Source organism: Glycine soja, chromosome 11 (genome assembly GCF_004193775.1).
Source record: "Glycine soja cultivar W05 chromosome 11, ASM419377v2, whole genome shotgun sequence".
NCBI lineage: Eukaryota > Viridiplantae > Streptophyta > Magnoliopsida > Fabales > Fabaceae > Glycine > Glycine soja.
The window spans coordinates 10,142,979-10,264,874 of record NC_041012.1 but is presented as its reverse complement, the minus strand read 5'-3'; the positions used below and the strand labels follow the sequence as shown (position 1 = coordinate 10,264,874).

The 121,896-nt window shown below is 33.1% G+C and overlaps 16 protein-coding genes, 1 long non-coding RNA gene, 1 other non-coding gene and 1 pseudogene across 27 annotated transcripts; 9 read left to right on the top strand and 10 right to left on the bottom strand.

Annotated features, from left to right (window-relative positions):
* The first annotated feature begins 2,619 nt into the window (after positions 1-2,619).
* On the top strand, positions 2,620-6,795 carry LOC114373050 (serine/threonine-protein kinase BSK5-like). Its single transcript, XM_028330600.1, has 10 exons — positions 2,620-3,095; positions 3,190-3,413; positions 3,527-3,662; positions 3,923-4,056; positions 4,133-4,238; positions 4,349-4,434; positions 4,647-4,835; positions 4,991-5,155; positions 5,736-5,849; positions 6,332-6,795. Exons 1-10 carry the CDS (start codon positions 3,014-3,016, stop codon positions 6,572-6,574), a joined length of 1,479 nt encoding a protein of 492 aa, XP_028186401.1. The 5' UTR covers positions 2,620-3,013; the 3' UTR covers positions 6,575-6,795.
* Positions 6,796-9,633: 2,838 nt separating this feature from the next.
* LOC114375820 (protein DETOXIFICATION 42-like) lies at positions 9,634-16,419 on the bottom strand. Its single transcript, XM_028333683.1, has 4 exons — positions 15,153-16,419; positions 10,445-10,540; positions 10,133-10,254; positions 9,634-10,032 (listed from the first exon to the last, which is right to left on the bottom strand). Exons 1-4 carry the CDS (start codon positions 15,267-15,269, stop codon positions 9,990-9,992), a joined length of 378 nt encoding a protein of 125 aa, XP_028189484.1. The 5' UTR covers positions 15,270-16,419; the 3' UTR covers positions 9,634-9,989.
* Positions 16,420-16,790: 371 nt separating this feature from the next.
* Positions 16,791-20,626, bottom strand: LOC114375962 (dicarboxylate transporter 1, chloroplastic-like). Its single transcript, XM_028333840.1, has 3 exons — positions 19,339-20,626; positions 18,194-18,415; positions 16,791-17,539 (listed from the first exon to the last, which is right to left on the bottom strand). The coding sequence occupies exons 1-3, from the start codon at positions 20,434-20,436 to the stop codon at positions 17,177-17,179; spliced, it is 1,683 nt and encodes a 560-aa protein (XP_028189641.1). The 5' UTR covers positions 20,437-20,626; the 3' UTR covers positions 16,791-17,176.
* A 2,350-nt stretch (positions 20,627-22,976) lies between these two features.
* TRNAS-GCU lies at positions 22,977-23,058 on the top strand. The gene has a single exon. It is a non-coding gene; the product is annotated as a tRNA-Ser (tRNA).
* Positions 23,059-26,473: 3,415 nt separating this feature from the next.
* On the bottom strand, positions 26,474-29,120 carry LOC114374899 (transcription factor MYB46-like). The gene is made up of 2 exons (XM_028332624.1): positions 28,756-29,120; positions 26,474-27,620 (listed from the first exon to the last, which is right to left on the bottom strand). The coding sequence occupies exons 1-2, from the start codon at positions 29,031-29,033 to the stop codon at positions 26,876-26,878; spliced, it is 1,023 nt and encodes a 340-aa protein (XP_028188425.1). The 5' UTR covers positions 29,034-29,120; the 3' UTR covers positions 26,474-26,875.
* Positions 29,121-37,161: 8,041 nt separating this feature from the next.
* Positions 37,162-40,061, bottom strand: LOC114373946 (nucleolar GTP-binding protein 1-like). Its single transcript, XM_028331525.1, has 3 exons — positions 39,907-40,061; positions 37,722-39,765; positions 37,162-37,459 (listed from the first exon to the last, which is right to left on the bottom strand). Exon 2 carries the CDS (start codon positions 39,749-39,751, stop codon positions 37,727-37,729), a length of 2,025 nt encoding a protein of 674 aa, XP_028187326.1. The 5' UTR covers positions 39,752-39,765; positions 39,907-40,061; the 3' UTR covers positions 37,162-37,459; positions 37,722-37,726.
* Positions 40,062-40,581: 520 nt separating this feature from the next.
* Positions 40,582-44,701, top strand: LOC114373947 (tRNA-specific 2-thiouridylase MnmA-like). Of its 3 annotated transcripts, none has more exons than XM_028331527.1 (10): positions 40,583-40,986; positions 41,075-41,145; positions 41,248-41,301; positions 41,796-41,874; positions 41,970-42,097; positions 42,329-42,412; positions 42,935-43,018; positions 43,292-43,443; positions 43,752-43,902; positions 44,006-44,701. In XM_028331527.1, the coding sequence occupies exons 1-10, from the start codon at positions 40,977-40,979 to the stop codon at positions 44,369-44,371; spliced, it is 1,179 nt and encodes a 392-aa protein (XP_028187328.1). In that variant the 5' UTR covers positions 40,583-40,976; the 3' UTR covers positions 44,372-44,701. The 3 variants fall into 3 exon arrangements, with proteins under 3 accessions (XP_028187329.1, XP_028187328.1, XP_028187327.1); XM_028331526.1 differs by having other exon boundaries at positions 41,071-41,145; XM_028331528.1 differs by lacking the exons at positions 43,752-43,902; positions 44,006-44,701 and adding an exon at positions 43,542-43,745 and having other exon boundaries at positions 40,582-40,986; positions 41,071-41,145.
* Positions 44,702-45,824: 1,123 nt separating this feature from the next.
* LOC114377117 lies at positions 45,825-52,641 on the top strand (annotated as a pseudogene).
* A 3,005-nt stretch (positions 52,642-55,646) lies between these two features.
* LOC114377115 lies at positions 55,647-56,126 on the top strand. The gene has a single exon (XM_028335512.1). The coding sequence runs from the start codon at positions 55,647-55,649 to the stop codon at positions 56,124-56,126; it is 480 nt and encodes a 159-aa protein (XP_028191313.1).
* Positions 56,127-57,890: 1,764 nt separating this feature from the next.
* On the top strand, positions 57,891-61,624 carry LOC114375692 (aldehyde dehydrogenase family 3 member F1-like). Its single transcript, XM_028333543.1, has 9 exons — positions 57,891-58,161; positions 58,341-58,409; positions 58,516-58,612; positions 58,716-58,922; positions 59,378-59,607; positions 59,734-59,906; positions 60,598-60,688; positions 60,842-60,991; positions 61,086-61,624. Exons 1-9 carry the CDS (start codon positions 57,961-57,963, stop codon positions 61,350-61,352), a joined length of 1,485 nt encoding a protein of 494 aa, XP_028189344.1. The 5' UTR covers positions 57,891-57,960; the 3' UTR covers positions 61,353-61,624.
* A 1,686-nt stretch (positions 61,625-63,310) lies between these two features.
* On the bottom strand, positions 63,311-66,944 carry LOC114372854 (polyadenylate-binding protein RBP47B'-like). 2 transcript variants are annotated; one of them, XM_028330395.1, is made up of 7 exons: positions 66,304-66,944; positions 66,126-66,208; positions 65,622-65,752; positions 65,279-65,375; positions 63,923-64,081; positions 63,763-63,845; positions 63,311-63,614 (listed from the first exon to the last, which is right to left on the bottom strand). In XM_028330395.1, exons 1-7 carry the CDS (start codon positions 66,872-66,874, stop codon positions 63,524-63,526), a joined length of 1,215 nt encoding a protein of 404 aa, XP_028186196.1. In that variant the 5' UTR covers positions 66,875-66,944; the 3' UTR covers positions 63,311-63,523. The 2 variants fall into 2 exon arrangements, with proteins under 2 accessions (XP_028186196.1, XP_028186197.1); XM_028330396.1 differs by having other exon boundaries at positions 66,135-66,208; positions 66,304-66,943.
* A 1,601-nt stretch (positions 66,945-68,545) lies between these two features.
* Positions 68,546-70,628, bottom strand: LOC114377139 (extensin-2-like). 2 transcript variants are annotated; one of them, XM_028335546.1, is made up of 2 exons: positions 69,822-70,628; positions 68,546-69,581 (listed from the first exon to the last, which is right to left on the bottom strand). In XM_028335546.1, exons 1-2 carry the CDS (start codon positions 70,542-70,544, stop codon positions 68,769-68,771), a joined length of 1,536 nt encoding a protein of 511 aa, XP_028191347.1. In that variant the 5' UTR covers positions 70,545-70,628; the 3' UTR covers positions 68,546-68,768. The 2 variants fall into 2 exon arrangements, with proteins under 2 accessions (XP_028191347.1, XP_028191346.1); XM_028335545.1 differs by having other exon boundaries at positions 68,546-70,628.
* A 4,184-nt stretch (positions 70,629-74,812) lies between these two features.
* LOC114377140 (extensin-2-like) lies at positions 74,813-75,622 on the bottom strand. The gene has a single exon (XM_028335547.1). The coding sequence runs from the start codon at positions 75,556-75,558 to the stop codon at positions 75,070-75,072; it is 489 nt and encodes a 162-aa protein (XP_028191348.1). The 5' UTR covers positions 75,559-75,622; the 3' UTR covers positions 74,813-75,069.
* Positions 75,623-80,071: 4,449 nt separating this feature from the next.
* On the bottom strand, positions 80,072-81,753 carry LOC114373913 (extensin-2-like). Its single transcript, XM_028331487.1, has one exon. The coding sequence runs from the start codon at positions 81,663-81,665 to the stop codon at positions 80,568-80,570; it is 1,098 nt and encodes a 365-aa protein (XP_028187288.1). The 5' UTR covers positions 81,666-81,753; the 3' UTR covers positions 80,072-80,567.
* Positions 81,754-85,668: 3,915 nt separating this feature from the next.
* Positions 85,669-90,545, bottom strand: LOC114373575 (E3 ubiquitin-protein ligase BIG BROTHER-like). Of its 6 annotated transcripts, none has more exons than XM_028331063.1 (10): positions 90,373-90,545; positions 90,112-90,230; positions 89,390-89,526; positions 89,128-89,303; positions 88,676-88,907; positions 87,615-87,652; positions 87,452-87,496; positions 86,667-86,794; positions 86,157-86,265; positions 85,669-86,058 (listed from the first exon to the last, which is right to left on the bottom strand). In XM_028331063.1, the coding sequence occupies exons 4-10, from the start codon at positions 89,266-89,268 to the stop codon at positions 86,005-86,007; spliced, it is 747 nt and encodes a 248-aa protein (XP_028186864.1). In that variant the 5' UTR covers positions 89,269-89,303; positions 89,390-89,526; positions 90,112-90,230; positions 90,373-90,545; the 3' UTR covers positions 85,669-86,004. The 6 variants fall into 6 exon arrangements, with proteins under 6 accessions (XP_028186864.1, XP_028186869.1, XP_028186865.1 ...); XM_028331068.1 differs by having other exon boundaries at positions 89,461-89,526; XM_028331064.1 differs by having other exon boundaries at positions 89,461-89,526; positions 90,096-90,230; positions 90,373-90,544.
* Positions 90,546-98,291: 7,746 nt separating this feature from the next.
* On the top strand, positions 98,292-101,019 carry LOC114375562 (zinc finger protein WIP2-like). Its single transcript, XM_028333389.1, has 2 exons — positions 98,292-99,068; positions 100,460-101,019. The coding sequence occupies exons 1-2, from the start codon at positions 98,475-98,477 to the stop codon at positions 100,889-100,891; spliced, it is 1,026 nt and encodes a 341-aa protein (XP_028189190.1). The 5' UTR covers positions 98,292-98,474; the 3' UTR covers positions 100,892-101,019.
* A 5,391-nt stretch (positions 101,020-106,410) lies between these two features.
* Positions 106,411-110,595, bottom strand: LOC114377645 (zinc transporter ZTP29-like). The gene is made up of 12 exons (XM_028336257.1): positions 110,441-110,595; positions 109,284-109,342; positions 108,667-108,759; positions 108,481-108,564; positions 108,266-108,347; positions 108,111-108,166; positions 107,852-107,908; positions 107,608-107,648; positions 107,349-107,416; positions 107,016-107,072; positions 106,825-106,942; positions 106,411-106,686 (listed from the first exon to the last, which is right to left on the bottom strand). The coding sequence occupies exons 1-12, from the start codon at positions 110,502-110,504 to the stop codon at positions 106,647-106,649; spliced, it is 819 nt and encodes a 272-aa protein (XP_028192058.1). The 5' UTR covers positions 110,505-110,595; the 3' UTR covers positions 106,411-106,646.
* Positions 110,596-112,589: 1,994 nt separating this feature from the next.
* On the top strand, positions 112,590-114,129 carry LOC114376635. The gene is made up of 3 exons (XR_003659003.1): positions 112,590-112,800; positions 112,888-113,346; positions 113,908-114,129. It is a non-coding gene; the product is annotated as an uncharacterized LOC114376635 (long non-coding RNA).
* A 2,507-nt stretch (positions 114,130-116,636) lies between these two features.
* On the top strand, positions 116,637-117,913 carry LOC114376634 (cytochrome c-type biogenesis protein CcmE homolog, mitochondrial-like). The gene has a single exon (XM_028334836.1). The coding sequence runs from the start codon at positions 116,848-116,850 to the stop codon at positions 117,568-117,570; it is 723 nt and encodes a 240-aa protein (XP_028190637.1). The 5' UTR covers positions 116,637-116,847; the 3' UTR covers positions 117,571-117,913.
* The last annotated feature ends 3,983 nt before the right edge of the window (positions 117,914-121,896 follow it).

Here is a 121,896-nt window from a genome sequence, read left to right as displayed (position 1 = left end):
AATGAAATTTCTTAATCCTTGTGATACTGTATAAGACAGAGCTATGTTGAAAGGGACTCCAGAATTATTAAGCCATTCATAAATGCAACTAACTGTGCCTACAAGTTGAGCATGATAACATGTAATGGGTTTTGCTACTTATGTTTTACTTTGAAGCTGACGCGTGACCACCAGCCCCAGGGTACAAATTTTGTTTCATGGATAATAATAATTGACACTATATTACTATTGATTTTCAAATAATCGTAGAAGTAGTGTAATATCGTGACTATGGAATGCAGATAACAATCACAGTTAATCGCAAAAAAGTTTTATAAAATTCGGCCAACTATAAATGTTTAAATATATAATCAAACAGATAATAATAGATGAAAAACAAAATTATGAAGCGGGCACAATATGGCAAAGGGACTTATTTCTTGTTTCTATTTAGTATTTCCCCACATATGTCTATAATTAAATCAACAAAAAATTATCATTTTTAATTGGAAATCTAGCAAAGAAATGTTAAAAAAAAAATAAAAAAGATAGGCAATCTCAATCTTTGCCAATTATTCTCTTCGCGTGTGATGTATTGCACACTTGGTGAGTTAGCACTTAGAACCCAGAAAGCCCTGCATTTGTTAAATAATACAAGGGTACTCTCTTAAGATATTTTTAAAATTTTGAATTTTTTTCCCTCGAGTATACCCTTTTTTCCCCTTATATATATAAGGCTCATTCAACTAATTCACAATAAAAAAAAATACATAATTTAACTATTAACATTACATTATAAACAATGTATATTAATTTTCAAAATAACCCTTGTTTTTTCTTTTGGAACTTATCATCTTATATTTTTTCACGTAAGTTAATTAACGTGGGATAATCATATTCTCATAAGAGATAAAATATATATTTTTAAAACAATTATATTTAATTTTTTGGTGAGATTTTGAGATATTCTCATGATTTTTAGTCATTTTGATCGACAAAAAACTATCATTAAATTTATTATTCTTTCCAAAAATTTATTATGTGAAAACCGAACTCACATTTTTCATCATGAACTTAGTGTGAGTTGTTAACTAACTTACCCTAATCAGGTACACAGGTGAAATAAATTTACATCATTATTTGTCAAACCTAAATATAATAAAAAAATCAAATTGACTCAAATATAAATAAAATTGAATTACTTTGACTCTATTTATTGGCATCATTCCAAAATATCCTTTAATTAATTAATTAATTATGATTTGAATTTCAATGACTCTTTTTTATTTTTTATATTAAATTTTAATGAAAGAGTCTTTTAAAATGGAAATTTAATTTTAATAGTAAAATCAAATTACATTAACTGACTTTCTTAATTAAGGTAAAGTTTAGTTACTAATTAATAGCATTTATTTATTTTTTATTGATTATAGAAATTATAAGCTTATTAATAGTATTTTAATTTTAAAAACAATTAATAGAAGAAAAATTTAAATGAATCTTACAAAAAAGGATAAACAAACTTTTAAAAAGATTTTCTTTATAGTCTTTTTTTTACAACTTTTGAAAAAGAGTATTACACCTAGAGATTAGAGAGATGAGATTATACTCATCTATAAATTCACTAATAATTTTGATGATATATAGATATAATTTGATTAAATTGATAAAAATCATATTTTATATAAAGTTATAAAATAGTATAATAATTACACAAGTATAATTTCATCATTTCTGTCTCTCATTATTGGTAGTTATAAATGCAATGTTATATTCTCTTCTTAATTTTGATATATTTTAACAATGTTTTATATAGAAAATATAAAAACGAAATACATTAAATATTTTAAAAATATAATAATTTTATATTTAACATGAAAAAATTATATAAAATATTATTATAAAAAATGATTCTATGTGAAAGATATGTACTAGGTATATTAATATCATTAATTAACATTGATCAAGTTTTCATTTTACTTTATTTATAGTAATATTTTTTTTACTGTAACTTATTTTTATATAAATTTATTATTAAAATTATTCAAAACACTTGTTTTAATAACATTCAACAATTCAAATTTAATTATATTAAAATTAATTGCATTCTATTTTTTTAATATGGATTATTGGTATCTTTATGAGAAAACAATAATGATTAAAATGGAAAAACTATGATAAGTATCAAAACTTTCCTTCTTCTGAATATATATAAAGACAATTACATACGTAAGATTCATATTTAAAACTGCCAATAAAAAATTAGAACAACTTCGTGGTAAGAATTTATTAGAGTGAATTTAGTGGCGAAAGTTGTGATAAATAAGGAGTTAAATTTGATCCTTATTATCTTCATTATAAAAAAAGAACTGTGTCAAACGATGTAAGTGCTTACTGATAATTGTATCTGCATCTAAAACATATAAAAGAAATGTTAATAATTCAGAAAAAAACATATTTTTAATATTATTTTATTATTAGTTTAAATTGATATTAAATAAAAAATAAAATTCACAAAAATCTATTATCTTTAAGAAATTTTAACTCATGTCAACAAAGAGTTTGATTTGAAAAAGTGTCCTAAAAAGACTTTGTTGTGTTGATTACCTTTCCCAGCAAATGAGCCTTAAAATGTGACAATAATTAAAAAGGAGAAAGCAAAGGAAGTGCAAAGGTGCAAAGGTGTGAGAAGAAAGTAGGAATGATGAAGAGAAGAGGTGACTGATATCATTCACTGCAGCAGAGAGCAGAACAAAGCAAAGAAAAGAGAAAACCTTTCGATCCCAAAAAAGCCATATTTTTTCGCACCCACTTTCTCTCTTCCCAAACACAGCCGTATTTGGCTTTCTCCTTTCTTTTATCCCTTCCATGCCATACTTCTCTTCAATTCCTCTTTCTTAAATTTAATCTTCTCTCTCTCTAACCCCTTCCTTCATAAAAGAGAAAACACAAAGAAAGAAATAAAAGGGTCTCATTCACTCTCACACACAACACAAGACACTCTTTTTTCTCTCGTGTGATTGCATTCTCACCAATGGGTGCTCGTTGCTCTAAATTCTCTCTCTGCTGGTGGCCTTCCCACCTCAAATCAAACCTTCACAACTTGTCTGATAATGGTGACTTTCCTTTTCCCACTTCACAACAACAAAAAAAGGTGTTATTTTTTATTTGGATTTTAACTAAATTTTTGTTTTTGATTTCTGGGTACAGATGATGATGGGAAAAGGAATGAGAAGGATCCTTGTGGAGGGTTCAGTGAGTACAGTTTGGATCAGTTAAGAGTTGCAACCTCAGGATTTTCACCAGACAACATTGTCTCAGAGCATGGAGAGAAGGCTCCAAACGTTGTCTACAGAGGGATGCTTGAAGATGATAGGTTGGTTGCTGTGAAGCGCTTCAACAAGTCTGCTTGGCCTGATTCTCGACAATTCCTAGTTCGTGCTGATTCTGTTTCTGTGCCTCTTTTTTTTTTTTTTTTTTACTTTTCCTTGCATGTGTGTGAAATTTTATGTTTGATTTTGGTGTTTGGTTTGGTTGGTCTTTTTAGGATGAAGCACGTGCTGTGGGGCAGCTAAGGAGTGAAAGATTGGCTAACTTGGTTGGGTGTTGCTGTGAGGGAGAAGAAAGGTTGCTTGTGGCAGAGTTCATGCCCAATGAAACTCTCTCCAAACACCTTTTTCATTGTGAGCTTTTTTTTCCCTCCATTTGTTTGTTTATCTGTTTTACTTTTCTTCAGCAATCAACAGGAGAGAAGATCTAATTTTGATGTCATTTTGTTAAACCCCTTATTGTATTTTTGAATGATTTGCTTTAGAAGCTACATTAAAAGTTATATTTATGTGATTTGCTCTCTCAATTTGACCCCCAATGTTTGTTGATGTAGTTTGTGAAATATTGTTTCTGTTTAATCCCCTCCTGATTATGTGGTTTGAATCCCTGGTAGGGGAATCCCAGCCTATGAAATGGGCAATGAGGCTGAGGGTGGCCTTGTATTTAGCTCAAGCATTGGAATACTGCAGCAGTAAAGGAAGGGCATTGTACCATGATCTTAATGCTTATAGAATTTTGTTTGATCAGGTATTTCAGCTTTTATCGTGTTTTGTGCCTCTTTCAATATGTTTTGTCAACTTATGTTGGTACCAATGGTGGACAGGAAGCCAACCCTAGACTCTCTTGTTTTGGACTCATGAAAAATAGTAGGGATGGCAGAAGCTATAGTACAAATTTAGCCTTCACTCCTCCAGAGTACTTGAGGACAGGTAATATAGCCTTTTTGTTATTATTGTTTACTTGAGGCTAAAGGACTTTTTTTGTTAATTTCACCCCTTTCTGGTTTATCAAATTCCCTAATGTTTTTGAAAATTGGCAGGAAGGATCACTGCTGAAAGTGTAGTATACAGTTTTGGCACCCTATTGCTTGATCTGTTGAGTGGAAAGCATATCCCACCCAGTCATGTACACTCCCTCCTTCCCATTTATTGTCTTTCATTTTAATTTAAGGTGACATTGTGTTCAGTGAATCTGACCTGTACAATGTTGGCACTTTACAGTTGAATTTTACTAGATTTGCAAAAGCATCGTTTGATGGTTTGGCTTAAAATGACCATATCATCATATAAATATATAAATCCATAATCAAATAGGTAAGATAATCCCTTTACCTGCAGGCACTTGACCTTATACAAGGCAAAAATTTTCTGTTGCTGATGGACTCATGTTTGGAAGGTCATTTTTCAAATGATGATGGGACTGAGTTAGTGAGATTAGCATCACGTTGTTTACAATATGAACCTCGTGAGAGACCAAATGTTAAGTCACTTGTGACTGCTCTAACCCCCCTTCAGAAAGAAACTTCGGTATGCCCTTCTTTTTGCCTCCTTGCTTTTTGTCTCAAGTTCTTCTATTACTAGTCAATCAAGGATCGAACTTTACTTGGTTGATATGTATATGTTAGTGAAGCCAGTCGGAAGCTTAGAAATGTATAGGGTTTAAAGTTTGTGGTATTTATCAGGTACCATCAAATGTTTTAATGGGCATACCAGATAGGAGTCTATCATCAAAGGAAACAGTTTCATTGACGCCTTTTGGTGATGCTTGTTCAAGAAGAGATCTGACTGCAATACATGAAATTTTGGAAAACGTAGGCTACAAAGATGATGAAGGTGTTGCAAATGAGGTAATTCATCATTTCTATTTCTTCCTCAATTAGGATTTTATTCAGAGAATGCTGTAGGAGGCTTATTTTTTTGTCTACATAATCTGCTTGATAGATGTAGTTTGGAAACCTTGTTTTGCCCCCCACTCACACATTGTGCAATGCTATTGAGTTTTTACCACCCTATGTTCCAGTTTTCAGAGTGTTACTTAACTGTTCTTTAAGTCTCTTCCAATTGGCTCAGTTGCTTTGAGGGCAATGTTTAGTGAATTGCCAGATGCTTTTCCATTGTGTTGAAAAAGGTCACATGACATCATCTGCAGGCACAATCTTTTGCTAAAAAGACACTGGTCATATGCAACTAAAGACATTGTGTTGTAAATCTTTCTTATCCATGACAATTTACCATTGTGTTTCTTCATTCTAGGGAATGCCATCTTCTGGTTTTGGTTCTGTTTTTCCAATATCATCACATTTTAGGGGCAAACAATTCTGTAGTAGGGCAAAAAATGTGTTGCCAATTTTTTGCAAGTTCTTAGCAGAGCTGGACCTTGCATGTAAAATGATATTAATCGATTTGTGTTCTTTCATTGTATCACAGCTGTCCTTTCAAATGTGGACAAATCAAATACAAGAAACTCTAAATTCTAAAAAGCTAGGCGATTCTGCTTTCCATGCTAGAGACTTCTCCACGGCCATTGACTGCTATACACAAGTAAGTCAGCTAGAAATGCTTTGAATAAATTTTGGAAACAACATTCAAACTTCAATTCTTTTAACATCAATGTCAATCATTCAGCACTGCAAAATAAATAAATAAAATTCCACTGTCAATTTAATGAAGCATTTGCCGGCATGTCCACCAACATTTGCCTTAACTAGATCAAATGTTTTTGCTAGAACAATAATGGTGGATTGGTAGAATAAAGGGTGTGTCACTTTGGAATCATCTAAAAGTTTTTGGAAATTAAGGTTGGGGACAGTTTAAAATGCTATTATATATCTTGCCAGTTGCAGAAAGAGGGAAATGTCCAGAATAGACATTACAAAATCCAGTTAAACCTTACCCATACCATAGATCATAGGTTTAGACCTTTAGTCACAAAGCATTGTAAAAATGAAGATTGATCAGTGGTTAATTGTTATCCATGCTAGCTTTCTTTTGTTAGAATTTGACAATACTTGTTTTGTGTGTAGTTCATCGATGGTGGAACCATGGTATCACCGACTGTGTATGCCAGGCGCTGCTTGTGCTACCTGATGAATGACATGGCACAAGAAGCACTTGGAGATGCCATGCAAGCTCAATCAATATCTCCCACTTGGCCCACTGCATACTATCTTCAAGCAGCTGCTCTCTTCAGCCTTGGCATGGACAATGATGCACAGGAAAGCCTTAAAGATGGCACAACACTGGAAACCAGGAAGTATAGAAATTGAAAGTTGAAACTGTATAGTCTTTTTCCTTTCTTCTACTTCCCCTCATTGATCAAGCAAAAATTTTATATATCACTTTTAGCTGTATGTAGTAATTTTATGCGCTTTAGACTCCTAATTGCGATGGCTATGGCCTCCCCTTCCATTCTCTCTTGTATTTTTGGTCCAATGCTGTGAATCTCAAAATGCTCAGATCCTTATAAAAGATGTCTTATTTCTTGTCAGCCATTCCCTCCCACCTTAAGTCATATACTTTCTAAATAAATTCAAGAGCACGGTAAATTTCAGTATCTTTCATATAACTTAAACCACTTGGCCAAATTTATCATTAACTATTATATGAGGTATTAATCTATTCATACACGTGATTTGTATTTTGTAGCAGATGTAATGATAAGCTATAAAAAAAAAAGAAGCTATAAAGAGGAGAAAAAAAAAAGGACACCAATTTTTATTTGAAAGGGGATGTAAGCGGGAGATGTTCTACAACAGTCAAGGCACAACACTAAAATGCTGTATTAGCTGCTTTGGTTGTAAGTTAGTATTATTCAGAACAAATTTAAAAGCAATAGAGATAGAGAATAGTAGGACGAAGAGGAAAGCATATACTACCATGATATGAATATAAAAAATGATATACTCCTCTAAACAAGTTGTTGTGATTAGAATTTGAAGAATAAAATTAACGACTGGTAATATCCTGGAGTTGGCCGTAGACTAGCTTAACTTCATCATGGATATTGATCTCCCTTACTAAACAAAAATAAAACGTTGTTCTACCAACAGTTTTGGACATATATTTATCATTATCATTCCGTGACAAAGAGATGCACATGATAACCCAGCTGATATGCATACCCCCAAAAACCAAAAATTATTGTTGATATTTATGTTAGAATAATAACCAAGGTACTCACATAAACATAAAATTATTGCCCCATTTAGACAACATAAACCAGGAAATTAAATCAGAAGGAAAGTTCTACAGAAAATATTCAAGCAGTCGGAATGGGAAAGAAATGAATAAAGAACATTCACTAAACAGTATAAAATGTGACAAATCAATTATTACTTGTGTAGGTTGATGATGTTCACTGGTTCAACGGAAGGTCTGTGTCTGTCAAGTCAAAATGCAAATTCAGAAACAAAAATTGTGAGATGATAATAAGTAACGATTTTCGGTCAGATTATGACAAATGTAACAACATGGCACAAGTCTGTAAAAGGAAAATTATTGAATGTCAGAACCAACTGACAAACACGAAAAAGCATGGGTAGGATTCATAAACGTATGACATTCCATAATGACCAAGGTGGACCAATTTCAGCCCTAGGACCTTTATGTTGCATTCTTTTAATGTTGTTGGATCAGAGAAGGAAAAAAAAAGGTAACTCAGGTTGAATGAGTAGAATTAAACGTGTCTTGTAACTGTAAGTTGCAGATTTAAATCCTCAATCTCAGAATGAGGCAAGTGTAAGTCTTTTCTAAGTACCTTGAATCTAGAAAATTTCCCTGTCTCTACCGTCTCTTAACCCTAAAATTCATGTACCAAAAAAGAATCAGAGAAAAAAGCTAAATTAGAATCATTGCTAAGCATAAAAAAAGATTCTTTATTTTTTATATCGGCAAATTAATAAAATTACAGGTCCATGTGATCCAAACCCATGAAGGTCTTAGTTGTTATTATTAAGAATTTAAGATCTTCGCAGGAGTCTGTTAGCCCTGACTTCTCACAAGTAATTTTTTTTATTTTTTTTATGGTACTTCTCACAAGTAATCTATGTGGTATTTTCTTATCTTATAGTTGTATTATTTAAGTTATTCAATATATACGTATTGGATTCAACACAAAAAAATTACATATTCGATTTTATATATAACTAATATTTAGGATAAATATCTATTTTATATAACTAGAATCTATAGTAATTAAGTATTTTATTTTTTAATATATACATTATATTATATTAAAATATATAATAATTAAGTATTTATATATATAAATTATATTTTAAATTTATAATGAATTATTTAAACTGCGAAGTAAAAATATTTTTAACTATTGACAATTTCTTTAAAATAATTGAAATTTGATTTACAAATAGATATAAATTATGGTAAATTGAAAGGGACGGATAGTTAAGAAGATTAAGTGTGTAAATAAAGATAAAATAAATGTAATTTTAGATAATTGAAATAATATTTTTGACTAGTTACAATTTACAAAGTGTGTGAAATGCACATTAAAAAGGAGAAAAAAGAATATTAGAAAATATCAAATTGAGAGAATATTTTTATTTTTATAATATAGGAGTATATCATTTTAATTTGTTTTATTTTGAGTTAATTTATTTTAGAATAATAATGACTAAATGTACTCAAAATAAATCAAATTGTAACAATATTTGACTAAAGAATTAATGATTTCAATACTAATATAATATTTTTATTCTATATAAAAATAAAATATTATATTAGCATTAGAAAACATAAATCAAAATCAAAACAAAGATAAAAATAACAACTTAAAAAAGAAAAATCATGGGTGATTTAATTTGATAATTTAATAAACTATGGGAGTTAAAATTAATGTGTTTTATATTTAATAATTAATGTATATATAATAACAAAATTAATTATATGATATAAGTTGAGTCGGGTTGAATTTTAAAAAATAAAACCCATTATCCAACCTTTATATGATTGAGTCTTAATTGAGATTTGATTGGATTCGATTCGAATACTTAAAAATAAACCCAATATAATTGAATTAGGTTGGGTCGCGGGTTAGTCTGAACCCATAAACACCTCTAATTTAATTAATTAAGATGTCAATTAGATTGTTAAGCCTATCATATTACCAACCTTTTGAGAATTGACTTTCTAGAAGAACTTTGCTTAATATTAAAACAAATTCTTCATTACCTTATTAAAAATTTAAAATAACATCTTCCTGTATCTTACTATTAATTATATCTCTAATGAGAGAGGAATATAAAAAAAGTAAATAATAGAAAACTAATTAATAAAAAAATATAAATATAATTTCAATAAAACAAGAAATATTAATTACATTTATTAATTACTCACAATCTTAGGAACTTAAACGCTGCTTAATACAGAAAACATGGAACCTTTCGTTTTTCATGTTGGATCACCAACTTTCATTTTCATGCTGTCAATTTTTTAAATGATATTTTTTATGCACAGTTACAAACGTAGTATCGATCCCATATTCCATTTCTTTTGTGCATGTCAAAGCACAATTGTAGTTTTTTTTCCCCTTTTATTTTCTGTATATATTATGTAGCACTAGTATAGCATTTCTACCAATCCACCTGTCACAATGGAGTAGTAGACGCCACTGGAGATGGGGCCAAACAAATATCAAAGTCAGTTCTCACTGTCAGCTCCTAATTAGTAATTAAGCAGCTCCCACGGTCCTGATCTAGTTCCAATCCTGCATCAACGCAATTCATTGATCGACTTTAATTCATCAAAATTGTCAGAATAAGAAAACCATAAGGAAAAAAAAATACATGTGATTGATGAATTATTACCTCAAAAAGCCAACAATTGCTCTAAGATCCATATAGATGGTCATAGCAATCCAAGTTCCTATGAAACCGCTAGCAGATGATAAAATAAGTAGACAAATAATGCTGACAATTGCCACCGCATCCTGTTACAGTGAAGAAGGTCTTAATGAAGAAAATAAATTTCCACTTTCTATTGTTCTTTGGTTCATACTTGCTACAATATAATATCAAGCAATTTAACGAAGTTTGGTTATTGACCCTGCATTGTAGTGCATTCAAGGGAACAAAATATAAGGTATATAGTCTATTATAGAATGAAAGAAAAATACCCACCAAAGAAATGGCTGAATATGCAAAATCAGATGCCCCAAAGTTGATACCATCAAATACAAATGCCAAAGAGTTGAGGGATTGAGTAGCTGCTACAAACTGGTCAAAATAATCACTATGAATGTAAGTTCTATTGAGTTTAATCTAAATATAAGTAAGGGTATTGTTAGCAGTAGTTGGTTAGAGTGTTAGTTTTATACTGGTTTTTGTTTTCTGTTGTAACAATTTTTTGATAAAAGCACTATATAAAGGTGCATACCTGTAAGTGCTTGATAAGAAAATACACACAAATTTCATTGAAATATATTCTCTGTTTTGTGTGGGTGTGAAATGGTTTATTCTCCAACAAATTGGTATCATAGAGCTCTAAGGTTCAAGGGCCTGATTGAAGGTGCTGCAATGGCTTCCGCAACAAGCACTGGTGGATTCATACATGCATTACCAGTTCTTGATGGCAAGAACTATGATCAATGGATTGTGAGGGTGGAAGCGATTCTTGGCTTCCATGAGATTCTTGGCATTGTGAAGGAAGGAATCTCAGAGAAGGAGAAAGATGATGCTGCAATTATGAAGAAGAACTTCAAGGCAAAATGTCTTCTTCATCAGTGTGTTGATCTTGTTGTATTTGAGAAGATTGCAAAGGCTAGTACAGCCAAGGAGGCTTAGGAAATTCTGCAGAAGGCATTTGGAAATGCAGGAAAGACCAAGAAGGTGAAGTTGCAATCTTTAAGGAGGCAATATGAACTCCTTTCAATGAGTGATCAGGAAACAGTGACTGATTACTTCAACAGAATGCAGCTGTTGGTAAATTCAATGAAGACTTGTGGAGAATCATCATCAGATCAGATGATTGTTGAAAAGATCTTGAGAACTTTGTCTCCTCGATTTGATCACATTGTGGTAGCAGTTGAAGAATCGAAGGATCTTGAATGATTAAAGATAGAAGAACTACAAAATTCTCTTGAAGCCCATGAGCAGAGGTTGATTGAAAGGGAAAATTCAAGGGATTTGGATCAAGCAATGCAGACCCAGTTTACCAAGAATGATGGAAACAAGAAGAAATGGAAGAAAGGAAAAGGCATTGGCAAAGGGAATTGGTTCTCAAACAAAGAAAAGGATAAAATTGGAGATAAACCTGAATCCTCTAATAAAGGAGGAGGAGGAGGGAACTTGAATATTCAAAAAGGAAATAAATGTCAAGATAAAAGAAAGATTCAGTGTTATAACTGTGAGAAATAGGGGCCTTATGCCTTTGAATGTTGGCATGGAAAAGGAAAACAAAACAAGAATTCTGAAAAAAGGCAAATATAGCTCAAGATGAGGATTCAGAAGATGAACACCCTGTAATGTTAGTGGCAACTAGTGATAGCAACTCACATTCTGAGGCTTGGTATCTAGATATTGGTTGTTCTAACCACATGACAGGTCACAAGGAATGGCTTGGTGATTTTGATGAAAACAAAAGATCCAAGATCAGATTGGCGGATAGCAGAACTCTAAGTGCAGAAGGCACGAGGAACATTCTTATTCAGAGAAAGGATGGGAAAACAACACTCATTGAAAATGTGTTGTATGTTCCTGGGATGAGATGCAATCTGATAAGTGTAGGACAACTGGTGGAAAAGGGATTCTCTGTGTCAATGAAGGATGGAATGCTGGAATTGTTTGATCCTAATCTGAAGCTAGTCTTGAGATCTCCACTCTCAAGAAATAGAACCTTTCAAGCCAACATTAAGGCAACAAAAGTACAATGTTTAATGGCTACAAAGATCAACCAATTGAGCTGGCTTTGGCATCTCAGGTTTGGTCACTTAAATTTCAAAAGTTTGAATATGTTAGTAAATAATAATATGGTTATAGGTTTGCCAAAATTAAATGTACCAGAGAAGGTGTGTGATGTGTGTCTTATTGGCAAGCAACCAAGAAATTCCTTTAATTCCCATTTGCTAATGAGAGCTTCCAGTGTACTTGGTGTTATGCATTTTGATGTGTGTGGTCCTTTTGAGGTACCATCACTGGGTGGGAACAAGTACTTCACATCATTTGTAGATGAGCACAATAGAATGATGTGGTTATACTTGATCAAGGCAAAAGATGAGGTGTTCTCAACTTTCTAGATATTCAAGGTGATGACAGAGAAGCAAAGTGGACAAGCTTTGAAGGTTCTGAGGACAGATGAAGGTGGTGAATACACTTCCAAGGCATTCAACACCTACTGTGAGCAACATGGAATAATTCATGAGGTAACAACACCTTATACACCACAACACAATGGCTTGGTAGAACGAAGAAATAGAACTATCCTTGACATGGCAAGGAACATGCTGAAGCAGAAGAAGCTACCTAATTCATTTTGGGGAGAAGTTGTGAGCACAACAAATTATCTGTTGAACAGATGTCCTACTAAGAGATTGAAAGAGAAAGTCCTAGAAGATGTTTGGTTTGGAAGAAAGCCACTGGTTAGTCATCTCAAGATCTTTGGATCCCTATGCTACAAACACATTCCTAATGCTAAAAGTAGGAAATTGGAAAACAAAAGTGAACCAATGATATTGATAGGCTATCATGTTACTGGTGCCTATAGACTCTATAATCCACACAAGCAGAAGGTTGAGATCAATAGAGATGCATACTTCAATGAGGCAGAGGCATGGGACTGGAGCAGACAAAGGTGTGAAATCAGACCAATGATATCAACAATTGAAGAAGATCAGAATGAGGTTAGCACTGTAAACGTAGAAATAAATGCAGAGACAGAATCACCACAAAATCAAAGGCCACAAAGAAAGAGAAGATGCCAACTAGATACTCTGATTTTGAAATGGGAAGTGATATTGAGGTAACAAAAGAAGGAGAATTGGTTCACTTTGCATTACTAGCAGATGCAGAACCAATTAGTCATGAAGAAGCATTACAAGAATAGGTTTGGAAAAACGAAATGCTAGAAGAGTTGAATGCTATTGAAAAGAATAACACTTGGGAGCTAGCTTACCAATTAAGAAGAGAGCAATTGGTGTGAAGTGGGTGTTCAAGTTGAAACTGAATCCCAACGGCGCTGTTGCAAAGCATAAGGCAGGGCTTGTGGCAAGAGGCTTCCTTCAAAAACCTGGCATAGAATGTTCTAAGGTTTATGCACCAGTGGCAAGAATCGAGACTGTTAGACTAGTATTAGCAATGACTAACAACCACAATTGGGCACTGTTTCACATGGATGTAAAATCTGCTTTTCTGAATGGTCCATTAGAGGAATCTATTTTTGTGACTCAACCACCAGGCTTTGTGAAAGAAGGAATGGAAGACAAAGTGTACAGGCTTAACAAGACATTGTATGGCTTAAAGCAAGCTCCCAGGGCGTGGAATAGAAGGATTGACACATTCTTGATTCAGAGTGGATTCAAGAAATGTTCAGTTGAATATGGTGTTTATGTGAAGAAGGAGACAAGTGTGATTCTGATTTGCTTGTATGTAGACAAGTGTGATCTACTGGTAACAAGTAGTGATTTAAAGGATATTGAGTTCTTTAAGGCACAAATGATGCAGGAATTTGACATGACAAACCTTGGTACTCTAGCTTATTTCCTTGGGTTAGGATTTGTAACTACCTCAAAGAGAATTCTACTTCACTAGCAGAAGTATGCTACTGATGTATTGAAAAGATTTCATATGGCAGATTGCAATCCTGCAAATACTCCAGCAGAGATTAATACAAAATTGGAAATAGCAGCAGAAGAAGCGGTGGATCCAACCATGTATAAGCAACTAGTTGGCTCCTTGAGGTACCTATGTAACAATAGACCTGACCTTTCCTTTGTTGTTGGTTTAATCAGTAGGTTCATAAATAATCCAAAGAAGTCTCATTTGACGGCTGCCAAAAGAATTTTGAGGTATGTGAAGGGAACATTGGAATATGGTATTTTGTTTCCTAGAAAGACAGACCAGAGAACAATGGGGTATTCTGATTCAGATTGGCGTGGAGACAAAACAAATAGGAGAAGAACTATAGGATACTTATTCAAGTTTCTAGGTGCTCCAATTTCCTTGTGCTCTAAGAAGAAACCTGTGGTGGCCTTGTCTTCTTGTGAGGCTGAATATATAGCAGGCTCATATGCTGCTTGCCAAGCTATTTGGCTAGATTCATTACTAGATGAATTGAAGTTTGAAGCAAAGAAACCTATTAAATTGCTAATTGATAACAAGTCAACTATCAATTTAGCTAAAAATCCAGTCTTACATGGGAGAAGTAAGCACATTAAAACCAGATTCCATTTCCTAAGGGAGAAGTGAATAATGGAAAGTTTGAAATGGCATATTGTTCAACAGAAACTCAGCTAGCTGACATACTAACTAAGACAATTAGGCCTGACAGATTTGTAAAACTCAAAATAGAGTTGGGAGCTATATCTAGTAATGATTTGGATTAAGGGGGAGTGTTGAGTTTAATCCAAATATAAGTAAGGATATTGTTAGTAGTAGTTGGTTAGATTGTTAGTTTTATACTGGTTTCTGTTTTCTGTTGTAACAGTTTTTTGATAAAAACACTATATAAAGGTGCATATGTTTAAGTGCTTGATAAGAAAATACACACAAGTTTTATTGAAATATATTCTCTGTTCATATCTGTGTGTGAGTGTGAAAGGGTTTATTCTCCAACAAGTTCCACTGTTTCGAGAGTTAAAAAGATGATGTGGTGATTTGAAAATAAAAAGATTACCGGGATCTCAATTCTAATGAGGTGAAGGACATTAACATCTTTGGTAAATAGCTTAGCTCCAAAATGTAGTCCTGTTCCAAGAAGGAATGCAAGAGCCAACCCCAGAATCAAACTCATCTGCTGTATAATTGATTGTTAAATTACTACTAATCATACTCAGGATGCAGTTGCTTTGGCCTTTTTCATAGTCCTTGTTAGCAAATGCACCTGCAAGAATTGCCTGAAACAAGCATGATATTATCATAGAAGTTATGAATAATTAGAAGTGAATGGAGATGTAAAGTTGCCTTTCTTTTATTCCTAAAGAGTGGGAGGTTCTCAAAATCAATCAATAGATGAAGTTAAACAAAACTTTTGTCATACAAGCATACAGAATCCATATAGAGATTATTGATGCTTTATGCAATGCTTTGATATGAAACCTAAATGAATCAACACAGCAGGACTATTTCTGGACAATATGAATATATCTAGCATTCTAACCTACCCTGCAACAGCTAGGCCATCAGCAAGAAGGGACACTGCTAACCAAATCTGCAGACAGACTTGAAATGCAGCAAATGATGCTTCCAGTGTGACACAGAATGTTACAGCAATTACCCTTATTAATAATAGAAAGCCTAGATGACAAAAATGAAGAAGGAAAGCACAAATGTAGTGTCAAATGCTAATACTCAAATGTTAGGTGACCTAAATCCAAGGGAAACATTTTATAGTAGAAGGAAAGAAGAGCACGGTAGAAATTTTTGTAAGAAATTTTAGATGCATCAGAATATGTGATTAGTCAGCATAAAGAGAATTGAGATTGGGAAAAAATTATGCATGCTCTCATTTATTGTGTCATTGCAAGTCAATCATTCACTGCAACTCCAAACCGGAATTTTGTTCTATAAAATGTGGATGTTTGGATTGAAGTTAGAAATGTTGTGCATGCGTTCCAATGCAAATCCAACGAATAAAAATAAAATGAAAGCAAAACTAAGGATTTTCATCCTTTGGCAAAATTACATTTGCCTAAAAGTACTTTTTCACCTGAAAACTAAACATGCACTAAGTTGATTGAACTAGTAATCAATCTGTTTTGTTATCTTGAATATGAAGCTTTTAAGTCTTTCTTTCTATAATAAATTAAAAAATATAATTGAATACAAAAAATACATTGCATTCCCTTTTTGAAGCACATTTGGTCTGGGAAAATAAATCCTCACCATTTTTAAGAAATCGATGAAATCAGGTACCTAAATTCCCAGTTATGAATGCATTGATCCTTACTCAATTTATGTCAATAAATTTATGTAATTAACAATCAATAATATTTGATTTTTTAAATTTAAAAATATAAATATATATTACATATAATAATAATAATAATTTAATATAAATTAACAGGTCAACAAATTTAAATATTAAAATCCATGACTAATTCAAAATTCAATTGATTCAGTTTGGATCTAACCGAAACATAAATGATTTAGATCAATTCGAATTCGTGGGTGACCTACACCTACTTACACCCCTAAATAACATTGAAAACATGCTTACATTGCAACATTGATAAAAACATGTAACGAGGACAAGGTTATGAACGAAGTAAAACAAAGTGAAAAAGACTGAGTGCGAGCATTTGCTGACAGATAATGATAACCGCCAAATTTCAGTTATATGAATGCAATATCTAAAATTCACAATATTGCCATCCCGCACAAGAATCTAACACTTGCTCAGCAAAATTTATGTAAAAGCCCATTCAAGGCATACAACTGCAACATATCCTGAATGGCAGGATGTCCTTACATTTCATATATAAATAATAATGTAAATATTCTACCCGGGATCTAAAACGACCAACTGTATCCAGGCCCACCTAAATCTCCATCAAAACCTCCCGAAGATTATTATAGAAAGAATGGGAAAAAGAAAAGCAGATTGCTTCAACTGCTGGTAATAAGGAGGATTCATACACGAATGTATACAAAAATCTTAAATTAGAAATTCTGTGTAGGCAAATTTAAATAATTGGCCTCTTACCACAAGCCAATGAATTTCCACCAAACTCCTCCAAGTCCAAGCCAGATTATAATGTTAACAATACTAATGAGGAATCCGTAGCCCCACCATTTAGCAAGGGGAACATAGTTGGCACCGAAAAACACAGGAGCTGATCCAATTCCATAATGCGTAAGGCCACCCATAAGGTTGGAGAGGAAGGACAGCACTATGGCTCCAAAGAATGGCGGAGTCCCCAGAGCAGTGGCAACAGACAAAAATGCAGTAAACATGGCACCAATATGAGCAGCTCCACTTGCAAAGAAGTAATGAGAGTAAAAGTAGAGAAGGACTAGAATTCCAAAAGATAATTGCCATGATAGACCCAATCCACCGACAAACTGCATAAATAATGACATTAGCAAATCATTTCATTAAAATAATCAAGAAATATCATAGATTATTCTAATAATTTGTCAAAATATAAAATTTTATAAACACATGCATGTTGCACAATGCAAATTCTCCTCTGCTGAGCATTTTCAGGCACAAATCTGAAAGGTGCCCATGATACAAGGTATGCACGTAAAATATTATTATCTCAATTGAAGATCATTTCTTCAGTGGCAATTATCATGCTTTGACAATGAAGGTGACGTTCCAAAACTCAGAAGTATGAACAAAGCAGAGAAATGAAACAAGATGCATAATGAAGACTTTATTCCAAGAGATTACACAAGCAAACTGATCAATCATTACATACTAGAGGCAAGTATGTCCTATAATCATATGCAGTTGGTCAAAAGCTTGATTAGCTTCAGCATATTTCAAAACACAAAAAAGGTTACTGTGTTTGGTTGGTTTGGTCAAACGACTAAACCAATTTGATTATATAATCATAAAATGAGACTTATTGTTAAACAAAAAAACATGCATTCTCAATTTCACCCCAAAGAACAGATAAAAGTGTCAAGAGTTAAATATCAATTATCAGGAGCAGCATACTGAAAATTAGCTGGCGGATTAAGTGAGGAGATAGGAAACTGAAAAAATACCTTGACTACAGTTTGACTGAACCAAGAAATGAGACCATATTTGTTCAAATACCCAGCCATTGCTATGAGGGCAGCAAACCATGTGAGGGTATCCCAGGCAACTCCTTCAGCTAAGCACTCCTTCCATGTTACAACCCCAGTGACAAGAAGTACAGATAATCCAAGAATTGCAGCAGATACAGCATCAACATTAAGAAGCCCTCCAAATACCCAAAGTCCCACCTGGTGAGTGAGAGGGAATAGGTTACTAAGCAATCAAAGATTCTTAGCGTTTAAAGTACCACATACTATTCACCTTATTAAGACACAAGGCATACAACAATACAGCTACTACTAAATGATTATTTTCACAGACCAATAAGAAGCCGAAAGTAACCAGGGGACTCACAGCTAAACAAAATTAAAAATGGCATGATTACTCGTGATCAATGTTTGATATTTCCATTGACTTGGCTGAAAAGCAAATGCACATATGTCCTATGATCAGCCTACCACTGAAACTGAATGTTCAGCCGAACTAAGGACAGAAAACTATATAGCACAGATTAGAAACCAAAGCATGCTATCATATACAGCTAACATTAAGTTCAAAAAGTAAATACTAATAAAATTAGCAAAAGTTTGGAGGTAAGTGACCAAAGGAATTCCCAAAGACCAACTCTGCAACTAGATTAGCATTTTTTAAGAAGAGAACTCTAATCTGCAGTCACATTTCGAAAACTACATTTGAAATCCCAAGTGCTTCAAGAGTGACTGACAAGCTAAAGACTGTCAGAAACCAAATCAACATATTCATCCCATCACAAATAACAAACTTGTTACTGCTATCAAAGCCGTCCACAAACATAGCTCCAAGTTAGTTGATTCAATTTCACCCTATTGCACAATGCACTTTTAAGTGTAGTGTTTTAGTCCACAGTTCACAAACACACAACAGAGTAGATTCATATATTCTATTAATAAAACCACTTTTAAAACACATCACTCTCTTACTTCATGCAAAGTTATGTTCAATTTTGTCTTGTCCTAACTACAATATATGAAACACCCACATGTTACATTCTACAAATTACTACAAAACACTCCTCAGAACACCAATCCAGCTAAACTATGCAATTAAATTAGATTTGATTTGATTTGATTACCGTGAGAAACAAAGTAGCAGTCATGATCTTCTCATTGGTCGTCATGGGCCCCATCTTCTCCAACTTCTCCTTCGCAAGCTTAGGAGCATCAGGACTACTCTTCAATGTCGGCGGATATATAACATACAAAATCAACGGCACCAACACCAACGACGCCAAGCCAGGAACAATTGCGGCTTTAGCCCAATCCAACCACCCAATAGTTTGATTAATGGAATTCAGAGTAAGAGTCGCGCACAGCGGATTCGCCGCCATCGCCGTCAAGAACATCGCCGACGTAATGACGGAGGTCTGAAAGCACGTGAGCATGAGCCACGCCCCCAACCTGTGCTCCGTCCCGTCGCCGGCGTTGCTCCCGCAAGCCACGCACAGCGCCTTCACCAGCGGCAGGAAAATTCCCCCCGCCCTCGCCGACACCGAGGGAATCGCCGGCGCAAGAAGCGCCTCGCTGAAGACCAAGCTGTAACCTAACCCTAACGAGGAGCTGCCGAAGAGTTTAACGAATTGGTACGCGACGCGGTTTCCGAGGCCGGTTTTGATAAAACCCTTGGCGAAGAAGAAAGCGAGGGCGATGAGCCAGGGGATGGGATCGCCGAAGCCGGAGAATGCGGCGGCGAAGGGTAGCGTTTTGGTGAGAACGGAAACACCTAACCCTAATATTGCTACCGCTCCAAGAGGTAAGGGTTGTGTTATTATGCCGACGATTGTGCCTAAGAAAATCGCGAGCAGTTGCCACGCGTTGCGGTTCACGCCGGCGGGAACGGGTGAGAACCAGAGGATTACTCCCGTCGCGATGGAGGCTATTAGCGGCTTTATGGAAGCGCCTTGCCATGGCTGTACCGGCGCCGATGAAGGCGCCGGCGCCGGAGTGATGGAGGCTGCGGAGGCTCTGACGGTTAGAGAGGAGGGTTTTTGATTGAAAACTAGGCTTGGTTTTTTTAGTGAGAAATTTGGGAAGGAGGAAATTGAAGCGTTGAGGGTTGGTTTGAGTGAGGAGAGTGAAATGGAAGAGTGGCGGTTGGGTTTGAGGGTGGCGGCGGTGTTGCGGCGGAGGCGGAGGTAGGGGAGTGCGGTGGTGGTGAGTGCTACGGAGGCCATGGTGGGAGGGAGTTGGATCTGGTGATGTGGCGGTGTTTGGGATTAATAGAGTGACAGCATGTGATGTGATTTGATTGTGGGGCGTTGGATTTGGAGTGGACGGTGGAGATTGGGTGTGGAATATGCGGCTTTGTTTGTTGGTGAGGAATTGGTGGCTTGGGTGGGATATAGCTTTGTGATTGACGTCTGAGATGTCGATATCTCCGCCACAAGAAGTATTGAGATTTTAATTTTGTTCTGATCAGAGGGACACGTGGCGGGGTGTGAGTGGGTCATGGCCCACGTCGGATTTATGCTTTTGGATGAACACGTGGGGATGGAGATTGGAGACTATGGCATGGCTCCAGAAGAGAACATCAAGATCTTCCTTGCGTGTGAGTTAACGCTTTGGGCTTTTCGTTCGTCTAAAAGGGCAAAAAGTTTAGAACAAAAAAACCCAACAACCCTCAAACGTCACTATAAATACTACTACTAATAGTAGACATTGTTGGCTCTGAATCAAATAAAGGGACGGAATTGTGGTTCATCAGAAGAAGGACGGTATAAAAATATTAAGAGAAAAAATGATAAATGATGTAATCAAAAAAGAAGAAAAAGATAAAAGAAAAAACGTAGATGCATGAAAATCATAACTCTTTTTGTATAAACAAGATGATTTTTAACTTCTATTTTCTTTGAGAGAAATAAATAAAAATAAAATGGATATACCTTAAAACGTAGTACCATGAGAAGAAAAACACACAATGTTATATGCAAAATATATATATATATATATATATATATATATATATATATATATATATATATATATATATATATATATATATATATATGATACAAAGTTAAGACTTAAAGAAGAATAATAAAAAATAGAATGAAAATAAGATTTTAGATATGATTTAAAGATCACTAATGATATGATAAGAATAAGACTAGTGATACATGAAATATAAGATAAACATTTATTGTCTAATACTAGAAAGTCTTTTGGAAATAACATATATCTATTTAGATATTTTAGAAAGACATTTCTGAAAAAGAAGAAAAATACTTCCAAGGGGTGTTTCTCTTTAAGGCACAAGGGTGTAATGACAATTAAAATGTAAAAAGGGGAGAATAGAAGTGTAGTTAGAAATAATAGGGTGTGTAAATAGACAGTTCATATTATAGACATATCCATGGAAGAAATAATTGGGCCTTTGTCAAGCAGTATTGTGCATTTATATTCTCTATTCTATGCATCCCATACTTTTCATTGTATCTTGGAAAGTTTATTACATAATGCGAGTTTATATTTCAAAATATAATGAGAGGTGGAAGATGTAATAATGGGAGTGCAAGATACAATATCCCACCTTGTGAATGATTTACTGTTTTATTTATGTGTTCAATGTGAAAGACCCAAAAATTAACCATTGCTTCAACTTTGACTAGATTAATTTTTTTTCTTTAAATAAGTTTTATTATTTACTTTAATAGTTACTAGGTATCTCCTCACTAAAAAATAAAATAAATTCGTATTAAACTATAATTTTATATTCAATAATATGATTTAAGGTTGAAGATAGAAGATAGTCATCCATTTATATTCTATACATATCACTTGAACCTTTGAGAGTTATGGGACCAAAATTTTAATTTTACAATAGTCATTAATTTGATTTAATTATGTAACAATTTTCTTCCAACTTATTCTATGTAACTCTCATCATACCGACATAATAATAAAAAGTTAAAATGATGTTTGTAGTAGATTGTACAAAAAGACAACAAATGTGACATATGGACATAACAATATAAAATTTAGAGAAAAAATAAGCATTAATTCAAATAGTTCACACAATTAAATAGGCATCATCGCATTACTTTTTCATAAGAGATATCTTGGACGAGAAAGGAGTGAGAAGAAAAGAAAGAAAGAGAAAGAAAAATAAATCATATTGAAAAGAATAAATATTAATTATTAGATTTTATCATAAATTATTAATATTAATGTAGTTTTTTTTATAAAAAAAATCATATAATTTTTTTAAGTGTTCACAAATGACATTATATAATTACCTTGAATATATAATTGTATAATTTTTTTCCTTTCTCATATATATAGTAACGAACTAAATATATCTTTTTTTTACTAAGCAAAAATAAGTTTCATTAATTAACGGCACCAGTGATGCCAAACCCACAAACCAGTAAGTGAATTGCAAGTGCAAGAATTACAAAGAAACAAAAGCTTCCCCATTATAGTCAAGAGCCTTTGAAAATAAAAGGCTAAATACCCAACACTATCCAATTACGAATTCAACATCCCAATAAACATGTGCGCGCCCATATACATATATATATATATATATATATATATAAACATACCTATAAAAATATGATTCCTATTCTCTCTTATACGAAAAATTTTATATCAACTAAAACGCACTCTAAAATTCTTGAATTTCTAAAGCCACTTTCATAACTATTTAAAAGTTAGACTTTAGATTTAGAAATATAGGTTATAAAATAGTTACACTGCAAATATTTTTAACAAAGTCGCTTTGGCCGAGTGGTTAAGGCGTGTGCCTGCTAAGTACATGGGGTTTCCCCGCGAGAGTTCGAATCTCTCAGGCGACGTTATGGCTTTTTGTGAGCAATACATAAATCCATTCACATAGTTTACTAGTCAGCTGAATCCATTATTTTCATGATTACATCAACCTACTACACATCTTCTGCGTTACATAATTTTATACACACGTAGAATCTCTCTCTATTTTCATCACATACGTAGATGTGATGTCATATATATGGTCAATAAAATTATGTAAACCATTTTTTTTCCTGTAGTTTACATTGGGAAATTTTTGTTTGTGAGAAAAGAATTGTACAAAGTGGCACAAAAATGTCCTGTTCAAGTTTTTAACCAATCATTTTATATGCATTTTCACTCACCTATATATGGCAATTAGGTGTCTAATTGACTCTCACATTTTCATTGTTACTTTTATATTGTATAGTTCGTACAAAACAACAGTGCTATTTTATGTTAGATTTTGCTACAGAAACGTTTAATATGCTGTACTATACTTTTAACATTAAATTTATTAAACATTAATTTTTTTTATATATTTTTAACATAATAAATCCTTTTTCATTACATTTTTTCTTCTATTTCCTTACTCCAAATAGAAAACCATCTAGCATTTTCTTTTGTCTTTACATTTGGCTTCAAATTCAGACAGGACGAAGGTTCATGATTGCGAGTTTTTTTTCTTTTTTTGGTGTGTGCTAATATAATGGACCAAAGTTGCTTGAAAACAATGTCACGTTACCAACCTTAATATCTAGCAATTAAATGAAAAAAAGTCATGATTAATGTTACTTTACACTTTCGGACTATTCTCTCATCTTGCACAGGCAGCGCCATTGAATGTGTCTGGAGTCGTCACATCGACACTATAACACAAGTCTAATGCAATAATTACACAATAAAAACAGTGAGTGTAATTTTACAAGAGTTAGGAGTAGCGCAAAAATTTCACCCTCGTAACAGGTCCCAAATCCAAACAAAATCACTTTAGCATGCATTTATATTGTGACATTTGAGCAGGTTAGATGAAAATTTAAGTTATAATGTTTTAAAGCTGAAATGATCTTGTTAGCTTTATGCACAAATTAACTCCAAATCTGCGATGCCTAAATAAGACTCCAGCAGAATAACAACATCTAGCATGAAAGAAAATTGTACTTAAAAAGGAGTCTGTGGCTATATATATCCATGAGCTCAGACCGAGTATGGAATCAAAGTATCTCCCAGAGATAAAATGATTCTAGTTTTTAGTGGATATGTGCCCTTTGTTTCCAATCTTGGACTCATGATCACTTGGGAGTCTCTTTAGCCTGCATGTGTGCTGAAGGTTGTGGGATTATGTGCTTTTTGGGGTTGGTTTCTTATTCTTATTCTTATTTGATCTTATCACTTGAGACTCTCTTTGTCCTTTGTGTTAAAACTTGAGGGGTTATACTTATATATATTGGGTCTCTTGGTTTATAATGTGATATTTTTTATTTAAATTAATATAAAATATTTTTTATTCAGGAACTTAAAACTTTAGTTTTACTTGGTTTACTTTTAAGTCAACCTTTGACTTAGGAGCCTCATTGCCCTATGTACTTAATGATGAGGGGTTGTATGTCATCTGAAGTCAGCTTTTGATCCAACATCACATGGGAATCTCTTTGTCCTGTGTGTTTAAGATTAAGGAATTGTGTGCTCTTTGAGGTTAGTTTTTGACTCGACCTCATCACACCATCTGAAGATGTGGTTTCTATTGATCGTTAGAGGTGCCTAATCAACTTCCTTTACCATTACCATATTAATCCATGTATGGATTGCGAAGATCAAAGATTTGGATCATACTCTCATATTATAAAGAAAAATACCTTTGAAGAATTCACAATTTTTTATAGGTGTGACAAGCATATATAACCTAAGGTTGGCCTAGAATGTCCAATGCAGATAATGCATACTCGAATGCTTTGGATATGTGGCCTCGTATCTTGACCGAGAAAACCTATACTTAAACAAAATAAAATACGATTAATTTGTTCTTTCATTTTATTTTTCAGTTTCAATTTTCTTTTAAACTTAGAAAGTTTTATTTTGCATATGGTCTGTTAAAGCATTTATGTTAAACTAAATTAATCGTTTTGTCAGTTTTTTATACAGACAAAATTAATTTTGACCGAGTGACAAACGTCCATATAATTAACTAAATTAAATGGTAGTAATCATGATAAATATGGTATTTTAAACTTAAATAGTAGTAATCAATTTGAAAAAAATAAAAATATATTTTATTCTTTTTAGTTTCTTATTCCCTGCCGTAAGAAACTAAAATTTCCTTTTCTTAATTCTAAGTTAAAAAAAATCTAGGACCAATGTGGTTCGTTTACGGTACCGGGGGCTTTGTTCGTTATAATGATTGATTTTGAAAGTGTTTTAAGGTTAAAATAATTGTGAAACACACGTGATAATTATGGCATGGTGCGTTAATATTCCAATAGGAAATGATATCGTAAGGCACTACTCTCCCTTCCCTATCTCCCCGTCGGTAAGCCAACTTGTCATTTAAATAAGTTGCTTTAAATTCACTTCATCATGCTATTCGATACACAACAGCAAATTTCTCGTTGCACTGATTATTTCCCGTTACAATTACATTTAGCTATCTTCAAAAGTTGAAAACCAAAGCTGGAGTTATAATTACTATTTGAAATCTACAGCATATAGCTCAAACTAACTTTCATATTATCTGATGAAAACCCACAAACTAATTAAAAACTAATCCGACTAAAGTATCCATTAACCTCGATTCATTCATCACCGTGGTGGACATATATAGTTTTATAAACGCAAATCTGATTGTTACCTGCAAAATTCTAAGAGCAGAATCGATAATTCAGCATTGTGATCTTAATGACATTCAATTTGAATAAATTAAGGTTGACCGGTTGGGGGAAGCAATACAAGCTTATCATTATTTACATAGTGTTGTTTTGTACATCTCAGAGTAACTATATATTATATAAACAACGATGATGTTGGATATTTCGAATTTTAGTTGACTAAAAAGTGTCTAATTAAAATGATTAATAATACCGCACCATTCTGTCCATTCATTTCTGTCAAATCCAAACTTTTCTTTTATTTTCTTAATTTAATATTTAATCAATAATATCTACATGTTTGCTTTTCCTATCATTTCATACGAACTCTTTAATACTAATTAATATAGGAAAAAGATGTACGGACATTGCCCTGTTAGTAATCACAGAGAAAGAAAAAGATAAAAGAGAGAAATATATAAATATATACGATATACATAACAAAAATAGATTTAAAAAATAAAAAATAATGAATATTTATGAAATGCCTAAAATTTGTTACTCATATCAATAAGAAGCTCTCAGTAAACAATATATATATATATATATATATATATATATATATATATATATATATATATATATATTATTCATCAAAGAGTTGAACAGAAAAATAATGTTTGACAATCTATTCACATCTAATTCACAAGTATGACAGATTCTTGTAAATAACTACACTGGCTTCCGACATACAAAGTGACCTCATCAATGTCATCAAGGTGACAGACAAATTTGCAAGACTTAATTACATGATCGCCAATCCTGCAGATATACATGATTGACTTTTATTTCAGACCTACGTACCTTGTTAATCAGTGAATTTGCTCCTCCTGGGGTATAATGGCAAAAGTACAAATTACAAGGTTTTTTTTAGGGAGATCACCAAGTGTACCTAATTAATAAGATGCATGGGATATATATATGGTGGTGCTGATTCCAATAGCTGCAGCCAAATGGGATCCTCAGAAGATTTTAGAAAAAGGGAAAGAGAGAAGAACAGTACTTATTGGATTTTTGAAAAATCAAGAAACGGAAAGGATGAAACATCTTTCATCAACTCCTCTAAGTCCCACTCTCCAATGGTTAACTCTTCTTGAAACAAATTCTCCACCCCACCAGCCCTATTTTCAGCTCTCTTAATATTGTTGCTATTATTAATGTTGCAGTTATTAAGGATGATACTGTTTATGTCATCAAAGTAATTACTATTGTTAGTATCTGTGTTGCACGTACTCTCCAATTTCAGGTTATAATGGTCAGAAGTAGTGCTAACACTCTCTAGAGGAGGAACATACATATCCCCTTCTGCACCAATATTTACACTCCCAAATACTCCTCCATTTTCCAAATAAAACCCTTTGTTGTTGTCAACTCCACTTTGTGATGATGAGAAGCATGGCCCTTTGCTGTTGAAGAATCCACCAGAACTTGTCATGTTTAGTCCATGCTCTAGCATAGGCAACCTGTCAATTATGGAATTGAGAACTGTAGTGGCATGCATGGATGGTGATTGAGATGATGAATTGAACATAGGCATAAAATCAGCATGTTGTTGATTTTGTTGGGTATTAGAAGTAGTAAACCCTGCCATGTTAAGGTCTTTGTTGTTGGGCTCATATGATGACTCGCTTCCATTTGGTGAGGTGTTGGAGGACAAGTTCTTGAGTCTTTTCTTTATTGTTGAATTCCAAAAGTTCTTAATTTCATTGTCAGTTCTCCCTGGTAAGCGCGCTGCTATTTGAGACCATCTTTAAAAGTGAAACACAATATTGAATAGTTGTCAGCTTAGTACATAGTACAAATTAATTTAGTTTGGTAGGTGGCTAAAAAAGAATGCATGCTTTCATGGAAGCTAATATATAGTTTTTGACAAAAAGATTTTTTGACTTTCCAATGCGTGCTAGTTGACATCGTGAGAAAGAAAAAGAGAGATAAAAAAAATATAAATATGATAAATGATATGATTTGAAAAGAAAAAATAGAAAAAATAAATATGTTAATTAAGTGTTTTATATTTGTGTGTTAAAATATCAGAATTTTTTAAAATGTTTTAAATAATGGAGTGCCTTCAACTCGAAGTCCAAATACAGACGAATCGCAAAGCTTATAGTTGTTGTTTAAATGTTTTATATTTAATGCATGCCGTGCATGTATATTTTAACTTTGATTTTTTGTGCCATATCTTAGACTAAAGCAGAACTAGATTTGACATCCAAAGACTTAACAAAACCATGTTGAAAATTTTGTCGGTCTTAATGTAAATACGAAGATATATATCTTATATAGAAAAATAAGTATTATTTTTATATAATTATTAGTTGGCCATGGCATGTCTGTCTATGAACTTTCTTGCATATACTTGAGATACAGGCTTTTTTTTTTTCATAGCAAAATGATGGCACATGGAATTCGATAACTCTGCACAAATCATTCATAAATTTCATCTAAATTAACCCCACCCCACCTAGTGATAGCTCTATTACAAATAAAGAATATTTTGAAATGATATTAAGTAAGACTCGTTCTTTATTTTTTTTTTCTTTTCAAACATATTAATCATGCATCTATCTCCCTTTCACTTTTTCAAATAAAGACGATGGCTAAAGTTAGAAGGAGCTAGTGGGTGTTACATATGTTAGAAATGTCAGATACGCTTAATTACTTTGGATTTGCATTATAAATAATTGAGATACGTACACACGCTCGTATATATAAGTATATTTGGATTTACAAATACATAATACATGTGCAACACTGAAGATCATATAGAATTAAGTATAAAATGCATTATGGCATATATAGTTAAAGATGCATGATCATACAAATATGGTAATAAAAACATGCATATGTAGGTAGAAAAGAAGGGTGTAGAGGATATTGTACCTGTTTCCGAGAAGGGAATGCAAATGGATGATGATTTCCTCTTCTTGTGGTGAGAATGCACCTCGTTTAAGATCAGGCCTCAAGTAATTGATCCATCGAAGGCGACAACTTTTGCCACACCTTTGAAGGCCCGCATTTCTGGCTACATCGCTCCAACAACCTTGTCCACTGTTTAGCATGTAGTTCATGAGCTTGTCATCTTCTTCAGGTGACCACAACCCCTTTCTAAGCTTGTTATTAATGTTGTTGTTTTTTCCAGAAACCTCGGGCTTCCTCATATTGTTGTTGTATACACTAGCTAGCTAGGTTGATGATCCTGACCCCAGTGTTCAATTCCACTGATGGCCAATTGGGTCTGATGTAAGATAATAAGAGAAGGATTTATAGAGAGAGAAAGATAACAAAGAAGCTTCATTGGGTGGGAATGTTGATGATAATGATGGTGATGGTTGTGGGGTTTGCTTACAAAATAGGGAAGAGCCAGAGAGAGAGAGAGAGAATTGGTTGATGAGTCTAGTAGAAAACGGTTTGGAGAGGGACATGAGAGATTGAGAAATATGGGTGTCTTCTTGTCTTTGACTCCATGGCCTTGTCTTTTTTATTTTTCTTTTCTAATTTTTTCTTCACTCACAAGGTAATCATCATACGTGAACCATAGAATGCCACACACACACACATACGCACCAAAAAAAAAAAAATTGTAGATACAAGTTTGTTTTGTAACCAAGCCAAAGATATTTGCTTCCACTTCACATAATCTCTTCCTCTCTACCCCCACACGTGTTGTTGAAGATATTATAAAAAGAAAAGTTTATATATGACGGCACATCCAGGAAAATTAATAATGTATATAAGTTGTTATATTGTTTATTATTTTTTGTGTGCATAAGATCCACATGCCTAAGTTTCATTATTACACGAAAAGAAGTAAAACAGACTCAATATGTGTAAAAACATATATATGTTATATACGTACGCTTTTGAAAATTCGTGAAAAGTGACGAAGGTTGAAATTTGAAGGTCTCTTGTCCTCTCTCTCTCTCTATATAATAATTTGTTAATATATTTTCACTTATTTTTTAAAAGAAATATGTTTATAAGTCATATAGCATAAAATTTATTAAAATTCTCCGAAATTAGACGTACTTGGTTAAATTATTTTTTTAAATAAAAGTATATTAACGAGTATAAGTAAGTGTATATTAATATATTCACACTTAAATATTTTGAAGGATATTTTATAGCATCTAATTATGACTTGAATATGCTGAAAACACACAGAAGATGTACTGATACTCTTCTTGAAAAAGAAATGAAAATATATATGTGTGTATTAACAACCCACCCCTCACCCCGTAGTACATAAAACACTGGATACGCTATCATGAATCCATGATCGATCTAGCTGGAAAGGGAGGATCTCGTCACTGCCAAATTGATGATCTGATAGAAGTGACTTCGATGTTAATTGATATAAAGCCAATACTATGTAGCTGTTTTCACCAACCAAATTAAAATAAAGATTCGTTAATTATGTATTTAATCATGTTGTTTCATAAACGTCCTAACAAGGGAACCAATGACTCCGTTGGCAATACAAACTTAAAAGTTTGTGGAAAAAAAATTGAATTTGATTTTCGATCGCCTAGCACATTCTTAAAAAGAGATGAAGAGTTTAATATGACTAAATTACAAATAAAAAATAAATCATGTAACCAACTCAAAGGATCGAAATTGATGGAGATAGTTTCATCGAAAAACCAAAAAACCTGAAAAAAAAGAGGCTTTTGTAGCAAGAATGGATCCAAGGATATAGGGTATTCTGGGGGTATATGGCCGCGGATTGCCAGCTATATATGGTTAAGTGTAACACATACAGCAGGTGTTATTTTTCAGAGAAATGCTGACTTTCATTAATAGTAAACGAAAAGATGGTTTAGTAAATTGCAATTGAAGGAAGTCATTCACTTTAGCCTTCTTTGGTTTTGTCATGCATATTCTTCTCCACATAAAGGTGAATCATGCTAGAAAAAGAAGAAAGAAATGGAGCAACAAGATAATTGACTTTTTGGACCATCTTTTTAATGCAAGGACATATACATATGGACAATTATATTGCAGCTTCCTTAATTATATAATAAACTAATCAACATTACAACCTTCAAAACAAGTTGACATGGAGACCCCCAAAAATTTACTTTGTTTTAAATTGGAGGTTAACATTCTGCTGACGTACTTATGATAAAATCTTAGCGATGAGGGTTAATTCATTAAATTATTTTCCATATTTTAAAATCAATTAATAACTTCTAGCAAAACTATCCTGAGAGGACTTGTGGTAGTTAAAGTGGTGGATGTAGGAGCCTAAACACTTCTCAAAAGCACACTGGATGATTGGAAGAACCCTAAAAAGATAACGACCCTCAATTGCTAGCTGCGTAACTGGTGTAAGCACTAAGTAGTTAATTGGAATATTCAAAACAAAACAGCCAAAATCTTTTCAATATAAGGAATAAAGTAGAGACCCACTTCTGCACGAGGAAAGGAGATCCAATTGGAATGAGGATAATGGCTACCCTTTCTATAGTCTCATTCTGTACACATTTAATATGATTGATCTTTTTCATAGTAAGTTTTTGTAACCACCTTATACAAGTTCTACAAACTCAAAAGGTTAGAAAGGATTGTCAAAAAGTTGCAAGGTGTAGTACAAGGAAAAGTTAAAAGAAGCAAGCAATTTAATAAATTGGCATCCCCCCAGAGGGACCAAGTGGGCATGAGCTAGGAGAGGGTGGATGATATATTTCTGTCACAAAATCATGTGCTTATGAAACTATGAAAGTGGCTATAGATTCGCTTAATTAAGTTTAAGAAATGTGGCAAGATATTTGCTCAGGTGAAGGTAGGAAAAAAAAATATTGAAAGAAGGGACGAAAAATACCAACATTAATTTGTCCACCTCAGAGTTCCAATTTATGTCGTTTACAACACATCATATTGCTTTGACTTCAAATAATATAATGATTAATCGCAGTTTTAGCAAATAGTGCAGGCTCAAGAGAATATGCGAAAGGGTTCGTACGTGTCCACAGCAAATCCTAAAACCTTCACCCAAAATAAACACATCATAAGAAATGACCCATTTTCAAGTTGCTTCGAAATGCATTCTTAATCAATAAAAATAAAGTGTAGAAAAGTATAATTAATGAAAGTAGAGAACGACCGGGGAAACAAGCAAGCCAAAAACATGAACGTAATGTCTTAATCCGTGTTTGAATATGCATTATGCATCCACATACTTACGTACATCTATATGTGATATTATTATTTTATATATTTATATACTATAGCTAGCTAGCTAAAATTAGTGATGAAACTTCCAAAATCCGAAGGCTTCAGCTTTTCCATGCTTTCTGTGTACTGCATGTTTAAGCCAAAGTTTTATACTGTTCATGTTGATTACCTCATAAATAAGCAAGCATGACTTTAGTTAGATGAGAGAGGGGGTCCTACCAACAACAAACTTGCCATTAAAAACCTAGCAATAAATTAAGAAAGTGCAACCACCAGAGTAACGGACTAGCTATATCTCCTAAGGCAGTGGGATTATGATACGGGGAACGTTTTCTTAGGATATATGATTCTGATCATAAAACAGCTAGAAACAAGACGTGGGAAATAAAGATGATGGTAGGTATCAATTATGAATGAATATGAAAATCAGTATTGGTCTTAGATGGCCCTGGACGGAGTAAAACTAATTTCTAATTCATCGACTTGGATAAGCAATTACATAGTACGTAGTAGTATGTACATATGATTTTGATTCAATTAAGGGAGATATAATTGGTTGAACATATCTTTTGATATTTATCTTTAATTTTTATGGATAAAAAAATATATACATGTTTTTTAATAATTTAGTTATATATAATTGAGTGGTACGTAGTTAAACAAATTTTAATTAGGAAAGAATACACTGAGGTATGACTCTCTCTCTCGATCTCACATCTTCTTTAATTTGTATAAAGCACTTACGACATTAACTATTTAAAATTCTAGTATTTTTCTTCATCTATTTATGATTCAATTCAATTATACCAATCGTTCTTCCAAAAGTAACTAAACACACAGTGAAAGTGAAAAAAAATGATAGAAACATAAAAATCAAACACTTTAATTAATTACTAATTAACAATACATAATAGAATTGTTGAAAATCTAAGGCTGCACAGTATAGTCTTGTCTACGTAACTTATAACTGCTTTTGCCTTTCATACAAATCATGGGATATGGGTGTACGTAGATCGAGGTGTGAAAGAATGTTTGTGGGTGCATCCTATTAACAGTATAATGTCTATTACTTTGTAAGGGGTTGTGTCATATTAAACAAAATGAGGAGTGTGTGTATTGATTAAATATTATATGTTTTTTTTAATGATTTTTTATATCATATATATAAAATTAATCTTTCATTTTTAATTATTTACAGGCCGATATTGAGCTTAATCTGGAGGGGGTGATGACTCTGGGAAAGGGTAAAAAAAAGTCTATATAGCGATGCAACAATGTTTTTTTATATTATTTTATGGTATTTTCATAAATCGATTTTTTGTTGTAAAATTTTATATTTTTTCATCCAAATTAAAATGTCATGCGATTAGAAAGCACTATACTCTCTCGGTTGTTAACTTTTTCTTCATTAATTCAAAAATTCATATTAAACGATTTTTCACTTTAATGAGATGTATCAACATGTAATGAAATTATGATAATAAAATTAAAGTATTAATTTGTTTTTTTAAACAAGATGAGAAATGTAAACTAAAACTAAAATTATAGAAGAATTAAAACTAAAAGTTAAAATACTAATAAAGAATAAAAATATGTATAAAATTTAATATAAAGTAATGATATTTTGTCGATAGACAATAGGGACCTAGACCATTATTCAGAAAGAAAGAAAAAAGGAGCAAGACCATTTTTTTAGGGGAGGTCAAATATAAAATTTAAATTAAATTATAATTTTTAAATTAATACATTAAAATATTCATAATATAAGACAACACTAACACGTTGTAGCAACATAAAAGAGATTCGATTTTTAAAATTCATGGCAACAACTCGAAGGATAGGAAACGTTTATTATATTTAGGTATCATGTTTAAATTTTTAAAAACATAGTTGAACCTCAAATTCTTAATTTAAAGTAAACTAATTTTTGTCTTAAGAATAATAAATTATCTACTTCAAAAAGAACACCATAATGAAATATTATTCATTTAACTTCTTTTTATTATTATTAAGAAACATTGAGAAAAAAATAAGGACCTTAAAACATTATACGAAATGATGGTTGTAATGTTGTAAACTTATATTTTTGGGAAGTATATCTTGAGTGGTAAGAGAGATAGAAAAAGGATATAAAGGAGATGTGATGAGAAAGAAACAAAGAAATGAAAAAAAAAATACAAGAAATATAATTATATAAAATTATTATTGAAAAATTATATATACATATGTGTATGTAGCCTTTTTTATTAATATTTGTGGGTAATTTTTTTGGTCGTAAATTGAATGAAAATTCTCTTTTTTAAATTTGTTAAAATTATGTTATTTACTGAATATAATAAAACATAACATTTTTAATGAAATTTACATGTTTATTTTTTTATGCAATGAATATTTACATTTTTCAATATTTGTATATAAAAGAGTCTAATCTATTATTTCACCTTTTGGACCCACAAGAGAATGTCAAGGCCGGCCTTGCTTAATTACCTCATCAAATAAGATTTTTAATTTCTTGATCATTTTAATCAATAAATATTAAATATAATACAATTTTATTAGTTACATAATTTTAAAATTTAAATCTTATGTTCATATATTAGTTTATATTTTTTTAATTGTGAATAAAATCATTTTTCTTTGAATGTTTTTTAAACACTTTCTATACACATATTTACAAGCCGACATAACGCGTTGAATCTTTTCAAATTTTTTATAAGTGAGTAAATATTTAGACACTTGCGCTCTTTTTCCTTAATAGAAATATCCAAGTTCAAATAAATTGCTCCTTTTCCATGATAGAAGTATATATTGTTGTCCATCTAGCTTATATTATATACCTTTTCTAAAAAAAAAAGAAGCTTACATTATATAACTCCCAAAATAAAACAAAATAAAATCACTTATTTTCTTTATATGCCTCTTGTTTCGGTAGAACCCATGCTTATATTATGACTTAAGTATACGAGATACTGTAATATAAAAAGTTAATCTTTTACATGTTTTTTTTAGAGAATTCTTTTACATGCCTACTCCCTACAAATCGGTCATTTAATACATCTAACAGCTTATTAGCACAGTTGATTATCCCTTAATCTAGTTTTTACTCATTTTTCAATAAAAAAAGTACTTGTTAATTTAGTTAAGCATACGAAACAAAAAACACCAAAAGACTAATTAAAAGGTAAGGGAGTCTCATAACTTAATTATCATATTAATATCTTTATCCTCATCCCTTATACTTCCATTGTAAAATTCAATACCTTGTAAATGCTGGTATAATCACCCGTATCGCCTGTTTACACTGAAGGACATAGTAAAAAATTCTAATAACAAACTGATAAGAGAACTACACTAAGAAAGCTAACCATCGTTGAAAACCTTATAAACTCACTAGAATTCCGCATCTCTATGGTAGAATTGAAGCTCCATTCACCTTTCTTGTAATAAGTATTAGTATAAGATTTGAGGAGTGTTGAGAAGGTATGTATCAATGTAATATTTTAAAACATATATAAGAAATGTTAATGTAATATTTTTAAAGTTAAAAGGAGATTAATGTAGAAAAAATGAGGTATTAGAATGTGAATTTAGAACTAATTCAACTCTAAAAGTTAACTCATTCGATGAGAGTTGTCCTCCATTTATATACTTTATCTTAGCACTATCTCTAATCAATGTGAGATTTAAATTTTTCCTAATACACCCCCTAACGCTCATCACTTTTAGGCTTGATGCGTGGATAATATAATAAGTAACATTTTGAATGGATCTAAAATAAACTTTGATATCATCTTAAAATGTGAGTTTGAATCTAATTCAATCTCAAAAGTTAATTCCTAGAATGATGATTGTCCTCTATTATTCTCAATATGAGGCTATATGTAATTGATAAAAACTCATGGAGGGTTGGTGTAATTTACTCTTGTACCAAATGAGACAAGGCTTGATTTCAAAATTATTTTCAGAAAATAGTGGTCATTTAAATGAACCACTTGAATATACAAGTTCAAAACCGATTCAGTTTTGAACCACTTTCAAACCTGCTTTTAAAAATCAAACTGCTTTGGAATCAGATAACAGTTTCAAATTGGTTTTGTAAAAACCAGCATTTAAACCAGTTTATCTTGGCTTGTAAAAACGAGTTCTGAAGTCTATTATGCGGTTGGTAGCCACTACCGCTCATTTAATTCTGTACTTTTACTTCACAAAATACACATACATAAGCACATTAGATACAATCTCACAAAACTATCAAGCATACACATACACTACCAAACCAATAAAATAGCTTTTTTCCATCTTGAATATCTATTTCCAAGGGTTAGAAACTAGACGATATCAATCAAGTTAACGGAAAAAGTTGTCTTCATCAAAACTTTGGTCCTGAATTTCATCATTCTGTAGACTATATTCAATGGTTAATGTTTAGTTGAAGTGTTCCTTTATTGCTTTATTATATTATCTTGGGCTACTGTATCATACACCTCCCATTACATTCCAGAATGTAAATTTGCATCCCAAATTGCAGGATATAACACAAGTATGACTACTTAAGAAGATATAATGTTGGTCCAGTAATTCGGGCTTGAATTCTCCCAAGTGACATTTCTAACAAATCTAACAAATTAACATTTGTTGATAAAAAAAAATGACTACTTAAACTCAAGTCAAATCATAGGATCAAATTATATGCTACCACTATAATGTGCTCTTCATTGAGTATGTATATTATCCTTGCATACAATAAAGGCCTTCCAACAGTTTATCCCCCTGACTACTTAAGAAGATATAATGTTGGTCCAGTAATTCGGGCTTGAATTCTCCCAAGTGACATTTCTAACAAATTAACATTTGTTGATAAAAAAAAGTGACTACTTAAACTCAAGTCAAATCATAGGATCAAATTATATGCTACCACTATAATGTGCTCTTCATTGAGTATGTATATTATCCTTGCATACAATAAAGGCCTTCCAACAGTTTAACCCCCTCCCCCCCCCCAACGAACCAATAAGGTGCTATCCTATATCGTGAGCCTTTTATTGTATATTGCATACAATATTTAAACCAGTTTGAACAATATACTAGAACAAAGTCAACCACATGTGGGAGTTGAGATGAAAGAGCAATCAAGCTAGAAGGAACTAACTTCCAAGTTCCAATAACAGCACTCAATGTTGAGTCATAAAATTCAAACAGCAGCTTCCTTGATTCAAAGAAAGCTGTAAAGTTGCAACTTATAGAATGACAAGTTTGATAACAATAATAAAATGCAGAGATGTATAAGTAAACTATGTTGCCAGCACAGAACCTTAAACTCCAACAAAACACTTACATTAAATAACAATTTTTTTTGGCAGCCCTGAAAAATGCCAACAGGTGTCCTCTAAAATGCATTAAACAGCATCCCCTGCAGAGAAAACAATTTACAGACACCAGTGAGTTGTGAATACTGAAAACCATCTTCTGAAACCACAAAACATGTATAACTCACTAGGTAAATTTCAAAAGTCTAACAAGAAAAATCAACTACTAATCAATAAAGCTGAGAGTAGTCATTAGTGACAAAAAACAGCATTCAACGGCTTCCTATATGAGCAAATTAGTGAAATATTTGGTGTGCAGACTAGCTACAATATAAATAAGGCAAGCTGCATTGGAAAAGCACATACCTGTCCTAGCGTCTCTCAGTTTTTCCATTGGAACGCTTCCCAGAAAACAAGTGCTTGGGCTTCAGATTAGGTATGACTCTATCAGCTTCTCCACGACGGGCATCCTTGTTTCTCTTCTTGACAGATTTCTTTGCAAGTTTGATTGCCTTGACCTTTTGAGCAGAATCCTTGAAGCCTTCTCCAGGCACAACTTCATGTGGTGGGCGTGACACTGACCTGGACCGTGACAGTGATCTACTCAGACGCTGTTTTTTGCTAGGTGTGTCACCATCAGTATCCATACCATCAGCACTTCTTGTTTCAGGCGATCTATCCCTTTTCCGACCTCTAGAGACAGATCTGCTGTGCATTCTCTTAATTGCCAAACTGGGATCAAGCCCCAAAGATGACAGTTGCCTTCCCATTCTTTCTGATGTGAACTGCTTGTCCTTATCAAACTTCCTTGGAACAGTTGGCCGATTCTCTGCATTGCTCTTTTTGATCCTATGCTGCTGGATGAGCAAGCTTTTCTTTTTCCTGATCTCAGCTAAAGCTGCTTGCTGCTCGGGTGTCAATTCAGTTCCATCAATCTCAAAATCATCATCCTCAGCTTCTTCCTGTCTCATCCCTTCTTCTCTTTCCAACTCTTCAACCCTATGCAGAATATCAGGATCAATGAAATCATACACATTGTGTCCATCCAAAATTTCTGGCAGCACATCCTCTTTCCATTCATCATCGGCTAAAATGTAATTCTTCCTCAAGTTCATTGAGTATACACCCGCCCCACCATTCTCATCCTCCAGATCCTTTTCAGTTTTTCTCTTTTCCTTCTCAGCAGCTTGCTTAGCTTTAGCTTCTAAAACTGCTTGAGGAATACATGGAGGCCTTTCCTTCTGGTCACGAGGCTTTGGTACTGCAACATGAAACCTATTCAAGCAGTCGTTAATTTTCTTTGACTTCATCTTTATCTCCACCCTCTGATCCAATAACCTCTCACATGCTGCATTTTTTACAGCAATTACCCCTTCTTCTGTCAAAGTGCTCATGGTCAACAATACACTGTTATTGTCTGTAGGCTCACCTCCTTGACCAACTAGAGTCTTCAAGGCTTCAGCTTTCATCTCATTGACCAACTTCATGTCTTCCTCTGATATCCCCTCCAGTGGCTGCAAGTCAGTCTTGTTGCAGACTATAATCAACGGCTTGTTCATAAACAAAGACTTAATGCTGTGAAACAGCGCTGCCTGCTGAGCAATACTGTAACCACAAGATCCAGAGACGTCCAAGAAAAACAAGATTGCAGCTCTCAAATGTGCTAGAGCAGTGATACTGCACATCTCAATAATATTACGATCTTCAAAAGGCCTGTCCAAAATCCCTGGCGTATCAATTACTTGGTACCTCAGGTATTTATAATCAGTATGACCCACAAAGAGAGACTTGGTAGTGAAAGCATAGGGCTGCACATCCACATCAGCTCTGGTAATCTTGTTAATGAACGAGCTCTTACCAACATTAGGATATCCACAGATCAAAACAGTCCTCGTATTTGGATCAATAGAGGGAAGCCTAGCCATGTGCTGTCTGACCTGTTCTAAATAAGCCAAACTCGGGCCAACCCTCTTGATCACAGTGCACATGCGGCCAAGAGCAGCAACCTTAAGACACTTGCACCGGTAAAGCGAGTCACCGTACTTCAATAACTTGACATAGTCTTTGGCAATCTTACCAATGAGATTCCTGGCAGTGTTGATTTGGCCAAGAGCAAGCTTGTAATGGTCCTTGTTGTAGAGCACATGGAGGAGATCACCGTAGAATGGATGAATGTCGTCAAGCCGGGGGAACTCGTCGATTATGGTGGAGAGCTTGTCGTGAAAATTCTGCTGAGTATACTTCACTTTGCGCATGTAGAATTGGCGCAGCCGTGAAATCGCATATCCTTTGTGCACAACGGTTGGTGTCTGACGCTGGGTGCGAGAGAGGATAATGTCGACCACATCCTTCCCATTTGGCACCACGGTAATCTTCTTAAAATTGTACTGAACCATCGTGCTCTATCAACCTTGTTGCCACAGAAAATTAAGAAAAAGGGACTATAAGAGTAAAACAAGATAAATTCCGTGGAGCTACATAATTTGAGATCCCAATTGAAAGCTGAGAGAAAATAAGAAGCGATTATGTGAATGAAGAAGGAGAGACTGACCCTCAAAAACGTTCGGTTCGAGGGTTTGTGTTCTGAACTCTGTTTTGTTGGAGGCGGCAGAGCTCCCTGCTGCACACCGACTCAAAGGAAAGAAGAAGTAGGGTAGAATGAGGGTTTTAAACTTTAAGTTGCAACCCAACCCGGCCCAGTTAACCTATTTGCATTAGTATCACCCCATTTTAAAACATTAGAATAAAATCAAATAATTAACAATTTTTTTTTTGGTTACAGGTGTTAAACTTTTTTTACATCAAATAAATATTTTTAATCATACACTTGCTTAAGAGATATAAATTACGACCTAGCCTTATATATTATATTACTGTTATATATGGAAAAATTATCCAATAAAAATAACACAATTTTGAGACTGAAAACTTGGAGTGATTTCAAGGAAGTCTATGAATTATTATTTATTAGTTCACATTTTAATTTTCATATCATAAATATTTATTTATAACGAATTTTAATTTTAATATATAAAATTAGTATTTTTATATTATGTAATATGCAAATTAAAATATTAGTTATGTTTTGAATTTGATAATAAAAATTTAAATTATTATTAAAATTTATTAATAATTCTTAGAAATTAGTCTAATTTATTTTTTATAAGAGTAAAATTAATTTAGAAATAGAGGTAAAATCTTCAAATAAATAAAAATACAGAAATCCGGGAAAGTGTGTTTCCTATCCTGAAACGTTTTCTTGGGAAACGGATGAGGTGTCTGAGTGGTGGAAGTGATGCTGAGGGTGGCGCTGCGATGGAACTCGATTTGGAGGCCAATGGCTTCTCTGCCACTAACTCCCTTCACATGCCAAAATCTCCACACGCTAAACCCTAGGCCTCGATGTCGCACCTTCAAGCTTTTTTGTCGACCTTCTTCTTCCGCCGTCGCGCACACCTCGCCTCCTCTCTCCGGCGACCTGGACCGCTACCTCCGCTGCTCCATGCCGCAGAACTCGCCGCTCCGAGTCGCGGTTCTTGTCAGCGGAGGCGTCGATAGCAGCGTCGCTCTCCGGCTGCTCCACGCCGCTGGCCACTCCTGCACCGCTTTCTACCTCAAGATATGGTTCCAAGTACGCCGTCCTTCTTCTCATCCAAAATTGAATTAGGTCATTGGTACCGTGGCTGTTTCTTTCTCACGCGTGGTTTTTCTGTAGGAAGATTTCGAGAACTTTTGGTCTGAGTGCCCCTGGGAAGACGATTTGAAGTATGCTAAAGATGTTTGTAATCAGGTCATTTTCTTATCAACGTCTTTATTGTTGTAGATTATGCTCACCAAGACACATTACTAATGGAAATTCAAATGGTGTTTATGTTTGTGTTTGTATTTGCAGGTTGATGTACCGTTAGAAGTTGTTCATTTAACCGATGAATACTGGAACAATGTGGTACGCAAGACCGATTCAGCTACTTTTGTCCAATATTTTATTCACTTTCCCTTTATTAGGCAATAACATTTTCTGTTATTTGCACACCAAGAATTTTTAGCTGACAAGGCCTTGTTTGGATAAACTTTTGAATTAGCACTTCTAAGCAAAGAAAATAAAAAGATAAAATGAATCAAGTTTCGCCTGTAAGTTAAAATTAGTTTACGCATAAGTTAAAATAAGTTTTTAAATAAACTAAATTTGAGAGCTTCTATAGATTAGCTATTTAGTTTATGTATAAGGCTATAAGCTAATTTTAACTTATGAGAGAACTTAGTTCATTTTATCTACTTATTTTCTTCATTAGTAAATGCTTAATGAGAAGCTTATCCAAACATGACCAAATGTATTAGGTCACTGCTGCCACTTTTTTATTTTATTGGCCAACGTTAGTTGCTAGTTTGTTAGTTTTTGTCATTGATGCCACTTATATAACTTACTCATCTGCATATCAGGTTTCTTACCTCATTGAAGAGTATAGTAGTGGCCGAACCCCTAACCCTGATGTTCTGTGCAATACAAGAATTAAGTTTGGTATGCATCTAGTCCCGTGCAATCAATCCAATCTGACCTCATTGTAGTTTGTTTTCTGCTTTCTTCCCATTTCATTAATCAAATGTTTATGTTAGGTGCATTCTTGGATGCGATTGGTGGCATGGGTTTTGACTATGTTGCCTCTGGGCATTATGCAAATGTTATCCACCCATGTTCTGATCGGAGGGATGAACCTTCTGTTCTGGAACTATCACAAGACATGGTACCAATATGAGATATCAATTTATGGTTACAAGATTTTGTTTGTGTTTGTGGTTTATATATAGGTCATATTTCTTTACTTTCAGTGCTGTCTGAAGAATCTATATGCCGATTAGCTTATATAATTTTTTATGGTAGTATTAATTTTTGCATATTTCTTTGCTTGCCTTGTTATTACTCAGGGAAATATTTTTCCATGCTGTAAGATCCTAATGTGATTTTGAAATTTTAGGTAAAGGATCAAACATACTTCCTTTCACACCTCTCACAATCCCAGCTGAAGCAACTTCTTTTTCCGCTTGGTTGTATTCCCAAGGTTTGTTGTGAATTTGTACCTTTTTCAATGCTTAAATTGTGCTTAATTTTGTCTGTGATTCAGTCAATTATGATGTCTATCGCTAGAATTCAGGCAGTAAGCATTCAGAATATATTTTTTAAATTTTTTGTGTGCCTTTAATTGTTTTTTTGGGGTTAAATTTGGAGGCTGGACTTCAGTAACCATTTATACATTAAAGGCCAACAAGTTATCTTCCTCTATATGAAGTTTTTTATTTTTCATCTTGTGGCTTACATTCTTTTCTTCCTCTAAAACACCACTTGCTATCCCATTTTATGAGTGCTGACATGAAAATTCAGGCAGGATGTTTTCTGAATATATTTATTAAATAGGTTTTTAAGTGCGATTAATTGTAGGTTGAGACTAATATTTGGATGGTATTTTGCAGTAAACCATTTATGAATGCTAACATGTTAAACTTTTCTGAATGAAGGTTTTTTTTAACACTATTTTTAAACAAATATTTAATCTATTTTTTATCTCCTGCCACATCATCTGCAGGATGAAGTCCGCAAGCTTGCCACAAAATTTGATCTACCAAATAAGGATAGAAAGGATTCCCAAGGAATATGCTTTTTGGGCAAGGTATGTGGAGTGAGCAGCTCCTTTACATCATATCTATTTCATGGTGATGAGAAGTCTTTACAAATCACTTTTGAACTTTCAGATGGTTCTAAAAGTGGAAGAATAAAATAAAAATGACACTTATGGCAGTGTACATTATGAATTATTGTAACCATTCTTGACTTTTCTATTTTAAAATATTAATGGTGCCATATTATTGTTTACTGTTTGGAAGCAAGTCTTGAAGTTTGATTTCTTTTCTGTTTCTATCTCTGTTCCCTTTTTGAGTTATAGATAAGATTCAGTGAATTTGTTGCAAGACATATTGGGGAGAGAGAAGGTGTCATACTAGAAGCTGAGACAGGAGATTTCCTTGGCAAACATCGAGGATTTTGGTTTTATACTATTGGTCAGCGCCAGGGTCTACGGCTACCTGGAGGCCCATGGTTTGTTATCTTTTTGACATTAGTTGTATTTGTCTTACAAGTTTCCAATCATGTAATTATACAATCCTTTTTGTATTGAATATATATCCACGTTGTAGGTGCAGAAATATGAGATTATGAATACAATCTGCGTTGTACAAATTTTTTGACCATTCACTTGGAAGGGAGCATTTTTTCCCTTAATTATTTTCTCCACCTTGAGTCATTTCAAAATATTATTTCAATGCATTCCTATCCAGATGTCAAATTTGGACTTGGATTAAAAAAACAAGAAAGAAATTCATCCCATTTTTTTTTATCTTATGCAGGTATGTTGTTGAGAAGGATGTTAAAAACAATGTAGTTTTTGTGTCAAGAAATTACTTTTCCTTTGACAAAAGAAGGCGTGTATTCCGTGTTGGCTCTTTTAAATGGCTTAGCGGGTTGCCCCCAGGCCAGACAACTCAGCTCCAATGCAAGGTGGATTACTTGAATATCAAATTCTCTTCCCTGTTATTAAAAACGTTTTCCATTTTTTTGTAGTACTCATAGTAAATTACTAATGGTATCTTAACCTTTTCAGGTGAGACATGGTCCTGGATTTTATGATTGTAGCTTACAAATGGAAGTCGAAGCTGATGGCCAATGTCACTCTGCTGTTGTCCGCATATCTGAAGATGATCAAGGCCTAGCAGCTGGGCAGTTTGCGGCATTCTATGAGGGAAGAACATGCATAGGTTCTGGTGTGATTTTGGAGTTCTGGGATGATCAGAGTTTTCCAGTTTGTACAAAAGCTTTAGAAATTGCTAGAATGGAAGATAAATCAAAGATTGGGAATCCGGTAAAAATAAAAGTTAAACCAGATAACCCGCAAGAAGTGTGTGATTCTGCAGAGTTAGCAAGTAAAACATCACAAGGGAATAAGAAATTAAAGAGTTGCTGGCACTGAACAAAACAGACTGACGTGTAAGAGGAATGCAGCTTCCATTTTCCCTTTCAATTGGCCACAACAGAGCATTGGCAAATGGGGGTATACATGCAGATTTTCTGATCCTTCGTTCTGTAACTTTTTTATATACATGTTTAGGGAAACAAGAAGTATTTTATAGAGAGAAGGATAGCGATTTAAGGTAGGTGAGAAATTAGTAGCTTCTATTATTCGGTGTTTCCAATTAAAATGTGTATATACTTTGTCATGGTTTGCTTGATACTTTATTCAGTTTATTGACAAATGTACCTTAAGATGCAATTATAAAATGAAGAATTTCTTAATTTGGAATTTAATCAATGAAAAGATATAATACTATGGCATGGAGCAATGGGCAAAACAAACTTGCATAGCATCATTTGATAGTTTTAGGTTCGGCCCACTAAATAGTAGTTTTCTCCGATTGAATTGTTACCAAATTGTGCCAATTGCCAGTTTTTGAGTTTGATAATAATTTGTCAAGCCTTTCTATACCTGGCTTGAGTGAGAATGGGAGGAATACAGAGAAAAATAGACATGAAAACCGCATTATGTTTGTATACACAGTGCTACCTTCGCTATTTTTTTTGGTATTTTTTAAAATAAAATTACATTTATCTATTATTTTAAAACTTTAAGATAACATTAATTATTATTTGTTAATTATGTCGTTAAAAAAAGAGAAGAGAAGCAATAGTTATAGTTATGTTTTGAAAATTGGATCAAATCAGCCGCTTTGATCGAAAAACCAGTGAATTAACCCAATGTTTGATTTAACTAAGCTCGTTGAGAAAAACTGGTAAAAAAAATTTAAAATTGATTAAAAAATTGATTCATAACATGCTAATAAAAAATGCGTAATTAGAACAAATAGGGCTAGGGTGAAGTTTTATAATTATTCTCCATATTATTTTAATAAATATATTATTGTGACATTTTATTAATGAAATATAAATAACATTAAAAATACTTAAAACAAAATTGAAGTGCAAAATTACAAATTGTTTCATTAAAATCAGGATAAAATACTTAAAACAACTAAATTTTGTCTTGAAAAGAGCGTTGAACAAGATATATGTTTGTGTGAGAATAAGGAGTATTTGGTTTAAATATTTTCTATTTTCATTTTCACAGTAAAAAATGATGATGAAAATGTGTTTGGTTGAATTTTTGTTGTGAAAATATTTTTTCAAACGAACCAAAAACTTAAAATAATAAAATCTATTTTCGTTTGAAATTAGAACCTCGTGTAAATTGAAAATGCGATATTACATTTATTCAAAGCATAAAATAAAAAATTAAATCAAACATATTTTCAAAATTTTAATCTTTTAAAAATAAAAACAATTATCAAAAAATAAAAATATAAATCAAACACCCTCCAACATATTTATTAACATAATATCGATGAGGAAAAAAAGGCGAATTGAGGAGAGAAGGGGAATAGTGATAACTGATAAACCCCGCCAAATGTTGAATCCTGAGAATTGAGATATAGTTACTCATGGCACGCACTCTAACTCTAATACCTATCTCTTACACTTTCGCTAAAACCCTAAACCCCATTTTCCCTTTCAACAACACTCTTCCCTTCTCCTCTTCAATCCTTTATCGCCAGAAGCTCACTCGCCGCACCCTATCCTGTTCCGTCCTCCGTCCTACCGCCGGTGAATTCTCCGGCAGCGTCGATGATGAAGAATCCGATGATTTGGACGACCTCGATGTCGTTGCCCTCGAGCAAGAAGCGAAGGACGCTGTCCAAGCGTATTCAAGCTCTCTGTCTCAGATTTTGAGCATTGGTGTGTCTTCTTTTCATTGAGCTTTTGCTTGTCTTTATAGCGAGTCTTCAATAACGACCTTTCTATGTTTGGTGATTTCAGAAGACGAGGAGAAAAGTGATCGCAAGGAATCAGCTCAATCCCGCAGGAAGAGTCCACGTAGAACAAAAATTGTTTGTATGACATTCAGTTTACTTTTGTTATTACGGTGATAATAAACTTGGCAAATTCTGGAACTCTATACAATGCGAAAGAATTGAAGGAGAAATGAGTCTTTTCAGTTAGGCTAAATAATCATTTTGCTCTTTTATCTTCTTTTTCTTATTCTGTTTGGTTTTTTATCTTTTAACAAATTCATTTCGATCCTTTATCTTTTAAAAAGATTCAAAATGATATTTTCTTTTAAAAAAATTACTTTAGTACCTCGTCTTATTAAAAAGTTCAAAATAGTCCTTTAACTATTTAAATATATTCAAACTGATCCTTAATCTAAGTATTATTTGAAAGATAGAGTTGAATAGATTTAAATAGTTAATGACCATTTTGAAGCTTTTAAATAAAATAAGATATTAAAATGAACTTTTTAAAAGATAGATGATCATTTTGAACCTTTTAAATAAGCTAAAGGATCGAAGTGAACTTTTAAAAAATAAAGGACCATTTTGAACAAAATAAATAAGATAAAGAAACAAAATAGTCATTTCACCTTTCAGTTATATGATTCTGATGTAATTCATGTCTCAACAGCACAGAACACTTACTTTTAAACAGATACTTTTTCTTAATTGTTTGTAACTAGTTAGGAGGAGTTGAATTATTTCTTTTGAAGAGATTGAAGTAAATAGAGTCATTTGCTGAACCTCATCTAATTTGAATGGGAGATTCCTGACAATCTTCTCCCAAGGGTTGCAATTGTTGGAAGGCCAAATGTTGGCAAATCAGCATTATATAATCGTCTTGTTGGGGTATTGAATATTTCTTCTAGCTTTAATTTTCGTTGTTATATGTTCTCGTTTTCTAGGGAAATAACATTTGAAATTTTAACGTGTCTAGAATCTGAATGTTGAAATTGATCTATTATGACAGTTACCTACCTCTCCTTACTACTGCTCAAATTGTAGGGAAACAGGGCAATTGTGGTGGATGAACCTGGGGTTACCAGGGATCGTTTATACGGTCGATCGTATTGGGGAGAGCATGAATTCATGGTAGTGGACACCGGTGGGGTTATAACCGTTTCAAAATCACAAGCTACTGTTATGGAAGAGCTGGCTATTACTACTACCATTGGTATGGATGGCATTCCACTTGCTGTTAGAGAGGCAGCTGTTGCCTGGATGCCCTCAATGATTGAGAGACAAGCAACTGCAGCTGTGGAAGAATCATCTGTGATTATTTTCCTGGTTGATGGTCAGGTATTTTGTATGCTCACATATAATCTCTTGCAATATCTTATGATTTTTCCTTCTCTAAGGTTGTATCTTTTACCCTGCTTGATTCTTATTGTAATATAATAAATATATAAAAAAAGGATGGCAAAACATGTCAAAAGGTGATATTTACTTGTATTAAGTATAGGATGGGCAATCTATTCCTCGTAGGCCACAGGTATTATTAGACATTTTTTGGTAATTCTGGAATCTGGTTGAATCTTGGAAGCTTTTAGCTTTTACTGCTTTGAGTTTCTGTAGTGCTTTCTGGTTGCAGTTGACAGTTATGCAACATCAAAATGGGACATCAAATTTTGTTGTTTTAGGACTTATTTTAAAGAGTTTAAATGCTATGTACTGTCAATGTAAAATGATTTACATGGCCAACCAATCAAAAGTCATTGTTGGTATGACTTTTAAGATTGCTATTGTAAAAGTCAACAAACTTACTATACATGATAGTTTGTGATTCAATGACTGTAATATTTATTTACACTGTCAGTGTGTATACTATTTAGTATTTACTCTGCTGATCAAAAAAAAAATTTAGTATTTACAATATCCCTTGTGTCTTGGTGACTAACCCTCCCCCATACCTTCGCATAGCGAAGAGCCTCTGGGCAATGGGGTACGAAGTTTTTTTTACTCTATTTTAAAAGCAAGATATGATCGACTGTTTCATAAAGCTGCTCCAAACGAACCGAAGACAGTAATGGCTATTATGTTGAACAGGCAGGTCTAACAGCAGCTGATGAGGAGATTGCTGATTGGCTACGTAAAAAATACTCAGATAAATATGTCATTCTTGCAGTTAACAAGTGTGAATCTCCACGCAAAAGAATTATGCAGGCGTCTGAATTTTGGTCCCTTGGGTAAGCTACTTCTGAGAGGATGCACCCCCAAGTGAGTGGAATTTCACTTCAAAAGGACCACACATATAAGAATAGATCACTTCAAGCTTTCTTTTTGATCTTATTGAAATTTCTGACTTGAAAAAATTTCTTGGTTGCTTTGACACACAACACTCAACACACAACTGTTTTGGTATCTCAATTTGAGGGAGACCATGAACCATTTTCTTACTTTTAAATTCACTTAAACTCCTGAAATTTAGATGACCAAACCTATGATGCCACATCCAACTTTCATCACTTATAGAAACAGTCAAGCATTGAAATTTTGCAATCTGAATTCCAATCTTGAATGTTCTGTTTCTTGACAAAGGGGCCTTTAGAATTGCTATCAAACATCTTCCGTTGACTGTTCTTAATCGCATTGAGTAGCCCTTTTCTAGCAACTGTCCCAAACTCAACCAATTATTCTTCATATTGGGAACATATAGCACATCATTGATAAATGAGTGTTGTCCATCCTTCCTCTGAATCATCACCTTTCCAATGTCTTCTGTAGTTACAGAACTGTTATCTGCAAACTTGATCTTGTTCTTCACCTTATCATCAATGTTTACAAACCACTCTCTATGTCCGATCATGTGATTGGAACAACCTGTGTCAAGATACCACAGATTAACACTGTCTTCTTCTGAGTTTGTAGTTTCCATTAGTAACACTTTATCAGAGTCAAAATTCTCATCTTGTGCCAATTCTTGGAACCCTTTTATTTCTACATTCATCTGCAAAATGTTTCCATTTCTCACTGTTATAACATTGAATCCCTTTCTTGTTGAATTTCTTTTTGCCCACTTTGTGATTTCCTCCACTTTTCTTGTCGGTTTTTTCATTGTGGTTATGATTTCCAGAACTGCTGAAACCCTCACCTGACCCCTTCCACTTATTGTTCTTCCACTTTCCCTTCTTATTCTTGCCACCATCATAGTTGTTCCCTTTGGTTGTTTGGGCTTGCATAGCTTGCTCAGCTGATCTTTGTGAGTTTCTTTCATTGAGCCTCATCTCTTGAGCTTCAAGTATTCCTTGCAGTTCTTCAATCTTCATTTCTTCAAGATCCTGACTTTGCTCAATTGCCACCACTGTATGATTGAATCTTGGTGTCAAGGTTCTTAATACCTTGTCAATGATCCCTAAGTCTGATTGCTTGTCACCATAAGCATTAATTTGATTTGTAATAGTCAAGATTCGAGAAAAGAACTCACCAATGCTTTCTTGATCACTCATTTGTAGAAGTTCATACTGCCTTCTTGAGTTTGTTATTCCGTGCATAGGATTTCTTTAGAGTATCCCATGCCTTCTTTGCAGTATAAGCAGATCTAATTTTCTGGAAATTATCTGCATCTACACACTGATGAATAATGAACAATGCCTTTGCATCTTTTTTCATCAAATCACGGCGAGCCACCTTCTGTGCATCAATTGGGTTCTTTTTAGGTTCTTGAACCCCTTCTTGCACCACTTTTGTCACATCTTGAAATCGAAAGATTACCTTCATCTGAGCACATCAATCATCATAGTTCTTGCCTATGAGAACATGCATAGATGCTAAAAAATTTCCATTCGAGGAAGTCATCTCAATTTCGGTATCCAGGGATCTTGAACCTCAGCTCTGATGCCAGTTTGTTGGAACAATAAAGTTCTCACACGCATGCATTCTATGTTAGAGAATAAGAGAAGATGAAGGAATTGATTGAGAGAAAATAGAAGGGACTTATAATTCTGAAAAAAACTTCTGCACTTTCATACTTCTCATTGATGATCATTGTTTTTATACACACTGCACATGTAGTTATAACAAACTTCATAGTTGTCAAACTAACTTCAAAATGAATCACTAACTAACTCCTAACTAACTAACTGAATTACAACATACATCAACAGATTTTTCATTTTATAATTTACTTTTTCTGCTAAACTATAGAAATCTAATAATCTTGTTGAAGAAGAGGATTATGTTCCGGCAATTTCAATTGTTGGTAGACCAAATGTTGGCAAAAGTAGCATTTTGAATGCACTTGTTGGTGAGGACAGAACAATAGTCAGTCCCATCAGTTGCACTACCCGTGATGCTATTGATACTGAATTTACTGGACCAGATGGACAGGTTTGATTCTTTTGGTGACTAATTAGTAAGCACTTGGTGTGCAGTATCAAAATCATGTCTTAATTCAAATGTTTTATTACAATTTGTGAGAATGAAAATTTGAAAAGGATTAGTTGGTTATAAGGTTTTCCCCGCCCCTTTTTGTTAAGGCAGTATATTTTTTGGACCATACCAGATTGTTGTAGTGATTTGGTTATCTTTTAGAGTTTTGAGTCAGCTCAATAATTATTTTCTTATTTTCTTTCTCTAGAAGTTCCAACTTATTGATACTGCTGGAATCAGGAAAAGATCAGCGATTGCTTCAGCTGGGAGTACAACCAAGGCTTTATCAGTGAATTGAGCATTTTGTGCTATTCGTCGTTCTGATGTTGTTGCTCTTGTCATCGAGGCCATGGCTTGTATCACAGAACAGGTTCCTGATTAATACTTTTATTTGTTACATGGAAATCAAATTGGTTTTCATCTTATATTAAAGTGTTACTTTTTGCCCCCCTTAACTATTTAAGTGTCTGTTAAAGGAATACAACATAGCTGAAAGGATAGAAAAAGAAGGGAAAGGTTGTGTGATAGTTGTAAACAAGTGGGATACAATACCAAATAAAAACCAGCAGACTGCATCATACTATGAGCAAGATGTCAGGGAGAAGCTTCGCTCACTTGACTGGGCTCCAATAGTTTATTCTACTGTTGTAGCTGGTCATAGTGTTGGCAAGTATGTTTTATCTGAAAATTTATTGATTCGTTTATGCTGCATAGTATGCTAATTCCATGCTTTGAATTCCTCCAACTTTCCCTTTAAAACTAGTTCTCCATTCATAGGTGAATGAGGTCAGGCTTTTATATGTTTTGTTGAAATTAGCGGTTGCAATGTAGGGGTCGTAGTAGAATTTAAGTCACGCTACTGGCTCTGCACAATTTTGTATGTACCGGTATTTCTTGATGTGTGGTAAAAAAAAAAAAATTCCTTGGTCACTTCTGGAGCTTGAGGAATGCACATAGAAATGGACTTGAGAACATGACTCTTTTCAGAATCATTTTCACTTGGATATGAGCTAGCTTTGTTTTTCTGGATGTAGATATTAACATGGAGTTGATCTCTACATGTGGTGAATAAATTTCAGAAAATTTGTTGTTAAATTTTTTACTTATTCAGGTTTGATATTTTTCATTGGAGTTTATCTCCTAAGTAGATAGCTGATTGCTTATTGTTGTTTTGACCAATAGGATTATTGTGGCTGCTAGTGAAGTTGAAAAGGAGAGATCAAGAAGACTTGGGACTTCTACATTGAATCAAGTAGTTCAGGAAGCAGTAGGTTTTAAGCCTCCTCCCAGGACACGTGGTGGAAAAGGAGGGCGTGTTTACTATTGTACTCAGGTATTTGTATCATGTAATGATGGTAGTTAATAGTTATTGTTTGTCTTTTAGTTTGAATGTTTGGATGCGTTCTTGTTATGTCATTTTATTATTCATGTTACAGACTTCTCCATTGCATTTATTAGGATGTTTTATGGAGTATTCTATTGGTGAAAATTTGTCTCTGAGAAAATGATCAAAATGATTAGTGCTGCATGATTGCTCCTGAGCTCCGTTGGTTATACTCTTTGTACCCATAAATCAAAATATATTTAATTACTTTATATTCCAACTGGATCTTCTCTTGCAGGCTGCTATAAAGCCACCTACATTTGTGTTCTTTGTCAATGATGGAAAACTTTTTCCTGAGACTTACCGGCGCTATATGGAGAAGCAACATCGTTCAGATGCAGGTTTTTTTGGTACACCCATTCGACTTCTCTGGCGCAGCAGAAGGAAAGTGGGAAATGATGAAAGTCGGTATTTGTAGTATCAATATTGGTATCATATCCCCCACATCTTTCTTTCATTATTTTTGGTTTACTGCTCCACCTCAAAATGGTTAATGATGCTATAAACATGTATATAAGTTTTGCTCACAGGAAAATCTGTAACAAATACCCTAGAAAATCTTACATCAAATGATAAAAAATTGGTGTCAACTACACCATAGGATCATACATTTTTTCATGGAAGTACTGGCTGTTGTTCTGTTTGTGTTGGAAAAAAGAAGAGGCTTTTTTATCTGGGATTTACTTAATTACTCAAATGCACGTACTTCCTGAAAATCCATCAAGGTTATTAAAATCCCTACAAGAACCGGATGGGCGGCTGGAGGTTGGAGGGAAATATGTCATATTTACACCGATCGTAATCATTCTGTAACTTTTTACTAAGCCTTTGTATTTATGGGGTCGGAGGCTCGTAGTACATTACGTACATTACCTGTTAACAACCGCATTGCACATTTATCCAGAGAAATAAATAAAAATGTTTCGTAATCACATTACGACCACAATTGTAACCACATCCCCTGTATTTGTTATTCCGCAAGCAACTACCTATTTTTCTAACAACTACCATTTAATTTGATAATCGGTTCTCATCCTTTGCAATATTAAGCTGGAAGCATATACATGTCTGCAGTAGCATCTCCATGTTACTTTTTGCATCACTCATTTTCTCATATTTTTAAAAAATTTAATCGTTGCAAAGGTACCACAAACATTCTCATACATTCTTCTTTCCGTTGGTCATCTCGGTTCGTGGCTGATAATTTACGTTTATTTACGCACTTCGCTGGATATGTGTATTTAAGTTTGTTTTTCCCACGTGAACCTAACCTCTTTATTTTAGCTCTCATCACGAAGTTAATAACGAAATCCATTGATTCCACTTGAACGTGTCCATATCGTCCCATTTTACCAACACAATTACACACACACACCATCCATTTCACCCACACGATGACGACCACACCCTGCAAGCTACCTTCACAGCTTTAACTGCACCATGTGATGTGCTATCCATCCACATAAGAGCCCCGGTTTTACCAACCAACTACACCTCTTTGGCCCCTACATCTCAATCTCTAGCATCCAACATTTGTTAACTATTAATAACCCCTTGCATTATAGTCGTTGCACGTCCGTAGTCTGTACCACCCCCTTTCTTTCCCACTATGAAAAAGAAAAATGCTAAATGGACAACATATGCTAATATACAATTAGAAAGAAAAAGAAATAATAGATGAAGTGATAAATGTAATAGATATTTGATGTGATAAAAAACAAGAGATAAACATTATCAATATACTATCCAAAATACTTGAGTGTTCAAGTATCCCTACTCAATAGAAAATCTTAACTCTCATCCTCATGTAACACGATCATTTCAATTTATATTTACAGTCATATGTGTACCTTTTTTTTTTATAAACTATGTTTAGTAATTTAAGACGTATTATTGATTTTTAAAATCGCTTTATTTTATTCAGTCTCGTTATATCTATGTATCTATTTAACCATTATTTGTTTGTGTTAATTTTTTTTAAAAAAACTAAACAATAATAAAAATATAATCAAATAATTCATATTTTTATATATTCTTATAATTTAAATAAATGAGATATTAAATAATTTTAGATTAATATATATGATTTTTACATATATAATTTGTGAAAAAACTTTCATTTTCAAATAAAATTATCCAATTAAAAATATTGAATAATGTAAGAGAAATTATTCTTGGACATTCAAGAGGTATATACACTTTGAGAGAGATACAAAGATACCAAAGATAAGTGATTGATAAAATAGGTAATATAATATGTTAGGAAGAAAGATAAAGAAAAAATAAGAGTTATTTGTGGAGTATTTGTAAATTGTGAGTATCCAAATACCACCACCCATAATGTAATGTGTAAATTATATTAATATAATTTGATCATTTCATTTTGTATCTTCTCTATATCCTTTGTTCTTGTAAATGATTTTTTTTAATGTATGACCTATTAAAGATTTTGTTGATTAGTGTCTCTAAGACATTGAGTATGGAATTAAAAATAAATATTTACTACAGAAGTCATAAGAGAACGTAAAAAAAGTTATAAAGAATCCAATTTTATATATCCTAATAATTTCTTTTTGTTCTTTAATCAATACACTTATATGTGAGGACGAGCCCTGGTGCAGCGGTAAAGTTGTGCCTTGGTGACTTGTTGGTCATGGGTTCGAATCCGGAAACAGCCTCTTTGCATATGCAAGGGTAAGACTGCATACAATATCCCTCCCCCATACCTTCGCATAGCGAAGAGCCTCTGGGCAATGGGGTACGAAGTTTTTAGGAGGGCGAGCCCTGGTGCAGCGGTAAAGTTGTGCCTTGGTGACTTGTTGGTCATGGGTTCGAATCCGGAAACAGTCTCTTTGCATATGCAAGGGTAAGGCTGCGTACAACATCCCTCCCCCATACCTTCGCATAGCGAAGAGCCTCTGGGCAATGGGGTACAAAGTTTTTTTATTAAATATAATTATCACGCCCCACTGATATGCACGTTAATTTACATTAAAAGATTGTTTGAACTAACTGAACCTAACTCATTATTGTTCATAATTTTATAAAAAAATTTCAGTGTCAAACAGTGAAGTAAACTCAGTATCCCAGAGAGGACGACGTGGAAGATGTGTGCCGATTTTGGTATTTAATGTCCTAGCTTTTATTTTCGGAAGTTGTGTGCAACCCCTAGTTTGCTCTATGACAAAAACATGTGAATACAGAATTTAAGGTGTTAGAAGATATACTTTTGTAATTGTATAATATTTTATTTTTTCAGTTTTTAAAATAAGATTTAGTAAATAAGTTGATTTCCTATATGTTAGGAGTAAGTTAGTTTTAACAGATTAGCCTAGTAAATAAGTGATTTCTATCTTTAAGGAATAAGTTAGTTTTAATATTCTGTTTTGCTAATATCTTGTTATCTAATTCGTTTATCTTTTGTTATTTATTGTATTGCTCCTGAGAACAATTTGAATGAGAATAGAATAATTCTATTCCCTTGAATGAGAATAGAATAATTCTATTTCCTCCGCATACGTATTGTTTCTCTTCTCTCCTATGTTTTTTTATAATTTCCTCCACAAAACCAACAATTGGTATCAGAGCCTTATCCTTACAGGACTTGTACCATGGAAGGTGAAGCAAGTTTTTCCCACATAACTCTTCCAATCTTTGATGGAGAGAATTATGATCTTTGGGAAGTGAAAATGCAATCCTACATGGAGTCTTTGGATTTGTGGGATGCTGTGGAAGAGGATTATGAAATATATCCGATGCCTGAAAATCTCACCATGGCCCAAATTAAAAATCACAAGGAAAGAAAGATGAAGAAGGCAAAGGTGAGGTCATATTTGTTCACTGGTATTTCACAAATGATATTCATCAGAATCATGACTCTTAAATCACCCAAAGCAATTTGGGATTATCTGAAAGAGGAATACGCAGTAGATGATAGAATACGAAGCATGCAAGTGTTGAATTTAAGGAAAAAATTTGAGCTTCAAAGGATGGAAGAGTCAGAGACAATCAAAGAATACTCAAACAAATTGTTGGGTATTGCCAACAAGATAAAGTTGTTGGAAGTGATTTTGCTGATTCGAGAATTGTAGAGAAAATTTTGGTAACGGTGCCGGAGAGGTATGAAGCATCTATAGCTTCATTGGAGAACACAAAGGATATGTCGAAAATCACATTGGTAGAAGTGCTACATGCCCTGCAAGCTCAAGAGCAGCGAAGGTTGATGAGGCAAGATCGTGTTGTCGAAGGTGCTTTGCCCGCCAAACATCATGAAGTTGATGAAAGCAAAAAGAATTTTTTCAAGAAGAATCAACCAACAAGTAGCGAAAATAGTGCAAACAACCAAAACAAAGGCAAGGATAAAAAGAAAAATTATCCACCTTGTCAGTATTGCAGAAAATTGGGTCACCCACCATACAAATGTTGAAAACGACCAAACGTAAAGTGCAGCAAGTACAATCAGCTTGGACACGAAGCTATAATTTGTAAAAGCAAATTTCAGCAGCAAGAAGTCAATGCCCAAGTTGTTGAGCAGGAGGAAAAAGATTATATTTTTGCTTCAACATGCTATTCGATGAGGAGTAGTTGTAAATGTTAGTTGATTGATAGTGGTTGTACGAACCACATGACATATGATAAGACTCTATTCAAGGATTTGAAGCCAACTAATGTCTCAGAGGTCAGAATTGGGAATGGTGGCTATATTCCAGTAAAAGGAAAAGGAACTGTTGCAATTTCAACGTGTTCAGGTATCAAATTAATATGAGATGTTCTTTATGTACCTAACATTGACCAAAACTTACTAAGTGTAGGTCAGTTGATTAAAAAGGGATTTAAAGTGTCCTTTCAACATCAACATTGTTTTATCTATGACATTGTTGGCCGGGAAGTTCTAAGGGTTAAAATGAAAGGTAAAAGTTTTTCATTTGATCCAACAGAGGAAGAGCATACAACCTATTTCACTCAAGTCACACCCACAGAACTCTAGCACAAGAGACTTGGTCATTGCCATCTTGAAAGAATGCTAAACATGAAAAAAAAAGAAATATGCAAAAGAAAATTTGAAGAAGTTTCAAATGGAGGAATGCAAATTTGTTAGCACACCAATGAATCAAAAGGAGAAGTTCAGCAAGGAAGAAAGTGTTGATAACATTGATGAAGGATATTATGGGAGCTTGATTGGATGTCTAATGTATCTCACTACAACAAGGCCAAACATTTTATTTTCTCAAAAGAAAAAAACTGGAATTTTTGTTGACAATCAAGTAGTCATTGCTATTGCAAACAATTCCGTGTGTTATGGGAAGACTAAACATTTCAATATTAAAGTCTATTATTTGATAAAGATGCAACAAAGTGGAGAAGTGAACTTAATTTACTGTAAGTCTAAAGATCAACTGGCTGTCATGTTTACAAAGTCACTACCTATCAACAAACTTGAACTCAAAGAATTGGAATTTGCAGTTCCAAAAGTAAGGAGGAGTGTTGAAGATATACTTTTGTAACTGCATAATATTTTATTTTTTTAGTTTTTAAAATAGGATTTAGTAAATAAGTTGGTTTCCTATATTTTAGGAGTAAGTCAGTTTTAATGGATTAGCCTAGTCAATAAGTGATTTCTATCTTTAAGGAGTAAGTTAGTTTTAATATTCTGTTTTACTAATATCTTGTTATCTAATTAGTTTATCTTTTGTTATTTATTGTATTGCTGCGGAGAACAATTTGAATGAGAATAGAATAATTCCATTTCCTCCGCATACGTATTGTTTCTCTTATCTCCTCTGCTTTTTTATAATTTTCTTCACAAAACCAACACAAGGGACTCTAGCTTTTTCCTTTATGAAAGCCGAAACTAGTTTACAAATTGAAGTGAGTTAGTTGAACAAATATAAATACTGGTTTTGCTGTGAGGTTAAGCAGCACCATATGGAGATCACTATGCAAACTTTGGAGAGAGACCTAAATGACACGAGGGGGTATTATGAGAGTGGAAAGACTAAGGAAGAGTCTTGGAGAGAATCGCAGCTCAAAGGGCTGCGTCGTTTTCTCTTGGAAAAACAAGTAGATATCATGAATGCCCTCATGCATGATTTAGGGAAACATCAACTTGAAGCTTTCAGAGACGAGGTATCTTTTCACATATTTCTTCTGCTATTATATATTACAGTAAAAAAAGTCTTTTAATTTAGCATGGCTAAAGAGTTTCTTAAACACAAGTTTTCTTTAAGTATTTTGGCTGTGCTATAATAATAAACTGTTTTCATATACTACAATTTAATTTCTTACTATTTGATCCATTATCGCAGATAGGAACGTTGATTAAGACCGTAAATTTGGCATTGAAGTCTTTGAAAGATTGGATGTCAGGAAAAAAGGTAAGATACATGCCTTTCCTTCACCTTGGAAATTGTTTGAAGATGACACTATGAGCATATATAGATACATATGTGAAGTAACTAGTTGCCAAATTAATTTTGATAGGCTGCGTTGCCACAATTAGCATTGCTCACCAGTGCAGAAATTGTTCCGGAGCCACTTGGTCTGGTTCTCATTATTTCATCTTGGAATTTCCCCATTGGTGAGTTATACCCTTAGAAACAACATTTATATGTTCACACACACACACATATATAGGTTTGTGTAGCTAACTAATTAAGAGGTATTGATATATAAAATTGCAGGAATATCCTTGGAGCCACTGATAGGAGCAGTAGCTGCGGGAAATGCAGCAGTCTTAAAGCCTTCAGAGTTGTCTCCGGCATGTTCTTCTCTACTTGCTTCTAGTCTCCCCACTTATTTGGACGATAAAGCCATTAAGGTGATCCAAGGAGGGCCACAAGAGACCCAGCAACTTCTAGAGCAAAGATGGGACAAAATCTTCTTCACAGGTAAATGATAATTTTTTTCCCAATAAAATGTGTTTTATAGGTGAGTGACTCCATATTATTTATCAAAATTAATGATAGTCTCTTACTTTAAAAATAATGATTTTAGTCTTGAATTTTTCATAATTGGTGAATTTCGCATCTCACCTTGTATTTTAAGTTTCCTAAAGAAAGATAAGATTTGCTAATTACTAAAAATATGAGAATCAAAATTATATTTTATAAACTAAAAGACTTAATCAATTGAGTCTAATTCAGTGGATTAAATTGAGTGTGTGAGTTGTTATAATTTTTATGGTGTCTCTCTTTAATTCTCACAGATAACAAAAATTAAACGAGTTAAACCTATTTTAATTAGTGAACTTAAAAACACACTATACTCTTTTTTTCCTTCTCTTTTTTAACTGAAGAAAATGTTGTTGTTCCTCCTCTTCCATTGCTGTAAAAACTAATGGCAGGAAGTGCACGAGTGGGGCGGATTGTGATGTCTTCTGCTGTGAAGCATCTAACTCCTGTGACTTTGGAGTTGGGTGGAAAATGCCCTGCAGTTGTTGATTCCCTTTCATCTTCTTGGGACAAAGAGGTCACTGTGAAGAGAATAATTGTGGGGAAATATGGGACTTGTGCTGGTCAAGCATGCATAACAATTGATTATGTCCTTGTGGAAAAGGGTTATTGTTTAAAACTGGTACATACATACATGATACATACGCCCCTTGACATTTTTCACTGCTCTTAATTTGTTTCTTCGTATGTCACACACACACATGTATATAGCTAGGGGCTTGTTGTGCTTATTCTTGTTTTCTTTTAGGTGGAATTGATGAAGGTCTGGATCAAGAAAATGTTTGGACAGAACCCTCGAAAATCAAAAACTATTGCTAAGATAGTTAATAAACACCACTTCTCTAGATTGAAGAATCTTCTTGCGGATAAACAGGTCAAAGGTTCTGTGGTTTATGGTGGTTCAATGGACGAACAAAACTTGTAATTAACTGACTCTTTGCCCTTAATTTCTCCAGTAGATTCTCGTAAAATAATCTTCCCTCTCCGTTAATGTCTATTTAGCATATTTTTAATGTATATCTATTTAGTATTAAGTAACATTATATTCTTTTACACATTTTTTTTTCTCTCTCCGTTAACAGAATATTTAATACATTTTTTATAACGTAAAAGATAGATGTGTAAGAGAATATAATAAATAAAAAATAAATATTTAATTTTTAGAAATATAAACACATTCATTACTTGTTATGCAATTCAATACTTATTAATTATCATATATAAAAAGGAAGTAAGAAGATATTATGGAAAGATTTAGAATTAGAAAAGTTTTGGTAAACACTTTAATTAATATCTTATTGAATACACTTTTTTACTTTGACTAAAATTTATGATTAAAAAAATCTTAAATTAGTACTTGTCTCATTTTTTTATTTAGTAAATTTCATTTGCAATATGATAATTTTTTAATAAATTTAACCGACAATAGTAGAAAAATATATTAGAAAAAATGTCTCAAAATGAATCATGCTTTACCACTTCTACAATTAGAATAATTCATTATATAGATTTATCGCATTAAATGCAATACGGTAATTCCTTAGAAAGGTCAGACAAATATGGTTGTACGTACAATTACTTGGCCGAAAAAACTTTATCTGAATTCGTGCAGATTTATTGAGCCAACGATCTTGGTGGATCCCCCACTGGAAGCAGCAATTATGTCGGAAGAGATTTTTGGCCCATTGCTTCCAATTATTACCGTAAGTTTCATGCAACATGTGTCACAAAAAAAAAATATCAATATTGTTCTCAGTTATAGCACATGTTTATACTATGTATTTCTCTATATATTTTCCAACTTGACCAATGAGTTCCATTTCTTTTTTCTTTTTCTTCCTATTAATAATTTGCAGGTGGAGAAGATTGAGGACAGTATTAAATTCATAAATGCTAGACCTAAGCCTCTTGCCCTCTATGTTTTCACCAAAAACCATACACTCCAGAGAAGAATGATATCTGAAACATCATCTGGCAGTGTGACTATCAATGATGCAGTTCTACAAGTAATACCAATAACCTATATCTAACATCATTCTAATATTTATACATATTTTAATGTTCTCACTTAGGGCATAATATTTGTGTTAATTTGTGCAGTATGCAGCTGATACTATTCCATTTGGAGGAGTTGGGGAAAGTGGGTTTGGCATGTACCATGGGAAATTCTCCTTTGACACATTTAGCCACCAGAAAGCAATTGTAAGAAGAAGTTTCCTCACTGACTTTTGGTATAGATATCCTCCATGGACACTAAATAAGTTACAACTACTTGAAGTCTCTTACAATTATGATTATCTGGGATTGCTCCTTGTCCTGTTGGGCTTAAAGAGACCATCAAAACGCTTAATCGCAGATCATGTTTAATGTTTAGCTAGCTAGCTCGTTACTTGGGTACTTTTATTTTATTTTATTTCTTTTTCAATAGCTGTTAAGATTTAGGAGCGTACCCAATAAAAATTGTTCTATGAACAATTAGTGAACGGTACTTATGGATAACAATATTTGCGTATTAAATTCTTATACAGCTTGATTAATCCATTATCGTGATAACAAGGTTCAATGTTATGGTTTTAGTAAGGTCGCTGTAGTACTGAATTGCAATTATTTGACATTAATCATATATCTTGTTCCATCAACCGGGCTTGTAAACTTGTCTTGCCTCTGTTTTTTCTTCTTCTTCTTCTACCTTACGGACTTATGGTAGTTGTATTGCAAGTTTGTACTTGTGGCAGCAATGAAATAGTTTTTTTTTAAGAAACTAAAAAGAGTTTGTACTTGTGGACAAAAAAGTTGGGAGGCAGTGACATGCTTTTCTTTTGAACAATTGGATAACATATATAAAGACAAATAATGATTTCTTTCTAGTTTCTATTTTTTTTATAAAGTTAAGTGATGGGGACAAATTATATATAATCATAGTATTTACGTTGACATGAAACTAAATACTGAAATAAATATCAGAATGGCATAAGGATTAGTATTTTATCATTTTAAAATAACTGTTACTTTTAATGTTTTTTAAATTATTTATCATTTTAGAAAGCAAGGAGGACATCATTTTTCTTTTTTCACTTTTATCACTAAATTTAAGCATTTTTACAAAATAGAAAATTAACGAAATGAGAAGAAAAATAACCAAATGAATCCATAACTTTTGTATTTATTTTTTAAATTTGTGTACGATAATTTAAAAATGACAGTTATTTCAAAACAAATGAAGGATACTGTACATATGTAACAGATTCATTCCCACACGCTCAATTCCACCAACCTTAATTATTAATTATTCCGCTCCAAAACAATGCCCTATCACTATGACTATTCAAACTCAATGTCTGCAACCAGGAAAAGTAGTGGTAGAGAATTGTGATCGTATATTGGTAGTCGAAAATACACCGATTGCTGGTGACAATTATTGTAAGCAATGTTCTTTTTTAATCATTAAATCAACTTGATGTGAGTGTCATTAAATGAACCAGATTTCCTCTTTTATTTAAAGAAATTAATTTCCGAACACCAGCAAGTAATTAGCTGGTTAGTTCCATAAAAAAAAGTGTTCGTTAGTGAATCGCCGCCTAATTGCACATCAAAATATCCAATTCTTCTAACGCTTTTCTAACACATTCTCTCCTAATTACAAAATCATGAATATTTAGAATAAGATACACACAATTGTGATTTCTGACATTTATGTTACCTGACAAAGTTTGGTTTCTTTTTTTTTTTTTTTCATTTATCAGTATTTAAAATAAGAAGGACAATCAAATGGTCTAGGCAAGAGAAAAAGAGAATTAAAATTACAAGATAATCAATCAATTAAAGGGCCAAAATCAAAATACAATCACTGTTCTGGTACCAGGGCAAACCAACAACAACAACGCTTTATCCCATTAGGTGGGATCGGCTACATGGATCAACTTTCGCCATAATGTTCTATCAAGTACTTTGTAATTGGATTAAGAAAAATGTTTTTTTTTCATACTTGCTTATGATGTGTGAATTAGGTAAAAAAAAGGGGGAAAATAATAAGGAAAGAACAAAAAATAATGAGATGAAAATAATAGAGAAAAATAATTATATAAAAGGAGTACAAGTTAAACTGGAAGTTAAAAAAAATCAAATTTTTTGAATTAAAAGTTAAAACTGATAATAATTTTTAGAGCCTTGTAGAGGATATTTCAGTTGGTTAACCGTCTCTACCCCATATCCCCAAGTATTTGCATGTTTTACGTAATAGTAAGTGGGATTGAGAGATACCGATTCCAGCAATTCAAGAAAAAAAAAGTATGTATATATCTATATGAAAATTTAGGAAGCACAGATAGGAAAAAGAGCCTATAATACAACAAATTCTGAAAATTAAGATTATGACACCAGGCTATCCTCATGAAAATTCAGTATTACATCATAAAATAATACCATTAATCTAATTAACATGCTATTCCACTAATATTGAAACAAACAAACAAAAAGTTGCAAGACCGCCATGTTTTGAGCCTTCATGCATAAAATTGACCAGGCAATACAAATAGATCCTAGGCTTGCTGTAAAGATTGTGAAGTTCTCTGCCAAAGGGACCGCCCTAAAATGGAACTTCCATGTATTGAAAGATATGCAGCATTTAATCTGGCAAAGGAATCAAAGATCCGTCATAAACACACAATGAGCCAATATATACAACTTTTTTCTTTTGGTGAAGGTCAATGTAAATAATTTTTAAGGTGTCTATAACTTTTTAAATTTAAAAAGAAAGGAGAAGGGGCGAGAAGCTTACTTATCGACATCAGGCATTGCCAGGGGATCATACAATTCCTCCATAGGCATAGACACTACTGACATGTCTTGAGCACCTTCAACCTGAAAATTAAGCAACCAATATGCATGAGTAACCCAAAAATGTCATTCTCTTTCATCGGTCGTGTATGTAAACTTACCTGTTGAGGGTATTGTGCATAACCAGCATATGCACCATAAGTATAAATGGAGGGATCTTGAGTAGCACCATAAGCATATGCTTCATAACCCTGTCCATATCCATAGTAGGCACTCCATTGACTTGGATCCATCTGTACACCCCAGCCACCGGGCACATCCTATAATTTGTTTCATTAAAAAAAATTTGTTAGTGCTAACATAATTGCACATCTAACGAACACTAAAAGGTGAATCTTCATACCAGCTACTAATTGAGCAGATCAGAAAATCTAATATTTATTGCAACAAGATAATCTGGTTGCCTGACATCATTAATAGAGAATTTTATAAATCAATATTTTTCAGTGATTAAAGCTCAGTAAGGTTTGGTATCCAGTTAAAAAAGGAAAAGGAGAAAAAGAGAAGCCACTATGGTGATAGTTGATACCCCTTCTACAATACTCCTATTATTTAATTATTTTTTAGTCTCATTCTTTCTTATCGTTCAATTATAGAACTCTCAATCTACACATTGGGCATTCACATGTTAATGCTACAGGAATCTCAAATAATACTACATCATCAACTAAAACCACTCAGCTTTGAGCTAATATTCAGCTTTCTCATATTATTTTTACTTGGTCACCACATATCATCACAACCTCATGACCTTTTTCTCTCTGAACGAAAGTTCAAGGGAAGGGGAAGTGGCTCCAAACCCAGTTTGGCTATGCGATTGTGATCACCTATTAAAAACGACCTCCAACTGGACCTGAACCTAATTCCTTTTTACCAACATTCTCCAATCCCATCAAGTGAACCAAACTTCATAGGCATCATAATCTCATGATCGTCAAGTAGAGTCTAGACTCATCTTCCAAACATATCTTTCAACAACCAAACGGCCAAACCACTAAAAACTTCGTACCCCATTGCCCAGAGGCTCTTCGCTATGCGAAGGTATGGGGGAGGGATATTGTACGCAGCCTTACCCTTACATATGCAAAGAGGCTGTTTCCGGATTCAAACCCATGACCAACAAGTCACCAAGGCACAACTTTACCGCTGCACCACTAAACATTGCAAAACATACAACAACAAAAACCTTATCACATGGGGTGAGATCAGCTACATAAATCACACAACAACATTGAACTCGGCTAAAGATCAAATTCTCAAGGACAATAACCCTAAACATAATAAAGGCCATAAAAATCTATGCTAGAACTGAGTATGGATGTAATGTTGTGTATATGTAATGTTACCGACCTAGAAGTTTTGGAAGACTTTATATGGTTGTATATATGTTATAGTTGTAAGCATGACAAACTAAATCATTTTGTCAATAGATGAATCATTTCCAAAGGCAAAATCACCTGTCTAGCTGTCATGGAGCTGCCCCAAGAAATTTGGATAACTTGTTGACCTATTACCTTCCCTTGCATTCTCTGAATGGCATCTTCAGCAGACACTCTACAGACAAAAGCCATGGAAGCAGTTAAAAAGCCAATTAACAACAAGATTAAGAAGGAGAAGAAACTAAGATTGATGAAAGACCTCATAAGATGCAGAGTAACATGACATCAGGCCACATGAAACTTATTGCCTTGGAAAAGGGGTAGCAACAGTCAAAATATCATTTACCCTTTGAGTTTCAAAAATACTAGAGTAACCCCACAAAGATTCGCATGTTAAAGATTAAGGGTAAAAAGGCAAAACCTAGTTCCAAATTGAACATAACCATATCCTTTGCCCGCATAAATTTTCACCAACACAATATCTCCAAATTGCATAAAGGTTTGCTTAAGCTCCTCCTCCGTCACATTAAGATCCAAATTACCAATACAAACCTGCAACACAAACGAATGTAAGTAACAATACCATAAAATTAAAAACACATAAAGAGTAAACCACCAATTTGATTCCTGAAAGTGTAATGCACTATCACCACTTTAGTGTGCTGTCATATGAGTCTCTAAAATTAAGTAAATTCCAAACAAGTACCCAAAATTTCCAGTTGTTTCATCCTAGTTCATAAACTTGAACACTTACTATCAATTTGATCCTTAAGCTTAATATTATCTCTCAAATAATACATTTTTCTGAATTTTGGACTAATGCGATCGGACTTATTTGAAATTTCCTTACAGTGTTATACACTTATAGGACTAAAACGTTGATTTACTCATCATCACATAAATAAATTATTGGTCAGTGATGTACCCAACTTACAGTGGTATTATTCACATCATTCTCCGGCGCAACAGCACTCACTGGAGCACTGTATGCAGGAAATTGATACATTGCTGCAAAGCAATTAAACTCATTATCAAATGCCTCTTCTAAGTTGCATTAAAGACTATGAATGGAACTAACGAAGCGAGACTTATATTGTAGTTACCTTTAGGTGGAGCATATTGGTGTTGAAAAGAAGCGTTCTTCTTAGGTGTGGCAGCACTAATACGCATTGGGCGCGTGGAGCAATAAACGCCGTTCATTTCAGTCATGGCGCGGTTCCTCTGGGCCTCATCGGCGAACTTAACGAACCCATAGCCCTTGGAGCGGCCAGTGGCGGGGTCGGTGACGACTTTGGCCCCTTTAACGGACGGATAATGGGCCCGAAAGGTTTCCTGGAGGAGAAAATCGGTGACGTCGGGGGCGAGATCGCCGACGAAGATGGAGTGGTCGGGCCCGGAGTCCCCGAACGAGGCCCAATTGAGCCTGAAGGTCTGCTCCGTGCCGGGCATTTGGGCTCCATTGTAGGTTCGGAGAAAGGCTTCGGCCGAGGCGTGCGAGACGAACTCGACGAAGCCGTAGCCCTCGGGCTGGCCCGTTAGCTTGTTGCGGATGATTTTAATGGAAACCACTTCGCCGTTGTGGGCGAAGCACTGAGAGAGATAGGACTCGTCCACCCAGTACTGTAAATCGCCAATCCAGAGGGTTCGCACTTCCTCGATCGCCGTCGCCACCATCTTCCACCGCCGCGCTGAGTATGCTTCTCCTTTTTTCTTTTTTTTTTTTAGTGTTGTTGGTTTAAGATTGAGTCTGCTTTTCAATTTAAATTGTAGAAGACACTGATATGGGTCTGGGCTGAGTTATGTTATGGGCCCTTCCGTACCTCGGTTGGGTTATTGCTTTCTATATTTCCCTTTTTGCTTCCTGCACTTTCTTTATCCTTTAAGAATGTTCATTGTGGAGTCTGGAATGTAAAAATTATATTTCTGGAATGCACTGTCTTTTTGGTTTCCGGAATAATTATTCCAAAAGGTTAAAAAGCATTCATGAAAGAGGACATGGGAGTGCAGTTGGGACATTAGTACACAAAATTCAGGTGGTATGGAATTTGTCCATTTGTTTAAGTGAAAAAATGATAATACATTAGCAATAATTATTTTAATTAAGGTAATTCAAACCATGATTTATAATTGAATGATAAATTTTTTTTTATAATATTCATTCATTTTGGTAAGAATTTTGATGAAATTATTACCATATAATATTTCTGATTATCAAGACTTTTGTCGTGGGTTAGTTATTTTGAAAATATACTCCTCCGTTCCAAAATATTAATATTTAAAGTTTTTCCATATACACTTTTTAAAATAAATAGTTCTAGATAACAAAAGTATTTATTAAGAGATAATTTTATTAAAATATTTTTATTCTTTTTTTAATTTTAATAAATGTATTGTTGAGTCTTTTAAGTCATTTGTATTTATTAGAAAATAAATTGAATAAATGCTTAAAATTAAATATATTAGTTTAATATGAAATTCTTTTTCATTACTTTTAACTTTTTAAGGGTCATGATATTGGAACATCCTTTTATTTTAAGAGAATTGCTATTGGTATGAAGGAAATTTTTCACAAAATGTACGAATTACAAATGTTATTTTTTTTAATTTTAAGAAATAACAACTAATTATTTATGTTAATTTGACGGGAATCAAGGGAAGTGGAATACAATAGATGCTATTAAAAGAGTTTGCCCCTGATTAAAAAAAGGAGTTTGTCATTAATTCCAAAAAAATAAATAAAAGAGTACTTTGTCATTTTTTATAGTTAAGATATTCGTACAGTTTAATATTTTTTATTTTAAATATCCTATTAATTCTTTTCATTTTTTTTCTTTATCTTTTTTTTCATTACATCATATCATATCTATAAATTTTTTCTCATTGTTGTTTTTCTCTCTCTAAGTGGCTAAAAACATTTTAGGTGTCTAAATATATTTTTCCTACTTTTAAAGCATGGTTGGATCCATTAGAAAATAATCTTACCAAGTTATTGCTTTCACATTTAACTATTTTGGAAAGTAGAGTGAGAGAAAACCAAACACACAATTTTAAACTAATAAACGCAGAAGTCCAAGAAAGAGACATGTATGTCCAGTTTATTTACTTTATTTAATCAAGACTATCCAAATTCCAAACTAAAAAGAATCCACTTGTTCATTGCTTACAAGTGCACATATATATGCGGAGAGATAGATAGAGGGAGAGCAAGTGACCAAATCTTGACTTTTTCTTTTAGTAAAACGAGTACAATCAAATCAAAATTTTATTATATAAAAGGTTCATTATTCGTGAATTTCTTCAAGATCATATTTTCACAATGCAATGAGGAAAATGGAATCCAACACCAATGAAGAACAAATTTTGATATTCATATGGTAAGAGAGATTAAAACACACTTTTGATCAATTAAAACCAATACACACGCATGGGCTACACTACAGCCAAAATAAGGCTCTCACTTTAGTGTAGACCCTTTTTATTAATACATAAGTGATTACAAATTAAGTGCAACAATGTTGAACATAATTTATTGAAAAAGAAACAAAATCAAATTGCTTTAGCCGCAAACTTAATATACCGGAGGTGGGGGTGAGTTATAGAGGTAAGGATGATATGGTGGAGGAGGAGGTGAGGGTGATGGAGGAGGTGGTGACTTATAGTAATATAGTGGAGGAGGCGATGGAGAAGGTGGAGGTGGAGATTTATATACATATGGAGAAGGTGGTGAAGGTGAAGGAGGTGGTGGTGACTTATAAATATATGACGGAGGAGGTGATGGAGATGGTGGAGGAGGGGATTTGTAAACATATGGTGTAGGTGGTGATGGAGAAGGTGGTGGTGGTGACTTATAAACATATGGTGGAGGAGGTGATGGAGATGGAGGGGGTGGAGATTTGTAGACATATGGAGGTGGTGGGAATGGAGAAGGAGGTGGAGGGGACTTATAGACATAAGGTGGAGGAGGAGAAGGGGATGGTGGAGGTGGTGAGTTATAAATATATGGAGGTGGTGGAGATGGAGATGGTGGTGGTGGAGACTTGTAAACATATGGAGGTGGTGGAGATGGAGATGGTGGGGGTGGTGACTTGTAAATATAAGGTGGAGGTGGTGAAGGCGATGGGGGTGGTGGAGACTTGTAAACATATGGTGGAGGAGGTGATGGAGATGGAGGTGGAGGGGACTTATAGACATAAGGTGGAGGAGGAGAAGGAGACGGTGGAGGTGGTGACTTATAAATATATGGAGGTGGCGGAGATGGAGATGGTGGTGGTGGAGACTTGTAAACGTATGGAGGTGGTGGAGATGAAGATGGTGGAGGTGATGACTTGTAAATATAAGGTGGAGGTGGTGAAGGTGATGGGGGTGGTGGAGACTTGTAAACATATGGTGGAGGAGGTGATGGAGAAGGAGGTGGAGGGGACTTATAGACATAAGGTGGAGGAGGAGAAGGGGACGGTGGAGGTGGTGACTTATAAATATATGGAGGTGGTGGAGATGGAGATGGTGGTGGTGGAGACTTGTAAACGTATGGAGGTGGTGGAGATGGAGATGGTGGAGGTGGTGACTTGTAAATATAAGGTGGAGGTGGTGAAGGTGATGGGGGTGGTGGAGACTTGTAAACATATGGTGGAGGAGGTGATGGAGATGGAGGTGGTGGGGATGGAGAAGGAGGTGGAGGAGGAGAAGGGGACGGTGGAGGTGGTGACTTATAAATATATGGAGGTGGTGGAGATGGAGATGGTGGGGGTGGTGACTTGTAAATATAAGGTGGAGGTGGTGAAGGTGATGGGGGTGGTGGAGACTTGTAAGCATAAGGTGGAGGTGGTGAAGGTGATGGCGGGGGAGGAGACTTGTAAACATATGGTGGGAGAGGAGAAGGGGAAAGAGGAGGAGGAGACATATAGACATATGGTGGAGGAGGGGAAGGAGAAGGTGGAGGTGGGGACTTGTAAACATAGGGAGGAGGAGGTGATGGAGAAGGTGGAGGGGGAGACTTATAAACATATGGAGGAGGTGGTGAAGGGGGTGGGGGTGGTGGTGATTTATAGACATAGGGTGGAGGAGGTGAAGAAGATGGTGGTGGAGGAGACTTGTAATGGTATGGAGGGAATTTGTAGACATAAGGAGGTGGTGGTGATGGAGAGGGTGGAGGTGGAGATTTATAATAATATGGAGGTGACTTGTGATAGTAGGGTGGATTTACTTGCTGATATGGTGGTGGTGGGGGGCGTGGATAGTAGTTAGACGGTTGGCCATAGTAAGGCTTATAATCAGCACCAACACTCATAGCTATTAGGCAAAATGCCAATGCAAGGATCAGTCGAGGCCATTGCCTCGTTCCCATCTTCACTTAGTATGAAGCTCTTTTGTATGATCGTTCTTTAGAAGACTTACTATGATCTATTAATTTATTGCTTTGCAAAGTATGGATTGTAATCCTTTATATAGTGTTTGCTTTCAATCATATGGTCGATAAGATATCATTGTTGTTAGATGACAGAGTGGCTTAAAGTTTGAAAATATATTTATATTATTTCAACTTGATATATGTTGTGGTTTAGCATTAAACGATTTCATATTTTCCACGATGCGGGCTGGGTACAAACTACAAAGTCAAGAAGAGAGTAGTGGATGGCATGGCTGAATGAAGAGTTCTTGTTTGATATAAACAAATAATTGAAAACCGCGTCATAGCAGTCAAATCTGATTATTTCCTCTGCCATTTCACGGAGAACTGGCCATCATGATCGCAAGCCTAAAGTGTGAAACGGCTTATAAAAGTCAAATGCAAAACTTGCTCCAATTCTCTAATATGTCTTTTCTTTATAATTAGCTTTTGTTCTTTCTTCCTAATGGCTATATTTTCAGATTACAAAAACATAAAGTTATCTTTATAGCTATTTTATCCTTATGTCGTCGGTGAAAACTTCTTCAGGTTATAAGGCATCCTTGTCAATAGTCTAAACTAACATAATCTTGATAACACTCTAGAAAATTCTCGTTCTTGTGACTTCATAATTTTAATTTTTGACATGGTATATATAATTACTTTCTATGCGAGTACACCTACGTTAATTGTTTTAATCAATATCACGTGTGTATACGTTTTGCCTTTTTTAGGCCACCAGAGAAGTTTGTTCTAATAGACTCTTTGATCAATTCCACCCTGCAACTAATCTTTTTTATGCTAGCTATAGAGCAGTAAATGGATTTTTGCGTGTTTGAAAGCTCGTGTAATATTTTGTAAATAAAAAATTCTTGGTGTCGAAATGTAGATTGATTGTGGAAAGACATGTTGTAATGTTATTTATTTCTTTATTTTTATGTTGAACGTGTAATACTATTCAATATTCTCCTAAAAAAAATATTATTTAATATGTATTGTGCAATGTATTGTATTTGATTTGATTGATACAAAAAGACTATAAAAATACTTCGATCAGCACGTCGTTGCTTGCTTGTTGAATTCATGTCTCTCTTTAATTTGATTAGTCTCTTTAACTACCTGATAACCTCCTTTTTGTTATTTTTTTCTCTCCCAATTTTATCAAATTCATTAAATTAACCATGCTTGTAATTTTCTATTACTGCCCATTTAATTCATATTACATTAGTGCATTCCAATTTCAGCGGACATGACTTCTTTAATTTTCACCTTACGTTACATCTAGATTTCATTATTATCAATTCATGACACTATATTTGTTAATTGGAAATTGATTGTCCTATATAGGTATATATTGATACATATGATATCTTCCAGGGTTGATGTTAATTACAGTTGTTTCTCCATAGAAGTTTGGTTAGGCGCAGATCAATAAGAATGGGATAGATTTATACTTGTCATTGAACTGCACATGACCTCAACGCAAAAATTGCTCCACTTATATATATAACATTATGAGATGGATAGAATGGTTAAATTTTTCCTTTAATTTTCACATGTTTCTAGCCTAACGAGAAAATTGGAAGGGACGTGAAATTATATTAGCAGAAAATTAAAACTATACTAGGTAGCCTTAGGGTTTTATCAAAGATCAACCTATCGCTGCTTGGGTTAATTATATATATAGCAGCAATATTGTGCCACGGGTTTGAACACGAAATGAAATTATGTGGGAAGGGGCAATGCATCTTCCATTTACTTTTATGTCTTTCCAAGTTTGAAATAACTGGATAAAAATTAACCGTCTCTGGCAATAAACTTCGGATCAAGAGTTACTTAATTATATATGGTGCAAGCTTCCAGTCGTAAAAATGTACAAAAGTATCCTACATAAACTACGGAAAGATCTACCAGTATGTATGCACCAGAAAATAAAAAAGTAGATTAATATATTCAGATATTTTTCTTACTTAAAACTTAAAATAAGGTAATTAATAGTATTGCCTAATGGGGAAGAATAATCGTCCTAATTAGAATTTAGAAGGCATATATTTTAATCAACATATATGTCTTCTATACGCTGTTACTTGTCATAGTAATTTTTATCCCCATTAATTTTACCAAGTTAATTATTACTTAATTGCAACATTATCGATATCTCACCTCCATCTTCTTTAATTATTATTTCTCCCACGTCGGTTATACTCTTTGCTAAATAACTACTATCCAAGAGTATATCTTAAGTTTTTAGTTGACATCAACTTAAGGGACTACTCCGTCAATTAGAATATTTGTTGATTATGTCAGACATTCTTTAAATAACTATATAAACATATTTTACACGCTGAAAATGTTAAAAGATCTTAAATAATTTTTCTGAAACACAGGAAAATTATATTAAATTTATAGTGCAATAAAGACATTCGAAAGGTCCCCTTAAAAATCGGTTCATAAAGGGTCCTACCCAGTCATATAAGCACTTATCAAATTTGTTAAATATCAGATGTGAGACTATTCTCAACAAATTATAAAATATTTTTCTCCCACTGCGTTCTAACTTTTAAAATATTTTTTCTTTCCACTCATATATGCATATATTTTTCTTTTCGGCTTGGTCAGAAAATCATCCATATTTTTTTTTTTTGTGATGAACTATTCCTAAGGCTATTAGTGCAAGTTGGAATTTCTTTTGGTTTCACATGTTAACTTCTCCTTTCTCATTGGCCAAAATAATACTTTTATCATATTGTTCACTTTAATTAGACATAGGCAGGTTGTTTAAGTTATCTTTCATTTTGCTACTCGATAGTTTTTTATTATTAAAGTGATGTTTTTTTATAGTAAAAAATTTAGGTGAATTGAATTTCGAACATACATTAAATCAGGACATACATCATACTTTAATGAGTTTGTTTATAAAAATATTTATAGATTATTTATCAATAATTCTCATATCAACAATGAGGTTCGAAGTTCGAACGCATATTATTGTGAGATAAGTTTCATCCTTATAAATTTGACCATTGTTGACTAAAATGATACTTAATGACTTTGTAAGTGAGAAGCATACATATAGGGAGACTACAGTCTACATATTCTTATTCTTCTGTATGTTTAAAGTTTGCTTGGTGGTTGCTCCATGCTGTGTAGATAGCCAGCTCACTTGTGAAGACTTTCTAATCGCGCGGAAGAAAACTGTTCTGAATTCTGAGTGAAGCCATCGTGGCCCATATGCATATTACTTCCCTATACGTTCACACTTTCCCTCCGAAATCCGAATCGTGAATAATGGGATGGGAGCGATTCAAATATAACACAGATAAGATCATAAAGCGTATCATATTTGGATAATACTGAATCGTATAGCTCAAAAATAGTAATATTAACTTTTAGTTCATTGAAGAAAAGATAATAAAATTGAAACATGTAATTTCATAACGCAAAGAAAATGGAAACCAGCACCAACTAAAAAGGAAATATAATATATAATGTATATATGAAAAAGAGATTAATACGCACTTTTGAGTTAACACCAATACACACTCATGGGCTACACTACAGCCAAAATAAGGCTTACTTCAGAGTAGACCTTATTCTGAATAAATTTTTGTAATTATAATTAAATTAAACTCAACAATGATGAACATAATTTATTAAAAAATTTAAATTGATCTAGCCACAAGCATAATACACAGGAGGTGAGGGTGAGTTATAGAGGTGGGGTGATATGGTGGAGGAGGCGAATGTGATGATGGAGGTGGGGATTTCTATTATTATGGAGGAGGCGGTGAAGGTGATGGAGGTGGTGGTGACTTATAGTAATAAGGAGGTGGTGAAGTGAACTTAGGCCAGACGTCAAAAATCTTCAGGGACAAAGTGATTGCATTATGCTCATGCATCAAAACAAACATCTAGAATTAGAACTTCATACATTAGTCTTTGCAAATCCATTTAGGATATAAATAGACATCAGGGACAAGTATTCTAACAATTTTGGGTAGGAAAAAATTCACCAAATTGATAGAAAAAAATCTAAAATAGTACATATTAGACAAATAAGATCGGCTAGGTCACAACATTATCACATTCTGAATTTATCTTTTTTTATCTTCATCTTAATCTTTTGTTTTTTTTTCATCTTTTACTTTTCTTATCTTATCTTTTTTTATCTTTATCCTTATCATCTTTTAATCTAAATCTTTTTTCAATCTTTTATTTTTATCTTTAAATTTGTATCTTATTTCTCATTTTTATTTTAAATTTCTTATCTCTGCCTTGCAAATTGGATTTGTATCAATCTAAATACAAACAAAGTTCATGTGATTTCGACATTTAGACTTTCGAGTATTTTACTACTTGTAAAAACTAGTGCACTTGTCAACGAGTTAGCATGAAGATTTGTAGACATATGGAGGGAGAGGTGAGGGAGATGGTGGAAGAGGGGATTTATAAACATACGGAGGTGATGGAGATGAAGATGGTGTCAGGGGGACTTGTAAACATATGGTGGAGGTGGTGAAAGTAATGGTAGGGGTGGTGACTTGTAGACGTAAGGTGGAGGTGGTGAAGGTGATGGAGGAGGAGGAGAGTTATAAACATATGGAGGAGGTGGTGAAGGAGATGGTGGAGGTGGAGACTTGTAAATATAGGATGGAGGAGGCGAAGATGATGGATGTAGTGATGACTTATAATAATATGGAGGAGGTGGCGACTTGTAATAATATGGTGGAGGTGAGTGGTAGATATAAGGAGGTGGTGGTGATGGAGAGGGTGGAGGTGGAGATTTGTAGTAATATGGAGGTGAGTTGTAATAGTAAGGTGGACCGTTTGCTTGGTGATATGGTGTTGGTGTGGGGTGTGGATAGTAGTTGGATGGTTGGCCATAGTAAGGCTTATCATCAGCGCCAACACTGATAGCCATTAGACAAAATGTTAATGCAATGACCAATGGAGGCCATTGCCTGTTTCCCATCTTCTCTATCTGAGTTTGCAGCCCTTGTTCTCTCGTCCTTTAGAAGACTTATTATGATCTATTAGTTTCTTGCTTGGCAAAGTATGGATTGCAAGCCTTTATATAGTGTTTGCCTTCAATGATGGCTGATCGATAAGATATCTTTGTTAGGTGACAGTCTGGCTTAAAGTTTCAAAATATGATTACATTATTTTAACATTTCAACTTGATGTTGTGGTTTTCCAATAAACGATTTCGTATTTTCCACAACACGGGGGCTGTTAACAAAGTCAAGAAGAGAGTTGGTGATGGTACGGCTGAATGAGTTTTTGTTAGGTTTAAACAAATAATTTTCAAGCGCGTCATGTTTAGTATAGACAATTCTGATTATTTCCTTTGCCTTTTTGTGGATAACTGGCATTATGATCGCGAGAGCCTTAAGTGTGAAATTGCTGATAAAGTCAAATGTAAAACTTGCCCGAATTCTTTAAAATGTCTTATCTTTATTATTAGCTTTGGTTCTTTATTCCTAATCGCCATATTATTGGTTAAAACATAATCTTGTCTTTATGGTTATTTTATGTATCGTCGGTGAGAACTGATTCAACTTATATACGACATCCTTTTCTCCATAGGCTAACTAACATACTTGACGAATTATAATAATACTGTAGAAAATTCTCATCGTGGCTTGAAAAAAAAAATTGACTTGGTATAATTACTTTCTATGCCCGTAGGACTATATATATCAATTGTTTTAACCAATAATATAACACGTATGTACTCCTTTTGCCTTGCTTAATTTTTTCACCATCTGAAGTTTTTCTAACTTTGATCAATTCCACTAGTGCTCTCCCTGTACCAGATATTTTTTTTTTATGCTACTGCAGGCAGCAGACAGCAGTAAATGGATTCGTGATCGAGTTTAATTTGAAAGCTCGTACAATTTTTTTGTTAATAAGAAATTCCAGGTGTGTAAATGCAGATCGACGGTGGAAAGATTTGTTGTAATGTTATTTATTTCTTTATTTATTTTGTGTTGAAGTTGCAATATTATTCTGGGTGTTTTTCTTCTGATTTGACATTGTATGACTATAAAAAAAAACTTTGCCTAACTAATATGCATGTTTCATTTTCATTCAATTAGTCTCTCAACCAACCAGATAACTCTCCCTTGGTTATTATTCTCTTAATTTCTCCTAATTTTTAAGAAAAAAAGGATTATGCATCAAATTACATAGTCATTAAGTTACCATCCATCATTAAATTTATTAATTTTTAAAATAAGTATCTTAAAATAATTCTGATAATTTATGATTAAATGACAATATAAAATATAAATACTCAATTTTTAATTTCAAAATTATTAATTTAGTCCCTCCGGTAATCTTTCTAACACATTTTATTCGAATCACATTATTGCAGAACAAGTTTAGCGGTAGGCTCTTTTAATTTCACCTTACAATATTGAGAATTCATTATTGTAGTTTTGTACATTCATCATTCATCACACTTGGTTAATCAGAAAATGATTGTCAATGTATTGATACATATGTGATATATTGCAGGTGAATGATTTCAATTAGAGTTGTTTCTCCATAGAAGTGTGCATAATTAGGAACATATATAACTGCAGGTTTCAACGCAGTCTGCTCCCCTTATTGCATTATGAAAGTATCCTACATAAATGGAAAAATCAGTATGCGCCAGAAATTAAAAAGGGGTATATCGGTGTTTCGACTAGGCTTATGAATGGGATATTCAGATATATATTTCCCATACTTTGTTGAAGGTAACGGGTAAAGGTGTGGCTTGATTGACGAAGGAGAATAATCGTTCTAGAAAGGCATAGTATTTTAATCAACAAACTGAATACATCTTCTAAAACGTTGTTACTTTGCCATAGGAAAATATGTCCCCAATTTTACTTAGTTACTTGATACATTCTTCACAATATCTCACCATCATCTTTATTATAACTATATTTTCAGTTGTCGTCGTACGTCGGTATAGTCTTATAGTCTTCGTTAAATATAACTTTGTTTTTAATTTCCCAAGAATATCTCAGTTTATAGTCTGGTATTAATTTGAATATTTAAGGGACTCCGTTATGCTGGTCTTTTTTAATTTGATAAATAGCTATAAAGATAATACATGTAGAAAATATCAACAGATATCTTGAAGTAAATTTTCTGAAAGACTGGAAACTTATAAGTTTTTTTCTCTTGACAGTCTATATACATACAATTAGCTTCTTATACTAGAATCAAAGTAATTGAACCCACTTTTTTTCTATGATGAACTGGAAAGTTAAAAACTATCGAAGAACGTCTTTTCCTTTTCTTTTTTTTTTTTAATTTGGTACCACCGTATGATAATTGTCAAAAATATATATTTAACTGAGACATGTGAATTTAGACAATTATCTCATATTTTCTCTTATTCAAGACTTTGTTTGTCTTTTTGATGTAAATTGTTAAGTTGTAATTTATCATTGATAACTGCTAAATAAGAGTTATTTTTTTTATGAAAATAGAGTTAAAATATCTTTAAAAACAATTATTTAACAGTTATTCATACTTAATTGTTAAGAATTGGTGTTTTTCTGTTCACGACTTGCATATATAAAAATTGGAGGGACTAAAAGCAAAAAGATGCAGGAAATGCGAAAAAAGATGAAGATTTTAGCATTACGCCTAGCCCAAGATGCGCTCAGCGCGTGCTAAGCGCAAAAACGGGTACCTGCGCTAAGCAAGCAGAGCGCACTAAGTGCAAAAATAGGCACATGCGCTAAGCGAGCAGAGTGTGTTAAACGCGAGTACGCAAGGCTCAAGTTCACCTCAACAACTATAAAAAGAGAGTCAAAGGGAAAGAACGCACCAAGTCAGCACTCTCATACATACCCAAAGCCTGAGAACTCTTCCTTAGAGAATTCTTTCCTCTCTCATCATTTTCTTATTCCCTTCTTCCATCCCTTCTCCTCCACAAATTCTTATATCTCCATCTTAGTGTAAGGTCCTCATGACTATAAGAGACTAAACCCCTAGTTAGGGCTTGACAGGCCTAAAAAGTCAAAGAGATGTACGATGTATTCCATATTTATCAATGCAACAGGTGTTTTCTATCCTATTATCTTTTTCTATTTATATTTCATGTATTACTCATCTTTACATTATGTTAGGGGTTAGATACTCGACAGAGAATTACTTTTAATAAAAATATAAAGAAGATATGCATGCATTAGTTTTAGAGGTTAGGCGCTTGACAGAGGATAACTTCTAATAGAACTAAAAGGAAAAGATATTATAATGAAACCATTGCTAGACATAGGATGATAATGTTATGCCCATGCATTAAAGCACACATCTAGAATCAAGGTTTCATGCATTTTATCTATTGAATCTTTGCAAAGACATTTGGAAAATAGGTAAGTAAAATATGCTTGTCATCGTGAGGCATCAGGGGCAAGTAGTGTAACACATGTGGGTAGGATAAATTCACCTAATTGATAAAGAAAAATCCAAAAATTTATACATCCTAGGCAAACAAGACATGTTAGGTCTTAACATTTGCATCTATTGAAATCTCTAATTAAATACTTTGCTCTCTATTATTTTCACAATTACGCCCTGCATCGGTTTTGCGATAAACAGATACAGAAGGTGTGTTAAAGTGTGTAAAACTTTCACATCGATTGTCTCTATGAGCAGATATAGAAAGTATGCCTTCTACACAGTAATTTTTATTAAAATAAGATACATAGTATATTTTTATTATCATCACAAATTACATACATGTAAATAAATAAGTCGTTGCTAATACTGGACTCAGTTTTTTTTGAGTAAAATCTCAAGTTCAAATCTTATAGATAAAAAAAATATAAAAATTTCTTGAAAATTCCATTAAAAATGACAACTAGATTTATTAATAGGTACTTTAAGACCAATATTATCATGATAAAAAAAAATTACATGCATCTAAATTAAACATACACCTCACTGTTTTTAGTTCATATGAATATATACTAGATCTCTCATTTACGAATATAACCCTGAAGTCTACTCAATATATAATAAAAGGTTGAACTCTTATAAGTTGAATTAAAGCTCAAAAGTATAATTATAAGCTGAATTTCAATTTTAATGAAATTGTGATAACAAGCGTATTAAGATAGTATTTATTTAATTTTATTAATATAGCATTTAATTTTAATGAAATGTTTTAATTAATTTTATATAGTATTTAATGAATTATTAATATAATAATTTATTGAGTAAATTAAACTCGCACGCACGTATTTTATGCGGATTGCGCCTGATATTCCTAGTTAACGGTAGGATTGTTAATGACATTACAAACAGGGGTATAAGTAATACATATAAAACATATATATAGGTCGCTAATGTAATTTATTCATAAAAATGTATTTTTTAAAAAATTAAACACTTAACTACAGAAAGAGTCTAAACATGTACTGATAAATAAAGGTATTTCTGAGAGTATACAAAGAGACAACCCTTTTGGAGACATCGGATTTGATCAAATAAAAATCTTTATTTCGAAGAGTATATGAACTTATACAGAGAAGGAAATGGAAACCTAACACCAACCAATAACAAAATATGACACTGTGAAATTTGATAAAAGAAATTAAAACAAAGTTAATTATGAATTAACACTCACTGATACATATATATATAATAGTACAACATATGGGCACATCCATAACATGCATGGCTCTTGCTATAGCGCAGACCATATATTATTAACGAATGCTCGCTAATAAACTGCAACAATGTTGAATCTTATTTAATGGATAAATTCAAATAGCTTTAACTCCTAGCCTAATACACGGGTGGCAGGGGTGATTTGTAGACGTAATGTTACATATGCTGGAGGATGTGATGGTGGGAATTGTGGAAGTGAAGTCTTGTAGTAATATATGGAGGAAGTGGTGAAGGTAATGAAGGAAATTGTTACTTATAGGCATATGCTGGAGGAGGCCAGAGAGATGGTGGCAGTGGAGATTTTTAATAATATGGAGGAGGTGGGGGTGGGGACTTGTAGTCATACGAAGGAGGTGGTGGTGGTGACTTGTAGACATAGGGTGGTGGTGGAGATGTGTAATAATATGGAGGTTTATAAACATATGGAGGTGGTGGTGGAGATGCATAAACATATGGTGGAGGTGGAGGTGACTTATAAACATATGGAGGTGGTGGTGGTGGGGATGGATAAACATATGGCGGAGGTGGTGGGGACTTGTAGACATAAGGAGGTGGTGGTGGAGATGAATAAACGTAAGGTGGAGGTGGAGGTGACTTATAAACATATGGAGGTGGTGGTGGTGGGGATGGATAAACATATGGCGGAGGTGGTGGGGACTTGTAGACATACGGAGGTGGTGGTGGAGATGGATAAACATAAGGTGGAGGTGGAGGTGACTTATAAACATATGGAGGTGGTGGTGGTGGGGATGGATAAACATATGGTGGAGGTGGAGGAGACTTGTAAACATATGGAGGTGGTGGTGGAGATAGATAAACATAAGGTGGAGGTGGAGGTGACTTGTAAACATATGGAGGAGGTGGAGGGGATGGATAAACATACGGTGGGGGAGGAGGGGACTTGTAAACATAAGGTGGTGGTGGAGGTGATTTGTAGACATAGGGAGGTGGAGGAGGTGGGGATTTGTAGTAATAAGGAGGATATTTGTGCTCATAAGGGGAAGGTGGGGATTTGTAGTAATATGGAGGGTATTTTGGTTCATAAGGAGGTGGAGATTTATAGTAATATGGAGGGTATTTGTGCTTATAAGGAGGAGGTGGAGATTTGTAGTCATATGGAGGGTACTTCGGTTCATAAGGAGGGGGAGACTTGTAATAATATGGAGGATATTTGGGTTCATAAGAAGGTGGCGATTGATAGTTATATGGAGGTGGTTTGTAATAGTAGGGTGGATACTTTGCATTATATGGTGGTGGTGTTGTTGGATATGGATTTTTGTAGTATGGTTGGCCTCCATAGTAAGGCTTATCATCATCAGCAACAACGATGCTAGAAATTAGGCAAAATACAAGGGCATAGATGAGTCGAGACCACTGCCTCGGCTCACCTGAAGTTTCCATAGTGTGCTTCCCTGTCTGTAGCTTATTACTTGGAAGATAGACTTGTGGTTTAGTTATGCTTAATTTACTTGGTAAGCATAGTAAGGATTGTAACCCTTATATAGTGTTAGTAGTACCTTCCATCGTATCTGGGAAGATTCCTTAGTTAAATGCATTAATTGTTTTATAATATATTAGACCAGATTTCGAGGTTGATATGCACCCCTATAGCCTTTGTTTTCATCATTTTATATTAACAAAGTCAATAAGCTTAAGGTAGTTGGTGATGTCATAGCTGAACAAGTATTCGTTAGATTTAATCAATATTGGAATACCGCGTCTAATCAGGTGATTAATTTAATTGTGAGCAAAAAAGCCATTGTGTGAAACAGATTATGAATTGAAGTAAATGGTTAAACTTAACTGAATTAATTATATAATCTGTCTTTTCACTATAATATATAGCTTTGGTTCTTTATTCCAAATGTCAATATTTCAGGACTGTAAAATACTAAAACGTAATAATCTTATGTGCCAAAAATCAAAAGTTGTGTATATTAATACTATTTTACGATCAAATGTCGTGTATAAACAGCTTCAACTTACCTGGTGTCCTTGTCAATTGTAATGCACTTGACAAATAATTATATTGAAAAAATATTTTTTTACTGAGGAAAAAATATTATTAAAATGTTAACTTTTGACTTGGTACATAATTACCGTCTATCATCAATTAACTTCTGCACTTATATCACTTAATAACATATTATCCGTGAAGATAAAATAATGTTATAGATATTTTTACATAGTATAAGGGCGGATGTACCGAAGTGCAGTGGATTGTGAATCCATATATATATATATTTAATCACTACTGGTTACAAATCAATAAAAATAAATAAATAAATCCACTAGTTACAATTCTGCAAATATATATAAGGCGTGACACTTAAAATGTAATTAATTATTTCTTTTACAGTTATTTCGATCAATAACACTATAAGTAAACTCCTGGAAGAAGAAAAAGCACTCAAAGATCGAGTTAAAGTAAAAGTTTTACCTCTTTTTTGAAACAATTTTATTTCGATCAAATATATCAGGGGGGTCAGTGGATCACCAGCATAAGTTAGCTTCAGTGGATTTTTTCAACCATGTGATTTTATTTTAAGCCAGAATAGTAAGTGGATATTCCCGACTTCGAAAGCTCGTGCATGGATATTGTAACACACAAAAATGCTGAGTCTCGAAATGTAGATTGACTGGGTAAATGTTTCTAATGTTATATTATTTTAATTATTAGGTTTACAGTTTACTTGTAACATATATATACATATTTTAATTTGTTGATGTTCCAATAGGACTAAGACAACTCGTAGATTACTTAATTTACATATTGTTTGCTTGACGAGTGTTTCTTCCTCATGCGATTAGCCTTTTCTAACTACCAGATCTCTCTCTCATTATTTTCCTTAATATTGTTTTTCTTTCAGTACGTTTTATCAAATTAATTGCATTAGTCATACTCAAAACCCTCTTGTGATATATTTTCTATCTACATTTCCTCTTATGATCAAATTCTGCAGTTAGAACTTCTTTTCACTTTATTTAATCAATTAATTATTTATAATTAATCATATTAAATGTTTGATAATTAGTTTTCATATGCTATTGGTATGTATCATGCAGGTGACTAATATCACAATTTTTAGTTCATAATAGAGCGAGACCAGGCTGTTTCTTAGATTATCCATTAGTTAAACTATCAAAATCGTGTAATTTTGGAACTCAACGCTGTTTGCACTATTTGCTGCACTCGCTGACTTAAATATTCCTTACGTCATAAGGGTAATATATTATTAGATTATAAGACAAGCATAATGGTTGAAAAAGTCCTTTAATTAAATTTCCACTCAATCTAACGAGAAAATCAGAAAGGATGTGAAATTATATTTGCAGAAAAGAAATTACACTTGAATATATCAGGTAATCAAGACATGAATTAACTTGCGAGAGATTGTTCCAACGTCTTGAGTTCAAATTCTAAATATATAATTGTATTAAATATTTTAAAGGAAAGTTTTATCATCGTGATTCTATCCGTCTCAAAGAGCTAGATTGTCACTAATAAAGAATATCATGTCATCTAAACTGGAAAAAAAAAAATCATTGAAGAACTATGGATTGTGTGAAGTTACTATCACTCCTCGTGTTATAACAACCATATTGAGCCACTTTTAAGTTTGAACACGAAAACGATTTGGGATCTACGATTCAGCTGAAAGAAATTTTGACAAGAAAAATAAATCAGCTGGGTCTTCCTGAAATTGTTAAACAGTTCCATTTTCTGGATCTTAAAGTACATGTAAAAACTAACTGTTAGGGGTAGCCAAACTCGTAGTAGTTAAGAAAATTTGGAGAGTCGTTTTTCTAATTTTTGGTTGAGTGGGACATTCAGAATTCCCATACTTAGAAGGTAACGTGTGGCCTCATGTAATAAAAATGAGACAAAGTCTTTACGTGTTTGGAAACAAGTCTTTGGAAGCCTAAAAATCACGTCTATTTATATATATATATCATGTGTGTGAAAGTTATAGTGTGTGAGGTGTTGTGATCTTCTATATCCATCTTCAATTCCTACCAATAGGAAAAACATACACGTGAAAAATCACGTTGCCGATCCGCAATCAAACAGGCACTTAATTGACGATATAACGTTATCGTGCGGGCTTGGGACGGCTTTGTAAAAATAGGTAACAAAGCATAATAAGTCTCACTCAGTACTCTGCCATTGTTAGAAACTTTGGCCCCAATTTTACCAAATTAGTTGAGACATTAATCAATAATCAAGATACCTCGTTGCTATGCACCTCAAATAATTTTATTCAGTTTTTCCATTAATGTGGCCTTACTCTGTTTATTATCCGCATATAATTAATTTTACCAAGTTACATTTAATTAAGTTAAATTATTCTTTTCTTTAATCTTTTTATTTAATTTGCACTTTTTATCATTAAATATTTTCTTGAATTTTGTTTTCATATTTTAACCATGTTACGCATTTTATTATCATATTTTCATAATGTTTCAAATTTTGTCCTCTAATTATAATGTTAGTGTCATATTATTGGGTCATCTCAACAAGTCATGTTAGTGGCACATTTATTTTCAGGTTAACATCAAAGTGGGATGCCAATAATTAATGTTGTCACATGAATAGTTGACTAACATAACTCATGATCAATTGACAAAACAATAAAATTGACAACATTTTGAAACTTTGGAGACAATCGGCAAAAATAAATGAGAACAAAATTTGCGACAAAACCAAACTATGAGAACTAAAAATGTAATCAAGCCAAGATTTTTTTTATTCTCCTAATCTTATTTCATATAATTGAAAATACGAATTAATCATGATAATAGTTAAAGTATGAAGGAATATCGAAAATTTGAAAAAACCTAATCACACTTCTCTGATAAGGTAAAATCAATTTATACACTTCAATTAATAAAAAAAGTTAAACAAGAATTTCTAAATATGATTGAGTGCATAAGTTGAACAACTTAATGGAAAAATCTAATTTACTTTACCTTAATTGACTCAAAATTTAGATAAAATTATCAACATGTTTTTGTAAGACAGAAAAAATGAGAAAAGAAAATAAATCAAATTTAATCATAATTTAATATTAACTTATCAAATAAATCCAAGGGTTCAGACATAACATGAGCAATGAAAAAATCAAGGAAGAGAGACAATGCTTGCGTGAATAATAATTACTCAATACTCGATTGGTTGTGTAATCATAAGTTGTCGGAGCTGACAACAATGATTATTCCCTTCACTTATGTACTTAAAAACATCAGGGTTTAATGTCTAACGTGCCCGAGTGTTATTTGTCTACAAGATAGTATTTAGTTTTCTTTCTCATGTAAACGGTGGACTATTATACAACAAATCTACCCTCATCGCTAATAATTGCGAGGTGCTTCAAAGTCCAATGACCTTAACGCACTTAGTGTCTAAAGAAATTTTCATAAAAACAAAGGCGAATGCATGTTCACATGGCTTTCCAACAACACTGTATCAGCAGCACGAGATACTAATTACGTGAAATCATAGCACACTGTATTAGATATTATGAAAACAAACCGTAATCCAACCTCTCCAGTACAACAATGATAATTGAGACATGTCCCATATCCTTTTATAAAACTTTAGATTCTCTCTGTATTTTTGCTAAACCCAGGGCTGACCTCACTACGAAAAGGGAAAAGTCAAATAAAAATGTATTTCTATGAAAGACCCCCACACTCAAGGAGAAACAGAAACATATGCAGGTAACTTATCCGCTTGAGATTATTTGTGTTTTGACTTGTCGGCAAACACTTCCGTGTAACATATAGGGCAAGCCTGAAAAAATAAGCCCAGAAGGAAAAGTATCTCAGCAAACGTGAAAATAAGCACTAAAAGCACTTATTGAGCTCATAATAAATTAGTAAATATCTTGCCTTATTGATGCTAAGCCACTTGTTCCCACAACTAGCATGATAAACATGTTTACATGGTAAGGTGATACGCTTGTCCCCTCTTCTATATTCCATCTGGCAAATCACACATCTAAACAAAAAGACAAGTCAGATCAATAAATTAGCAGGGAGAACGCAAGTTATAACTTCAAAGCATCAATAATACACGGAGTTTTTAAGTTAATTCCCATCTGGATTGTTTCCAATTCTATATTATATTATATTATACAAGGGAACAAAAGAGAAACAATACTAAACTTGATTCATTTTGCTTTACACGCACTTTGTTCTCATTTACAGATCATGCGAGACAGAATTCTTTGATAAGCTTAATAGAAATTTAAGCCATAGCATAAGCTTAATAGAAACAGTCTAAAATTCCTCAAGATTAATTTGGACCAAGTAGGTTCAAGAATAAAAAGCAGAAATAGTGATAGGAGAAGAAAAGCGGCATTTGAATTAAAAAAACGTGTCCAGAAACCCAGATATTACCTCTCATCTCGTGACTTCTTCCTCAAGAAGAACCCACATTTGTACTTTGACACTGGAAGCGAGGAGATCTGTTCTTGGGTAAGACCACGGCTTTGAGTTCCAACAGCTTCACCCAATTCAAGTAGTTCCTGCAATAAATGATACCATTTTGATGTTGGAAAATAATACATTCAAATATAAGGAGTCTATACTTCCACCCTTTTCTAATTGCTAATTTGCTATCTATACAGATGTTCGCATACTATAATGATTTAAGATCACACTACCATTTGCCACACATTTAATTGAAAAACACGTGCAACTGATACAATTTTCTAACACAAATGTTACTACCTTGTTAACTTCTATTTTTCTCCAGAACTAATAAACCAGCAGTAGAAGGAAAATAATGGATTTTACCAATTGCAATTAAAATATATAAGGCAATCTAGCTCATAAGGACACATAATTAACTGTTACAGTTTTATGAAGTGATTTGGCAAACAATATTTTCCAAGAGAAACTACACATAATTAACTGTTACAGTTTTATGAAGTGATTTGGCAAACAATATTTTCCAAGAGAAACTATCTCGTGTAGAATAATGTGTACTGTCAAGCATAAAACAACCAAAGACATAAAAATAAACGAGTAACAAAAGTATGTTCCCTTGGTCAAAAATTTCAAGATTAACTATTGTATATATCTAGAAGATTGACTCCAAAGAATCAAAATACTTTGTAGCTGTACTTAAGGAAATATTATATAATGCCTAGAAAGAGAAGAAATCCGAGACTCAATCCAACCTCATAGGTCATGTTGTCGGGATCAATATTGTCTTGCCAAATAACCTGCATAATTTGGCAAAATGGCTTGTTAGATCATCATCTATTGTGATTCAAACCGATGAAGGCTAAAGGTAACTGTATAAACTTCTTTTCAGGCACCAGGAATCTTGAAGGCAAATACCTGATAATCATTTGAATTACTATGATGTCTTCGAGGACCTGAAAGAAAAGAGACAAAGTTGTTCAAACTGTGAGCAATCATTTTATATGTAGGGTGAAAGGACTCAAAACTATCAAATCTGCAAAAAGGGGTTTGCATGGATTTAAATGAAGAGGTAATTAACAGAATCTACTGCCTTGTTTTTGGAACTAAGCTTAAAAAAGTCCTACAAATATTTGTTCTGTGCAAGGGACCATATTCGGATGGCTGACCAAAGTGGAACTACTCATTTAACTGCTTTGTCTCTGTCTCTTTCTTTAAGGAGTTGAACAAAGCATTATTAGAGGATCAGAGACAGATCCAAAGGGGCACAAGCCTTTTTAGTTTATTTCAAATTTATATGTTCTGAACTAATGTTTACTTGACTTTTGTCTCTAATACTAAAAGTCTCAAACACTTCTATCACTTCAATTTTCAGGCTCATTATTTTGACTTCTACATACGTATACTCAATGCAATTATACATGTCCAGGTCCCCTTAGATGTTTTATAGATCTGTCCCCACAGAGGACCCCAGTCCATATTTTCCTTACAACAATAGTTAAAAGCTTCAACATTTTTTTCCTTCTTAGCAAAAAGACAGGGTAAAGATTAATGAAGAGGTGTAGAGGAAAAGTGAAAATTAAATAAGTCAATCTACAATTTAGAGAAATATCCATTGTCTAGTTTTAGAAAGATCAGCAAAATTACTGCTAATCCTAGGGATCATATAAAGAGCTTAAGATCATGGCATTGGGATAACTGAATTAAATACTGAATTTGTACAACAACCAGTTTCTCAAACATTATGATGCTCACAAAAAGAATCAAGGTGTAGCAGTATAAAGTGAGCAGCAATGCCCTTTTTAGGAACTTACATATATACCCAAGACTGCATTTCAACACCCAGATATTACTATTGTAATTAATTTCTTATAATGTGAATGATGGGCCATTTGTTGTTTCAATTGTTCCAAGGCTAAGCTAAAGCCTTTATAAATTTACAAAATAATATTTTCAGATGAACCAAATCACAAACTTACATTCAATAGAATTGTCTTGTGTGTCAGTGTTTCCACCTTCAACCCATTCTGTGCTTACTGCTGGTGACTGTTCATTGATTGTCAATGAGTTCTCTGAAGGTCTCCTGTACTCATCCACCAGTGGTTCATGATGATTTACCTCATAACCATGACTATAACGATAGTATGAATTATTCTCTGGTTCAGATAGTCCAAACTTGTAAAAGCTTGAATTTGAAGGGTAAGAACTCTCCTGCATACATAAATGGAATTTTATGTCTTTTCTTGGGTATTATGAATCCTTCTAGTAGCCTACCATTAATAACAAAAGAACAACAACAATGTTTCAGAGAAAATAATGTACAGGACAGATTTACATTAAGAAAACAAGAAAATAAGAACAATTTCCATCAAACCAAAATTTATATAAAATGTATCTTAAACAGGATATAAATGAAAATTTTTGCAGGCACCTGAGCATGTGATGCACCAGAAAAAATGAAGTTGACATGTTCATAGGTGAGACCTTCAAAATATTCAATAAAGCTTCCTGCTGTATTATAGGGATAACTAATGGTATTGTAATGGACCTCCATGTGTGGGTTCCAACTCATTTTGAATCCTTTCTGGTAGACAAGTAATCTGCAGTCTGCAGAGTGAATTCAGGGCAAATTAAATTAGAAGAATCGGTGCAAAGACAGAATCACACAAAACAAAAAAAGCTTCAACACTAACATTAATTATTAATTAATATATACAAATCTATTCTTCAATCTTGACAGATTCACCAAGGCAGATTCGTCTACCTAAGTTGAGGTAATTAACAAAAGACCATCTGCCTCATATGATTCAGCTACTCCTAAAATGTAAACCTGCAGAAAGAAAAAATCACACAGATTTTGTGAGGGAAAATGCCAATAACTCAACCAAGGCTGTTTTATCTACAATTATTAATTGCTCAAGTCCATCCATTCTAAAAGAAAGAACAATCCAGCATGCCTAATCTAGCATTTTACATCAAGAATAAGAAAATTTAAGGACTAACAAATGCAGTAAAGAAAAATGACAAAAAAATTTGAAAAGGCATTAATACCAAAACTTGCAAAATTTTAGTCAGCAATCAGCCATAACCATCGTTAGCAATCTAATAAGCTTATATGATTATATCAAAATGTGTTTCTTATCGGCTGATCAGAATAGTGCATTCTAAGATCACACGAAAGTAAGAAAATCAGCGAGATCTCTCTGGAAGAAACAGAGATTCAATGACGAGAATTTGAAGCGAGAGAGAGAGAAATTGTCCTCGAATCTGAACCAATGATTTGGCCTTAGCCTATAAAAATTCAAGCAACGCAATGACAGCGTATTCCTCAACAAACTATAAATCTTATAGTTATATTTTTTTTATTTTCTATTTTTGGAAACCAAACAAGGCACAAACCGAATGAGTAGAATACTTGGTTAGAGAGAGAAGCAGAATCACATGAAGAACGCAATCGAGGCAGAAGAATCTCGCAGCTTCGGGGATCGCAACGGCAGAGGGAAAATGTACGGATCAAAACGAGAAAAGCAGCAACTGCGAAGATCGACAATGGCAAATGATATATTTATATATATATGTATATATAAAAAAAAGGAACGAGATGAAGAAGCAGAGAGAGAGAGAGAGAGAGAAGGATTAAGATTCGAAAGGTGAAATTGAAGGAAGTGAGACTGACCTAGAGCTTCATCGCTTTTGGTGCGAGAGGAGTGATAATGGCGAAAATGGCTTCGTCACTCTTCATTTTGTAACTCACTCACTCATTTCACTCTCTCTCTCTACCTTTACGCAGTTGCGCTGGAGCTGGTTTCACCTACACGCAAACTCCGTTAGATAGACCATGATCACCTGCATCGCACCTTTTCACCAAACGTTACGGATTTTTATTTTCTTTTTTGTTTCCTACCGATAATAATAACTGGAGAACACGATTAACGGTATTCAAATTTTGGTGTCATTGATTTTCTTTTTGTTCGGTTGTATTAATTTCAGATCAAAAGTAAAAACTTAAAACAAATTTAGGTAGATGAGCAAAACAGTTGTATTTCACATTTGACACTCTGACAGATTATTTATTTAAACTCTTATTTATCTCTTTAGAATCAAGTAAAGTAAATGTAATTTTTTAAGTATTGTTAAAGTTTGAAGGTTTTTTATATTCTGTGTAAAAATATTTTTTAATATATTTCAAATTATAATTGGATAATAATATATAAAATTTAAACTATGAATATGAGTTTCTTTCTTTTTCTTTTTAGAAAAAACAGTTTATACACTAATTTTACATGTCATCTGTCATGAATAATAAATTTATTAATTTTTATAATAATTAATAATTAACTTAGAAGACAGAATTAGTTAAAGTGTCGAAAATTATTGTAATGAAAATTTTATCATAAAAATAGAAGAAAATAATATTAAAATACATATTGCATTTTTATTGCGATAACTATTTTTAATAGAAAAATATGTTTAGTTACGGAAACTTGTGCTAATAAAGTTATTTTTATTTTATGCAATAATTTTTCTGAAAAGTGAAAAAAAGTAGTATGTTCAAATTAATAAAAAATGAAATAAAATGTAATGATTAGTTGCAATATCGAGTTGTTGTTTTTTATATTATAAAAATGTCTGGAAAAGGAAGATTTCTTTCTTATATTATATTGTTTATTTTTATTTTATCCATCTAATATAAACGAAGTAAATTATATTCGAGGGAAGTGTTAGTTTCGTATGTTTTCTTCATGTAAGTTAACGTTTAAAACTGATAAACAAGTGAGAAGATAAGAGGGGGGAATTAATAATTAATAATAACTAGCTATATGAAATAAAACAAATTAAGTAAAATTAATGTAATTCTTGCTTGCTGAATAAGGGAAGTATCAAAGAGAAATGGATAGAAATATGCTTTTGTTTGATTTTTAATAAAGAGATCAGACGCAGCCATGAGAAAAATTAGATGCGGAAAGGGGTTTCCACACGAAGGAGACCACCAAATCCATGGGGTTCTTTGAAAGGGACAACCTTAGTTGTTGGCCAATGTTTAGAAAATGAATCATGTGAAAGATAAATATGGTTGAAGAAGGATGACCAAACAAAACTGATCCGATTAAGTTGGTATCAGTTATCGTTAGTTAGCAATTAACCAACAACAAAATCTATGCATCATGCATGCTTTCCATTTTCCCACGAAATACAACAATTTTGTTCTACACCTGGTCTCTTACCAGGTGAGGCTATGGTGATGAAAATACAATTTTATCCAGAGCAACTATCGTTTTTGTTTTTTTGATAAATGAAAAAAAAAAGGAAAAGAGCTAAGGAACACAACAAAGAGTGGAGTGTGGAGGTTTAAGGAGAAAGAATGTGTTTGGATGTAGTTTTCCTCTTCCAAGAAAATAATCATTATTTTTAAAAGTTTTAGGCATCTTGGGGGAAAAATATTTTAAAAATAAGTTAGATTAAGTAGGATTAGACAATGATTGGTAAAAAGTAGAATCCAAATCAAATCAAATTCTTCTAATATTCTAACACATTTTCAATTAATACTTCACCGGATTAAGAAAAAAATAAAATTGGTCCAATAATTAAGAAAGAAAGAGAGATCACGAATTTAAATTCAAAACTTTAATGGGTTAAACAAGTTTTAGGTCAAAACTCTAAATTGTAGTAAATACATAGTCAATTAAATAGTAAAAAGATAAGAAAAGAATATAAAACAATGTCAACTCGAGTGTCATTCTTTTCATGAGAGGTTTTTTTTTTCTTTTTACCTTCAATGATTTTTTTTTCAATTTAGGTAAATTTTTTCTCTCTTTATTAAGAGTTTTTTTTTCCTCACTACTACCACCCCTTCCTCTCTAGCCACCACTTCCACATTTCTCTTTTCTTTTCTCAACTTCATATCTTCAACCCATTCTCTTTTCTATCTGACTAGTTTCCTATTTGTTAATGGCATTTCCTTTTTGATTCCTACATATTTTTCAACACATTTCTCTCTTTCAAATGAACTTGTTGAAGTAATCTATTTCAACACATTAGAGTTGTCTAGATGTGTGCTCCTTTACATAGTATTGTTATACTCAAATTCGTTGAGTTATCCTTGTTCGTGACACTTTGGTTTGGGTTGTTGTTAGACAAGTGTCGATCCAAAAGGAATAATAAAGGGAAGAGAAGTGTAGGAAAGTCCAAGACATGTCTATCATTTTTTTTTTTGTAACATGAAGTTGTTTATTGTGTTGGTAGTCTTAGGATTACTAATATATGTGTTGAGAATAGTTCCACATCGGATAATTCATGAACATGATAAGTGCTTATATAGCTGGGTAAACCACCCCCTTATTAATCGGTTTTTAAGGGGACCTTTCGGATGCCTTTGCTGCACTATAAAATTTAATATGGTATCAGAGCTGTGCATCGTTATTCGACACTTTCAATTAGGATATTTAATAATAATAATAATAATTTAGGTTTAATGGATCACAATTTTAAGTGGGTGGGTTCACTCGATCTGGGCTTGAATTTCACCCAAATTCAGATACAACTTTTTTTTACTAATCTGGGTCAAATCTAATTTTTGGGCCTGATAATATTTCTTTTTTATTTTAATTTTTGTATAATTTTAAATGAAAAAAAGATACCTATTGAGGATTTAAAATAATCTTACACAATTGAACACATTATTAGGAGGTTTACAACACTCAAAGATCATGCTTAACCAATTGAGCTAGATCTTATTATTATTAACTAAAGAAAGTTGTAAAGAGATATTGTTAGTTTTAGAAAAGACACATACTTAAAAGACTGTCATGCATGTGAGGGAATCACGCATAACATAATTGAGAAGCGAATGGTACAAAAACCCGGCGTGCAAGTGAAGTGAGGAAAGAAAAGTATCATTATAAATATAAGCCCCTCACATTCATTTTTGTCTGCAACGCCAAAGGACTCGTCATGACCAAACTCTAAAGATTCACTACTTGTTTGTTCACAACAAAAGAGACCTCATAATATCATTTGCATAAACGTGACACATCACATGTCTAACGACATTCAAAAAAGTAAATGGCTTGACATGAATCCACATCAGTAGCTCGTGGTCTTTCATCAAGAATTTTTTGGGATATTTTTTATATTTAGTTTACTACTGTATGTCTTTACAAATGATTAAATATTAAATGGGTAATGAACCGGCGGAGATTTTTGAACATGGTGTCTCGTAGCTCGTATAAGAGTCCAAACTTCCATGGTGACATTATCTCCAAAATAAATAAAAGCACGTAATTGTTTCCTGCATCGAAATCTAAACTTACATTCTGGATTACTCTATCCGAAAGCTTAAAATTAAGGTATAGGAAGCAACTCTCTATCTTTAGTCTTTCTTAGTTATCATAAATGCTTAGAGTGTGTTTAAATAACCGTACATATTTCAATGTATCCAAACGAAAAAATCACTCTTTGGATGAATTAAAATAAACAACTGTTTGAGGTGTTGAAACGAAAATTCAAACACACACCTAACGTACCCAATTAACTCCAACTTCATCGTTAGGCTCCACCATTCTTTTAACAAAAAAACATGGCCCATATAAATAGATCTCTTTCCACAATATCACTATCGTGTCAAATATATAGTGCTGATGATCATAATAACCCAATGGTTAGTGTGACTCTGAGTAATAGTATCCATATACATAACTCGTCTGCAACACCTAGTATATATTATATATTGTAAATTATTCAACAACCACCATTCCACTAATATTGTTAACAAGAAGAAACTAACAGATCAATAAGAAATAGAATAGAACCAATGTTTCACTGTTTTCCACTTATCAGAGCCGTAGGGTACGAATTTTGAGCAAGTCACAAAAGGATTTGAATTGAAATGAAAGAGTAGTAGAGGAGAGGAAAGAACTATTTTCATCATTTTTTTTTGTGAAACTATTTTTCCTCATTTTAATGCTGAGGCGAGTGGTATATATATTTATATTAGCATTCAGCAGAGATGTTGGTCGGTAGTTTTTGGCTTTGATTCTTGCATGAGAATCTATGATTTGATTTTGTATTATTTGCTTTAATTTTTGTTGTAGGAAGATTATACCTAGATGGAGAAAGCTGGAAAAAGAAGGCAACTAAACAGTAATTTTGATTTCCTTAATTTCTCAAATTCATCATTTTAGTTTTCCTAAATTTTAATTATAACATTTAATTTCCTAATCTTATAAATGGTTGATTTTGATCATTCTAACATATCATTAACAAATAATTCTGATTAATTGAGTTATTACGTTAATTATAAATTAATCAAAATTATTAATTATTAAAAAACTAAAAAAAATATTTACATAACATTGTATCTCTTTTCTTCTCTGCAAACATCTCTTCTACTTTTACTATCTCATGTGACTCTACCAACACTAGCATTACATTAGGATTAATAATTTTTTATTAAAAAAAATAATTTATAATTTTTTATTTAATTTATAATTAATTACATATCTCTTGTAATCACAATTATCAGTTAATAATTTATTAAAGAGACCAAAATCTCAAATTTATAAAATTAAGAGGATTAAATATTACAACTAAAAATTAAAGGGATCAAAATCATAAATTTAGAAAACTAAAAGGATAAAAATTATAATTTAATCCAATTTAATCAAAGAAAAAAGCTTAGTTGGACTTGAACGTTTCTTGTGACTCAAGTCGTTCAGTACAAATTTTGTTCAATATTCTGACTTCAGTTATGTTCGAGTTAGACGGGCCTAGCCTTGAAGCCCAGTAAATAGCCCCTTTGGGCCTCTCCATTGACTGTGATTTATTTTCTTAAGCTATAAAATACTTAAATAAATTTGTGTATCAAATAATAATTTTTTTATATCAAATTAACTTATTAATCAAAATATCTTATAAGTTATTTTTACGTAAAAATAACTTATAAGTAATTAAAGTGTTTTATCGAATACATTCCTATAATACTCTACACGTTTGTCCTTGTTTGGTAGGAGAGAAGTAAGAGAGGGACAGAGAAGGTAAAATTAATATGAATTGTTTGTTGAAGAAAAAATAAGGGGAAAATAATTTTAAAAATAATAGGGTTTATTGTATTATTTTCACATGTTTTATCTATCTTTCTATCTCTCTCGTCTCTTCTCTTCTTTTTTATACTTCTCATCTATTCTCTATTTCTCTTCAATTAAATATTTTTAATTTTTACTTTATTTCTCACTTATTTCAACTCTTTTTTTTATTTGTATTCATATTTTTTTCCTCACTACCAAAGAGACCCTTATCCAGTTACCCTTAGTACTTGTTTCCGACTAAAATTGAAGATCACTTAAGTAAGGTGGCGACCTTTGATGTTGTTCTTTTATGGAAAGAGTTATTAAAATAAAACTGTAACTAATTAAAACACCAAAGAACGTATAGTATTGCACTTAATTAAATAGGTTTGTCCTAATATTTCGAAAATGAAGTTTTAAATAAGCAATATACTACTACCAAATTAATTCTTGAAATAAGTACAAGTCTATTAGTTTTTAACATTTAAAAATATTATTTGAAGTCTTATACAGTAAGAATTATCAAATGAGGATAATTTCAACCTTTGAATGTTATTGAATTTTTTTCACAAATTAAAAAACTTGCAGTATATGTATCATGCAAAAATTAGCCAAAAATATAATTAAACACATTATAATCTTAAATTATCTAATAATTTCTTATATATATATAATCTAAAATTGGAGAACAACCTCACTCACCGCAAGAATTAGTTTTTAAAATTGAATTAAGCATAAACCCAATTTGTATCCATATCTACAACATAATATGACCAACTCTTCCAGCAGAGTTTCCTTGTTAATTCATACAAAAAATCAAACCAACTTATAATGACATGTACAAAGTATATACAAAGTGTAGGAATCAACGGACATTGGTCTAGCATAAGAGAGTCTTTCACAACTTAATAAATCAAGGTTTGAATCTCTCTTGATAGAGATATTTATATTTAGTATCTGGTGATATCTCAACATGATTGTTTTTGAAAGAAGACATGTGGAAAAAAAAAAAAATTAAAGAAAGAGTGTTCTTAACCGTAATTGATTCTTAATATAATTCTGATTTCCAAAACTGTTCACGAGTGTTGTGAGGAAGGAAGCAGACATGGTAGATGGAACAGTCAACATTTGCATGCAAGAGGTGAAAGCAGTATAGGAGACACCGACAGCATCTGCGCGCTTTGAGGAGCCAAGTCGACCACAGCGTGCAAGCCAAAGCAATTGCTGGTTCAAATCCAAAAAAGCATTTGTTTCCCGAGGGATAGATACATAAAATCACAATCAAATAGTAGTAGTATGTCAAACAAGCAGATATTATGTTTTCCTCGGAAATAATTGCCAAGGCTCAACTGGTTCTTGTTATTCAAAATTCTTAAATTAATTCAATATTTTAAAGGCGGCACCCTTACTGGTATGAGTCATGTTTTAAATTGCGGTCACGTTGTATTATGATGAGTCCAAAAAAAAATTATATTATACAATGATACGGCACTATCCACACCATCGAATAAAACCTGCTTTGATATCATGTTAAAATTTGATTAGATATATTCGAAAGGTTCTTTTAAGAATCACTTTATAAAACAATTAATGACTCAAATGTAGAACTCGCAACAAGTACTTTGCTAAATATAATGTTGAAGATAATTATAAATATGAAGATTATATTTTTTTTATTATAATTCTCTCTCTTCAAGAAATTTAAAACGATGACTATTTTTCAAGTAGTGTGACTAAAAAACACTGTACAAATTGTCCTGATAACTATTGTTTCTGCCCAATGGGGCTACAAGGTAGTTTCCTTGTGTGAATACGGGGATTGTGGTTAGTTGGGTAGCTCAAGGATAAGTAAGTAGTAGTCTCACAATTTCAACTTCAATGACTGACTTCGTGACATTAATTTTATTCCCGTATGTGGGTTGGTGAACATATTATTTTCTAAAATAAAATCAAGAAGAATTAGCTAAAATAAAATCAAGAAGAATTAGTTATAATTATCATTTGACAAGTGTAATTCTAATGTCAGAAATATATTTATGTTTTAAAACTGATCAAATAGAAAATATTTAGTAATATTTTTTTAGAAAAAAAAGAGAGTGAGAGAGATTTTGCAAGAGATACACATATCAGCATATGCTGCTTCTTTTTATATCTTAATTAGTTTTAAGAAAAAAAATTATATTTCTATTTATTTATCATTTTATTAAAATTTTAAGAAAATATTAAATGCACATATATATATATATATATATATATATATATATATATATACTACAGTTTTAATTCTTTATATTCTCTAAAAAAAATTATTATTATTATATATAATATAACGTACGAAGCATCATTATAAACACTAAATGATAAGTGCATATTATAACACCAAACAATAATTTCCATAAATATTTTATATTGAACCTGCTCTACCTTTTCCCAAGTGATTTCTTGTCTCCCTCAACTTTATTGGTCTTGCTTTACCAACATTGAATTAATTTCTTCACATCCTTTAAGCCTTCACCTAACTCTTTCATTTTGGCTAGCTATATTTTGCTTGTTAATATCACAAACTATCTTCTTCCCACCTTTACCTCCCTTCCTCCTCCCTCCATTACCCCCCTTCCCTTTATTTCCTTTCTGTGCACTCACTTGTCTATAATTAATAACCTAACCCTTTCTACATCTGATCATATACCCTTTTTCTTTCCAGTACCCCCTCATCATGACCAATTCCTACACCTCCAATGACCTTAACTTTTGGTTGGACCTCAATTCACCATGTCTTCTCTCTTCTCCTTCTCCTTCTCCTTCCATCAATCCACCATTCTATTTTCCTTCAAATTATCATAATAATAACTACACAAGTGTCATATCTTCTACTCGTCATCAGTTCCAACCCTCTCCTCCTCCTGAAGGAAAAGCCCTTCCCCTCCTTCATCCAAGACATGAAGTAGAAGAAGAAGATCTTGAATCTTCATTCAGTGCCATGGAAGTGGACAAGAAAAAGAAAGAGCTGAGTTCATCATCTAGCTGCTTGGATGAAGAAGATGCTGCAGTGACTGTGGCCTTACACTTAGGGCTTCCAAGCACGAGTGATTTAGCTTCTTCAAGCCTATACTCATCAACAGAGGCCTCTTCAGACAAAGAAGAAGAAGAAGAAGAAGTAGTACTCACTGATTCTTCGGGGCTTCTTCTGTCAAATAGAATTAACAGAGGACAATATTGGATCCCTACTTCCTCACAGATTCTGATTGGTCCAACACAGTTCCCATGCCCCCTTTGTTTCAAGACGTTCAACAGATACAACAACATGCAGGTTTGTCACCTTTGGTCATTTTGATGATCAATTCCCCTCGATCGAGGAGAATAATAAAATAATTAAAACAATATAGTAATAATTACAGGTGAAGAGAATTATAGTAGTAGAAGGAAAGAGAATATCTTTCCCTTTTTCCTGTTTTTTCATATTCTCCTATACCTACTTTCCCAGATCTCGTTTTCAGAAAATTTATCCAAAAAGAAATAGCTTATTTATGCTAGTCCTTTAGTTGAACCCTTCATAAATATTCTTATGTATAGTATCACTTCAAAATTTCATCTGTAATGTTGCCTTAATTAAATTCATCAAAGGAGGGAGATTTGTCTGAGTAATGAGTATGGATATATATTAATATTTTAGGGTTTTCTCCCACTTAATATTATTGCATTTCCTTTCATTTTATCTGAGCTCCAAACTACTTGTTCTATCACCCCCTTTTATTCTTCAGATAAAAATGAAAACTCTCACTACATCTGGGAAGATCAGTATCGCAATACATGGCTCAATTATATCCCTTTTTCCACCTTCTAAGTTTTATAAGTAAAAAAAGAATAGCAAGCTTACGTTCTCTAAATGAAGTTTTTTCCCCCCTCATACGTTAATTAAGTAGTTTATACCATAAAACAAAAAGACACCGACAAGGGAGGCACAAAATGAAACAACATCAATTGAGTTTCACAAAAATGAATATAATATAAATAACTGTACAAATATTCTCTTGTTGGGCTCCCGAACTTTTTCTTTAACAGGATGCCCTACACTGTAACCTATTTCTTTAATTCCAGAGAGCGTGGTTGATGAACAAGTATTAAAAGTTATTCAAAAGGAAGCAGTTCCTAGTTAGCATACTATTTGGGAGTTAAGCTTTGTAAAGAGAGGACAAGAATTATTTTTTTTAATTAATACTTCATTCTCTAATTTAATCATTTTTTATAATAAAAGAAATTAAACGATAATTAATATAAACTTTACTTGTTATTGATTGATTGATTTGTTTTTCTAATTATATAAATCTGTTCATTTAAAATAAAACATTAATCTTTCTCTCCTTTCTCCTTTAAATTCCAACCCAAAAACTTGGCAGTTGGCCGACATATTTAGTAATGTAATTCATATTCAAAATCCTTACAAAACTACATGCAACAGATTAAACACCTAGTTTGAAGTTTTTTTTTCACAGTGAAGTAATTCGTTGGACAAAACTAATACTACATCTGATCCTACACTACAACTTGTTTTTATAAATAAGACCAGCGATAGTATAGATAGTATATAGAAAACATTTAATTTATTCATGTATGTGTGAGTGTGTCAATGGCTTCCAAATTCTTCATCTAATTATTCTATGCTCTTACGTGATAATAATATTGGTGCAAAAATCTACACAGATGCATATGTGGGGGCATGGATCTCAATATAGGAAGGGACCAGAGTCTCTAAGGGGAACACAACCAACAGCAATGCTAAGACTCCCTTGCTATTGCTGTGCACCTGGATGCAAGAACAACATAGACCATCCAAGAGCAAAACCACTCAAAGACTTCAGAACCCTTCAAACTCACTACAAGAGAAAGCATGGGACAAAGCCTTTCGTGTGCAGAAAATGTTGCAAAGCATTTGCTGTGAGGGGTGATTGGAGAACTCACGAAAAGAACTGTGGGAAACGCTGGTATTGCTCTTGTGGATCTGATTTTAAACACAAAAGATCTCTTAAGGATCATATCAAGGCATTTGGATATGGTCACACGGCTTGTGGAAATGATCGCTGCAACCTTGATCAAGATCATGATGATCAATTAGTGGGCTCTGAAATTGAATAAGAAAAATTAATTAATGCAATCTTTTCCCAGTCGCAGTTTATATGATATCATGAACTCTATGGAAGTACTGTTGATGGTTTCTCGTGTCTTCAACTTTATTAATCATCTCCTTGCGTCTTGGTGTTGCATATCAGATTTTGTAAATGTTCCTGTCATGGCATTTATTTCTGGTTTTGGTTTCTATATATCTCTCTATAAACATAACCGAGAAGCAGCAGTAATTTGTATTCCACGATTCAATATCTATGATCTGCCAGGATTGTACGACATTGGTTTAATTAATACCGACAGAATGTTCGTTTAAGAAAGGTGTACGTGTAGATTTTTTTTTTCCCAAGTTCCAACACATGTTCTAACCTTGTCATTCTCTCTTTGTAATTAACCTTAATGAGAATTATGATTATTTTATATTATTATTTCCACACTTATTTTAGATTAGAAGAAAAAGAGATTTTAAAAAAAATTGAAAGTGATAAATGTGATAATATAGAAAAAAACAAAAATAGAGAAAATGATGAAAGAAAAAGAAAGTGCATGTTTATTTCTTTTTTCAAAAAAATTAGGAAACACCTCATTTAAATGACACCTAGTGAGAGAGAGATAAGAGGTAAAATATTATAATAGATTATATGATGTGATAAAAAGAATTATATGAAAGAAATAATAAGGGTTAATAAAGTGTTTAGGATATAAGGAAAGAAATAAATAACAAATAGAATGGATAAAAATATATAGTTAGGGATAAGAGAAATAGAGTGAGTAGAAATTAATAAATATGAGATAGGATATTTGGTGTGAGATAAATAAATAAATAAAAATATAAGAAAGAGAAAAATAAGAAAAATATTTTACATAATTAAAACATTTGGTTTTCAAATTCTTGCTATTAGTTGTGCTTGATAGGAAAATCAATTGATGTATTTGTACTTATGAAAATATATTTTTAGCACTAATTTGATTATGAACAAAATTAAGGTTATTTTTTGCAAGAAATGCATGCCACAGTTTAATTTTACACTTCTTAGAAGAAATTAAAATACGTGAAATCCAACATTTTAATTTTTCTTCTTCTGTATTTTAAAGCTGCCAACCGACCCAAATTTTCAATTTTTCTGCTATTTCTATGCCATTTCTTCTCTTCCTCACCGTTTCCATGATACATAACTGACCGTTAGAGTAAAGAAGTATCTGTGCACTGATCATTATTCTAATATTTTTTTTGTTTTTCCCATCCAGGAATATTTGACATTTTCCGTGGATATAAAAAATATAAAAACAAAAGTCACATAAAATGATAACTTTTTTTTTTAATAAACCCACTAATAACTACCATATCATAAGCCAGTTCATTCATAGGTACAATATTAATTAAGCATTTAAGCCACACTTGTATTGTATGGTATGATGTGTACGTACGTAGTTCCGGTAACAAATTAAGTAATGGCCCCAGTGAAAAAGATTAGAGTGAGGTGACGGGTGTTCATGGATCCACGAGGTATCTTTACCCTTTCCCTTTCCCCCCTCCACTCGTGCAAATTGCTGAGAGGCTCCAATCAATTTTATGAAAACTTCTTATCCACGATACGGTTGATAGTTATTTACCAAAGTGCACGGAAATTTATCACTGTTTTCATGATTTAATGGTCATGTGTTTAAGATTTTATAGAGTTGGTAAGAATTAATATAATCATATAATATATATTGAAGGTTTGGGGAAGCTTTAGAACCTGTCATTGATCAGCTTTATGACTCGCATGATGGTGCTACCACTTTTGTTGTGTCCTTCATGATGGACAGATCAAATACTATGTTTAGACTGACCCTAATGATTTCTACGAAATGATTAGCTTTTGTTGAAGCCAACATGGGTTTTTATATAATTAATTAATTATTAATTACTATACCTTCATTAAAAAAAATCTAAAATGGAAATGAAATAATGCAATGATAAGATTGGTAACAGAAGGCACCAAATTGGTATATAGAATTGAAGAGTTGGGGGGGAATGCGCTGGGATCTTGTGGCTGTTAGTAAAAGTCCACAGAGAAAGACAACCAGAGAGAGAGAGAGAGAGGTGCTTGAAACGTCATATCAAAGTACCATACATGCAGAGTTTGAATCATATCATATCGTAGCGTCGTAACTTCACTCTTCACTCTTCACTCTTCACTCTTCAGTCCATTCCCCTCAGCCAACAAATTCGGGACTCCACGTTCCTTGTCCCTACTTCACTCTCTCTCTCTCTCTCTTTTTTTCCTTTTGGGTAAAGTCTATTTAACCTTTTCACCCTGGACTTGAACAGCATGTTAAATAAGGGTAGTCTATGACTGTTAACAGGGTTTTCTATATACTTTGTAGATTTAAACATAACAACAGTAAAACGGGTGATGAAAACGATGGCTAATTATGGCGATTCTTTGCTTGGTATCCCATGGAATCCAGTGTAACGTCAATCCGTCACAACATCCCCCAACCTGTCAACGAGAGATGTGATGGAACATTGTAGAGTTTCTTATATAAAGAGTTCGATCTTTTTTTTAATATTATGAATTTGGATGGATAATTTATGCGCCTGAAAAAACTACAGTGGATCAGTACGTACTACGAATGCTCATAATTTAGGGGTTACACGTTTGTCTTGTGTCTGCAATTTCTCCTTTTTCCTCCAACATCTGGTTAAATGGGAACTATTACTTGCAAAAACAATATTACTTTAGCTAATAAAATTAGTTAATTGTATGTATTTAGTAAAATTAGTTTATAAGTTAGCTAAAAGCTTATAATTAAAATATTAGCTAGAGCTGAAAAGTTAAAAACTAATTAGAAGCTTATAAGCAAAGTTTTATCCTAGGAGCTGAATATATACTTAAATATATTCAAAATCTTACTTGGTAGCATCCTCTTTCTCAAAGAGATTGATCCCTTAACTCCTATTGTTAGTTTCAGTAAATATGATTGTATAAAATTGTTTATAATTTAGATTTGTGTAGCAATCGTTTAAGTCTCAAATTATTTCCTCAAAGTACCAATAAAGCTCTATTTAATGGGATTGAGAGATATCATCCTCTTTCTTACATTTTTTTTCAATAAAAAATCATATTATTTTGTTGGTATATTTAATTTAACTATGTATGCTCTCGTATATTATTGTAAGACTGAGCCTCGGGATGTGGTTGTTGGTTTGGTAAAGCCTTTTCAATTTAACCAATCATTATTGAGTAAGTATCATATCTTATTTATTTTTTAAGAAAGGAAAATAAAAAATAATTAAAAAAAATCATAGATAAAAAAAATTGGAAATATATTTATGATTAGATAAAAAAGAAAATAAAAAAATTGAGATTTAGGAAAGAAGAATAAATTTTTCATATAAATTAAAATAAAAATATGAAAGAGTTTAATTTGACAGTATAATAATCAGGTAAACTAGCATAAAATTTAAAAAAATATATTTAAGAGAATTAATATGTGTGGGAACAAGAAAAGGAAAAAATTACCACGAAAGGAAAGCTTCCAAATTAAGTAATAACAATGTGAATCTTCTTTAATACTGAATGACACTAATAAATGACGAAATTTTTTAAGGGTGACTAAGTATTAAATAAAAAATTAATTCTATAATTGAATTAAATAAAAAAGCTTATGGAAAACCAAAGACCTTAATAACTGTGATTAAAAAAAAATATATGTCACATGTCTAGAGAAGAAAGAGATAGTAAGAGACAATTTCAATTTCAAAATTGCATCCTTAAAGGATAGAGTAGAAAGTATTTACTAACATCCATTTATTATATAATAATTATAAAAAAAATAACATTCATTTTAAGTAATTGAATGAAATTAATATTTAATAGTATTTCGTAAATGTCATTTGTCCAATTTAAGGTCAAATTACATAAATTCTACGATTTTGGCTCCACTTTAAGCTCCTCTTGTAGCTTTCTGGTCCTCATCATCAAGCACTCATTGATCAATCCCTGCAAGCCCATGATGCTGCCATCCGTGCTCAACTTGCTCAAAATGATGCATTACAACTTCAGATGGCTGAACAACGTCAATACATGGATGGACGCCTCCACTAATTACGATTATTCAAAGCTTTCATTTTTTATTACAAAATGAATTGTATTTTTATTTCGAAAAATTCAAATTATTTTTGTTAAATTTAAATTGGAGCAGGCACTCTGATAAGAAAGTATCATTACTGAAAAGTCCACATTCATAAGAGAACCCGAATTCATAACCAAATCGTGTGTTGTGGTTACCGGTTATTCATTTCAGATTGACTGGGCCACCGGAGAATGCCAACTTTTCGGTTTGGGTTTCACGGTCCTTAGTGTGTTTGACAAAAAAAAAAATCTTGTGTGTTTTGGATTTGTGTTGGTAGACAGCATAAAGTATTGAAATAAAATAAAGACTTAATATGTTTTTGATTTTTAATATATAGTTGAATTTTTTCTTGATAAATTTTTTTTTGGTATTTGTTTTCTGATATTTGAACATTTTTATTTTAAATCTTTATTGTCAATTAAGTAATGACATATTCGTTAAATATTTGATAATGTAATTTGCAGTGACTTAAAAAACCGTTCAAAATCAAATTAAAAGTGAATTTCTTTCTCTCTTCTATTTCGTCTCTCTCTCTTCTACCCTCTTTTCTTTCTTCCTCTTGTCATGAACACATCACCATAGTTATTGTCATGAACTCCTTTGGTTTGTTCCTTTCATGTTTCATCATCTTTGTTCAATGCCTTTTGTAGTGGGTTAATTAAAAACTCAAAAAAGCATAATTTAGGAATTAGTATTGTTGACGTTAATGGCTCAAAGGGTTTAGAGAAACTTTTGTGGTACGCGAAGAGATAAATGTATGCCGAGATGATTTTCCCAAGGTGATTGTGAATGACATTCACGGCGAGATTTGGGAGAGGAAGGTGCAAAGGGAGGGGTTGCGATCACCGCTGGCAAACCATTTGAGGGAGGAGTTGAATAAGGCTTGTCCAAGTAATCCACAGTTGTTGAAGAAGAACTACTCGATGTCGGTGACCTCCCCGTCGACCTAATAATAGATGGCGACAGAAGAGTCGGAAATGAGAGAATTGTGCTCACGGTAGGCTTTTTTCTGATAGTCTTGTTTTATGGCAGTGGTAACTTTGAAGGCGGTGTCGAAAAAAAAATTTATCAAGAATCAAATGCAAAATTTAATTATATATTAAGGATAAAAAACATATTTAAACCTAAAATAAAATGAAATGTTTATGTTCCAATTTTTTTATAATGTAGTAATAAAAAATTGATTTCATTTCATACTCTCAAATTGAAGAGAGAAATGAAAAGGTATTGACTAAAATGAAATGATGAAGTTCTATTATTTCATCCTTTTTTTCTCTTTCAATAATCCAATCAATAGAAGTTAATATCATTTTATTTCATTCAACTGCATTTCATCACTTTCACCCAATTCAAGCATATATATATCCTTAGGAAACCTAACTGGCTCAATGATACAGAACTAGTAAATAAAGTAAAAACGTACACAAATTGTGAAATTTATAGATAACATAACAACATTTAACTGTAAGTTCCTTTTGTTTGTACATACTTATACAGGGGGAAACCCTAGTTACACAGGTGAAATGAATCCAACCTTCATGTTTTACTGTTATCCTCTATTGACTATTGTACATTAATGTAATTGCAAATTTGCAAGTTTCATGTTTTACGCATCTCATTCAGAAACGCAAGAGATAGTTCCCATCTACATGTCCTCTGGTAAGCTGATACGTAGAAAATACAAGCTGCACATCCACCAATACTAAATGTTAACACCTTGTACAGTTGTACTGCATTAAATAGTTACCAAAGTAACAACAAAAAGCAAATTGGTTCTAAGTTTTTATTTGTTTTTATATTGGCAATGAGGCTTTTATTATTACCTTGCAGACATGAAAGCCATTCCACAAAAGACGGCCTTAACAGATTGTTTTTGTCCCGCATACTCAAAAGCAAGTGGCAGCATCTCATGAAGGGTTAGAAAAGCCATAACTCCACCAACTGCTAATCAAAATATACTTAATAAAGTGCCCAAAAACAAAATGTGACAACTAGAAATTGTATTAGTACTAACCTGATCCAAGGATACCTTCAAGAATCTCAGGATTTAGGCTAGTAGGGAATAAACAGGCTACAGAGAAGGAAGAAAAATTGCCACCATAAGTTCAACTTTACTAAGGCACGCATATTTAAGACAGCAAGATGTATCTATGTTTATGAAAACCATTAAACATTTAAACCAACTCTGAAATTGAGAGAAGGATCCCGTGTGCAACAGTGCAAGGTTGTTATCATGCATGCCACACCTGACCTTAAGCATGTCCTTGTGTTGTTCATATTTGGCTTCATTATAGTTAATATACCAAATTAGTTATATGGTGCAAAGTAAGGAAAGCAAATCATATACCTACAATTACAACGCCCAGTGGCTCAGCAAAGCCAGAAAGTGATGCCAATTTGAATGCCTCCCATTTGCTGCAACACATTCAGAAATTAAAAAAAAAAAATAGTTATAATTCAAATTTGTAGTTATTGCCTTATTGGTATAACTCGTGTTATATAAACATAACAAACAGATCAATAAATAGTTCCAGATGCTATTAACAAGAGAATCACATTATGTCAAACAAAAGGCTAAAACAACAGGAGCTCACTAAGGTTCTTACCTCTGTGTCGCAAAATAGACAGGAAGGGCAACAGCAACGCCCTGTGAAGCAGAAAATTGTCATAATTGTTTATGTGAAAAAAATAAAAATCAATAGAAAAAACAAAGCAGAATTAAACTAAAATATTGAGAGAGAAGGCATCAAATTTTATAAGGAGCGATGGTTTTCTCTCATTGTTAATTTTTCACCTAATAAAATTATAGCATATAGTCCAAGGGCTCTGTTACATGACCAAAATTTATACCTCTGGGATATTGTGCAGAGCAATGGCCAGGGCAAGGTTAAGACCAACACGAATGCCCTATTAAAAGAAGCATGACACGATCATCAAATTGAAGTGCATTAACAAAAATATACTATTAGATAGTATACAAGTAATATACGCCAATTAGCAATAGAAGCCGCGAATCCATATGCATGTAATTGTCAATGTGGATATTATAAATGACTTCTCATTCAAAAACTTAACATGTTACCACCTAAAATTTTGACAGAAGGGGTACCTTCATGGATCCAAGGTACACTGCCATTCCTTCTGGAAAATTATGCAAACTTATACCTAGGATAAAAAATGAAAAGTTAAAAATCAACTTAGATGATGAGAAACAAAATTCTAATTTCCTCCACTCTTTATTGTAAAGTGTTCATACAGTTATACCTATGGCTGTAACAACTCCACTGATTAAAACTTGACGGCGACGCCTTTTCATGATGTCTTTGTTTCCTTGTTTCCCAACTTTCTATTTTCAAGTGTGTTACACCATTATCAGAATTTGTATCTATGTAGAAAATAAGATAGCAACTGCAATGCCATTTTGAAAATGCACAACAGTGATTTAATTGGCAGGAAAAAGTTCATTAAAACCTTTGTACCTTTTCATCTGAAGTTGGAGGAGCAACTGTTGGTTCTGGTATAAATTTGGCAACAACAGCAAAGAATATGACACCAGCAAAAAACTAGAGAAAATGAAGACAAAAGTTTCTGGTCAGAACAAAACAAATGTGAGAGAACATGGTAGATTAATTGAATTATGCTGAAGAGGGAATAGCACAACATACCCAAAGGTTGCCTCTCAGGAAGCCAAGTGAGTTCAAGGCATTATGAGTCAGATCAAAGAATGATATACTCAGCATCAAACCAGCAGCAAAACCCTTCATGGAATGAAATGCTTTCAGAAAACATGCATATGGCTAAAGTATGCAAGTCAAGGAATTTAATTATAGACTTAATGTTACAGTTTATAAATGACAAAACTTAGAATTTTTGGTAATATTTAATTTCCCAACAATCACAATTGAAATTTCGCTTCAGAAATCAGCTCAAATTTAAATGCAAATGTTTAATACCTATGTTATTGAGATAAAATTTCAATTTTATTTTTTTATCAGTAAATTCCAAATTTTATTCGAAAGTAAAACAAAAGTATCTAAATGTATCTATGTTTTATCCTTCATAAAGGAAAAGGCAACAGGAGATATGAGGTGGTTTGGGTGTTAAGGGAGAAGAGAATGGAAAAAGATTATGGATTCGATTTTTCTATTAACAAAATATCTAACCATTAACAACTAACATTTATCGATAAAAAAAAACAAGAAATGATTGAAAATGAACATATGCAATCTGAAAAGTCAAAACAGATAAAACGGAGGTTTTGAGTTGGAACGAGGAAAACCACCTGTAACAGTCCAAGCACCTTCAAACTTGGAGCTTTACTAAGGATTACGAAAAGTGCACCTGTTCGATGTTCAGAAACGTTAGTCTAGCCGGCTAGCTAGCTCCATGTAAAAACTTAAAATAATAACGAATATAATTTTGGGCAATTTACATTATAACTCTGTAAAGTTTATATAGTAGAGTAACCAACCTCATACGTGCATGCATGTTTGGTTTTAAATTTGTCAACACTGAATCTACTAGAAGCTACAAACAGTATTTCTTTAAATTTGGCGTATAAAGGTAGAGAGACTATTGTTGAACACTCTGTCCATACACACAACTTTATGAAAAAAATTATTTTAATTATGATCTATATAACATCATGGTGGTCCTTGTTGATCTCTGATAATTGGGTTTTCTTAACTATTTTTTATAAATTAAAAAATTTGGTTACATGTTATTTAAAGATTAATGAGATCACAAACCCACACAATATATACAATAGTTTCTATCAACTTTGTGACTAGTGGTTGTTATAATATGAATGATTATTAAGCCAAAACTAGTAGATCTAGAGATAATAAATATTAGTCGGGATCATGCATAAGTGATTATCCACAACTACTTAATAATTTTTCGTAAAGATGATTAGAAGTTAATTTGTGCTTATTAATTGTAAGTAATTATTACCGTGTAGAGACGATTAAATAGTTCATGGTTACATTACTCTTGCTCATTTCTGGGTTAAATCTAGTTTCCGAAATGACTTAATTTATCTATCTCTTCCCTCCTTTTTAATACAACCCAAAATGGGGCGGACGTGATAATTTTCCTCTAAAGGGGATAAAAAGAGAAACATATGATGAAATAAGTAACTTAATAAGCCAAAAAAAAAAAGCGTTATTAATTAAAAGGTGTGGTGTAAAAAGTATGAGTATGGTGCAAATGGTAGCAATTTATGCATGAAGTTGCGCAGGATATATAGGAACAAATTAAAAATGCTTGTGCTGGAGACGAAACATGAAACATGAAGTGATGGAATTAACATATAGAAGTTAGTAAATTAAGAGGAAGCAAATAGGCATATATATGTTAATATGGTGATGGAATTATCTATTATGAACTAATGCAAGGGAAGCAAATTGTTGATGAAAGAGAGAAGTGGCGTGTAGGTACCGATGGAAGTGCTGAAACCACCCACGGATGAAAGTGCAACACCAAGCAACACCTGCGAATCCATGACGCTAAGGAAGATAACGTACGTACGTTTTCTTTTTTATTAACCAGAATTGGAATGGAACGCTGAAATGAATTTTGAAAAGGAGGGAGAAGAAACAAGTGCAACTAAACGTGGACTCCATGGAGACCAATATTTATACAGTTATTATTATATTATTTTTATTTTAATCGAAGGTCTCGATGGAGGGAAAGCCAAAGTAGAGGGAGAGAAGTTTGAGTATTCCAACAGTGGAAGGAACTCAAATTAATTAAGAAAGAGATGAATTGCGCCGTTGGTCCACGAAAAGTACTTTTCTTTCTCTCCTAAATCCTAATTCACCACCTCACCTTGCCTCCTCAATGCTATTTCTCACCTTTATTCTATACACTCACCGCAACACACAGCAACGTCCACCTAGCTACCTACCTACTCATTCCAACAAAATATTCTGTGGACTCACGTTAATTTTTTAATCATCATTATGTTCCGATTGAATCAGAACTTGTTCTCTTTCATTTTTTAATCCCAGTTAACTTTTTTAGGGAAGGGGGTCAATAACAAACAAAAATGTTATCAAACATATTAGTACGATTAGTCCACCGGAAGTGATGATATATTTTTTCTTCCAATACAATTTATTTCATAACTAAAAATTAATTAAAATTTAAATTCTTAATAATTTAATTTAAAAATACAAGTCGTTTATCAGTTATATAATCTGTTGTTCATTTATCAAACATATCTTTCACAAAAAATGATTAGATGTCCTTGACCATAGTGCTTATTAATCTTTATATGACATGTTAATAATATTTTATTGTAAATTGTAAAATTTGAATGTTTTATATAAAATATTAGCTGATATTATGGACAAGTGATGATTCAAGAACATATAAGAATATTTTTTCTCTAACTAACATGCACACTTTTATAAACATATTTTTATTGTTAGTTAAAACTTATTCAAAAATATCAATTTTTGTGAGTTCGACTTAATATTTAATTAGTCTATCTTAATTTTATAATTTCATTAAATTTTAACAAATGTTAAAATAATATGTTACCAACACTCCTCAATGATAAATTAATTGAATCAAATGTTAACTATGAAGTTGACTGCAAAGGAGTAGCAGATGCTATTTCTCATGAATGTAAAGGCCTTGTAGATTTTCATTCTATTATCTCTAACTTTAAGGCTTATCTATCCCAATTGCCAAACTCTTTGGTTAGTTCTTTCAAGCAGCAAGCAAATCATGTTGCTCACTCCCCAGAGAGAACATCAAGATTTTATGATTCTTGTCATACCTTTGATCATGTACTAAGTTGTATTGATTCCATTATTCTTGATGAAATGAGCTAAGTCTTTTCCTCTAAAAAAAACATAAATTGAATCAGAACTCGTGCTCTTTAACTTTTTGTATCAAACTGGTTATGTGAAATATTAAAAAAAATGTTTATGTAAAAGTTGACAAGCAAAACAAGTTACATAAAGAATCGACCCACGTTATACATAAAGGCTTGGCAGTCATAGGCCCATGTTTTCTGGGCCTGGAGTGATTCTAATGCTTCCACAACATTATGTGGCCCTCCAACCAACACCCAAACGTGGAGTTGGAGAATTCACGTTACAGCCAAACGGAATCTCCACTGCGCACTGGATAAAAATTAATAGATTTACTTGCATAATTATTTAATTAGATGAATAATTAAAAAAACATTTATAATATTTATATATTTTAATTAAATTCTAATAAATAAATATATATACACAATTCATACATATTAGAGTGACAATATATCAGATAAAATAAATGATGTAATAAAAAAACAAAAATAATATCCTATAAATTCTTAATAAGTATGATGTCTTAAAAAAATGTAAAATGAAATTATCTTATATTATTTTTTCTTGATACTTTTTAAAAAAAATTAAAATTTAAAAATGAAAATCATTTTTGAAAAATAATAACAAAAAATAAACAGTTAAATCAAGTGTGCTCTGTTTTTTTATGATATCTATATAAAACTATATAAAAAAATAGTCTGACAAAAAAATCTAAAATGAACATCCTATCCTATGTTGTTAACACTTTATATAAACAGGAATAGAATAGGAATTTTGAAAAATTACTCACACACTCACTCGACCTCCTTTGCTTTCGACAAACCCTCCATTCCTCTCAAACACTCACCTTCAATTTCGTTTCAGGTATCGAGACGATCCAGTGCTTGCTCCAGGTTCTTTCTTTCCTTCTTCCTTGGATCACTCTAACTTTCACGACATTGTCAGCAAGCACGTCCAGTTCTACGCCCCATGGTATGCTTCGATTCTATCGTTTGTTCTTGCTGACAGTGGTCGTTTACTTGCCCTGATCTGTTAACATTTGCTTTGACTTTGTTGTAGATCTTTACACTGAAGAGTCCAGTAGGCCTCAGAAACGGTTTTCTTCTGCTAACCACTTCTTTTTTCTTATGAATTTCCCTTCAAGATCTTAATAATACGTGTCACTCTTCAGATCAGTGTCAATTATCAATCACATAAACTGTACTCTTATCAATATGTTTTTACTTAATGAATGGTTTAAGATGATGAAAGCAATTAATTTTATTATTCACTCCCTGAAGAATTGGTACTTTGATTTTGCAAACATGCAAGATTTTGCAAATTATGCAGAAGTATGCTTTAGGGAATTTGGTGATAGTGTTAAGCACTGGAGGTTATGCAAGTGGTGGATCCCCACCCAATAGACGCTCCAAGTGTTTTGCTAACTGCACTGCTGGTGATTCTACTTCTGAGCCGGTTACACACCACCTCATACTTGCTCATGCTGCAGCGGTAAAAGTCTACAGGGAGAAGTTCCAGGTTAATGCATTATTATTATTATTTTAATTATAACAGTGAATAGAAAATGAATTTTAATTTTTAGTTATTTGCTACTAACTAGGGGATTTATTAGGCAATTAAACATCAACATGTCATTTGAACTTTATGCTCAAAATTGAAATATCTTTGATTGTTTTCTCACTAGAAGCATGATCTGAAATGTGATTGTTATTTTAACGGTATGTTGAAACACGTTTTGCCAGCATCTTATACTACACCTTTGAATAGTTATTCAATAGCCCAAAAGAAATTACTAGTTGTTATAGTAATGAAATGAACACTAGAATTTGATTATACTACAAATTATATATAATCTTATAGCAGAATTATTTGAGATTACTTCTCTTCATTCCTATCTTTAAACACATCATGAGTAACCAACAGGTTGATTGAAAATGGATAGAAATACAATTATTTTCAAACCTACACCTTTATCTGCTGTTTTATCGTGATTGTAAGGACTTTTTTTTCCTTCTTTCTCATTCCCCCTTTTCCCTTACATTATCTAATTTATCTTCTGCTTTTTTTTTTTTTATATAGAAAACACCTTGGAATAGGATGACATTAATTTGGAGCATAGCCTTTGTACATCCTTTGCACGATAAAATGCAAATTTTATTGCATAAGAGAAATTAATTTACAACTTATGTTGCTGATACCTCATTTCAGCCCCAATTATCATAGGTAAAGCACACAACTGGAAGTTTCGTACATTTTCTCTGTTGGGTCCCAGTGATTTGATTCAGGGGAAGATCTTGAAATGTTAGATTTTTTTACTATCTTTCTTTTCAGTTTTGCTTTTTCTTTAGTTCTTTTTTTCCTTTTTATATTTTTTCTTTCTTTTCTGTTACCATTTTATTTCTAATTTTTCTTCTTTTTTTACGTTTTTATTCTTCTTTCTTTATGTTTTTCCTTTTATGTTTTTATTTATTTTTTCCTTTTATTTTTTAATTTTAATGTTTTTTTTATTTATAGTTTTATAATTTATATACATACTAGAAAATAAGTTATGAAGTAGAAGATAAGAACCGTGAGCTGAGGTATACATGCACTGCACAAAGCTAGCTAGCACAATCTAAGAGAGCCGATCCCAAGTAAGTTTCACTCACTTTTGATCCAACCATGAATTGTTTGTTGTAGATCTTTACTCTTTTTTTTTTTTCAATTTTGTTATATTTTTATTTTATATTCATTTTGTGTATTTGTTTCAACGATTATTGCTGGATTTGAATTTTAAATCAAATGGTTAAAATCAATTTCATGGAAATCGATAGTTATCAATATTAGTGCATTCCAATTTTCATATGATTTTTTGTTTTTTCTCTCTACGTCTGGCCATTGTAAGAACCTTGCTCCGAAGGTAATTTTGTTCACTTTTAATTTTTGGGGTTTCCCTTTGATTTATATGGTAAGATTATGCAAATGGATGATTTTCTGGAATATTTATTTCTACAGTATGAGAAAGCTGCTTCTATCTTGAGTAGTCATGATCCTCCTATTGTTTAACTGTATTATATACTTTTTGCCATATGATTTCATTTGCTTGCAGCTTGGGATTGCTCTGCCTGGGTACTACATATGCATCATTTTTGGAAGAAAGACTTGAATGCTTTCAGATTCTGAAGTATGATATTGAAGCTGAGCGTCTACCCAAACCTGCCGAACGGCAGTAGAAGGTAATTTCAATAAACCCATTATTATACTCTTTTTGGATAACTGGTCAAGCTCTACTATTATGTTTACTTGATTTCTTATTAGCAATTACTATATTCACTTTATTCTTTAGTCACCCCTAGCAATTAGGACATCTGTATCAGTTTATTGTATATCAAAAGCTTTTATTTTTTTAATTTAAAATTCTCTTAATTATTTTGTTGTTGTTGGAAAATGGGGCATTTTTTTTATTGAATCAATATAAGCACACTTTGATCTATGTATAAGAATTGGGAGGAAAAAACATTGTGGAATTTTTCTGAGACTGACATATGAATACAAATTTCATAAATGACAGTGTGATGGAGAACATAACATCTGTTCTGTGAGTATCTATTTTATTTGAGAATTTTTAATTTTGCAAAAAAAAAAATATTAAATAAAATTGTAGTATGTAATGTTCAAGTCTATATTGGACGTGGGTGAAATTGGTTCTATTGGATGACAAAGTAGCAGCAAAACATAAGCATCCAAACATTTTTAATTGAAAGAAAAAATATTTTGCAAACATTAGCCAACTTATTTTTCGTTACGTGAAAGTTTGGGGTTCTTTCACCCTTGGAACTGTTTCTCAAGATAACCACAATATTTTGACAAGAAAGAAGCCCTTTTTGTGTGTGTGTGGGGTAGGGTCCCAAATATCAAGAATAAGTTACATAGATTATCAATAGTTAGTTAGAGAGATTGGAGCTTGGAAGGATATGTATTTAGCTTAAATAGGAGGAGAGGTTGGAACAATTAGTTACTTTAGTGGTAGAATTCTGCAGAGTTTTATAATTTGTCGTATTGCAAGGAAATTAATTGACTATGATGGAAGAAATTCAATACAATACGTTATTTACATTATTGGAATTGTCTATATTTATTATTTAAATTGGTTTGTATTGCCGATGGACATTGTTAAAAACTTCCAAATGCTTAATCGTGGATTTATTTAACTCATTATTCTTTGATTATTTTTGCGTTTTTGAATCAAATTACTTTATTTTGAATTGTGTTTGTTTTTTAAAGTCTTTGGGCTTATTTGTTTTTCAAACAAGGGTGCAGCAAGACCAGAGATTTGGATAGTGAGGAGCTATTGGAGCAGTTGCCTGCTTTGCAGCAACTGTTGTATCAACTTTTTGCCAGAGTCTTGGCATCACTTAGCAATAGTCATGAAAATGTAATTTTTGAGCTAATCGGTTCAATTTGGATCATTATATCAATATCACTATCACCAGCCAATTTAATATATTTGTATGTTTTTTCAATAATTTTTTCATACTTTCTTTAATTATGAGATATATGTCCCATTTGTATCAATTATTATTGCAACACTCTCAAAGTTTATGTATTATTCCAAATTCTAAATTCTAACATTTAGCAAATAAATTTACTTAATCAAATCATAATTTTGCTATTAAAGAAAAAAGCAAATATAATGCTGAACAACCCATACGCACGGCACACCAGTGTCAGAATGAAAATGTTATTTTACTATTTTGAAAAGACACATTGATATTAAAAAAAAACTACATTTTATAATTTTAAATGTAATAAATTAATTCAATTTTAATAGTGTACTACGTACTATTCTACATTCTACTTGTCTACTTGTCTCTCTTTCCTCCTGTTCTTTTCATCCGTCCATCCAAAAAGGGCCAGAAACTTCTCGGTCGCATCATCGCGTTCAGCTTCAGCCATGGCGGCCTAGCCTAATTAATTCAAAAGTCAAAACCCTAAATCCCAACCCATCAATTTTCCTCTCTCTTCACTTTACCAATCCAAATGGCCTCTAGACTCGCCCTCCGCTTCAGATCCCATCTCCTCCGCACCGCCTCCCTCCTTCAAACCTTGCCGCCGCCGCCCCTCTCCCTCCACCGCCTCCTCTCCACTTCCCGCCGCGCGCCTCCGCGCTCCAAAAAATCAGTCGACATCGGCGCGCGCGCGCGTCAGCTCCAGACGCGGCGCCTCTGGACCTACGCGCTCACCTTCGGCGGCCTCGCGGGCTTCGTCGTGATCGTCCTCAACAACTTCCAAGACCAGCTCGTCTTCTACGTCACCCCAACCGAAGCCCTCGAAAAATACGCCACCAACCCCACAAAAGCGCGGTTCCGGTTGGGAGGCCTTGTTCTCGAAGGCAGCGTGGTTTACCCGGCGTCGTCGCCTGAGGTGGAGTTCGTCGTCACCGATCTCATCTCCGACATGGTGGTACGGTACGAGGGATCGTTGCCGGATTTGTTCAGGGAAGGGCACTCTGTGGTTGTGGAAGGGCTCGTGAAACCGTTTACGGAGGAGATCAGGAAGGAGGTGTCGGTGAAGAACGTTTCCGAGAAGGCGAGGAAGATAGAGTGCTATTTTTCGGCTACCGAGGTTCTCGCCAAGCATGATGAGAAGTACATGCCTAAAGAAGTTGCTGCTGCTATTGAGAAGAATAAGAAGATTATTGAGGATGCTGCCACTGCCACCGTGGCCGCCGCCGCCACCGCGGAGGGACCGAAGACACCATAGATCGATGGTCATGGTCGTGGTGTTAATCAGTTTTGAAATTACTTACAGATACAGTGTTATGATTTTTTTGATGGATGTTGATTATTTAACTATAGGATGAGATTACTATTATTTTTGAGTAATAATTAGGATGAACACGGGAGAGCAGAGGGAATTTTTTTAAAACTGAGGCAATTGTTTCTTGTTGTTGTAATTCATTAATGTGGGAGGATATTTCTTAATAAAATGTTTAATCGAATGATAATGTAGCTCTGTTATACTTTGCTCTGGAATGGGGTTTAAAGTTGGGCACATTGACTTGCTATGGTTTAAAGCTGGTAATGGATTTTTGATTTCTTGTCTCGCTTGTTATTGTGTTGTCTCGGAAGTGCATCTGATTCTGCATATACTAAGCTGAAGTTTGTGTGGTATTTTGGATCACTATGTGAATGGCGGGCAGTTTAAAATGCAAAATTTCAGTGTATCTAGAGTTATATAAGCCAAGATTGTTGGGGCATTGAACTTGATTTGATGATTTTAATCTATTGCAAATTAGAAATTTGGATTTCATTGGGAGCCTAACCTTGGTAAGTTTTATGAGTTGTGACAAGGTTTATTTATGGGCTTGACTTGAATTTTACTGCTCTTAGGGTGTAATGCTAGAGAACACGGAACTTTTACTTCATAGGATCCAGGTTGTTGCTGGAGTGTATATAGTGAACAAGGTTACTAGTTGGGCTACATAACCTTCTTTGTATGCAGGAGAAGAGAGGAAGGAGGGTGTGGGGGGGTTAAAAGATATAACTGTGGTTAAGTATTCAAAACATCCACTAGAACATTGATATGTACTGCCATATTATTTTAATTTTCCACCTTGTCCTCAGAATGTCTACTAACTATGAATCTATGATAAAAGAGAATAAGGGCACCAAATGATGTGGTCATGATTGAATGGGGGCAAGTGGGCAACCTTAAAACTCATTTGGCTTTGAATAGTTCTGCAAAGGACAATATACAGTGTATGCGTAATGCATCTAAGAAGCATTGTTATCGGCACTGGTACTTGAACATAGTTGTTCTATCGGTTTTGGATACTATTGTGTCAATTGTCAAATACTCTTTAGATACCTTTGGATGCTTCTAACTTATATCTTTCAATCATTTCTGAACCTTTATATAAATACAAATGGGATGCCACAATGATTAGATAAATGATGGCATTTCACTGTACCTATAATGAGTAGTACTGACTTGTGAAACACTGATATCTGTATTTTATTTAGCGTTTTTTTTAATATTAAATCAATTTTGCATGTAATTTAGTGGTGTTTTATGATTTTTTAAAGTTGCTGCATCCACATGTTACTCTCTAGTCCTGTTCTGTATTTTTGCTTCCTATATATACATGTCAATTGTTATAGTCTAATGGAGTTATGGAGCTACTAGGGTCCCTGCTACACTGTTTTCTATTCTCCACTATTTAGAGCTACTTCAGTTCATCTCTCTGCCTTTTCTTTCCCAAAATGTGACATGACCTGTGTTTCTTCCCCTTCCTCCACTTACCGAATGCCAAATGTTGGCTAGAAAAAAAAAAAGGCAAAACAAAAAACCAAAAGGAAAAAAGCTTACCTGTGGCTGCATTTCTGCCCAAGTTTTCATTTGTTTTCTTTTTCAATTAATAGGACTATTAGCTTGTGATACATGTAGAATTAAAGTTTCCGGCTCTCGTGGTAAGTGCCAGACACGCAACTAGCAAATTCTTTCTGTTTTTTTGTTTATATATAATAGATTGAGTTATCTTAAGATTAGAAGGATGGTAAGTTCTTTTTTTACTATGGTTGGAAGGTATGCGATTTTCCAACTTCCTATTTCATTGTAGTTTCGATTGCAATAATTATATTCATTGTGCTGATTTGTGTTGTGAGCACATGTTCAGCTGGAGTGATTTCCTTCAAAAATAAATTGTGACAATTGGCAACCGGCATTTGATTATAGAATTTCAATTTTGTAATCTTAGCCTGATTTTAGGCTTGAACATTATGTAAATTCTGGTTAACCAGATGTGAGAACAATAACTATCAGTCCTACTATGGGTAAGCTCCCCATTTCATTTCTGTATGCTGCCACATAATTCCTGAAACTTGGTTTGATTTTTTTGTCTTTTGGACAAGAGATCGCAGTGGCTATACTTATGTTGTGTTTCGGAATGATAATAATTATCATCTGTGTGATCATTATAAATTTACTATAACATCTGAAAATTTCGGCCAGATATTATTTTCATTGGGACTACTTTAAATGGCGTTGCTTAAAAAGATAACAAGTATTATGCAGTTAAACTAAATACACATTTCCAGTTAGCAAATTGAATCATTAGTCCGTTTGTTTAAAATTTCATGTGTGTCTTGTCTTTTTTCCACATTTACAGACAGACAAGAAACTGTTACTGGTTTGTGAAGTCATTCTCGATGTTCTGATGTGCTTTTCCTGTCTTAATTATTGATTAACATAACTTTTACCCTTTTCATTGCTCTTCTACTACACTTATTATTTGGTTCATTACACTTGGTCACTTTTTGTAAGAACCCCATGTAAAACCGGAAGGTTAGAAATATTTGACGATAGAAAATCGAAACTCAAACCATATATAATATTTATCTCATTTTCTTAGTAGAGGAGCTCCAGTACTACATCACACCCTAACCAATCATTAGGGAAAAAGAATAAGATAATACAACAATAATAATAACAATGCCATCAACAAAAAAAAACACTCACATTTAGAATGAAGATATAAGAAGAGAACAGAATCTGGGGAAGAAAAAATAAATTGAATACAGTAGATAGGCTTCACTCCTTGCAGCATGAAGAATTAATGGCATAGAAGGGCAATAAGAGAGAGGAGCAGTGAGGAGCAAACAAATGCTCCAGAGTAAGTCACCACAAATCCAGCTCCGGCATCCATTGTGGGTGCTGGCGCCGGCGCTTGAGGGAGCTCACTGGTCTGAGCACTTACCCCAGCAGCAAACAGAAGCCCCACAAAGAAGACCATGAAGAAGAGCATTGCTCTGCTCTTGCTAATGCATGCCATTTTTCTCAGATACAAAAAGATGTAAAGAAAAAAATGATAACAATTCTTAGATAGCTTGAGCTTATAGAGGTGGTGGAGGGGGTGAGTGTGAATTGCTTTGCTATATCTTGTGTTGTTAGAGGGAAACAAGCGTGGCTAATTTATAGGCTCCACATGATAAAAGAATTAATATTTTAAGTTAATCAAGAATCACATAATAATTTGAGTTTAGACGGCAACGTCTATGTACTTTGAATCATTTTGATGTTGATGGTTGGTGTAGGACCCTCCCACACACTAGACAGGTCATGTTGTGGTCCCTTCAGAGTTCAGACAATTCAGACGGCTATGCTGACAAGTGTCAAGAAGATCCATGATTTGTTTTGGGACTCCATACTTTCCCAATTTCAAATGAGAAAGGGTGAAAGGTTGGTTGGGCATGCCCAGGTAAGGTTTGAAAGTTAACATGGTGACAGATCCTAACACTGTTTGATTTGTATACGAATATTTATCTTGCATAACTATATAATTTCGAAAATTCTAAACATAAGCTTCATTTTTTTTTCTTGGACAGAATACGCTTTAAAAAATTAGGTGGAAAGAAGTGAAAGGTGAAAAAATTATAGATGTAATAAATGATATAACAAGAAATCAAGAGAGAAATCGCAAGAAAAATAGAATGGATGCATATAATAATAGTAACTTGTAAAATATAACTTTCCCTTTTAATTTGACTTTTGGCCGTAAAACAAAAGAGAAAGAGGGGAAAGATAAATGATTGGACATTTTTTTTCTTCAAATTCTGATATGTTTTGGTGAAATTTAAGTGTAACTTTGATATTGTCTGATGCTTTCTGAAAATGCATAAAAAACTGTTGGAAAAATAAATTAGTCTTAGCAGAAATTTCACTGAAGAGCTTAGTTTCTCGTAATAATATTCTTATTCTACTCCCATAAGATTGTTTTTCAAGAAAGATGCCTGTGAGTTGTGTTCTCATATTAAAAAGAAAAAAAAAAAAAGAAACAGAAATGGTGATCATTGGAAGAAACATGAGACTATATTTTTTATTTCTGTTTAGCCAATTCCCAGCAGGCTCCGACAAACTAAACCTTTAGATAGATTTATTTCTTTTTAAATATGATATCAACATATCAAAATAATTACTTTTTTCATTGATAATGTAGTATTAAGTTGTTATTACTATTTTATTAAGAACAGTAATCAAAACAATATTTTTGTTGGTGACAAGTATAATTAGGTGGTGGTGTTTTCTATT

What these genes read in the sequence shown, in the direction of transcription:
- LOC114375962 (XM_028333840.1), bottom strand. Translation starts at nt 20,436, where the DNA reads ATGGCCTCCGTAGCACTCACCACCACCGCACTCCCCTACCTCCGCCTC. An exon ending in CTGCTACTTTGTTTCTCACG is followed by an intron (nt 18,416 to 19,338) that starts GTAATCAAATCA and finishes CTCACTCACCAG; the next exon opens with GTGGGACTTTGGGTATTTGG. An exon ending in TCAGTCAAACTGTAGTCAAG is followed by an intron (nt 17,540 to 18,193) that starts GTATTTTTTCAG and finishes TTATTTATGCAG; the next exon opens with TTTGTCGGTGGATTGGGTCT.
- LOC114373947 (XM_028331526.1), top strand. Translation starts at nt 40,651, where the DNA reads ATGCTGAGGGTGGCGCTGCGATGGAACTCGATTTGGAGGCCAATGGCT. An exon ending in CGCTTGGTTGTATTCCCAAG is followed by an intron (nt 42,413 to 42,934) that starts GTTTGTTGTGAA and finishes CATCATCTGCAG; the next exon opens with GATGAAGTCCGCAAGCTTGC. An exon ending in GAATATGCTTTTTGGGCAAG is followed by an intron (nt 43,019 to 43,291) that starts GTATGTGGAGTG and finishes TTTGAGTTATAG; the next exon opens with ATAAGATTCAGTGAATTTGT.
- LOC114377139 (XM_028335545.1), bottom strand. Translation starts at nt 70,544, where the DNA reads ATGGGAACGAGGCAATGGCCTCGACTGATCCTTGCATTGGCATTTTGC.
- LOC114374899 (XM_028332624.1), bottom strand. Translation starts at nt 29,033, where the DNA reads ATGAGGAAGCCCGAGGTTTCTGGAAAAAACAACAACATTAATAACAAG. An exon ending in CATTCCCTTCTCGGAAACAG is followed by an intron (nt 27,621 to 28,755) that starts GTACAATATCCT and finishes TCACTTTTAAAG; the next exon opens with ATGGTCTCAAATAGCAGCGC.
- LOC114377140 (XM_028335547.1), bottom strand. Translation starts at nt 75,558, where the DNA reads ATGGGAAACAGGCAATGGCCTCCATTGGTCATTGCATTAACATTTTGT.
- LOC114373913 (XM_028331487.1), bottom strand. Translation starts at nt 81,665, where the DNA reads ATGGAAACTTCAGGTGAGCCGAGGCAGTGGTCTCGACTCATCTATGCC.
- LOC114373946 (XM_028331525.1), bottom strand. Translation starts at nt 39,751, where the DNA reads ATGGTTCAGTACAATTTTAAGAAGATTACCGTGGTGCCAAATGGGAAG.
- LOC114377645 (XM_028336257.1), bottom strand. Translation starts at nt 110,504, where the DNA reads ATGGATTCGCAGGTGTTGCTTGGTGTTGCACTTTCATCCGTGGGTGGT. An exon ending in TGGTTTCAGCACTTCCATCG is followed by an intron (nt 109,343 to 110,440) that starts GTACCTACACGC and finishes AACATCGAACAG; the next exon opens with GTGCACTTTTCGTAATCCTT. An exon ending in GTCTATTTTGCGACACAGAG is followed by an intron (nt 107,417 to 107,607) that starts GTAAGAACCTTA and finishes AATGTGTTGCAG; the next exon opens with CAAATGGGAGGCATTCAAAT.
- LOC114375562 (XM_028333389.1), top strand. Translation starts at nt 98,475, where the DNA reads ATGACCAATTCCTACACCTCCAATGACCTTAACTTTTGGTTGGACCTC. An exon ending in ACAGATACAACAACATGCAG is followed by an intron (nt 99,069 to 100,459) that starts GTTTGTCACCTT and finishes AAATCTACACAG; the next exon opens with ATGCATATGTGGGGGCATGG.
- LOC114373050 (XM_028330600.1), top strand. Translation starts at nt 3,014, where the DNA reads ATGGGTGCTCGTTGCTCTAAATTCTCTCTCTGCTGGTGGCCTTCCCAC. An exon ending in CTCCAAACACCTTTTTCATT is followed by an intron (nt 3,663 to 3,922) that starts GTGAGCTTTTTT and finishes AATCCCTGGTAG; the next exon opens with GGGAATCCCAGCCTATGAAA. An exon ending in CCCTTCAGAAAGAAACTTCG is followed by an intron (nt 4,836 to 4,990) that starts GTATGCCCTTCT and finishes GGTATTTATCAG; the next exon opens with GTACCATCAAATGTTTTAAT.
- LOC114376634 (XM_028334836.1), top strand. Translation starts at nt 116,848, where the DNA reads ATGGCCTCTAGACTCGCCCTCCGCTTCAGATCCCATCTCCTCCGCACC.
- LOC114372854 (XM_028330395.1), bottom strand. Translation starts at nt 66,874, where the DNA reads ATGGTGGCGACGGCGATCGAGGAAGTGCGAACCCTCTGGATTGGCGAT. An exon ending in CCAATATGCTCCACCTAAAG is followed by an intron (nt 66,209 to 66,303) that starts GTAACTACAATA and finishes ATTGCTTTGCAG; the next exon opens with CAATGTATCAATTTCCTGCA. An exon ending in TATGTTCAATTTGGAACTAG is followed by an intron (nt 65,376 to 65,621) that starts GTTTTGCCTTTT and finishes TTTTGTCTGTAG; the next exon opens with AGTGTCTGCTGAAGATGCCA.
- LOC114375692 (XM_028333543.1), top strand. Translation starts at nt 57,961, where the DNA reads ATGGAGATCACTATGCAAACTTTGGAGAGAGACCTAAATGACACGAGG. An exon ending in AGGGTTATTGTTTAAAACTG is followed by an intron (nt 59,608 to 59,733) that starts GTACATACATAC and finishes GTTTTCTTTTAG; the next exon opens with GTGGAATTGATGAAGGTCTG. An exon ending in TCAATGGACGAACAAAACTT is followed by an intron (nt 59,907 to 60,597) that starts GTAATTAACTGA and finishes GAATTCGTGCAG; the next exon opens with ATTTATTGAGCCAACGATCT.
- LOC114373575 (XM_028331063.1), bottom strand. Translation starts at nt 89,268, where the DNA reads ATGAGTTGGAACCCACACATGGAGGTCCATTACAATACCATTAGTTAT. An exon ending in ACAAGACAATTCTATTGAAT is followed by an intron (nt 87,653 to 88,675) that starts GTAAGTTTGTGA and finishes CTTTTCTTTCAG; the next exon opens with GTCCTCGAAGACATCATAGT. An exon ending in CCGACAACATGACCTATGAG is followed by an intron (nt 86,795 to 87,451) that starts GTTGGATTGAGT and finishes CATTTATTGCAG; the next exon opens with GAACTACTTGAATTGGGTGA.
- LOC114375820 (XM_028333683.1), bottom strand. Translation starts at nt 15,269, where the DNA reads ATGAGTTTGATTCTGGGGTTGGCTCTTGCATTCCTTCTTGGAACAGGA. An exon ending in TCATTAGAATTGAGATCCCG is followed by an intron (nt 10,541 to 15,152) that starts GTAATCTTTTTA and finishes TATTTTGACCAG; the next exon opens with TTTGTAGCAGCTACTCAATC. An exon ending in CATATTCAGCCATTTCTTTG is followed by an intron (nt 10,255 to 10,444) that starts GTGGGTATTTTT and finishes TCACTGTAACAG; the next exon opens with GATGCGGTGGCAATTGTCAG.
- LOC114377115 (XM_028335512.1), top strand. Translation starts at nt 55,647, where the DNA reads ATGGAAGGTGAAGCAAGTTTTTCCCACATAACTCTTCCAATCTTTGAT.